The sequence below is a fragment of the Haliotis rubra genome, unplaced genomic scaffold (assembly GCF_003918875.1).
Source record: "Haliotis rubra isolate DU_JTF1 unplaced genomic scaffold, ASM391887v1 Scf433, whole genome shotgun sequence".
NCBI classification, from domain to species: domain Eukaryota; kingdom Metazoa; phylum Mollusca; class Gastropoda; order Lepetellida; family Haliotidae; genus Haliotis; species Haliotis rubra.
The window spans coordinates 578,675-722,853 of record NW_025767117.1 but is presented as its reverse complement, the minus strand read 5'-3'; the positions used below and the strand labels follow the sequence as shown (position 1 = coordinate 722,853).

Below are 144,179 nucleotides of genomic sequence, written 5' to 3'. Positions count from 1 at the left end.
TTCAAAGCCAATTTACCAAATGATCTTTAGCAAAACAACAATATCATGACAATGGACATACCAAACTTTGAAAAAGTGAGAAAAAAAACAAGCAAAACTGTCAATTCATATTGTACCATACTCTTCCCTCATGTGACACGGTTGGGGGTTATTCTGAGAAGAAACAAAACGAAACTGGAACTGTCACATCCAATTGTACATCATGTTTGTTTTGTTCATTTCTTGTTTAAACTTTGTTCTAAACACTCCAAAGGTGTTAATTTTTCTCAATAAAATTAATGTGAGTACAACCATCATCCTATTGACAACCTTCTGTTTATGCTGCATATATATACTAATATAGACCAGGAGAATGTGTACAACAAGTAGGCTGGTCCGGCCTCTTCAAGCACAATTACAACCACTAACAGTAGCTTCCTCCATATTTCTTATTCAGATCTAAAAGCAAAATGTTGACAGTTCAATCTCTCCAGTGGGAGTTTGGGTAAGTGAGTGAGTTACCCCAAACTCTCAGATATTATCATGGGAACTTCAGTTTTCTGGGGAGGTGGGGTAGCCTAGTGGTTAAAGCATTCTCTCATCACGTTGAACTTGGCCCGGGTTTGATTCCCCACATGGCCATATTTGCTGGTGTATTGCTAAAAGCGGTGTAAAACCAAAATCACTCACTCACTCTTAAAAAACATGAATAGTTCATTCATATTACATCTATTTGAACAAAATTATTGTTAGAAAGAATTTCTTTAACATTTAACATGTTTAATGGTTATGTTATTAACACTACAATTACTTCTTCCCAGATCTGTCAACATGGTCAACCCACCATATTAACATTATGCTTATAATGTTAACCATGCTATCTATGATAAGAATGTACATATGATGCTACTTTTATGACTGTGGGGGAATATATACGACAGGTGTCAACAAAATACATCATCATTACCTGTGACAAGTATCAATGAGGGCACTCAATGAACATGTTCAGGTATTTCTAAAATGATAAAACCCCATGTTATTCATAAACTGTTTTTTGTCCTGTCACAAAGTTAACAACTTAAATGTTGGACTACGATATGCCATACTGCCATAAACAGGTCATTAGCCATTAGCTGTGTGGCTCTTGCAACATGTTTACATGATACAGGGGTCATTTGGTCATCACTGGTGAGTAATTAGCATGTTTATGCATCAATGATGTAACATACAAGTCATGATGATCTATGATGTGCACGTTTCGGATTAATGAATAAGTATCAAGACATACCAAACATATTTCAGCTAAGAAAAGGATTCAGTCAAAAGCCGCTAGTCACGATGCTACTAACATTAAATAAGAGCAATATCTATCTGATAATGTGAATACTCTCATAACAACATGTAATGGTATATAGAAGTTCTTCTGCCATGCTTTATTACAGTTCATATCAGTATTTGAACTGATCATGATCAAAACAGTTTAATTTGGTTCTATTCTCACTGTATGAACATTCTCAAAGAAATAAATATTGAATGAATCCCTTTCAAATAATATAAATGCCAGATATAGGGAAAAGTTCAGTCTGTTTTCCTTACTGGTCTGATATATCAGCATGATGAACAGATTGACAAAATGCTCAAAAAGATCACAAATGTACCATCATGTCCTGAAAACAATCATCATGATCTCAGCATTTTACTTCCTGGACCTGACCAGCGGCGCTAAACATGGTAAAGGCCTTGACCAGAGGCCCAGATAAGTTGCGTATCCGGATAAAATACGCAAGAAAATTTCCAATTACATATTGAAAATAATTGTTGTGTACCAATTACGGATTTAAAATGTTAGATACGCAAAAAGTTTAAAACAAATGTGTACGGAATATATTATAAAAATCGCTTGCGTAATGAAAAAGACATTGATTTCTATGATGTTGTACTGTTAGTATAGCACTAGTGTTGACAGGGGTGGAAATAACCAATTGCCAAACGCCCGAGTCAAGTGGTTTTTTCTGTCGGGCAAGCAAATTTGTATATCCTACTGTACCGGTGTCCAGTTGACTTTCCAATATTAATTATGTTGTTTATTTAAAAAATCAACAAGAAAACGTCCGGTATAGTGGAAAAATTATCAGGGCAAGTGATTTTACACGTGCCACTGTACTAGAGTACACTAGCAATTTTAAAGTTATTTCCACCCCTGGTTGTACTGTCAGTATAGGATGAGTGACTTTTTATGCAAACCATTTAAGTTGGTTTTGATTAGGTATGACATAAGGCAGAACATACCTGCTTAGTAAACATACTCAATGACATAATACTTAGGTGAGCAAAATGACTGAAATAAGCACATATTTGAAAGCAGTGGGTAACGGAAAATGAAATACCCACTCCAAGAAAATACAGTGGGTACAGTACCCACATGAGCTAAATCTTATCTGGAGCTCTGCTTGACATCAATCCATTTGTCAAGTCAGAAATATTTTCATAAACATTAGCTGTTTAATTCATCAGCAAAAACAACCACGTGGTTTGGATTTATATTTTGCAACAGAGCCTACAGCAAAAACCATAAGTCTCCATGTTTCCTGCCAGCCATTGGCCTAGACATTCACACATGATGGATTAAGTGACTGAGAAGTACCCAAAGTTGGACATTCCACATAGAAAGTTAGCCAGAGTGTTCTGCCATAAAGACTGTGGATCAAGGAGTAAGGTACGAACTTGTTCAATAATTACATTAAAACACTGGCAGTAGAACTACTCATTAATACAAGCAATTACAAAATTGGAAACAGCTTTGGAATGCGAGTAAAGCCCATCAAGTGAGCATAATGCTGAACCAAGACTAAGATCGAGCTGAATGCCAATGCACACTGGTGAAATCTAGACAATACAACTATATTCAGCTGTATCTCAGTACAGGCATATTGTACTTATCTGTACGATGTATAGAGAGACTAAATGACTCATTAAACATGGCATAGATCCTGCTCTGTACACGCTGGATACTACAGATTAAACTTTAACATTGATGATAGGGTCACATCCCTTTATCCCTATAAAAAAATAACATGATGAATGTTGCCATGGTATCTCCCTCTCTCTGAACAATCTCTCACCAAAACCCACAACCAGGTGCCTTGATATTAGAGTGCTTGGTTAACTGCAGTAGCTACTTCTAATGTTTACATTTCTAGACATTCACAAGCATAAAATATAGCTCTTGTTTTATCTGTTTTCAAAGCGTCTTATCTGTGCATGTTCAGTTGTAAAGGAATCAGATGACTGAAGATGCTTCTATGTCGACAGTGACATCATCCCCATCTATACACAATGTTTCATGTAAAAGAGAGATACTAGATGAGGAACAGCTCTCCCATTTGTCCAAATATCAGACAAGACATAATTAGCCAAGCATCATTCTGTATTACTCTCCTCTCTCAGGTTGATTCCACAAATACTTCAAACCATGACCAGTCACAAGCTAAATTTCACACAAGAAATGGGTTAAGCTGGAATAGAGGTCTCCCTCAATGGCCTTAAAGTAGCACTTTGGGCTTAATTGTTTACCTAATAAGATTAAAGCCGATCAAAATGGGCGTAACGTGACAAAGAAAACAAACTAATCACTGCTAATTCCATCCTAAACGTGACAAACACTGCCAGAGGGAATGGGCATTGAGATGTCTGAATACCCAGCATTCCTCAAATACAACACATACCTTTACCTGGTGCATGGCGGACAGATAAGTTGCTAAGGTAAATCCAACAACGGCAAATCACAATCCCAGAGCAGTTGAACAGACTGCTAGTCAAATATTCTCACATCGAGACACTGGTGAATGTTGCCAGCTGACAATTGGAGGACGTAAACAATGACTGAGCCTTTGATGTAAAGTTCTCCCCACTGTTGTCACACACAACGGGTCATGAGTGGTGAGGTCAACCGTGACTCATTAGTGACTGTGACTGTGTCCGAAGTCCCCACCATACAGTCAGGCTAGGTCAGAGGAAATGAAGGGCTGCTAATGACATTACGATAGAGGAGGAAATGTCAGCAGCACCAGCGTCTACACCATGCATCAATGTGTACACTGTCAAGTGGGTGCGTTGACGCTGCTCGAACTTATGTACACAGTGCGAGCTGGTTAACACTTCACAACACACACCTCTAGCATAGAGTCCTGTCCTAATGTACTGTCTTTCAAAACTCTTACAGCTGTCTAATCTTCCCTATAGCTGATTCTATGTTCATGGGCTTATTGTTATCGTAAAACGCTTGTGTCCTTTACCATATTCATCATCATTTTCATGTTTTATGTTTCAGTCCAGGAGGAATATCATAATAAACCTAAAATAACCTGTATTAATGTCTATCTGTTCAGCAAACAATTGCAGGTAAATGTTGGTTCCATGTACATGTTACACAATCAGCAGGTGAGGCATGTAGCAGTGTGCCTCCATGCTGTTCTGCATTAATTATCAAGGTTGATGAATACACCTACCCTACATGCTGCTGACATTGCTAGATAAGTTGATACAAGCCAGATATGTGTACAGGTAACGACTCTCACTGAAGTATGTTCACTGCTCCATGTCACAGTATTGAATCAATTGTTCTGTCTGTGTGTGTATAGGTGTGTACCATGCAGAGCTGCTCATGATGAGTCACAACTTTATCACACATCCATATCACACACACACAAGCACAGTCTTCCACACAGAACAAAGTGACACACAGTTTACATCATGTACGTGGATGCAATCTGTTATGACACTCCCGTTGCTGTAAACCCTGTAACCTAACGCAGCATCCAATCAAATCACTGAAATATAATGGTAGAGTGACATATATTTCATACTGTTGATGCAGACTCTTCAATCAAACACATGTGGACACTGAAACTAAGTGAACCATCAAGCCCAAGTCCTGAAACCAAGTGAAAATACAACACCATATCAACATAGTGTCACAGATGTCAAGAACGACTTCTGTGCTTTGAGTTTTGACAACTTATGGCATACCCTACAGCAACATATATAGTTATGCATTGTATCACTTGTGATATCAGTGAATGTAATTTCAGTACCGGTAATTCTAACTAAGGATACCACAATACATCTATACTATTCCTAAGACGATACAATTATCGATACATTCAAAACTGTATCGATATTTAGTTTTGAAAGTATTGGTTTAAATATGTTTATGTATCGTTTACATTTTGTAATTCTATCATGTTTTTTATGTTATATGTTTTTATGTTATAAAAGATTATTTTTCATGTACAAAGATGGGAAATTAGAACTTTTAATCTCTTAGAATCAAAACTGTTGATCTTTTCATGGACAATTATAAAATATGCAATACTAATGTTCAAAATGTAACTAAATTTACGCAATAATGCCACGAAAATAGTTATCGTGATACATATCGAATGGTGACATGGGTATCGTGATACGTATCGATTCATGAAACTTATGTATCATGACATCCCTAATTCTAACTAAGTTCACCGGCATAATTCACCTCAGTAACTCAGATGTATTGCATCACTAGCTAAAGATGACCTCATCCATTGTACACATGGATGAGTGAATGTGACATGTTCCTAAACAATGGTGAATAGATTAACTCAGCTAATAACTGCCCTAATGTCCATATGGCCATGACACACAAATAGACAAGGGGTAACAGATAGAAAACAAACATCTATACATTAGTGGTGTAACGATTCATCGATAGTATCGATGTTTACATCATCAACTATGCATCTATACAAAACACATTTAGGCAATATATCAGGATATTTATATCGCGAGTGTCCATGATTCATCGATGTATCTCCAGAAGAGACGATATATCCTGATACAACTTAAATACTACTTAAAGTTGTAAGGAGTATTGCATTAGGAATAGGAAAGGAGTCTCTTTGAAATTCTTCTGAATTTTGAAAACAAATTGAACCTTTAAGGAATTTGTTTGTGTCTGTTATCTTTGTTACTTGAACAAAGGAGTTGGTGTATAATTCAAAGCGTGTGAACATTTTACAAACTCTGTGATCTGTAGAATACTTGTCTTCAAGTAATTGGAATATGCAGATATGTGTTAGTTGTTTGACAAATAACACCATTTATCAACAATTATGAACGATGTCTTAGCTTTGTTAAGTAGAGAACAAAGAGAAGATAAAATTTAGAAAGCAGGCTTAAGAGTTTTTTTCAGTGATTTTGAATTCTAATATAAATTACACTGAGTTGTTTGTGAAAGCATTGGTGTAGAAACACAACTTCTCAAGGGAAACTTCACTTTCAAATTTATATACATTAGATCAAGGTAAACTGAATATGTTTGACTGTACTTTCTTGAGCATTAAATGCTGAAACCTTATGAGATGAACAGCTTTTTAAGTGCGTGTGAATGGAACACAAGTTCTGCTGCATAACAAATAAAGTTTCAGTCAGCTTATATCTATCATATATGTTCTGTTATTAGAATTGTAAAGTATCAGGATACGTATCGTATCGCCACCATTGTATCGTGACGATAATTGTCTGCAGGTTCCTGGCCAATACTTCCATGATATATCATTTCGCCTCATTAAAACGGTATAGGGATATATCATCTTTTCACTTAGGCCACGATACACAGCTGTACTATACATGCTCCAGAGAATCAGGATGCTTGGACCTTACGTAATATCATACTATAGGTCTGCTGTGCTACTAAGCAATACAGATATTGTAACCAATACAATGGTCTAGTAAACAAAACAAACAATAATCACTGTTACCTACACATTGGTCCACCTGACAACAGCGTTTGAAATTAACGTCAGTCCTTAGGTCAGAAGCTGACTGAAAAACACTTGCACCCACAGCTTTTGTTTTCTGCGGGTCCTTATGGCCGACAGCTTTTTCATCTCCAATAACTAAGAGTATTATTTCCATATTAAATTACAGGGCGTACACATTCTGATCAGGACCCACAACTTTTTGTGGTTCTGGGTCCTTAGGGCTTGCAGTTTTCAGGGTTAAGGGCAAACACTGCCTGACAATACAGACAGTAACTACTGTTACCCATGCCATGGTTCATGATGTATGATACATCTAAGCATGTCAGGTAGTTGGAAATGGTTGTCTAACCTGGACACATAGAGGTATGTCAAGCTACAGGTCAAACACTTACCTACACATGCTGCGTGACTAGGTGAGACACACTAGGCCATCAACTACACATACATCACAGTACACACCCTATGCCAGCACCTGCTACTGGAGACCCAGACTACAGAGGGAAGTGATTGGGACAATACAAATGACATCATATGGTGATCATGATCATCTTCATATAATGACCACCACAGTCTTGCTCTGCTACACAGCTATCAGTCACAGTGTGTTTAGAAATTAGAGTTCATCAAACATATAAGTATTATAAGAAGCATAGCTACATGTGATTACACAATGCCATTTAGAAAGTGGTCAATGTATTTGTAACATATGTTATATTTGGGATTACACTTTCTCAGTAAAATACAGATTCTAGAACTTTTGTTGGGTTGAGTCCCATCCAGGACGAAGCATAGCTACATGTATTTATTTACATGTATGTTGATAAAGTCTGAAATAGTCAGAACGATAAGACTTATTTGATCATGGTTACTGTAAATATTATTGATCTACAAAAACTGAATGTATGACAAAATGTGATCGTAAATGATGCATCATAAATAGATAACAAAGTTGAACAATACATCTTTCTCAAGAGAAATCATTCTTCTATAAATAAATCCTTGTTGCACTCACAGAAAGACAAATGCACACACACATTGAATTGAACAGTCTGACGAGTCACTGTTTGAGATAAACCAGTAAAAAATGAAGTCATCCTGTGATCTTGATATTTCAATCAACACTGAAACATAAATAATGGTTTGGAGGAGAAGGGTACTATTTTCATAATAATATCAATAAACCTCACACATCACACAACTGTCCAAACAAATATCTTAAAAAGATGTAAGGACAGAACACAGAGGTGAACTATGTTTATATACACTGTATTCAGTGAATATATATATGAAGAGTGAGTGAACATATTAATCCTTTAGTATCATTTGGACCATAAAGAATTACAGTCAAGAAACTGTGGCAACTTTGAAGATTGGTTTACAGCAGATTCCCAATAATTATTTCAAGAGAAGTCATCACTCAGTTGTGAATATGACTAGATGCCAACATTCCATTCATGGGAAATGTTCCGAAAGAGAATGCCCAGTCATCATTTAGATGATTAACACACCAAACAAGTGCACCTAAAGTACAATAGTGTGCCACTGAACAATGGATCCATGCCAGTAAATGGAAGACACTTTAAACTGAACACTGAGACACTGCAGGCTGAGCAAGATAATATTGTGATCATCACCCAGATAGTCTGATACAACTTAAGAAGAAGTACCAAACCCCAGCAGGAAAATAATATGGCTGAGGGACTGTGAGAGAGACTGCTACTTTCGTAAAGACAAGATTTGCTGTGTCAACAACAGAAACCATGATATGATCCTGCATAAATTACAAACAACCTCTGAATTCTAGAAGGTCCACATTATGCTCAAACGTGTGCTATTAATCATGTTAGATTGGAACCACATTGTCATGGACTTGATTGTAATGACTACAGTTATAGTAAGTAGTAGTAAGATCTTCTGGTGCTGTAGTTTGGCTGACAGGAGTAATTGTATTCCCGCTATAAAATATTTGAATGGTTACTATAGTCTGTTTGGATCAAAAGCGGACCGATGAATTGCAATGTAACTCAAAAACTAATAAACATACAATACTCAATGAAACACTGATCATAATCAAAACATCAGACCAACTCTGTCGTTTGTTTGCAGAATTTATGTCCTAAAATTAAAAAAGTTGTTTAACAAACTATCATTAAAATTTTGACACGGTTCACTATTTGTTACGAGGGAGGAGTGCAGAGAAAGGGACAGCCAGGTGTTAGAGAAGCACGTGCACAAGTGCCCACCATTCATTAACCTGTGCTGTGCCGTCTCCATCCTTTCTCGCACACCTGGCTGTCCGTTTCTCTGCACTCCACCCTCGTAAGAAATAGTGAACTGTGTCAAAATTTTAATGATAGTTTGTTAAACAACAGTTTTATTTTAGGATATAAGTTCTTCAAAAACCTCGATGATTTGGTCTGATGTTATAATTATGATCAGCGTTTTATTGAGTATTATATGTTTATTAGTTTTCCAGTTAGATTGCAATTCATCGGTCCGATTTTGAGCCAAACGGACTATAGTAACCATTCAAATATTTCATAGCGGGAATACAATTACTCCTGTCAGCCAAACTACAGCACCAGAAGATCTTACTACAAAAACAATTACCTGTAAATCATTCTATATAATGTCATTAATTTTCATATTAAACATGTTTAATTAAATGGACAGAGATTACGGACTCTGGTAAATTCAGGCATTAAAGTATGAAAAACATGATAGCAAAGTAAGTGATTAAGTAGTGTTTATTGTTGTATCCAGCGATATTCCACAATGACCCATACTCTAGTAAGCCAGTGACAATTTGTGACCGAATGCCTGTCAGTATGAACCACATTTTATCATGTTTATTTGACTCTTACAAGGATGACGCAGTTCTCACAGGGTACCGGTAATAGTGATAGGTCTATCACTGTACTCTGTGCATCACAGTTGCAAGTACAAGTACCAGTTCTGCCAATATTTAGCAGTGTTCGTTGATCTAAGTCAATGATCCTTTCTGTAACCTGTACCTGAAATACTTGTAAGCTGATGTGCATGCCCGTTTAATGTCCACCCAATAACATTTGATAATCTGATTACAGTTACAGATCAATAAGACACTGTGACATTCAAATTCCTGGTCCTACATAGGTACTGACAAATGGTAAATGGCCACTAATCATGGTAATTTTTTTGGACTCAGTCTTCAACTAGGAGCATTACAATGTCTTCCTTATGAAGATCTATGCTTTAAAATCTATTAATCATTTTCCTGGTTTTCTATAAATAATCTGATAAAGTGAGCTGGAATATACTTCTCATATTCCTGACATGAGTTTTTCAAACGTCACCACTATACAATACATCACAGTCAGAGCCCACAAGCATAAATTGATAACATCAGGGATTTACAGGACATGAATTCCTGCGTCTTATATGCATAAAAATTGACAATGGACGCAACAAAATTCATTAGCGTGTCCACAGGGACTCAGAAAAAGTCCAAATACTTTTTGTCAAAATTCCAATCAAGTGACAATAAGTTATCACTGAGTTTGCTACTAGCTGGGTTATGGTATTACTTGCAATTTAATTACTGTAACAATGTGATGATCATATTGCACAATACAATAACAGTATTAATAATAATATTTAAGTGTCTGGGACCCCCATTTTGTTGTCTAGCACCCCTGAAAATTAAGAGCATGAGTCCCAGGGACCCTCAAATACAGGACTCAAGGTAAATCCCTGATAACATGGTCTCTTCTGACTGCTTCAAACTGAAAATAACATACTCAAATTGATACTCTGCATATCAAACTATAAACCATGACTAGACCCACATGTCTAAATGCACATTAAGCATGTTAAATCAAATCACCTTTAGCACATATTGTTGTGACTTTGCATCAGGGTTTTACGGGACCCGTGATTCCTGCATATTAGATGCAGAAATTTGATGAAGTAACCCCCAAAACTAAAATCTTGTGCATCCTTGTGGACACAATATAATTTTTTCCTGGTAAAGAACTTTCTGAATTTGTAATAATATCCCATATTAAAATATAAACATTCTGTTTACAATCATTATTCTAATGACATTGAAAGTAACACATTATAACATACGAAAGTAACACACATTATAAAATAATCATCGTCAAATGGGAAGTATCCATGATCATTGATTTCATGCAAATTGACAGACTCCCAATTTTGGAAATGGACTCTCAAAATAATATGCCCTGAGTCCCCAGGACTCCCAGTTTTGAAGAACTTTGTAAAACCCTATTTGTATGCATGTGATTATCTTCACCAGTCATCAAAAATCTAGATATAACCCAGAAACCTGTGTCTAATTAAGTCAAGGATGGACAAAGGAAGTTATCACAAGTCCCAACCCTTTAGGGTACAAAAACTCAACTAGATATCGAGCCTGACCACCCAATCCATTATCTGATGTTAATAATAGATAAAACTGCAACTATCTACTAAAGTATCCCCACAGGCATTTCTGCTTTTAAGGAATACAGTATCAACCTGAAAATGCTGCATTTCAGACATGTCAGCTAAATATGAACCTTACATCCAATTGTAATGTTGATAATGCTGTGATGATATTTGAAAAGAGTCTTCACTATCTGTGGTCAACTAAAACTGATAAATTTGAAGTTATTTGGTTCTCCTGCCAATTCCTTCCACTTGCAAACGGATATCCCTGGAATGATAGCTGCACATTCACAGTTATGTACGATGATCTGTACTAGTGTTGCTGTAGATATTTGACACTATTTGTAAAATACACCTACAAGCCTACGGTAACCTTCTTATAGAGTCTGATGGTGATTGTGGTTTGCTAGATTATGCAAGAAAAACAATATAGCAGCCTGTTTACTATTCCAGTTTGCCATGTTATGCAACCATTTATCTGAGGATCAAAGTACCAGTACACTGAAACCTTATCAAGTTCCCCACCATACCATTTTTCTCACAGCCATAGTTGAAAAAATGCCCTGTCAATAAAAATATTTAGGTAAGGGTTTGTGCATTAGGTAAAACATATATGTCTGAAAATAGAGAAAAGAGCAGTGGACTATCGACACAAATATCTTTATACATAGGTATATTCATGAGTGATATATACCATGTATACATACATGAACTAAAAACGTAAATTAATAACCATATTAACAACAATATTTGTATAAGTACCACAATTTTTTATCATGATGATGATTGAAGATTGAATGAACATGCATTTCACTGCTGCACTGGTTCATGAATGGGACTATCAAACACCATAACAATTACACTGTGACATAGGTCTCCTGGCATATAAACAAGCATAGTTGAATTCATTGATATTGGAACGTGCATGGTCTATGTTCACTGATCCGAGTCTACAAACCTCCAACTGCCACCGTTGAACTTCACCCACTAAAATCGGCATCTTCCTCCAACTTAAATCAAAATATTAACTTAGAACCTTATATTTCCAAATCCAAGTGTAGATCGACCATTGAACACTTCAAAAGTAGCAATTTTGATAAGTTGTTTTCAGTGTTTTCCCACACGTGAATTTGGATTGAATGAAATGATAAGGTATTTGTGATTTCTTGACAAAACATGCAGTCACCCCACCCGGATAGTCTGTGAGTCAGTATGAATGAATTGCGACATGAGCTCTGTGGGACTGTTGTTGAGTAATGCCACTGTCCACAGCCGTCACTGGGGCCAGTGGGGGCGTAGAAACCGAACTGTCACTGTCATATCAAATGTATGCTGGCTTTCCGCTCTACCTAAATGCACGACACGCTGTCACCTAGGCATGCACTGGTTACGTTGTGCATAATACATGTCAAATTACGCGCTGCAGCAAATAATAACAAATTACAGACAAACACTAAATTCCATACTCGATGACTAACCTGTATCTCCGCCATGTTTATTACTAGGTCAGCTGACTGGAGCTGCCACCTGTTTTTGATGAAAGGTAGATAACTCTTCCTGGTCTGGCAAAACAGGATCCCCTTCCCGGTTACTTTTGACCGGTCGTCGCTATTTCACTCTCGTTCACAAGGGACAACCATTCGAATGGTTGTTAACATTTTGTTATAAGCAAACACTACTTAGTCCTGAGCTGGTTTGTCAGTTACAAGGGATGAACAATTTTAGAAATGTACTTTCAAACAACATGTTTTCGATACCATATATACTAGAAGCACTCAACATGGACAAATATGTTTCAAAAATTATTCACGGAGAAACCCAGGGACGGATCCAGTTCGTGACATATGTGCAACCCCACCTCCCCCACCCCCACACACACTTCTCCAAAATCCTGGATCCGGCCCTGAAACCGGACACGTTCATGGTTACAGACTACAGAGTGAGAGTGATACTCCCTTCTTTTCACTAAATAATAGTAAGATGATCTGGTGAAAGATTCCTTGTAAATGTTTGTGACCCTTTGAAGATTATTTATTATTACCGTCAGGCTTGCAAATGCAGTCGATACGAGGTGGACTCATTGTTTAGTTACAGTGAGTCTTCTGCATGAATAGGTACTGTACGTATGTGGGTGGTTGGGTAGCTAGGTCTTTATATTTGCCGTGATTTACGATCTATATTATGCTCCGCCATTTGAATATTTTTCATGGCGTCATTGATTGAACTTAAGGATACGAACGAGCAGATTGGTTGTGTTGTGAGAAGACTCAAAACAAACCGTTCACAACAGTGTTTCAACATTACAAGACCATCAGTTTCGGAAGACACGTTCTAAAATACACTTTATCAGCAGTCACAGGAAAGGACACGTGGCCACCTTTGTCTGAAGGTCATTATCATTCAGTCAGACAGTGTCAGTTTGGTCACAGGTGAGTGGTGTTTCAGCTTAGATTTTCAAGATAGATCTACATAGTTCCCACATTACAGAACCAGTCTGCCTGTAAATGCTCTAAGTCTGCCAAAGACGCAATGACAAACTGGCGACCCACTTGACAATCGATTCATGCATGATTGGTATGACGTGCCATGCAGAAACCTGCTGTTGTAGAAGATGATTGGTTGGTTGGTTGTTTAACGCCACACTCAGCAATTAATGTTCTCGCTATATGGCTGCGGTCTATAAGTAATCGAGTTTGTACCAGACAATTCAGTGATCAACAGCATGAACCTTGATCTACGCAACACGTATCAACCGAGTCAGCGAGCCTGACAACCCGATCCCGTTAGTCGCCTATTACGACAAGCATGGGTTACTGAAGATCCATTCTAAAACGGATTGTAGAGGATGACAGAATAACCTATATAGCGTCTGGTTGGTTTTAAAAGGGAACAGGCGAACGGAACCACGGAGATGAAGGTAATGGGAGCCTGGTATCATGAGGTCAGATGAAATCCTTCATGACTTAGCTGGAACGCCTTGGGTGACCATTAGAGGATAATGGTCGATGACATCGACGCTGAGTCGTAGCGGAGTATCTTTAGGTGAAAACCCATGCATGCATCTACCACGGTAAACCGACATTAAATATTCAGAGTGTGGGTTAGTTGGAGTTTTGCGCCGACTTTAACGATATGCTTTGCAGCAGTATCCCGGCACTAGAAATGAGCCCCACAAATTGCACCTATATATATATATATATTGGTGTAGCATAACAACATAACGTTTAAACCATTGGCTAGGTACCACACAGTACGACATGTATGCTTCAGGTCGAATAAGCATTGTAGGTTGACCCATCTCCGACAAACAAAATTGATATGATCACTTCAAATCAGATTCTAAGACAAGGAACAGATAAAGGTCCGGGTTAGAATGAACCTTCAGTAACCCATGCTTGTAGGAGGCGACTAACGGGATCGGGTGGTCAGGCTCGCTGACTTTGTTGACCCATGTCATCGGTTTCCACATTGAGCAGATCGATGCTCATGCTGTTGATCACTGGATTGTCTGTTCCAGATTCGATTATTTACAGACCGCCGCCGACAAGGAGGCCGACTATGCATGTGACCGCCTCAGGCTTTTTTCATTCAAGCCGAGTTTGGAACTTATCCTCCCACGGCATTGTCAAAGCGCGATTCAGGCCGGTGGTAGACTAACGCTTAGTCTCTGAATACATATAGACGTGCTTATTTGGGGCTTTATCATTGCAGGAAGGGCTAGGCAGAAGGGGGTCCTGAATAAATCTGGACTTGCTTATTTAGGGGTTTAGCATTACAGGAAGGGCTAGGCAGAAGGGGAAATTATGCGGTTCACTGACTGTGAGACAGCCTAAGACCGATGGATGTCACGCTGGATTGAATCCTGCACAATTGTATTTTAAAGTTTAATAATATTTAATTTAATTATCATAACCATACATAAACAATGTTTATGTCCCTGTGTTGAATGCAATGAAACAACGGAAATATACCATATGCTACTTCGATAAAGTAGGCCAACATGAATTACAGCTGTTGCCAGAAGGTTCTCTTAGCTTGTCATACAGTGATACATTCAAATAATACACTTCAATCCTGAAACATCTTCATACTTGACTATGACCTTCCTCCGACAACAACATTAAACATCCCATCTACATACGTTGCTTTATAAAATAACACACCAGCTTTACGCTCTGTAAAAACAGACTTATACTGTCATGTATGATGGGCTCTGATGGGATGGTTGCTAATCATATTTCAACATAAACCTCTCCGAGGTTCACGCACTCCTAGCAAAAATGATTCAATTGCATGGATCCCACAGGTATAGACGGTTTACTCCTGGTGCTGGTGTAACACGTCCTCCTGCAGCAGAAATGACAACATCACCATTTTTACACAATGAATTCCCGACAACATTTTCTCCAACTTTGGCAAGACCCGGACGTATGACGGTGGCCAATATTATGAAGACGGAGGATGTTCAAATAGCACAAGTCCTGCAGCTGGTGCTCACATGGCGACAACAGCCTTGTGCAAAGGAGCTTTGTCCAGGTTGAACAACACATATGACTTTTTGAGTTTCGCTTTGATAGCTGTGCAGATCAGCATAATATTGGCCACTTTCGGCGCCACCTTTCTGGATGGTATACACCAGTAGTAGGATTCTCAGCTACCGTAATCGGAGAAAGATACTTTTTGATGTCAATGGCTTGTGTAGTTTGTGATTAATGGCGGTAAGCCCATGGCTCATTCGTAAAAAACAAATCTCTCATCAATATCTCAAGGGTTAGAATTGATCTTCAGCAACCCATGCCTGTTGTAAGACTAACGGGATCAGGTGGTCAGACTTGCTGACTTGGTTAACACATGTCATCGAATCCCAATTGCGTAGATCCATGCTCATGTTGTTGATCACTGGATTGTTTGGTCCAGACTCGAATATATTTACAGATCGCCGGTATAAAGCTGGAATACTGCTGAGTGCAGCGTAAAACTAAACTCTCTCACTCACTCACTCACTAACACTTGCATATAACCTGTACACATAAATACGGGCTGCGTTTCCCCGCATTTGACGGAAATACTGTCATACTTTCTCTAGATATGTTCCTTCTCGTTACAATTATTTGATTAGATGAGATCCTTCCAATTTGACTAAAAACTTCGCCAGATTTATCAGAAGTGTTCTTATTTTTGACTAGATGTTTTTCTCTTCTTTTCATCATGTGTTCCTAGATTTGTCATTAAACGTGCTCCTCGTTGTAAATTTGATGTGATCAAGTAAGGGGCGACAACGGTTTGGTCAGTTTTTGTGGGTGGGTTATTTACATTAGCCGCCATTATGATATACTAGTAGCTGAATTATGCAAACTCATCCGGTCACACTGAACGGTTTCTTGTGTAGATTTGTGTAGATACTGTTTTGTACCCAGCAGTGTTGAGAGTATGGGCACTAACCAACCCCCTATGTGGACCATGGTTTCTGTGATAATTGGATCAACGATTTAGTGTCATTGCAGTTTCTGGGTCCTGTGGCATATTTTACATCTGTGTCTTTGAGGGGCGTTTAGAAGTGATACACATAAAGGCAAGAGTTTTATGGATGTCAACTTCTATATTGTGAAGGGTCACGACGTTTAAGAATATACTTCAATACGTCGTGACCCTTCACAATAAAGAAGTTGACATTCATAAAAGTCTTGCCTTTACATCTGTGGTTGATCAAAAACTGGAATGACAAAATACGTTGGTATTTTTACACACATATGTTCCATCTTGTATCAGTATCCCCATCCTAACTACCATGAATAGCTTTTCGCTCAGATGTTACTGTGTAGGTACTACTTGTATGCTTTTCACTGCAGAAATACCACCATCATCAACCGAAAAACTTGCTTCAGTCCGAGTATGACACCTTCACAAACCTGACAACAAGGACCCAAACAGCACACCTGTCCATTTATATCATGTTTATGTTACACTGACAAATGAATAAACCCGTAATAGAGCATCAGTCCGGGCAGTTGGGTCCTAGTTGTCAGGTTTGTGGAGGTGTCATGATAAGACTTTACACCATTGGCGTGACAAATCCTGCACATAGCTTACTAGTGTCAACTGAGACTTTACTATTGGCGTGACGTATCCTGCACGTAGCCTACCAGTGTCAACTAAGACTTTACACTATTGGCGTGACGTATCCTGCACGTAGCCTACGAGTGTCAACTGAGACTTTACCATTGGCGTGACGAATCCTGCATGTAGCCTACCAGTGTCAACTAAGACTTTACCATTGGCGTGACGTATCCTGCACGTAGCCTACGAGTGTCAACTGAGACTTTACCATTGGCATGACAAATCCTGCACTTTGCCTACGAGTGTCAACTGAGACTATACCATTGGCGTGACGAATCCTGCACATAGCCTACGAGTGTCAACTGAGACTTTACACCATTGGCGTGACAAATCCTTCACGTAGCCTACCAGTGTCAACTAAGACTTTACCATTGGCGTGACGTATCCTTCACGTAGCCTACGAGTGTCAACTGAGACTTTACCATTGGCGTGACGAATCCTGCACATAGCCTACGAGTGTCAACTGAGACTTTACACCATTGGCATGACAAATCCTGCACTTTGCCTACGAGTGTCAACAGTGACTTTACCATTGGCGTGACGTATCCTGCAATGTAGCCTACCAGTGTCAACTAAGACTTTACACCATTGGCATGAGGAATCCTGCACTTTGCCTACCAGTGTCAACTGTGACTTTACCAGTGGTGTGACGTATCCTGCATGTAGCCTACCAGTGTCAACTGTGACTTTACCATTGGCTTGAGGAATCCTGCATGTACCCTTCCAGTGTCAACTAAGACTTTACCCCATTGGTGTGATGAATCCTGCATGTAGCCTTCCAGTGTCAACGGTGACTTTACCATTGGCTTGAGGAATCCTGCGTGTAGCCTACCAGTGTCAACTGAGACTTTACACCATTGGCTTGAGGAATCCTGCACATAGCCTACCAGTGTTAACTGAGACTTGACACCATTGGCTTGAGGAATCCTGCACGTAGCCTACCAGTGTCAACTGAGACTGTCAGGAATCTGAGACTTGACACCATTGGCTTGAGGAATCCTGCACTTAGCCTACCAGTGTCAACTGAGACTTGACACCATTGGCTTCAGGAATCCTGCACGTAGCCTACCAGTGTCAACTGAGACTTGACACCATTGGCTTCAGGAATCCTGCACGTAGCCTACCAGTGTCAACTGAGACTTTACACCATTGGCTTGAGGAATCCTGCACGTAGCCTACCAGTGTCAACTGAGACTTGACACCATTGGCTTGAGGAGTACTGCATGTAGCCTACCAGTGTCAACTGAGACTTGACACCATTGGCTTCAGGAATCCTGCACGTAGCCTACCAGTGTCAACTGAGACTTGACACCATTGGCTTGAGGAATCCTGCACGTAGCCTACCAGTGTCAACTGAGACTTGACACCATTGGCTTGAGGAATCCTGGACGTAGCCTACCGGTGTCAACAGCGACATTATAAGTTTTATGACAGACTGATGATGGACACTGCAGAACTCACTACTTTATCTGTACAATGGGTTACAAAACTGTACTTCATGACAATAAACATTTTATTTACAGAATTCAACTATGTACATGGTATCTTCATATTTTTAACTAAATATGTTATAGATCCATCATTTGTCATGAAGGATTTGTCATGAACGAACAATGTCTGCTTGAATTTTCTCCAGCAGATAGTTTATTTGGTGTTTCATAATTGGCTGGCCCTTATGTGTTTTCTTGCACAACATCAGGTGCTTCTTCTTCCTCTTGCTTCTATACTGATTAATAGCTTTCTTCTGTTCTTCCAGCCTCAAGAGGTTCTCCTGTAAGGTGAATGAACAGTAAACACATAAAAACCTTCAAACAGGAGACTGTCTCTTCTATGAGAAGTATGGGAAACAGAAAGTTAAACCCAAATGAAATTATTTCTGGCAGGGAACTACCTGTACTTTGTCATCAAGACATAAAACAACATGCCTTTAACAACATTAACGAGAAACGTATATGCAATTCTCCAGCATCTGTCAAAGACACCAAATATTTAATGAATTTATCCGTTTACACAGGATCTATGGCACTGTGATTGCATATGCTGGACTTGTAATCTAATGTTTGTACAAAATGTACCTTTTCAAAAATGGAACTATAAACACCTCAGCTATGCATATAGTGTTTTGCAACATGATTTTAAAGATTTGTTTTCAAGAATCTGAGGATCTGTTAAACAAAAGACAATGACAGTGAAAAAGCTGTGCATATTGTCTGCAATCTTGCTGTCCTCAAGGAAGAGTGGGGCAGATTTTGCCAATTTGAGTTTGTTTATGCCAGTGAAACAAGGGGTGAATTTTAATAAGAAAACATTTTAGCCAGCACACTGTGAAAAAAAAAGAATTTCCTTACCTCTTTTTGTTTTTCCTGACTTTCTTTCTTCACCTGAAATCTCTTCTGAGCCTCAGAAAACATATGCTGTTTACCTTGATGCCTGTCTTGTACTTTGAAGTTCCTGCAAGTACCCACACAATAATATTTCATCTGAACTACTAAAAGAGATATTTGTATCATAGGATATCTTACCTGAACCATGTCAACCTGACAGACATTTATGGAACAACTGAACACATAAAATGAACCTGGATTGTTTGGTTCTATTCCTGATAATTAGAAAATCAAAAGTGTAACAAATCCAAATCATTCAAGATAAAAGATGCTAGAGAATAACTGTGCCCTTAAAATCAAGTGGCTCTCCAAAATGACCTGATGAATAAAATGTATGAGCAAACCTTGAAGATCAAAGACAAAATTAATCTCTAGGTTCCGCAAACACCCAAACACACTTTGCACCAAAACTTAATCAATGCCATGCAGCGGTTCTGGGGGTATCTTAGCTACATGACAGAAGTATGTAAATAATCCAGTCTGGACCAGACAACCCAGTGATCAACAGCATGAGCATCGATCTAAACATTTGGGATACAATGACATGTCAACCAGCCTGACCACCTGATTCTGTTTGTTGCCTCTTACTATAAGCATGGCTTCCTGAGGACCATTACCAACCCGGATCTTCACGGGTCAACTAAACAGTACCATGGTCCTAGGCTTTCCATGACCTAGTAAATGAGGTCAAGGTAACATTAAATACCCGAGACACTTCAAATTGTAACCAAAATCAATGTACAGGTTCAACAAGCATCCTGCAAAGAATCACCCAATGGGTCAAGTGATACCAACAATGACTAAATTAGGGTCAAGGTCACTTTTACCATATGGGGTCTACAAATATGCCTAATGCACCTTACGACCAAATCTGAACCAAATTAATGGATACATTTCAGAGGTAACTCGCTATCAACACATGAAGGTGATGAAGACAGACAACTGGTGGATCAACAAACCTTGGTTTAGTCTTGTTAGCTGCATTCCCCACCATCTCATCAGCACCACTTGTGTTCACCTTACTTCTTTGTGATTCCACATTTTGTCCCCTCATTTCTTTCTTCAAAAGCTTCATGTACTCATAATGCATCTTCTTTTTCCGTTTCTCTGCAAACCCCTCACCTGAAACATTACATATTGTCTTAAGATTTCATAAATCTATATGACACTTATTTGATACCTTTAACCTTGGTATGCAGCATATAAAAATCTGAGCTTATCTAGAATTCAAACTCTGTAACAGCAGATGCTGGCATGAGAAAGGCACAGCTCACCCTGGTGCCTTAAATTCTGATTCTTTTGGGACCCAAAATCATCCTGTGTGCTAATTGTTTCAGAGTAATACTAATACTGCTATACACCTTTTTAACAAGCCTTTGGGTATATGTTTTGTGCCAATATACATTTGTCTTAAGTATTTGTTAAGTTTGTATCATGATGTTTTCACATAATACCCTGTCAATGAGTGGATGGCTATATGAAATGCTTTGAGATCTCATGTAATGGTAGACTGGCAGAAGGTACTTTTGACAAGGTATACTAATGGATAAAAGTAACTGCATAATATAAAATTGCATAAAATAAAAGTTACATGTATTTGAAAAGGACCCAAACCTAAAAACAACTGTATAAACGTGTAGCAAAGCACTTTCCAGGAAATCTGATATCACGTATTGCATGTGGCACATGAACTTTGTGCACAATGAACTTACTCACTTTTTGCATGCTGTTCACACACCTGATATTGAAAATTAAAGAACGGTTGATTATTCTCTAGCCTCTGAATTTAGTGGAAAACACTTTTATTTCAACCTAAACTGTGTGTACATCATGCCACGGCTTACAGAACATCAGTGTCTCTCTACCGTGGGTATGCTGGAGACTGGAATGGACCAAAATGAAGTAGCCAGACATTTTAGTGTCCATCCAACCACAATCTCATCTCTATGGAGACATTTTGGACATAATGGGAACAGGACAGAGTTTCCTTGAACATGAGTCACGTCACATCACCAAGACAACCATATTTGGCTGACCCATCTAAGGAATCAATTCCAGACAGCCAGTTTGACATCTGGACAGCTCAGATGGTAGGGCAAGGGTCTACAGAGGTGAACAGCTTGCTGATGCATGCGTTATTCAACTTTGACAATTTCGTGGAATCATTATTGTCAATGGCCATCTGACAGGTCTCCGATACAGGGATGAGATCATTGGACCTCATTTGCAGCCATTCATTGAAGGACAGGGACATAACTTTATGCTTCAGCAAGATAATGACTGTTGACATGTCGCTCACGTTGTGACAGATTTCCTGCAGAACATTCTGGTACGCCCCTGGCCAGCTGTTTATTTCTCTAGACGTGTTCCCTATCGAGCACTCTTAGGATGAAATGGAGCGATGTTTACGCCAAGCCCAGAATCAGCCATTGACGTTAGCTGAATTGGGACAAGCATTGGTTCAGACATGGAACAACATTCCCCAGGCTTTCTTCAATCGTCTATGCACTGTCCTTGTCAAGCCTGCATCAACACCAATGGTGGACACACACAATACTGAATTTGTGAATTGACTTGGACACCACATCACTACAAGTGCGTGTCATGATGCCTTGTGTCAGATCATACAGATAGAATTTTAAAATAGGTGTTACATTATGTAGTAAGGTACTCAATGGGAGACACCTCTTGTAGGCTTAAAGAACAAATAAACTTTGTTTTTTTAACTCTTTTAACTATTACAAATGAAAGATTTGTGGTCAGTCTTATGCGGAACACCAAATTCATTCTTTAAAAACTTGTGGTTAATTAGTACCGAGCGATTAAAAGTTGCCAAAAAGTCGCCTGCTTCACTCTCGCCCGCCAACGAAACCACAGACAGGTTACGTAACTCTGTCGCCAGAGCACTGCAGTGACGTCATATGAGGAAGGATTTTCAGTTAGTTGTATAGAAAGTGTGTAGCAAGCTCGTCATTTTGATGATTTCTAGACATCAACGAAGACATGCCAAATCGTTGCGTTGTCGTCAATTGCTCCTAGAGGTCGGGCGATGGTGTCGCCATGCACAGATTTCCACAGGACCCCGCAGTTCGTGCAAAATGGGTTATGTTTGTGTGTGCAAAACGAGCGCTGTGGAAGCCTGAAACGATATCTTACTTGTGTTCAGATAGCGTCACGGAAGTTAAAGAATCAAAACTACTTACTAGTCATAGTAAAATATGTATATGATTGATGACCATAAAGATTTTCCATGACACAACTTGTAACGTAACGATTTCTGCCTTAGAAGAGAGGTTGCTGTCGAAGTAACAATAATACTGTAAGTACATGTAGTATTATATTGACACTCACCACGCTTCCACGAGATAAATTGTTATGTTATACGCTATGTCATGCAAAATCCTATTGGCCACCAATCAAATACATATTTTACTATCAGTAGAAAGTACCCGGTAGTTTTGATTTTGTAACTCGGTGAAAACAAACCTAAATAGCATTTATACTCAGACTGGCGGATGTACGCGATAGGGCACCGCCAGTTTTGAAAATCGTTGAAGTCACGGGCTAAAGTCTGTTAGAATTAATGAGAATATGGTTTGTGTTCATCAAGTTAGAAAATCAAAACTACTTTCTACTCGTAGTTAAATATGTATTTGAATCATAACCAAAAGCATTTTGCATGACACAACTTATAACATAACGATTTCTTCCACGGAAGCGAGGTGGGGGGTCGAAGTGACAATACTGCTCGATAAATTTCTGGCTACATTCACGTGGTTAACGTGCACTCACCAGTATGTAGATACTAGTCAATGTATGTCTTTATATTTGGTCTTATAATCCTAATTAGTTTATTATCATACTTGTATGCATTTTGAAACTAAATAAAAAGCAGACTGCTGATACTTGTGGTGCATTTATAACAGGACTGTAATATCTAGACATTTTATAGTTTGCCAATGTGAATCATAATTCGCACACACGCCCTAGTGTATGTCTCATTACACTTCACGGCGAAAACAACGATTCTGTTGAATGCTACGACAAATGAATAAAAACAAAATGCAAATATTAAAATTAAAACAGATTAAATCTATAGGAACAATGTCAGGGTATTATCTTGTTCGAGGAATATATACATCAATATCCACAAAAACGAGTGATATGCCATTCATCTACAGCTGTTCCAAGTAATGTGTCTTTTAACAGTCTAGTATACGAAAAAGTGATATATCGTTCCAGGTATTTCACATTGGTGTATAGTCTCATTGGTCACCCAAGATAGCACACCTGGCAACTGACTGCATAATTTCCGCCATTCTTTAAAAATGGTAATTTAGTTAGCCAATAATGAGCAATCAATCACTGTATTTAAGAGAGAGAGAGAGAGAGAGAGAGGTTTATTCAAGTAAAGGGGCCACAGGCCCATTATACAAATGTACAAAGTGCAAGGTCTAACAAGCGCCATAAAATATTCAATATTAGCACAAGTGCTAATCAGCAGATACAAGAGGCTGTAGGGGTACTATACACTCAAGAATGCATTACGCTTCTTTAAAGCTAGATACACAAATTTTCCAAGATTATTAATAAGAAGTATATTCTTCGTCATGAACAACTGAGACAGTTTCTGTTGTGACGGGAAATTGTAATAATAATTTGGAATTGTCATTTCTCTAAGATTATTATAAAATGGACATTCTAGGCAAAAATGAAATTAAACTTTCTACAGTAGGAATAATACACAATGGACACAAGCGTTCATTTTAAGCTTTAGACCAAGGCGTCTACCATATTCAATCATTAACATATGACTGGAGCTTCTAATTCTACTTAAGGCAATACGAAATACTTTGCATTGAACGTGATTAATGTAGAACTCTAAGCAAACTTTGTTTTGATATTACTCAGAAAATCAAGTTTAGAAAAACACAGCATATCACCTTTCCATGATTGGTTATGAACGTCAATACATCTTTGTTTGAACAGAGATATGAAAGTAGTGACATTCCCAACATTCTGGTAAAACCAGGCATATCCAAAACCATATTGATTTAGAAGTCTTTTTACACTTAGTGCCCAACATGGGCGTCCTTTCTCTGCAGTTCGATATTGATATTCATACACTTTCTTTAAAATAACATTATCAGCTTGAGATACCAGTCTTATCCAATATTTAATAATTTTACAGTAAATATTAACTTTAAGGGAGTGTCTACCAAGCTCGGCATGAGCGAATATATTCGGGTGCTTCTTGGAAGATTGAGAACTTGTTTGCAAAATTTGTCATGGATATTAATAACATTAGGTGCTGTGTGAAATCCCCATACTTCGCTGCCATACAGTAAGATTGGGAGAATTTTAACATCAAATATTTTGAACAAAACATGAATGGGGAGATTTGAGAAATTAGGTATTGATGATCTGAGTATACCAAGAACTTTCCATGCTTGTTCTGCGAGGGTTTTTTGAGTTATATACCACGAGCCTGAGCTGGATAAATGAACCCCTAAGTACTTATAGGATGAGACAGTATCAATAACATTATTTTTTAGATAAAATCGTTCGCATTTCTTAAGTCTGCCACCCTTTCTAAACACAATAATTTTACTCTTTGCTACATTGATTTTTAGTTTCCAACGGTCACAATAACCAACTAATTTGTCTAATCTCTTTTGGAGACCACCAACAGAAAAGTCAAAGATTACAATGTCGTCAGCAAATAGTAATATAAACAATTCAATTAGTTCCAGATTCACACCCCTCTGGTTATCTAATGCTAGGCTCTCTACAATATCATTTACAAAAAATGAGAACAAGAAAGGGGATAGTTGGCAACCCTGGCGGACGCCATTTTGGCACTCAAAAAATGCTGTATATCCTTCATTTATAGAGACACATGATCTTACAGATTTGTACATGTTTTTCAATAATCTGAATAATTTCCCTTTAACATTTAGACATTTTATAGTTTGCCAATGTGAATCATAATTCGCACACACGCCCTAGTGTATGTCTCATTACACTTCACGGCGAAAACAACGATTCTGTTGAATGCTACGACAAATGAATAAAAACAAAATGCAAATATTAAAATTAAAACAGATTAAATCTATAGGAACAATGTCAGGGTATTATCTTGTTCGAGGAATATATACATCAATATCCACAAAAACGAGTGATATGCCATTCATCTACAGCTGTTCCAAGTAATGTGTCTTTTAACAGTCTAGTATACGAAAAAGTGATATATCGTTCCAGGTATTTCACATTGGTGTATAGTCTCATTGGTCACCCAAGATAGCACACCTGGCAACTGACTGCATAATTTCCGCCATTCTTTAAAAATGGTAATTTAGTTAGCCAATAATGAGCAATCAATCACTGTATTGGCGGTTAATCCTTTGAAGGAAGGACGTTGTATTTACGCAGACACCGACACGATAGATTAGTAAATCTACACACATCAACACTTCCTTTTGACAAATCCACTGTGTAAGATAAAAGTAATTAATCAATCAGCGTGTTATCGTTTAATCCTTTGATCGATGTTTATAATGTTGAATATTTACTCCAGACACAAGAAATGCCAAATGGGAACTTTTGTCGGGTAATCTAAGTGGTGTTACCACTAATTATACCTGATATAATTTATTAACTGAGCATCAAGTGAATGATGACAAGATAATTTACCCCCTGAAATGTAGATGAATTCTTCATCGGCCCTCATATCTATTCCTCATATGACGACACAGAGACGCCCCGCTCTGATTGGTTGAAATTTCGTTCGCGGGTGAGAATTGTGCACTGTTGTCAAAAAGGTTGATTTAAGTTGATTGAAGATCGAAGTGAGTAGTTTTAATGACGGGGTTTCATTTATAGCGATGCCAGTTAGTGATTTATGTATTTGTACCCCCCTAGAGTATATGTGATCTTTAAGAATAACATTACTACATCAAGAGTTATCTCCCCTGGAAAACTGATGATTTTGAAAGGTGTGACTAATGCAAAAGAGTTAGCTGGTAGACATGACATTCCTCTGTCTACAGTATACAGAAATTTGAAGACTATTCAGTCAGGAATTGGGACTTAGCACAAGACAGGGTCAGTGAGGCCAAGGAAGTTCTGTACTACGGATCACCAGCGACTTGGTCAGATTGTGAGTAGTGGAAAATCAAAAAGCGTTTAGAATATAACCCTTAGTCAAGAATTACAAAGACTTAACTGGGTGCAAAAAGCGCAGAATTCCCTCACCATTGATGAAAGGTGCACAAAAAGAAAGACATTTAAACTGACGTAGGGCTCATGAAAATCAAGATTGGGAAAATGTTTTCTTTTCTGATGAAAGTTTTGTCTGGCTTTTTCTGCACTGTGTGAAAATTTGGACAAAAAACACCGTGAAACCTATCTACCAACGCCCAAAACATGGCCTGAAATTTCACATGTGTGGTGGGATATCATCACGTTGAGTGACGCATGAAGGACACAATAAACAAAAAAAGACTAGAAATATTGAGGATATGAAGAAAGGAGTATTGGGATACTCTGTCACACGATTTCCAGCAAACTTTGATCGGTGGTGTACATAGGCACATTCGGTCGTGTATTGCAGGGCAAGGAGGTCTCACAAAGTACTGAAAAAGACACTTAAACTGTTTGCAAGAATTATCGATTATTATTTCTTACCAGATACCACTTGAAATACTGTAGAAAAATAAACACAGCTTAACAGCCAGGGGAAAAAAGTAAAATGGCTATGAAATGAGTGAGTGAGTGAGTGAGTTAAGTTTTATGCCTCTTTTAGCAATATTCCAGCAATATCACGGTGGGGGGACACCAGAAATGGGCTTCACACATTGTACCCATGTTGGGAATCGAACCCGGGTCTTCGGCAGGACGAGCGAACGGTTTAACCACCAGGCTATCCCACCGCCCCTTCTCATTTAGTAAATCCAAGAATTATTTGATCGTTCAGATTGATTCATCTTTCTTCACTAAAAGTCTTTTAACGCGGTGATTTTCTTCTATTAATCACGTAAAAAGTCTTCGAAATACTGACTTTTTCATTTATATATGTTAGACTACAAAGGTATTTATGTGCGTACATGATACGCTTGAAATTTTATATTTTGTCAGGAAGGGTTGTTTTCCTGGAATGGGGTATCTAACCATAATGATTGAAATATACATGATATTGGAGTGTTTGGTTTGAAAGGGGGGACAGAGTTCCTTCCATCCCCCCAACAATAAACCTAACTCTAAACTTAACTCTAAACTTAGACTTAACCCTAACTTAAAGTTTGGACTTTTAGTCATTTTGTGAGCTCTCTAGTAATTGTTGTGTTAATTGTTTTTAATAATTTTAGTATATTCATAAATATCATTTGGGATGGGGGAACGGGAGGAACTCTTACCAACATGCTAACCATCAATTTTGCGTTCGCACCTTCTTGTTTACTTCCTTTGAATTGTTTCTTTGGATTTATCCTCTTTTTGGAACTGTGAGTATGCATCTTCGCCTTCCCCTTTGGGAAATGACCGTGAGACTTTGATTGCGCCTTGTCCATATTTGAATTTAAATGTCAGCTGTGAGCAAGATACAACAATTTGCCAAATGAAAAAGGAGTCACAGCTTCAGCTGTCTACACACAACAGTTCGTTCACCATGTGTTTACTTCCATTAGTGACCTTCACCTTTATTCGGTGCGGAATCAAAATATTTTATAAAATGTAAAATGCTTCATGTACCAGAGAATAAACAATAATCCTATAATGAGGAATACGCTAGTATATTCTCATTTTGTGACACTCCTTTATCAAGTATGTTTTTATGTATTTACTCCGTAAAGAAATGACGTCATTATATTCGACGCCATTTACAGGAGAGGTAAACAAGGGTTTACAAGTGTTCATTTATTTATAAATACATGTCTGTCACTGTATGTAGCAATTTCAGATATTGTCATAACTACGTAAGTGTGTTGAACGAGTGTTAGGCGTTACGTTTTATCGAATAATTATATCCGTCGTGGATATTTAAAAAGGAGTATACAGTGTAGAATACTAACCAAAAACGTCACTGGATGAGGATAAGGGGATAACGCACATTTTTTTGTCGGAACTTGGTAAGCAAATTAATTCGGGAAGAGAGATATGGCATTTAGGTAAACATATATTGCCTGATATCTACCAAGAAGGAGGTATTGTTGAAACTTCAGCAAATATTTAGCAAAATAGTGTCAAGTGATTATGGACATACTGCTCTTTGTCAACTGAGCAATAATGTATCAGTGAGTTAGAATTTATCGTTTCATCGGCATTATTTCAGCCATATAGCGACGAGTAATGAATGGAAGGATCAAGATCATCAGCAATACATCACTTTTACATATTCCGTCAGCAAAATAGTGTTTTTATTACCTATGGTGTCCAAACTGCAAGGTACAACTGTGAAGATGGTGAAGGTGATAAGCAACTGTGGGAACACTGGTTCACATTATGTGTTGAGTTTGTCATGTTTTTACCCACAGGCTCAAAATATGAAAAATAAAACTTGTCACCTTTGTGACAATATAGACTATCACATGCCAATAAAATAATCAGCTCAACAGGACATTTGGATCTTACTTAGATTCAGTTCAGAGCTCTGGTGATTTATCAGTCTCATACCACTTTGGTCATGTTACTTAGTCAGTTCCTTGTTTTTCCTCAAATATTTCATATTTAGTTGATCCTGAAAAAGAATAATATTCAAACAGGCAAGATATTATAACATGAATTTGATAAAACAAGCTGTGGGAGTATATACATTGTAGTAAAGTATTCGTTAAGATATTGAACAAAATGTTAAATATATGCTGCCGTTATCATGATTATGAATTTTGGGGTAGATTGTCAGTTTTGGAGGACGTGACAGTTCACACAAGACTTGAACCATCCTTTCGGATTAATGCAATTTATTGGTTTTGATTTTCAAAAACACATCCCAGTATAGATTTGTGTGAAATAAATCATTTCAGGGGGTTGTTGGAGTATTTGGTTAGGTATGGGGAAATAAATGGTCAGGGTTACATCAACATGATCAACAACTGCGTCATGTGAAGCATGACGCCTTTCTGGAAACAAGACCCCCAAGGATATGTTATCATGGTTATGGTCCTAGTTTCTAAAGCAGTTGTGCAGTAAGAAAAGGACCAGTGATTGGATATATCGTTTTCAAGGTAAGAATAAACAATTTGTTATCCTAACAGTGACACAGTGCTTTGCACATGTTGCAATTCCCTTGTTCTCTTCAAGAGCAACATGATACAACACAATACTCATACATACCTCATTCTACACCTGTAGCACCTATTGGCCTTGGGTACAAATCAGAGTTATCTGTTCTTGCTTCCTTACTTTCTTTCCCATCACACAGGGACATACATGTGTTCTTGCTGTTGGTAATTATTTCCTTTAGTGTTGTGTCTATTATCATTGTCATGATTATATGTGATTTTGTCAAACAGAACTTCAGGGCTACCTTTCTACATCTTCCAGGAGGTTAAAACATTGTGCTGTATGGGATCATTTCAGAGTTCATTCTGGACTTGAAAAAAATTCAACCCATAAAGGTTGGTCATTCAGAGAATCTGGTTGCTCTGAGTGATAATGTACATGATACATGGTACACAGTTTTCGTTAGACAGTCTATGGGTAGATGTCAAGCCAATTCCTTTGCAACATGATAGCACAATACTACTTAGTTTTAGGGACCTCACTTAAAAATAATAATAATAATAAGGGTACTTACATTGCGCAATACTCCATACCACAAAGGGGCATGCTCAAAGCGCGCACAAATGTTTAAAAACGAACACATCAAAAAGTCATATGAATCAGTATTGTAGTAAATATGAGCTTGGAGAGAGTTACTGTTTGTATCGACTGAAAAGGTGTGTTTTGAGGTTACGCTTGAACACTTGAAGGGATGGAGCTGTACGTAATTTAAGTGGAAGTGAGTTCCATAGTGCGGTTGCAACTGAAGCAAAAGAACGGGCACCAAATGTCTTGAGGTTGAATGATGGAGGATCCATGTTCACTCGCTAGCTTGTAAATTATTGGTTTGCATTTCCTTAGAATTATCTGATCAGGTGATGAGATCATTATTTACCAATTATGAGTTATTTCTTTGAAAAGTTTCATTTTAGAAAAATCTCTCAGAAGAAGGAACTATAATTTCCATTTTATACTTTTATAGGAAATTTTGAGTTCTATGAAATTTTAATTTCAGTATGTTTATGAATTATTAAACATGTTAAGATTAATGCGCATAATTGTTTCATACGCCTGAATCATGATGCTGTGGCCATGTCTTGGGAAAACCTGTATGTGTACTTTGTGTACAAAGGAGTGTATGCGTGCCTGTCTCCAGCAGAGTTATCATGATTACCCTATGTGCTACAGAACATGCAGTAGTTGAAGGAGATCCAACTGCTCTTCATAGTCCCTTACTTGCCCACAAAACTGTGTTTTCCAGAATTTGGTAACACAGCTATATGGGCCAATAGAGTCGGCAAAGCTGAATTCTCTTTATTCAAAAGCCTTGGCAATGGCAGCTTGCATTCACTTGGGGACTGTTGGGCACTTTCTGCTATATGCTACATCTTGAAATTGTGATTGTTCTGACATCACTTCTCTGAAGCACAGGTACATGTATTTGAGTATGAGCAAGATTATGCATACCTTTGCATGTTAGAGTGTTTGCTTAGCATATTCTAATCTGAACATAATCTGTTGCTGGTTATCAATATTGCAAACTGCAGACCAAACCTCCAACAGTGATAAGCATTGCAAAATGCTCAAGATAAGAAGTAGCATTCATCATTGTTCACGAATTAGATATTATTAATGTACTTCTCCTTACATGAGAAGTCTCAGACCTGCCTTTCCAGCCTCTGTCTAGTAGTGTTAAAATCTCATAGTCATAATTGATCATTGATGCATTACAACCGATCAATCATCGAAAATAATTGGTAAGCATCATTTATCACATGTTCCTGTTATCTCTGTTAATGCACAAAATAAATAACAAAAAAATCCATGTAGTTTTTGGTTTTTTTGCATAAAATGCATTTCATATTTCACATATTTAAAGGATGGGTAGTATGTTAGGAACATAAAATTCCTGGAATCTTTAAGATAAATTCAATCATGACTTGGAATGAGCTTGTAGTGCTTATGAAATTTAACGACACAGACAAACCAACCTCGTGAAAAAATATTGTTATTATGTTAATGCAAACAAGTGTTCCAAAATTGTTTGTGTTCGATTATGAGAAAACATTTTCGATTGCTTGGTCTTTTAGTCACTGAGACCAATCTTCGATTATTTCAATTAATCGGACCACCACTACTGTCGAGATATCAAGTTGTGTGTTGGTGAGAATGCAGTAAGGCAGCAAGGACAAAAAAAACTCTGCTCACAAGGATATTGGACAGCTCAGAGTCAGATGTGGAATATTGAATTCTTTGTTAAGTGTTTGAAGAGGTGGACAGTATTACAATACCAGTATATGAATATGTGGTTTGCACATACGGTATCATATCATTTGGTTCATTTTTCAAGTAATATTAGGTGTAGTAGATTTATTAAATTGGCAATGTGATCGTAGTAATACCATCACTAGGTTATTGTGTCATTGCTAACAAAGATGTTTACTGCTTAAGTGTGATTATTGTTTCTTTTTACTTTCAGATTGTTGTCCATCTCCATTTTTGATGGATATGGATTTGTGCCACACATTAGAATGCACCAAATTTTGGAATTAACCTTCTCAACTTTGAGACTACTACTGTGTTGATCCACCACTAAGATAAATGACATGTTTGATTGGACTGCTTTGTGCTTGACTGATCTGTGCATCTGATGTCTGGGTTGGACAGAGACTGAACCTTATCACCCCATGTTAACAGTGAAGCATGCCAACATCAAGTGGAGAGGGATCAAAGTTTGGTTTTGATTTTGAAAAAAAAAGTAAAAAAGGATTCAGAAAAAAGTATTTGAAAAGAATGTAATTAGGTTATTTCTTCAGGATCAAAGACAGGATGGCACAAACTGGAGATGATTGCTATTTCTACTACTACTCTGCATGTACAAAGGTGATAATAAGCATGATGTGTTTTACATGCTTGTTACTTTTTTATTGCTGATCATAGTTTGTTTCCCATTATCATTATCATTATACTGCAAGAAAGAGATCATGGTAATATGATAATATTTGTAATTGAATGTCATCAGGATTGACCCATGTACTCCTGTAGGACTGAATATTCAATACACATGTCATTGTCCATGAAAGCAAATCCTTTGATCAGTGGGAACAGTGAATACAGACATCACATACAATAGCTTCTAAAGATCTAAATTGAAGTGATTTGTTTGCCATCCCAGTGTCTGTGGGAAGTGATGACATTGAGTTTGCAATGATTTTGATGTGTTTTTAGGGAGCTAGTTGCCCATTCCGACATGTAGAGGCTGCTTTGGGATGCGAGGTTATGTGCACCCACTGGCAGGCAGGGATCTGTACACGGCCAGGATGCAAGTTCCGACATATGGAAATCAAGGTGTGACTAAATCTGTCTTCTTTTTGTTTCATCTTCTTAATAGGTTAATTGTCAGGGGCACAGATAAAAGTATTCAGGGAATGAAGGGAGTAAAAGGTTACTTTTCAGGTTCTGTTCTGTTACTAACTGTTAGGCATGCACTGTACTCCAATTGAATTGAATGAAAGAGACACTGGAGAGCTAACCGATTTAAGTATTAAGTCATGTGATGTGAAGTTAGACGTTTGACAAAGTTTTAGATGAAAACTTTACTGTAGCCCAATGGTTGTACATTGGGCAAAATGGTATATTGTTTGTGGGTTCTTTTTCAGGTTGACAGAAGCAATATCCCATGCTACTGGGAGTCTCAGCCCTCAGGATGTACCAAGGCACATTGTGCTTTCAAACATTTCAAGCATAAGGATCTGGACACAGTTCTTTCCAAAAGTTCTACAGGTAATTATGTCAGATGCGTCACCTCCTGAGGTCTTTTCAATATTTACTGGATCAGTGACTCATAACCTGTGTGATGAACCTTATATCACAAAGGTTGTGACATGGGTCAGTGATTCCTTCCCTCATTTTGCCAAGTTTATTATTATTATAAGTATGTTCACTGAAAACCTAAACTGTCTTAGAAGTAAAATAATTTGAAAAGTCATTTCAGTGGTTATTAGCAATCATGATGAGGATATTTCCTTCTCATGCTTTAAAACAGAAGCAATTATGATTTGCATTATAAGCATGTAAGAAGAATGTCTGTTGTCTGCATTACAGACATACTTGCACCTGGGGAAAACAAGACAGTGTTGTTACAGACTGCCCTCCTTGACACTGATGTAAGGACCACTGCATCTCAGCAGAACAGAGCTAGTCCAAAGATTGAACCAGTGGTTGTTAACCCATTTGAAGATGGTATGTATTTATAATAGTATTGGTATCTTTGACCTTTTTGAATCCTTTCCACGGGTATTTCTTTGACATGACATGATGATGACGGATTGCTGATTAGTACAAACTGACAAAGTTATATTTTTCCTTATCCTGACTCATGCTCTTTTGCTTGTCCCCTTTCCTCTTGCGAACATAGTGGAACACTTGTATCTCCTTAATTGAAGCTCCCTTCAATGTAAAATCACTAATTGGTACTCACCCAAGAGTTGCCTCCCCTGCCGCAAGCGCGGGAACAGGTGTCGCCACCCTCTGGCCTCATGCTTCACTCTCTCCTTCTTCGCCCAGTGAGCAGGATGTGAGAGCGCCTGTGTCTCCTTACACACTATATCCTTTGGTTTTCTTAGTTAGTTACCTCTTATAGTTTACTATAAAGGTATAGCTAGTATCCTTCATTAATTTGTAGTGATAATTAATCGTATTTCTACTGTTTATTCACGTGAGTTCGTGATTGTTCAGCTAGTATTACGTTGATGAAAAACTGTACTATTTGTAGATTACGTTTTTCCGCTGCGGATCCGCATGTAGTATGCCCTAGTTGTACTACGCCTTGTGCGTTTGATTCACGTTGCAGTTACTGCATTAATTTAACTAATTCTGCTTTTAATAAATACCATCTTTGCGTCTTGAGACGTGTTGCAGATAGGTCACGCAAACTAGGTGTAGACATGGCCCGATACATCGGATTTCCCATCCAGTCAGCTGCTGTCGAGCGATCCCCTCCTGTCTGGTGTTCTGCTTGAGACCCCATCGGAAGAGGGACGTGGGATGCAGTCCGTCACCTCTAAGAAGCGACCGGCCTCCCCAGACATCCCGTCATCGCAGATAAAGTCCAAGAGGGCCTCAACGTCTTCTCAACGCAGACTTCGTACCCCCAGGGCAACGTCATCCTCCAAAGGGAAATCTACGAAGTTGTCGAGAACTTTCTCAGCAGAGATCGTTCCAGCAGCAGAATTGGGCCTCTAGGATGATCAACCAATCATCATACCCGACATACGTCACAAGAAGCGACCAGTGACAGCGACAGTGACTTCAGCAGAGATCACCATGCAGCCTGATGCCTCTACACTGATGTCAGACAAGATCGCGGAGGGCCCCACCGCTATCAGCGCAGAGAGGGCACCATCTACTACGCCGCAGATCATCCCAGGCGATCTAATGAAGCAGATCATGATCATGATGGAAGGCCACTACAGACTGGAGAAGCAGCCATCCCAGGGTCCGAGCCTTCGCGAAGGCTCCAACGTGACAGCACCCCAGAGGCAACCCCAGTCAGCGTAGCAGCCACGACGATGCAGCGCCGAAGAAGGAGTCACAGACCACCTCCACGAAGGACCCAGATGTACAGCCTTCCCGGCGAAGGCGGGAAAGATCATCACCCTCTTCGCGTCATACTCAGATCACGGAATCTGATCATCAGACCTCACGGAAGCCTTCGAAGGTCATATCACCGTTCCCCAGGACCGACGCAGAGGAAGCTTCGCGAAGGCGTTCGCGAAGGACACCTGAACCCAGATCGTCATCATCATCTAAAAGGACATCGAGGGACTACACAAAAGCTTCGCGAAGCTACCAACGGTCCCCTCATAGGTTGCCAAGAAGATCAACCTATCGATGTAGATCACCAAGACGATCGCCTCGCCGATCACCACGCCCGATCTCCACGCATATATCACCACGTCGATCACCTCACAGGTCTGCACATAAGCCTACAACTAGATCTCCACAAGCGTCAAACGATATAGAGATAGAGCCACACAGTCCTACATCAGAAGAGCAACAACCTCTCATTTATGATGATGGAATGGAAGATGATGGAGGAATTATTTTCTCAGATGCAGAGATAAGATATTGGATGGTCAATAATCTAGATCTCTCATCACCTTCCAAGAGTGGCAATTCGAGCGCAGACATATCTGATGAAAGAAGGCGATGCAGATGCTATAACACTACCCCAATCGACCCGATTATGGGCGGTACCACAGAACCTAGATACAGCATTCAACAAAGCCACGAAGGTTCAGACACCACATCTGCCAAACTTTCACGCCAAGAAGTTCTCCGCGATAATATAGACCCTTCTTCAAGGCAAAGACATCGATGAGAACTACAAGCTGATCTCCGATGCCAAGAACAAGTACTACAAGATTGATGATGGAAATTGGTTCAGATAGAAACCATGGCGAGGCGTATGTTCTTTGGTCTAAATAGATCTAGAACAATAAATGAGACACTTATCACCAGATTTAGATCTGACCTCTGAAGATGATAGAATGATTTACTCGGCCCTACTTATGCAAAGAAGGACCAGCAGTTCCCTAACGGATCATCTCACATCTGTCTCAGCAGCACTGACCTTAGCTCTCGTCGTCAAGGCCTCCTCAAGCTTCCTGCAGCTGGGGTGAGAACTTTACAGCCCCACTATATACAGCCCGTGGTCTTCCCCATCCATCTTTGACGGAGGAATAGACAAAGTCTCCAAGGAAGTCACCAAGGATTCCAGAGAAGTCCTGATGATTAAATCGATGGACACGCTAGCCAGTGTCATTCGACAGACTTCACAAAGATACTCAGGGAGATCTAAATTCACGGGCCTACAAAGAGCAAGAGACAGGAAGATAGCCAGTTCAGGGAAGAGATTCTTTTAAAATTAAGCCCATATGGCAACTATAGAGGAGGGTCAGGAAGAGGCAGGACACCCAGAGGTTCCCGCAACTATAAGCGCTGAAAGACAGGTTCGAACGACTGGAGTCTTCCACCCCAGCCGTTCCAGTACAACCGTCACAAGTGGGTGGGCGTCTCCAACTACACTGGGAAAACTGGGGAATACTTCAAGACACCTATGTCTCCAACATTCTTCAGCACCTGGATTTCAGATCCCACTACAGGCCAAGCCTCCACTAACAGTCAACCCTCACAAGTTCGAGGTACAGGCACAGCAACTACTAAAGTTAAGAGAGGCTGTTACATTACTCCTAACCAAGCAGGCCATAGAAGTAATAGATCAAGGAAACATCGAACCAGGTTTCTACTCCCCAGTTTTCCTAGTACCCAAGAAAACTCCAAGGAGAAATACAGACTCATTTACAACATGAGCTTCTTCAACAAGACTTATCTCGCGAGACCACGAGAGTTCCACATGATACATCTACCTCAGTTACGGCACATGATTAGTCCCCATGGACTACATGGGCAGTATAGATCTACAAGATGCCTATCTGCACATCCCTATACATCCCGAATCCAGGAAATACCTACGGTTTACTCTCGACGGGTTACATTACCAGTGGAAAGAACTTCCATTCGGAATAACATCAGCCCCATGGTTATTCACGCGAGGATAACGAAACCGATTGTCACCTATCTACATCATCAAGGGCTCGCGAGTGCGTTCTTCCTCGACGACGGGATACAAGTAGATCAAGATCCACAGCATCTCAAACTACAGTTAAACTACATCATAAAGCTACTAACACAGCTGGGATGGTTAGTAAACTTACACAAGTCGGACCTAGTACCATCGCAAGATCTGCAATTCCTAGGCATTCGATTTATCACCAATCTCAACCGTATAGTCGTACCAGAAGACCGTTGGCTCAAGATCCAACAGATCATTCCTCCAGCCCTACTCTCTCCGCTACCACTTCGACAATGGCAGAGTTTACTAGGTCTTCTAACATCAGCCCAAGACTTGACAGTCATAGGCAGATTACAGTTACGTCCCTTACAGGTCTTCATCAACACACATCTCGACGACCTACAACCATTCAGTCTACCGGAACATCTCAGACCTCATCTACTATGGTGGACCAAGAAATCGAATGTCTGCGAAGGGATCTGTTTAGCAGAGCAGGAATTCAAAACCCATCTATATGTAGACGCGTCGCTCCAAGGTTGGGGAGCTCATCTCACCAACCAGACGGCATCAGGGTTATGGAATCAGCTAGAAAGCAAGCTCCACGTAAACTCATTAGAGATGAAAGCTGTAATCAACGCCATAAGACATTGGAGCAACATTCTACAGAATGCACCTGATGATACATACCGACAACTCGACAGTGGCGTTCTATGTGAACAGGCAAGGCTCAACGAGATCGCCCGAACCTTTTGACTTTAACCTTTCAACTGTTGAATTAATCCAAGATCTAAATCTACATGTCAAAGCATGCCACATTCCCGAGCCAGGAATATACTAGCAGACGCGCACTCTCGGCCACATCTACCGTCAGCCGACAGAATGGATGCTCAATACAGAGATATTTGCACAGATAATCAAGCAAATAGGAGCCGCTAGTAGATCTATTAAGCCACAAGATTCAACAATCAACTACCGACATTCGTGTCACCAGTTCCAGACCCACAAGCATGGGCAGCGGACGCTCTAAGCATATCATGGGAAGGCCTCAATGCGTGCGCGTTTCCGCCCAGCAATAATACCTCAAGTATTACAGAAAATCAGCCAAACACAGAGCCTACAACTCATTTTGGTCGCCCTACTGGCGGCCAGAGCGTGGTTTCCGCTCTAATACAAGAAATCGGTCAACCGGCACTAGAGCTACCCAAACGCTCAAAGCTGTTAATACATCCACACACCAAACAGGTGCACAGAAACCCAGAAGTATTCAAACTTCACGTATGGACTGTATTAAAATGTGTTTAAACAAGAGAGGATATTCTACCAGGGCGGCAAAAGCGGTCACGCTTGCCTTACGATATTCTACACGTAACTTGTACGACGACAAGTGGCACAGTTTCGAAAATTATGCAGCAAACAAGGGTTTTACAGCAAGAGATGCTACGCATCCTCAAGTGGCAGACTATTTGTGTTACTTACGGCAAAAGAAACATTTAAAAGGCTCGACATTGTCAACATATCTTGCCGCGCTTAGTTCTGTGATTTCTATGAGAACGGGTGTTAAATTGACAAAAACACCAGAGTTACTGGCGTTACTACGTGCTTACCGATTGGAGGACCAAAAGCGGAAGTTCCACGCCCCAGCTTGGGATCTGAATGTAGTGCTACAACACCTCACAAGTGAGGATTATGAACCATTGGAATCGACAACCTTTGAATTTCTCTCACAGAAAACAATTTTCCTGTTATCGCTAGCCACGGCAGCCAGAATATCTGAAATTCACGCTCTAGATTATGAGAGGATACAGTTTGATGACAATCAAAACACAGCGCACCTGATATTAAGATGGGATTTCATCGCCAAAAATCAACTACCAGGACAACCAGACAGGTTATTTCACGTCCCTGCGCTATCCTCGATTCTCGGATCTCAAGATACATTGGACTTATCTCTATGCCCAGTACGAGCTCTCAAAATCTATTTACGATGGATTTCCAAAACAAGGCTAAGATCGGCTCAGAAGATTGTTCATCCCGTTATAAGCCTACTAATCAGACAGAAGTCTCTCGTACCACCATATCTATATGGATTAGAACTGTCATTCTACCTACAAGGCAGCAGGACTGGACCCTCCAACAGCATCAAATCCACATGAAATCAGGGCATTGGCCTCCACCCTCGCCCTTCACGGTAACTGTTCATTGAATACAATTATGGAAGGATGCTTCTGGAAATCTAACATGGTGTTTGCTAATCACTATCTGAGAGATATCACCACCGAGGGGCGTCTCTGGCATTCACCATTTCGGTCCTTTGGTCCTCCAGCTCAGCAGCTGACAGTCCCTCAGAGTGGCGTTAATATTCACCCCTCACCTAAATTATTATGTATATTATACATATATTTAGCTTATAACTCCACGGAGTTCTAGGGCTATGTATATATTTAGCTTAGGTTATTCAACCTTAAGCTCATACTGAGTTTTATGTTCAGTTGTACAGCTTCTCTATCAGAGTAGCTTGTTATATCTATAATTTGGTATATCAGTATATTAGTAATGTAATACCCCAGTTATGGTATATATAACCTATGGCTTATTATAAAGGAAATATCCTAAGTCAATGCCTTTATGAAGTTCCCATGAGGTTATTACAGTATAAGTTATTTAAATCACTAATTATTAATCCAAAGTATTCTGTTTATGCCCACCACCACTCCGATTGGATTCTACAAGCAAAAGAGCATGAGTCAGGATAAGGAAAAATATGTAATTTTTGAGTAAAATTGATATTTTATACTTATCCTGACTCATGAGGTTAGCCCTCCCATCCTCCCCACATAACACTTTGTATTTCCCTGTAAATTCAAGTGTTGGGCTCACAAAATCAGGAGAGAGTGAAGCATGAGGCCAGAGGGTGGCGACACCTGTTCCCGCGCTTGCGGCAGGGGAGGCAACTCTTGGGTGAGTACCAATTAGTGATATTACATTGAAGGGAGCTTCAATTAAGGAGATACAAGTGTTCCACTATGTTCGCAAGAGGAAGGGGACAAGCAAAAGAGCATGAGTCAGGATAAGTATAAAATATCAATTTTACTCAAAAAATTACATGATTGTTTTGAAAACCCAATGTTTTTGTGTTCTTTGTTTGATCAAAGACTGTCAATATTCAGATTCTGATGTGGAGAGTACGTCTGGGTCTCCTCAGAAGAAGGTTCTACAGTTGAAGAAGAATATTGTTAGAGTATCAGCCCCAGTAACAAGCACGGCCTCTGTGAAGGTACAATGCAAACCAGTTGCAAACAATGTTGCACCTGCACTGATGACAAAACCGACAGCATTGAAGAGGAAGATTAAGTTGATTGGTAAGGGCATAAGAAATGTCAGTTAGTGTTGTCACAAAGAGAATAATTTCACACTGGCACAGTGAGATAAGTTTGAATTTCAAATGGGTCTTTGACATTGTCTAAAACATCTTCATGTTGCAATGCCTATTCACTTGACTTAGATAATTGTTTGTTATGCAGTGTTCACACAGACAGTACAAACACTAATATCACAATTAGATCTTTTGTTAAGCTAACTCTGAGTGATGGCATTCTTTGATTCCACAGAGAATGATGTCGCTCCTGCTGATACTGTTGGACAAAATGGTACAAGGCATTCAGTCTCTGACACTGGTAAGTGTTTTTTTTTCTCACACTATTGTACTCTCTCTTTTATGCTTGACGGTTGAGTGGAAAGGAACTGTAATGAAGTAGTCGGCCTCTCTGAACAGCTGGCCCAAACACACCCCTGCTACCCTATCAGATCTGGACAGCTTGGGTAACTCCTGGGAGGCATGCAGCTTGTCCCCTGATTAGTCATGTGACCTTCCTTTGTAGTCATTCTATTTCTTGTCACACTATGTACTGTAACTTAATGTCAATAAATTGACTTAGATATTATACTTGCCTTGCTTCTACATCATGGGAAAAGAAGACTCTTCTTCTTGAATAAGGAAAGTTGACATTAATTGCAACATACCTTCTCAGCATTGGATCCTCCCTCACCTTGCATTAGCTGTATTGGACCTTGTAATTGGAAATATTGTTGCAGCATGTATTACATGCTGAGTTATGTTGGAATAGAAGTTATCTACAGTCAATATTCAGTAATATACTTCCAACATACAGACGACACAACAGCATTGATCCAATGACTTCTTTTAATGGCCTTCGGGAAGTGACGTATTACACACATAACATGTTTGTGTACAAGTGAGGTTATTAGGAATTACTGAATTACCGATTTTCTACATGCATTTTACACCGATCCCGAGACTACATCAAGGGTAGTGGTCATACAACATTCTCCGAATCCACATGACTTGGTTGACGAACACCTGATTCGTCCTACGACTATGACATTCGTCGAACTACTATCCTCATGCGTCGACTCTACTACTTTCATCACTCCATTAGTACCCTCTATGGTGGTTCGGCGAATTGTACGTTTGCGGAGGAGTTTGCTTGATGCCATTCAACCCCACTTATCACCTATTCATCAATGTATCACTCCCAGGATGGGAAGCTCACCTTTACGATCGTCAAGTGGCAGGGCTTTGATTGTTTGCCGATTAATCCCTGCATATAAACAAACTGGAATTCAGAGCAGTTATCCTAGCCATACGAGAATGGCGAAGGATCTGCAATTGACCAGTCTTCTCATACATCAGACAACTCGACGGTGGTATGGTATGTCAATCATCTGGGTTCAGCAGGATCGGCTGATGCATTTCTTCTAACTGATAGATTCCCTATCCATCTCAGTTGCATCCACAGATCTTCAGATCTGTTGTCTCCTGATCACCAACCCTCAGATAGATTTGTTTGCGACCAGGTTCAACAATCAGCTACCCAGATTTGTATCACCGATCCCGGACACTATAGCATGAAATCAAGACGCCTTAGCAATTTCCTGGGAGAACCTAAACGCTTAAGTGTTTCCACCTCCAGCCCTTTTTCCACGAGTGTTACAGAAACTACTTTCCAAAAGGAAATTAACGCCGCTTTGGTCACTCCTTATTGGTCGGCTCGACCTTTGTTCGTCGAGCTTTTACATATCGCTGATCCAGACCCATTGGTTCTAACCATCTGAGATGACGTATTGATCCACCCATACTCCGATCCATGCTACATCTATGGGTCTGGCGCATCTACAGAAATCTTTTATCGCCAAAGGGTACTCCAGAAGAGTTGCGGAAGTAATTACTTCAGCACATCGTACTTCTACACATTCACTTTATGATGACAAGTGGAAGAAATTTCAAGACAACTGCAGAATGATGGGCATACTGTCTCCTGCTACAGCATCTGCCCAGATTGTCGCTGAATACCTACAACATCTGCGAATGTCTAGGAAATGGATGGCATCTACCATTGCTATTTATTTAGCAGATATCAACACTGTTGTAGCTACGGCAACAGGGATTAAGATTTCTACTGTATCTGAACTCCAGTCCCTACTGCACTTCTACAAGTTGTCTGATCAATCTAAGAAGTTCCGAGCTCCATCCTGGGACCTCTCCATCATTCTGTGACATCTCATCTCAGATGTTTACGAAGCTCTATATGAGACAACTTTGAGCACATCGCCTTCAAGACTTCTTCCTAGTAGCGTTAGCTACTGCTGCATGTATGCCTTGGCGTTAACCAAATACAGTTTGAGAGGAAGAAGCATGGCAGAGTTTTTCCCTTATCTGCATTTGGACTTCATACCAAAAAATCAACAAATACCACCGTTTTCCACTTACTCGAGCCTGATGACACAGAAGATCTGCCGCTCTGTCCAGTAAGAGCGTTGAAGATGTACACTACTGCCTTGCAAGACTGTCACAGGTTACGTAAACGACTGTTCATCATGCTTCTACAAGCGTCTTCAGCGAAAGTCTCCCTTACTACATTGGCCTCTGGATGCGATCTACCATCCTGCAAGCCTACACCTTTGCCGGGCCTCCCCTCAAATTGTCTTGACCCTCTTGAGTTGCATCAAACATGAGACTCTGGCCCTAGCGTCAACGATGGCTCTTTACAATAACTGCTTGCTGACATCAATAATGGAGGGATGTTCTGGAGATTAGAGATGGTCTTTGCTCCCAACTACCTACGCGATCTATCAGGAACTGATGTAGAAGGACTCCATCAGTTCAGCCCCTTGGTACTGGCACAGCAGCTGTCTTTAGCTCGACAACACAGATAGTATTGTCCTCTGACTACGGAATTGATGTCACATTATACAAACAAATATAAGACGTCTTCATCTGATTCTACTTCCTCAGGCATAGATCTACCTCACCATGAACCACACTTGGGCATTACAGCGCAGTCACTGCTGAGCGGCTACATCATAGACTGAGAGACCAGTCTTGTGCTACGATGCAGAGGCGATCAACACTCATACTCATTGACCTCTACACTCATGAGCAATGATGTCAATGGAGTATGTATACCGAATTCCAATGGATTCGATGCATTCCTCTCCTGGTTACCAGGCACAACCTGGTTACCGGACCAACACCACTACACAGATTAATACTATCTGCTCCTAGACGACAATGACTACAAAGGAGGGTGACATGACTAGGGGACAAGCTGCATGCCTCCCAGGAGCTACCCAAGCTGTCCACACCTGATGGGGGTAACAGGCATGTGTTCGGGCGAGCTGTTCACACATCTTGAATTCTTCACATCATCAGAAATAGCATATCAACAAATTTGCGTATTATTGGTTGTCAAATAACATGTCTTGATTAAACACATGAACTAATAAAAGACAGGCCTACCATACAAACGGTGAACAAATCATCAAAACTGAACTCATATACACCAAAACAGAACCAAAATCACCAAAACTGCAACAATATCCTCTAAAACCGAAACAATACATCTGTAATGGAAGACTAATCGTTTGAAATGGAAACAAAACTCGCGTATCAGCTACAAGAGCACGCGAGAACGGTTGCCGAGCGTACAAAATAGCATTCATAGCATCCCAACACGGCAATGATAGCATCCTGAAACGGCATACAAATCGTCAAAGATGGCGGCGAGTGGAGAAGAATAGGCTTTGGTACATAATAGTTTTTCGTCACTGTGAGTCTAATCTTGAAAATTTGATATCGGGATGTAGTGCATAAACCCCCTATTGTAGTAAGCTTCGAACCTATGTCCATACTTCTCAGTGTCAGGCTTGCAATTCTGCACAATGTGGTCCCTCCTTCGACCGAATAGGATTTCTTGTCAACATGCCGTGCTACAGTTTCTCTTCAGTTTTGTAAATAAAGTATTCATGGCATTACTTTCATTATTACTATATTTTAGTGATTTAAAAAGTTTACAAAAACTTTGTTCATTTTCCGTGAATTGCATATCTAAGTGATCATTTCTACTTTAACTTCCCAAACTGCCTTTTTTTAATTTCTCAAACTTGTATTCACAGATTCCTGAGAGAGACGTGTCAGTCCTCTCGTCATCTGGCATATTCTTCCTAGTTTGTATGTTTGTATGCCACCGCTTCACACTGCACGTACGGTCATGTTCTCAGACGAAGATCTTCTAGTTTCATCTTACTTTTATGAAGTCATTTAGTGAATATAATCTTTCAGATATCTCTGTGATACCGAACCTTCCGAAAAAAACATGCGTCCGTCTTTGTTATTGTAAGTCTCAAGAAGTCGCCTCCTGTGTACTTGAAACAGAAAATCCCTGCCCTAATCAGTGGATTGAGTTTGCTCTCGTACACTTTAAAAATGATCACTTATATATGCAATTCACAGAAAATGAACAAAGTTTTTGTAAACTTTTTAAATCACTAAAATATAGTAATGTTGCATGTGACGCTATGAACACTTTAATTACAAAACTGAAGAGAAACAGGACCAAGGCATGTTGACATATTTTTCCTTATCCTGACTCATGCTCTTTTGCTTGTCTTCTTCTTCTTGCGAACATAGTGGAACACTTGTATCTCCTTAATTGAAGCTCCCTTCAATGTAAAATCACTAATTGGTACTCACCAAGAGTTGCCTCCCTTTGCCGCTTGCGCGGGAACAGGTGTCGCCACCCTCTGGCCTCATGCTTCACTCTCTCCTTCTTCGCCCAGTGAGCAGGATGTGAGAGCGCCTGTGTCTCCTTACACACTATATCCTTTGGTTTTCTTAGTTAGTTACCTCTTATAGTTTACTATAAAGGTATAGCTAGTATCCTTCATTAATTTGTATTGATAATTAATCGTATTTCTACTGTTTATTCACGTGAGTTCGTGATTGTTCAGCTAGTATTACGTTGATGAAAATCTGTACTATTTGTAGATTACGTTTTTCTGCTGCTGATCCGCATGTAGTATGCCCTAGTTGTTCTACGCCTTGTGCGTTTGATTCACGTTGCAGTTACTGCATTAATTTAACTAATTCTGCTTTTAATAAATACCATCTTTGCGTCTTGAGACGTGCTGCAGATAGGTCACGCAAACAAGGGTTAGACATGGCCGATACATCGGATTTCCCATCCAGTCAGCTGCTGTCGATCGACCCCCTCCCGTCTGGTGTTCTGCTAGAGACCCCATCGGAAGAGGGACGTGGGATGCAGTCCGTCACCTCTAAGAAGCGACCGGCCTCCCCAGACATCCCGCCATCGCAGCTAAAGTCCAAGAGGGCCTCAACGTCTTCTCAACGCAGACTTCGTACCCCCAGGGCAGCGTCATCCTCCAAAGGAAAGTCTACGAAGTCGTCAAGAACTTTCTCAGCCGAGATCGTTCCAGCCGCAGAATTGGGCCTCTACGATGACCAGCCGATCATCATCCCCGACATACGCCACAAGAAGCGACCGGTGACAGCTACAGTGACTTCAGCAGAGATCACCATGCAGCCTGATGCCTCTACACTGATGTCAGACGAAATCCCTGAGGGCCCCACCGTTAACATCGCAGAGAGGGCACCGTCTACTTCGTCGCAGACCATCCCAGACGATCTAATGCGGCAAATCATGATCATGATGGAGGGCCACTACAGACTGGAGAAGCAGCCAACCCAGGGTCCGAGCCTTCACGAAGGCTCCAACGTAGACAGCACCCCAGAGGCACCCCCCGTCAACGTAGCAGCCACGACGATGCCACCTTCGCGAAGGAAGTCACAGACCACCTCGACGAAGGACCCAGATGTACAGCCTTCGCGAAGGCCTTCGCTAAGGCGGGATAGATCATCACCTTCTTCGGCTTCATCCTCAGATACGGACTCAGACCACCAGACCTCACGAAAGCCTTCGCGAAGGTCATATCACCGCTCCCCAGGACCGACGAGGGAAGCTTCGCTGGGGCATTCGCTGGACGCTTCTGAACCCAGATCGCCATCATCTAGAAAGACATCGAGGGACTACACAAGAGCTTCGCTGGGCTATCAACGCTTCTCCTCACAGGTCTCCAAGAAGGTCAACCCATAGACGTAGATCACCAAGACGATCTCCTCGCCGCTCACCACGCCGATCTCCGCATATCACCACCACGCCGATCACCACACAGGTCTGCACACAAGTCTACAACCAGGTCTCCACAAGCGCCACCCGACATAGAGATAGAACCACACAGTCCAACATCAGAAGAGCACCAACCTCTCATCAATGATGCTGGAATAGAAGATGATGGAGGAATTATTTTCTCAGATGCAGAGATAAGATATTGGATGGTAAACAACCTAGATCTCTCATCACCTTCCAAGAGTGGCAATCCGGCGCAGACATACCTGATGAAAGAAGACGATGCAGATGCTGTCACACTACCTCCGATCGACCCGATTGCTGCGGTACCACAGAATCTAGACACAGCATTCCATAAAGCCACGAAAGTTCAGACACCACATCTGCCAAACTTTCACGCCAAGAAGTTCTCCACGCATAACATGGACCCCTTCTTCAAGGCTCAAGACATCGATGAAAACTACAAGCTGATCAGCGATGTCAAGAATAAGAACTACAAGATTGACGATCGCAAACTGGTTCAGATAGAAACCATGACGAGACGTATGTTCTTTGGTCTAAATAGATCTAGAACGATCAATGAGACACTTATCACCAGATTTCGTAACACGACCTCTGAAGATGATAGAATGATTTACTCGGCCCTACTTATGCAAAAGAAGGACCAGCAGTTCCTAACGGATCATCTCACATCTGTCTCAGCAGCACTGACCTTAGCTCGTCGTCAAGGCCTCCTCGCTTCCTGCAGCTGGGGTGAGAACTTTACAGCTCCACTATATACAGCCCCGTGGTCTTCCCCATCCATCTTTGACGGAGGAATAGACAAAGTCTCCAAGGAAGTCACTAAGGATTCCAGAGAAGTCCTGATGATTAAATCGATGGACACACTAGCCAGCGTCATCCAACAGACTTCACAAAGATACTCAGGGAGATCTAAATTCACGGGTCTACAGAGAGCACGAGACAGGAAGATAGCCAGCTCCAGGGGAAAAGATTCTTTTCGTCGCCCATATGGCAACTATAGAGGAGGGTCAGGAAGAGGCAGGACACCCAGAGGTTCCCGCAACTATAAACGCTGAAAGACAGGTTCGGAACGACTGGAGTCTTCCACCCCCAGCCGTTCCAGTACAACCGTCACAAGTGGGTGGACGTCTCCAACTACACTGGGAAAACTGGGGAATGTTACAAGACCCTTATGTCTCCAACATTCTTCAACACGGATTTCGTATCCCACTACAGGCCAAGCCTCCGCTGACAGTCAACCCTCACAAGTTCGACTTACAGGCACAACAACTACCAAAGTTAAGAGAGGCTGTTACATCACTCCTAACCAAGCAGGCCATAGAAGTAATAGATCAAGGAAACATCGAACCAGGTTTCTACTCCCCAGTTTTCCTAGTACCCAAGAAAAACTCCAAGGAGAAATACAGACTCATTTACAACATGAGCTTCTTCAACAAGAATTATCTACGCAACCACCGAAGTTTCGCATGATACATCTACCTCAGTTACGGCAGTTGATTCGCCCCATGGACTACATGGGCAGTATAGATCTACAGGATGCATATCTGCACATCCCAATACATCCCGAATCCAGGAAATACCTACGGTTTACACTAGACGGGCTACATTACCAGTGGAAAGTACTCCCATTCGGAATATCATCAGCCCCCTGGCTATTCACGAGGATAACGAAACCGATTATCACCTATCTACATCGTCAAGGGCTACGCAGTGCGTTTTACCTCGACGACGGGATACAAGTAGATCAAGATCCACAGCGTCTCAAACTACAGTTAAACTATATCATAAAGCTACTAACACAGCTAGGATGGTTAGTAAACTTACTCAAGTCGGACCTAGTACCATCGCAAGATCTGCAGTTCCTAGGCATTCGATTTATCACGAATCTCAACCGTATCGTCGTACCAGAAGACCGTTGGCTCAAGATCCAACAGACCATTCCACCAGCTCTACTCTCTCCGCTACCACTTCGACAATGGCAGAGCCTGTTAGGTCTTCTCACATCAGCCCAAGACATGACAGTCAGAGGCAGATTACAGTTACGTCCCTTACAGGTCTTCATCAACACACATCTCGACGACCTACAACCATTCAGTCTACCAAACATCTCAGACCTCATCTACTATGGTGGACCAAGAAATCGAATGTCTGCATAAGGGATTTGTTTAGCAGAGCAGGAATTCAAAACCCATCTATATGTAGACGCTACGTCGCCCAAGGTTGGGGAGCTCATCTCGCCAACCGGACGACATCAGGGTTATGGAATCAGCAAGAAAGCAAGCTCCATATAAACATGTTAGAGATGAAAGCTGTAATCAACGCCATACTGCATTGGAGCACCATTCTACAAAATGCGCACCTAATGATTCATACCGACAACTCGACAGTGGCGTTCTATGTGAACAGACAAGGCTCAACGAGATCACTGAACCTTTTGACTTTAAGCTTTCAACTGTTCGATCTAATCCAAGATCTAAATCTACATGTCAGAGCATGCCACATTCCCGGGAGCCAGGAATATACTAGCAGACGCACTCTCTCGGCCACATCTACCGTCGCCGACAGAATGGATGCTCAATACAGAAATCTTTGCACAGATAATCAAGCAAATAGGAGCGCCGCTAGTAGATCTATTCGCCACAAGATTCAACAATCAGCTACCGACATTCGTGTCACCAGTCCCAGACCCACAAGCATGGGCAACGGACGCTCTAAGCATATCCTGGGAAGGCCTCAATGCGTACGCGTTTCCGCCGCCAGCAATAATACCTCAAGTGTTACAGAAAATCAGACAAACACAGAGCCTACAACTCACTTTGGTCGCGCCTACCTACTGGCCGGCCAGAACGTGGTTTCCCATTCTAATACAAGAAATCGGTCAACCGGCACTAGAGCTACCCAAGCGCTCAAATCTATTAATACATCCACACACCAAACAGGTGCACAGAAACCCAGAAGTATTCAAACTTCACGTATGGACTGTATTAAAATGTGTTTAAACAAGAGAGGATATTCTACCAGGGCGGCAAAAGCGGTCACGCTTGCCTTACGATATTCTACACGTAACTTGTACGACGACAAGTGGCACAGTTTCGAAAATTACGCAGCAAACAAGGGATTTACAGCGAGAGATGCTACTCATCCACAAGTGGCAGATTATTTGTGTTACCTACGCCAAAACAAACATTTAAAAGGCTCGACATTGTCAACATATCTTGCCGCTCTTAGTTCTGTGATTACTATGAGAACGGGTGTCAAATTGACTAAGACTCCAGAGTTACTGGCCTTACTTCACGCTTTCCGATTGAGGACCAAAAGCGAAGTTCCACTTCCAGCTTGGGATCTGAATGTAGTGTTACAACACCTCACAAGTGAGGATTATGAACCGTTGGAATCGACAACCTTTGAATTTCTCTCACAGAAAACACTTTTCCTGTTATCTCTAGCCACGGCAGCCAGAATGTCAGAAATTCACGCCTAGATTACGAGAGGATACAGTTTGATGACAATCAAAACACAGCACACCTGGGATTAAGATGGGATTTCATCGCCAAAAATCAACTACCAGGTCAACCAGACAGGTTATTTCACGTCCCTGCACTATCCTCGATTCTCGGATCTCAAGATACACTGGACTTATCGCTATGCCCAGTCCGAGCTCTCAAAATCTATTTACGACGTTCCAAAACAAGGCGAAGATTTCTCAAAAGATTATTCATCCCCTTATCGGCAACAAATCAGACAGAAGTCTCTCGTACCACCATATCTATATGGATAAGGACTGTCATTCTACGCGCCTACAAGGCAGCAGGATTGGACCCTCCAACAGCATCAAATCGCCATGAGATCAGGGCATTGGCTTCCACTCTCGCCCTACACGGTAACTGTTCATTGAATACAATTATGGAAGGATGCTTCTGGAAATCTAACATGGTGTTTGCTAATCACTTTCTGAGAGATATCACCACCGAGGACGTCTCTGGCATTCACCATTTCGGTCCTTTGGTCCTCGCTCAGCAGCTGACAGTCCCTCGTAGGCGTTAACATTTACTCCCGCGAGATTATTATGTATTATTATACATACCTTATCTAGCTTATAACTCTACGGAGTTCTAGGGCTATGTATATACTTAGCTTAGGTTTACTCAGCCTTAAGCTCATACTGATGTTTATGTTCAGTTGTACAGCTTCTCTATCAGAGTTGCTTTTATATCTATTTATAATATCTTAGTATATCAGTATATTAGTATTGTAATACCCCAGTTATGCCAATATATAACCTATGGCTTATAATAGAGGAAATATCCTAAGTCAATACCTTTATGAAGTTCCCGTAGGGGTTATTACACTTATAGTTATATAAATCACTAATTATAAATCCAAAGTATTCTGTTTTTTCCCACCTCCGCTCCGGAGGATTCTACAAGCAAAAGAGCATGAGTCAGGATAAGGAAAAATATGTAATTTTTAGAGTAAAATTGATATTTTATACTTATCCTGACTCATGAGGTAAGCCCTCCCATCCTCCCCACATAACACTTTGGATTTCCCTGTAAATTCAAGTGTTGGGCTCACAAAATCAGGAGAGAGTGAAGCATGAGGCCAGAGGGTGGCGACACCTGTTCCCACCCAAACGGCAAAGGGAGGCAACTCTTGGTGAGTACCAATTAGTGATTTTACATTGAAGGGAGCTTCAATTAAGGAGATACAAGTGTTCCACTATGTTCGCAAGAAGAAGAAGACAAGCAAAAGAGCATGAGTCAGGATAAGTATAAAATATCAATTTTACTCTAAAAATTACACTTTTCAAACCTTATAAGGGCTGGCTGAAAAAATTAATAATTGAAAATATTATTGTTTTTAAAAGATATTAATGATTATCAGTATATGAAAACTATTGATGTTTTGTCATTGATCATGGTCATCAGTAATATCTTAGTTAAACTACATGTATTATGATGAAATAAAGTTATGATTTACACACACAACACACAAAGTTTTCTCTTTATTTATTGTGTTTTTTCTTAATTTTGTTGAGAAAGCTGGTTTTGTTAGAAATTCAGTATGAAATACATGTATGTTCATGTTGATGTTTTTCTGATTTTCTTTTCATTCTTTCTTAAAATGGAGCTTTACATGCATGTTCAATACCAAGAAGATTGACTTTGATTTGACGTTTTCACCTTAATACTATCATAGATATATGAAGGTGTAATATTGGAAAAGTGTAGCTTGGATTTGACCACACTCTAGCCTGCCACCATGATTCATGAACAGTACTTACTGCATACATTGTGGAGCATTGCATGTAGTTGCCTTGGAAATCAAATCTATCAGAAATAGGATAAGCAAAATTAGGAGAGCCTATGGACAGTCTTGAAACTGTTTCACCATCCTTTTGATAAAGGTGACAATAGCAAAGAAGCTTAAGCAGGTCATGTGTGTGCAACTATGGCAGGCCAATTTTACATGTGTGTCAGTAAGGCTCTGGGGTGCCAAAGCCATGTCAGTGATAGCTTTGGCTGTCATGGAAAGAGTAAGGGACTACATCCATTCAAATAGGACAGACTTGTTAAAGACTATTGTGACATTGACTTTTGCACTTTTACCATGTTATAAATATCTTCATCAACTAGGATTCTAAACTATGTCTTTGTTTCTTTTTCTTAAAATCGGTTGTAATTATTCTTTAACTCACTATAGGCCAGTTCATGATGATTGTAATTTTTATTGGCAAGATATCCATTTCAGCGATGGTCATCTTTTTCAGGGACAACTTTTCATGACGTGCTGAAGAAGAGCAGGAGTTCCTCAAATCTGACAGTGAAGAGGTCTCCTGAGAAAAAGTCAGGTATGTATGTAATACCATCATTTGCTCTTTCAGTTTGTTGCAGTGTTTTGATGTAACCATTTTTATCATAGAAGCATATTTGTCAGTTTGAGTGTCATCCCTGTGGTAAAGGGATAAATGGTGCCATGTTATAGTCCTACCTCTTGTGTTTTTTGCAAACAAGTTGTTTAATAACATTAGTGATACTGAAGCCCCCAAGGTTATCTGAAACATGTTAGATTTTGCCGTATGTTTACAGTGATATCAACCATTGATTTTATAATTGGAGCCTATAGATGTTTTTGTGATTATTTACATGGATAAAATATCAAGAAGATCAAATTGTTATGCACTGGTCACATAATGCTTTCTTGAACTAATTTCATGTACACCAGTGTATCTTCTGAACTTGACACACCTTGTTGTCTTTCAGTTAATAATATATTGTCACAGGATAACTTTTATGAATATTTGGAGTTGTGACTATTTGTTTCAGTAACATTGTAGAGCATTGGACATAGGGCTGACTAAAAGGTCAATAATTGGAAATATAGTCGATGGGAAGAATTATTAATGATTATCAATATGGAAACTGTGGCATTGATAATATGGTACATATCGTTAGGTCTTCTTTCATTATGTTCATTATGTTCAGGGTGCTGTTTGTTTTTTATCCCTGAACAAATGTGTCACTACTCAACAGTGATGTGAAATATGTGAATTTTTTTCAGACTTTGGGACATTTTTTTATGAAAGCACCAACATAAAAGGGTTTGGTGGGATTGACCCTTTACAACGTGAATTTTTGTATTTCCATTATCATATGATTCCTTATGGATATCACTGTTGACATTGTGGTAATTCATTTTGAACTCTATTGGCATTTACTTTTTCATGTTCATGTCCAGTTTTAGTTTATAGATTACTTGTATATTCCGTTTTTCAGTTTTATCATATTGAATCTTTAAATGTAAATAGGGATTCTGTCCCATGTGACTGGCAACTATGATTGTGTGGTCATGTTTCATGTACGTCCCAGTCAGAAGAAAGTCATGTACATCCCAGTCTTAAGAAATGTGCAAGCCTGCATTGAAGTATTAATAACAGTTTTTTACATGAAATTTCAAACAGGGCTGGCATCTCTGTGTTGCAGTGAAGCATAGTGTGAAGAATCGATTAGGTGCGTCTGACAGGGAGCCCCAGCAGGCGGAGCCAGCGAAAGTGAGCATCAAGGACAGACTTGGTGGACAGGGACCTGGCAAAGATGATTCACCTCCTAGAACAAATGTCCGAAGTCGACTTGGGTTGAATGCTCCAGCTGCAAACCTTGGAGCAAAGTCATTGACTGATTTACGTACACAGAAACTACAGATACTCCAACAGTTAGCTGAAGGTAAAACATGCAGAAGCTTTGTTGTCCAGATATAGTTCAGGATGTACAAGAGTGTATTTCAAGTTTTCAAATTTCATGTCACAATAATTGTGTAATCAGATGATTGTTAGAAATCCGCTCAACAAATTGTTTTCCAAATTTCGAACCTCTCATCCTTGAAGATTTCATGTGACATTTTTCCTGTTAATAAAAGTTTCTACAGAGCCTGATGATGAAGAAGATTGTACATCTGACATCAAGGTCAAGTCACTCGAGGAAATAAAGGCAGAAAAGGCCTGTAAGGCTTTGAACACAAGAGGTAAGACTATAACATGGTATTAACCCAGTAGGGCAAGTGCAAGTCTTTATTCAGTGATCCTATTTCATTATTGTTGTACCCATTATGTAAGTGAATAGTACTCAAAGTTGTCACTGTTACAACAAAATGATGTCATGTAACTCTTACTTTTGCTGATGCAAACCTTTAATCAGTGTTGAGGCTTTAAGGAGACAGAACAGGCAAGTCAAAGGAATGATTTAAATCTGCCTTTCAAGAATAATATTTGTCATATAATGGTTTAGATCAGGATGTTTATAGCAATTTTGAGAATAAATGATCCTTATGTTTGAAGTGACTTGACTTGACATGACATCCATTCATACAACTTCCCAGGGTCTGCTTCTGGTGAGAGAGGTTTAAAGAAGACTTTCAAATCTGTGCCTCCACCAGCTAAACCAGCACCAAAGAGAAAGTTAATCATATACTCTGGTGAGTTTGATGCATTCTCTTGTTACTGTTTTAAGTGACTCCCAGTTTTGTGTGTTGGTACAGTTGGCACAGCTTTTTAAGGATCCTTGATCTGTCAACACCTTACTTGAAAACCAAGTTCTATGGATAGTCAACATCTTTATTGCAACGAGTGCACTCATCCCAATAAAGATGTTGACTATCCATAGAACTTGGCTTTCCTTCATCTATACAACTTCTAAAATGCCTCTCAAAGAAGTCAACACCTTACTTATTGATAAAGTTATCTTTTCTTTATTAATTAGAACTCTCTTTCAAAGTAACTTTTGGTTTCCCCTGGTCGCATGTAAAAATGACCTAACTTTGGCCTAGGCTGTTTGTTTAGTCTCTCTGTATCAGACAATTGATAGAAAATAGTTACTGTCCATAATTTGTTACTCTGATATTAAATTTATGTTAGATACATTTATATACATTACACATGTCAGCTATTTTTTATCCTGATACAACAAAGTACAAATTCCTGTTGACTGCCCTGAAAGTTGCTAAAACATTAAGACGGGTCAAAGGCAGGGCTAGCTTTAGATTAGTTGTATCCAGATCAGCATTCTAACATAATAATATTTGCATTCCTAAGAAACTTTCTTTCCCGCTCCGACTGAGGATTCTTCAACATAATCAACATGGCCTTGTTGATAGCACGAGACATGGTCAGTTCAAAGAATGATCTTCTGGTAGTTTTTCATAAAGACAGTGCATAGTAATTAAGAAGAAAATAAACTTACCGGTAATTAAATGCCAAATTGAAACAAATACAGATATATATGATACATAAAGGTCCTAAAGAGATAATCCAAGCCTAATTTTGTAAAGAACAATTAATGATTTTGATAGGATGGCTTGGAATAGAAAACACAAAAAATTTCCCAACCATTCTGTTGTCACCTTCTGACTGACCGGTGCGCAATGGCAGTGATTGGGTGTGTTCGGGTTAGATGTTTTTACCGTTCTTTGGGAACATAACACAGAATGTTTCTACAAGTGTAACTAGGATTAAGGGAAAGAGAAGCAACAGTATGAGTCAGAATGAGGAATAATTTCTTATCCCTGTAGCTGGAAAGGCTAAACAATTCGTAACCATGGTAATGTTGACTGGATTGACTGTGCTAAAGTTATCCCCCTCAAACATGTCTGTAACATTTCAGAAAAAAACCCAGCTACTGCAGACACAAAATACCTAAAGATCATCAAACTATAGACATAATTATAAATAATGAACCATTATGTTTTTTATATGGTGAAACAACACTGATTTGCATAATGCAAAACATATAGTCAAGGTACTATGGTATACAGCAATCTTTTAAGAAAGGTTTATCCAAATGGTATACAATGAGAACAAAGTTCTTGTCTGATGTTAAAGGGTAACAATTTGACTATTGCAAAAGTGCCTGCAAGCTTAATGAGGTTTTAAGGGAGGGTTCTAGGTGAGGTTACTCTGATCATTTACCTGGTAAGGAGCACCCTCTAGTGGAGAGATGTTCTGTGTTATGGGATCAGGAGATAGAAGGAGTTTGCAATAGGTTGTGTCAGGATATGTACACTAATGTAATCAATTTTTCTTATTTATATGAACTTTTCTGTAACAACCATGTTTTGCTACAGATGAATTGTTTGATGAGCATGAAAAGGAAACCCCTGTGGTGGCAGAACCAGTGGCAGAGTTGAAGGTGAAAACATTAGCTGACATTAAGGCAGAGAAGGCAAAGAAACAACCGTCAATCAAGAAGGAACGTCAGATATACATGCCTCCTGCCATGAAAAACACTGGTAAGTAAGATGTTTCAACATTCAGTTGTCTTGAACTGGTTATCTGGAGTTTATGTTGTAATTAATATTGATCATTTCATGAGTTACATCTATTTCACACTGGTTTCTGTTCAGAGTCTGTGGTACATTATTGTTGCACGGTACAGTGTTGAAAGTGGTAATCATAGCAGGGCTCCAGATAATGTTTCAACATCAGGAGTACGTACTCCTTATTTTTTCAATGTATGAGTACTGGAAAACAATAAGATTACATTTAGAGTACTGAATGAAATTTAATGGTGTATCATTAAACTTGTGCTTCGTTTCAACATTGCTACTCTGGTGTAAACGGTCAATAACCAATAAAACAATACTTTTTCAAGATAAATACAACTGTAAATGATTCTAAGACTGTACACAATTGCTGTGGTGCATATCTGCTATGTTTTCTAAATTATTTCCTACCGTATCGTGCATATTTTTTATCCGTACATACGCCGATACAGCCCTTATCTAGAGCCCTGTCATAGGAAGAGTTCAGCTTTATAAGTATTATAATTTCAATTGGAATTTAACAGTGTTCAAGTAGGAAGGGAAAGTTGACAAGAAAAATTCATTCAGTATAATGGATTTGTGTTTAGGATTTGTAACGCGGGAATTAACTGCATACTGTCCTTGCAGGATAAGCAAAGATGGCAACCCATATGATTTTATTGTATTCATTAAAAAAACAACAACACAAAATACGCGACTATGTTAGCAGTAAAAATATACGCGAATTTTAAAAAAAAGTACATTAAATTAAATTTTCAAATAACATACGTACCATTCATAATACATTTCAACCACATGTTATTCAGTATCAAACATATAAAGTCCAATTTCAAAGCTCAGAAGTCATTTTTTGCAAATCAATTAACTTAATTACATGCCAGTGAAATGTTAGAGTTAGTCTCTTTGTGGAAACTTGTTATCCCCCCGGCATGTAATGCAGGGTGATATAGTCGACGCCTCGTCTGTCTGTCCGTCCGGCCGGCCGGCTGTAATCATTTTGTTTCCAGAGCATAACTCAAAAACCGTTCACTATTTTTCCACATAAATTGGTAGGTATATCAAACAGAACCTAAGGTGGTGCCTTTTGCTATTAACAGATTTTTGTCATTTATATTTTTCTCGGTTTCCATGGAAACGTTTTGGACTTAGTCTTAAAGGGGGTGGGCTTTGTTTCCGGAGCATAACCCAAGAACCGTTCAATATTTTTCAACAAAACTTGGTAGATAAATACAGAACCTTAGGTGGTGCGTTTTGCTATTTGCAGATTTTTGGCATATATATTTTTTCTGGTTTCCATGGAAACGATTCGGACTTAGTCTCAAAAGGGAGGGGTGGGTTCCATTTCCGGAGCACAACTGGAAAACTTCTTAATATTTTTCAGCAAAACTTGGGAGATATGTGAGGCAGATGCCAAAGTGTCGCTTTTTGCTATTTGCAGATTTTTGTGATTTATTATTTTCTCAGTTTCCATTGAAACAATTCAGGCTTTGTCTCAAAATGAAGGGTTAGGCTTCGTTTCCGAAGCACAACTGGAAAACTTCTTAATATCTTTTACAGATTTTTGGGCTTTTGCTATTTACTTTTGGGGTGGGGTGGGGGTGTTTCATGGAAACGATTCAGACTTAGTCCCAAAAGGGAGAGGTGGGTTTCGTTTCCGGAGCACAACTGGAAAACTTCTTAATATCTTTCAGCAAAACTTGGGAGATATGTGAGGCAGATCCCAAAGTGGTGCCTTTTGCTCTTTACAGTTTTTTGGCATTTGTATTTTTCTTGGTTTCCATGGAAACGATTTGGACTAAGTCTTAAAACGGAGGGGTCGGTTTCTTTTCTGGAGCACAACTCAAAAACTTCTTAATATCTTTCAGTAAAACTTGGCAGATATGTGGGGCAGATCTTGAAGCTGTGCCTTTTGCTATTTACAGATTTTTGTCATTTATGTTTTTCATGATTTCCATGGAAACGATTTGCACTTAGTCTAAAATCAAGCTGGACTTTAAGTAACTGTCAGATGATTTGTTCTATAAAGATGTGGGGGCCGGGGGGATATGTCATCTCCTGATGACTCTTGTCTTAAGAAGTTGTCAAAATAGGGAATCTTCAGGCAGACGGTCATTATCTGTCACTTTCTTAAGTTTCAAACTGAAAGTCACTATGGAACAATCGAATTCTTAAAAAAAGAATTTAAGTTGATTTGCAAAGATCACAGAAATTCCTTCCAAGCTGCAGTACAACGTATCCAGTCAATGAAAAATATTTGGTTAGTGAAAACTATGCATTTTGTTATCCCCCTCAAAGCGTTTTGCTGGGGGTATTAAAATGGACTCCGTCCGTGCGTGCTTGCGTGCTTGTTTGCTTGCGTGTGTGCGTCCGTCCGTCCGTGCACATTTGTCTTTTCTGGAGCATAACTCTAGAACCGTTCAATGTTTCTTCACCAACTTGTCACATAGATAGATCTGGTGGTGAACTGGTGCCTTTTGAGAGTTTTAGATTTCTGAATAAAATAATTTTGGCATCTCCATGGCAACAAGTTTGACTTAGACTGAAATTGGTGGTAGTGCTCTTTTCCAGAGCAGAACTTTAAAACCGTTCAATGTTTATTCACCAAACTTGGCACATAGATAGATCTGGTGGTGAACTGGTGACTTTTGGTAGTTTTGGATTTCTGAATGAAATAATTTTGGCATTTCCATGGCAACAAGTTTGACTTAGACTGAAATTGGTGTTGGTACACTTTTTGGAGCAGAACTTTAAAACTGTTCAATGTTTTTTCATCAAACTTAGCAGATAGATAGGTTTGGTGGTGAACTGGTGCCTTTAGGTAGTTTTGGATTTGTAAATAAAATACTTTTTGCATTTCCATTGCAACAAGGTTGACTTTGACTGAAATTGGTCAGTATTTGCATATGTCCATTTTTCTAATAAAAGCTCAATATCTCTCATGGTGCCTTTTGATAGTTTTGGATTTGTAAATAAAATACTTTTTGCATTTCCATTGCAACAAGGTTGACTTTGACTGAAATTGGTCAGTATTTGCATATGTCCATTTTTCTAATAAAAGCTCAATATCTCTTCTTCTCTTTGTTATCCCCCGCAACGCGTTTTTTGTAAAATGGACTCTGTGCGTGCGTCCGTCTGTCCATCCGTCCGTGCACATTTGTCTTTTCCGGAGCAGAACTCTAAAACCCCTCGATATTTCTTCACCAAACTTGGCACATACATAGATCTGGTGGTGTACTGGTGCCTTTTGGTAGTTTTGGAATTCTGAATAAAATAAGTTTGGCATCTCCATGGCAACAAGTTTGACTTAGACTGAAATTAGTGGTAGTGCTCTTTTCCAGAGCAGAACTCTAAAACTGTTCGATATTTCTTCACCAAACTTGGCACATAGATAGATCTGGTGGTGTACTAGTGCCTTTTGGTAGTTTTGGAATTCTGAATAAAATAAGTTTGGCATCTCCATGGCAACAAGTTCGACTTAGACTGAAATTAGTGGTAGTGCTCTTTTCCGGAGCAGAACTTTAAAAATCTTTCAATACTCTCCTTCCACTTTTCTATATGCGCACCTAAATATTTGACATAATCATAACTCGTGGACATAATCATGAAGAGTATTTTGCCATTGCGGGGGATATTGATGACTTTGTCTTCTTGTTGCATACTAATTTAAGCATCACTTTTTGGCCAAAATACTAATTGGGCTAAATTAGGGTTGGCATCTCTGGATAAGTATATAATGTCATTATTATTAGGTCATTAAATATGGTATGTATTTGTGCCTGATAAACCTACCTACTTAAAGTGAGTTCTTTTCTTTTGCAGTTAAGTCTCTACCAGTGAAACAACGTTTATCAGATATTCCAAAGCCTGTAGCAAAAGAAAAAACAATTTCAGAGGTATGTACAAACTAATAAAGAGGCATATTTTGAAAGCATGGCAAATGTTATGTTTGGTAGGACACTCATGCATATTACCTTCTTTGGGTTTTGCTTATAAATAGATTTTTTTATGTTCAATATTATTGGAAATATGAAAATATTTTGTGCGTGAGTGCCTGCACGTGTGATTGCACATATTTCTCTCTATATATTTGATGTGATATGATTACAGGGAAAACCGACTGGCGATGTAAAGGTGAAGACCTTCTCAGAAATAATGGCAGAAAAACGGCGCAGACAAAAGGAACTGCAAGCAAAGTTTGAAAAAGAATACAAGCCTGAAAGTCCAAAGCCCAAAGTGTCTATTACACCTGTTGTGTTCGACATTGACCAAAAAGGTAATGTTTCCTTTCAGTGGCTATGGTCCCTTTGCCTTAGCGATATTCACTCCAACCAAGTATGGTTCACTTGATGTGGAACTGGATGTTTGTGGGGATATTTGAGTTAGAAATGAACATTGCAAGGAAACAGCACTGCGGGGTTCAGGATTCAGTGGTCTTTTGACATTTTTGTGAGAAATGCCAGGGTACAATTTCATTATTTTTCACTACCTGCACCAGGAGCAGTCAAGTGAATTGGCTGTACCATGTTATCAACAATATTACAGTACTGTCGGAAATAGAAAAAATACTATTTTCTCATTTATCTCTACAATTTATGTAGTTGATATGTGCAAGTGTGAAATATCTGTTAAACTAAGTTCGGCCTAACTACAGTCTCAGTGGTAGGGACATACGAAACGTAGAAAAAGGACTTTACTGAGGAGAGATTAATGCAGAAATGAGCAATGCAGGTTTTTTCTAAGTCCAAAACGATTTATTTGGAACAGACCATGGCTTTATGCAAATGAGTGTGTGACGATGTTGTATTACAAAGGACACTTTTTAAATGCCCAATTTGAAATTAGACGTAGCTTCATTATAAACGATAGCTGACATAAAAAATAATAACTTTCATGCTGAAACTATTAAGTATGTAGCTACCATGGAGTCTCACTGCCACTATAAAAAGAAACAGATAGGAGGCTTCGTCTCAAAAGCAAAACCTGGACGGTTGTCGCAGACGATCGTTGGGGTCGGGCTGGGGGATAGAGATATCAGCTAAGATAAGATAATCCTTTAGAGCAATTATACTGGGGAAGTACACGGCATGTCATAACGATTTACAAATAATATCCGGTCCTGTCGATCTTCGCGATCGGGTGGTCATGCCACCTATATATTGAGACATTTATGATTTAATACGATGCGTTTCTATGGTTATCAGGTATCATACTCTTTTACATATCTCAACATAAACTTTATGAAAGAAAGACACGTAAGATGTTAATCAATAGATGAGGCATAGTCAACTTACATGAAAAAGCACAAAATATCTTTGAGATGACCCCTTGTACCTGTAGGCAGCACATGCATTTCATGCCAGGTGAGTCGACGGTCCGTCGTCATACTTGGCTGAGCGACCTAATTGCCATCTATTGTCTGATCTATTGTTTTCAGCAGCTATTCGTATTTTTTCTAAGTTTTGCCCGATTTAAGAGTAAACATGCTTTTGTGGATATCCTATTACGCATCCCACTGAATGCCAAGTTAGGCCGAAGTGGGTTATTTCGACATATGCTATTTGCAGTTGTGTCATTTTTAGGGATACAGAGTAACAGCCTAAAAGCAGGTTTTTTTTCTATTTCCGACAGTACTTTAGTGCTGCCTCTGACTGATTCCTTATCAGCAGAGTGGGAGGGATCTTCTTGGCAAACTAGACAATCTCCAGAAAACTTCACATCACCCAATGTCACGAAGGATGTTTTGATTGATGGTTGCTTTGTGTGGTCTAGTAACTGATTTATGAGCATTAAAACTTATTTACATTTTTTATTCCCGATAATTGATTCTGCTGATACACACAGAAGGAGACTAGCTTGATATTAAGCCTTACAGAAATAATATTGCTGTCTTGCACATGTGTTGATAAATGTTACCTGCACTGGGTGCAACCTGACAAAACAATTACCTCAGTCTGTACCTGCACTGGTGCTGGGGGGATGTAGCGATACCAATCCCTGAATGTAAGGGTGAAATGATGTTTTGAACTATCAATATATTGTACATGTAAATTGTTTGCCCTATGATAAGACTGATAGGAATTAGAAATGGAATTTTGTGATATTATGAATAACAGTTTCAGTAGTTACATATGAATATTTATTATCCATATGGTGAAACATAACCAGTGTCATATATCATATGGACACGTGCACATATAACTTTTGCCTAGCAACCATTGTTTCTGTATTTCTTCGTCTTTGACGTCATTCAACAGGGCAGTCACACTTGCTTTACACACCGTGTTTACTGCACAAATGTATATGAATAAAGTGGATAATAAAGAAATTATTACACTCCACATAACTTATACGAAACTTCTGGAAAATTTCACACTCATTTTGTAAAAGTCGTACACACTTGCTCGTGTAATAATCTCTATGAATTATCTGAATTTCAAACATGATTGTGTGTGTTGGTTAACAAGGATTACAGCAGCTTTTGAGTTATCTTTTGTTTGAGTAGCAACAGGCAGAAAAATGCCAAACTTTGAGATGATTATCATTACTTTGTGTATTTCTATTACATTAATGATATTATCAGGCTTAGTTGGTTTACTACTATTGCAGTACAACCACAATAGTGGAAAATAGCCCTACTAGTCACCCTGTGTGAAATTCACAATGACACAACACACTTGGACATGAAGCATCATCATGGCTACCTGGCATGAAACTGTCTGGAACGTTGGTTATCATGTCTAATATCAAATCATTTCTATTGATGATGCATTGCTTTGTTAGTCTGTGAGTGAAATTGTAGTTTTGAGTGTCAGTCTTATTTTCATTTCAGATAAAACGCAAATTGAAAATACAGTTTGTGTGAACCCAAATGCCAAACAATCTGTCAAACAAACTCTTTCTGTGATGCCAGTGAAAAACAGTACCGCACGATCAAAAGAGAATGTGTCAGTGAAAAATGTTAATGACAATAGCAGTGAACAGAGGAGTGCTGGCAATGGACGACTGTTTGAAGGCCATGTGTTGAGTTATAATGTGTGTGACAAAGTGAAGGACAATGAGATGAGTGTATCCAGTCAGCAGAACAAAAGTGAAGAGTCAGCTCCAGATGTCTCCCCTCCAAAGAGAAGAACATCCAGTCAGGGGTCTGAATTGTAGGTGTTCTTGAAGTACTTGATTCTACAGCTTTGTTTAATTCAAACTCATGACAATAGTCAAATTGTTACATGTGCATATTACTATTAGCCCCCTGATCTCACGGAACTGAAAACACAATTTAAGCCTCAGGTGTTCTCTTTTAGAATTAATTTGAATTTACTGATAAGACCTAAATAATCAGCCTTTGTCCTATCAATATCAACAAAGAGTTCAGTTGGCACAAAATAAAAATACATGCAGATGCAGAATTTGAGTGTGCCCATCCTGCGTCAAGATTAACATTACACCAAGGCATGATTATGAAGTGTTGTAATGCATGGTGTAGCTTGGTTTCATGTGATACTTGTATCTTGGTTATGACAGTGTGTATATGATTATTTGCAGGCCTACGAAGAAGAAATCAAGGCAGTCTCTCAACCTCACTGAAGATGATGATGATGACTTTTTCTTTGGTGAAGACTTGGATGAATTTGATGATGGAGGGAAGTTAGATGAGGGAGACATACTGCAAGACATTGATGATCTGTTGGCATAGTTTGCTTGTCTGTGTGAATGATGGCCATCTTCCTTGGAAATAACTTTAGAGCAGGATCTGAGTTAGTGTGAAAAAAGCAATGAATGTTTGTTGAAAAAACTGTAGTTTGTGACAGTAAATCATTACCAGATTACCTGTTATTTAGGAAGGATTCTTAGTAGTTACAGGGTCCAAAGTGAAGATCATTTTACTGTTAATAAGTTTGCAGATAGTTTTAATGGGGTTTCTTCCATACGATTTTTACACCCAAGTTGTGGTTTTATTTTGCCTCACTAAGTCAGTCCTCATGTTCATTGTTACCACTGACATAATATTCATAAGTTCAAAGTCACTGCCAGTGAAACTTTCAGTTTTGTTCGATCATGTTTCATAGGGATAGACATTGGAAGTTTAAAGGATTGCTAAATATTTCGTGGAGGTCAAAGCTGTATTGCAATATGTATCATAATATATTATGCAATTATAATTTTTTAATTCAAAAGCAATTTGAACTCCAATGTATTCTTACATGTTCTTTTGCATAATTATATAGATATCTTATTGCAACAGTGAGGAGCTTGACAGTATATCTTTCTAAATCTGAGGGACTCTATTCCAGGTCTCCATAGGGCTTTGATGAATGTACGTAGAGCTGTACAACCAGTGTTAAAAAGGAAAAAGGGATATATGTGCCAACAGAAAGTTTTTCTTGTTGTAGGATATTTTCTTAAAAGTAAGTTAACCATATATGCTAACTGAATAAGTAAAAGGAGAAAAACAAACAGAACTTGTTGAATGGACTGTTTAACATGTGATTTATTATCAAAAGTGACTGGCCTGTGGCAGAGGTACAAGGCTGGCTGCAAGGAACTCCTGTGTAGGAGAGTGTCCCAGATGCTGGTAGTGGTAGTGTACGAATAATGTGAATTCACATAAGGAAGGAGGCCAAAAATATATTTTGAAATTACTGAGGGACAACTGTCTGTACTTTGACATTTTATTGCTGTCTTAAAAAAGAAGTAAGATCTCATTGAGTACATGTATGTATATATAGATATATAATTTGATTTTGCTTGTACTCAGACCCAGTTTATTGCCAAAGTCTGATGTGCAGTATTAATACATGGGAGAAACTGTTTCACACACAAAGTTACTGTTAAGTTTCAATTACTAGTAGTTATATTTGTGAAGAGAAGAATGTCCTGACCCCATCTCATCTTCTGTTGGCGCCAATTCATGCATAAGAAGGTTTTATGGCTTCTTTGTTAACTGTACGTTTATTCACAGTGCAATGTCTTTGGTATATTTTGTTTAACGCAGTATTACCCTGTAAGTGCTATTTTGTCATATATGTGTATTTGTGGACCAATATATTTTGAGGAAGAATTCAGATTTGGAAATGAATGCCTGGAATGGTATTCTAAGTATGAAAGATTTTATGATTGAAAATATGTGACATGTACATATTGAAATAAAATATTTGTATAAGGTCAGTGTTGTTTCCTTCATCTTATCAGTTACTGTCCAGACAGCCATTCTAGTTTAACAAATACATGTACAAAGTTTGATGAACGTATTTACAACTGTCACGTTTGCATTTATCATGAAAGCTTCAACAATCAAGACAAGCTTGTTTATGATCCATGGAATACATATGGCATTTCACTGCTTTTAGTACTATTTCAGCAATACCATAGCCCAGGCGACGAGAAATTAAATTCAGACAATGTATGGAATTTACCCGAGTCCTTTAACCACGAGGCTACTCTACCACCATCTTGTAGTGAATATGGGGAGTGACAACAGTCACTCATCACAATGCTTTCAATACATCCACAATGAAGAGCAGCAGTACTGATGCAGCACTAACAAATAATCACACTCTCTTCCGTCCATCTGACGAGGGCATCCAATGTGGTGTAATGCAATGTGCAGACGGATGCTCCTTTCTTGCACTCTTTGTACACTCTTCTGTCCCCTTGTAATCCAAGGTTTTCATGATGGCAAGATGAAAAGTTGTCTTTTTGCCATAATCCAATGGTCATCAGACGTTAAGGTTTGGCAGGGAACTGGGCATGAGAAAGGAAAGGCTGGTGTAATTTCTATTCAGCAAGAAATGTTGACAGGTGAATTCTCTGTGGATACACATGAAAAGTTGTTTGACATCCGTGTTTGTATCAAACAACATAGAGATAGCAGTGAACAACATACAGGCTTGTTCTTTCTACCACCAATGCAGCAAACACTTTCATTGCCCATCTTACTCTCAGTGTACAGTGGACAAAGTTTCAACATCCCAGTCTGGCAGAGATTGATAGAACATCTTGTAACAGTATTAGCACCTATATATTTACAAAACATGAAATATCTTGACAGTGTAGGTACACTTTTGACACAACATTTCTTCATATTAATATGTTCTAATATGATGAGACCTAAAATGGTGTGCCGTTTACTATGGTGTGTCACTACCATGACCACATTTGCTATCAGTTCTCTGTGCTGAGAATGGGGCGGTGGGGCAGTCTATTGGTTAAAGCATCCGCTCGTCAAGCCGAAGATCCGGGTTCGATTCCCGTCATGGGATTCACATTCAGCATAACTGTTGAACTTTGTATAAGGTTTATTTCATCATATCAAGAAGGGGGAGTAGCCTTGTGGTTAAACTAAAGCGTTCACTCGTCATGTCAAAGACCTGCATTCGATTCCCCACATGGGTACAACATGTGAAGCCCATTTCTGGTGTCCCCGGCCATGATCTTGCTGGAATATTGCTAAAAGCGGTGTAAAACTAATTCATTCACTCTCTCACTCACTGTGCTGAGAACAGCCCTTTAATATCAAAATGTGTGTTTTGGACTACATGTAAGATTTTGAGAACCATATCTTACACAACACAAAAGTGAGCTGAAAAGTGACAGCTGTCGTGAAAAGAACGACAGATGCACATGACAATCATACACATTTATTTACAATATATGTACACATGCAGATATTTATCCTGCAACACTGGCCTCTACATATTGCTGTACACAGATTGAAAGTGCTGCCATGATGTTAGGATATGTTTACATCTTGTGTAAACCATGTCATCATGTCATTTACATTTCCAATCAAATAATTGTGGGATTGACTTTGTGTTTGATCTGGTATTGTTTTGAAATTTGTAGACATGTCATAAGAAAACAGATGTGTTGTGCATGCCATCTACAAATCTGTATTCAAATGAACATTTCTAAAGAACACACATCACACAAAGACAGATGCATTTCAGTCATTTGAGACACCATTGCTCAATTGAAATATGATTGAAATATCTGAGGAAGATTTTGTTATTTCTGACATTTCTCAACTTCACTGATGTCTGATGACCTCATTTACAACAAAATAATACAAAAAAAGCCAATGTTAAAATATACAACTTAATCATAATAGAGTTTAAGATAAGCCAGCTTTCGATGATATTTCTTCTCTTCTTTCGTGCTGAGTAACTGAAAGAAAAATGATGAGTAATCAAATTACATCCAGTGAGTGAGTTTAGTTTTATACTGCACTCAGCAATATTCCAGCTATGTGACGGAGGTCTGTAAATAATCCAGAGAGAACAGTGTTATCTGCAGGAAAGGTGAAAATACCATAAATGTCCAGGCACGTATAAGCCGTTGAAACTAAGGAAAAAGATATCTCACAGATAGGAGTGAAAGTTTGGATATTTTGCCACACAAATAGTAGCCAGTATTGTAAAGAAACATGTGTTCCCTTCATTTCAAGTGAAAATAAGTTGTCTTGGCTCTAAGCATCCCTATCAAACTTTTGATGGTTCATCACTGGTATATGCATGTTTTTAAAAGATAAGCAGCATCAGAGAAAACAGAAAAAAGCCAAGGTCAAGTACTGGTATTTCCCTTTTCGTTACAATTGTATACAACGTGATTGGGTCCCTGTCACACTATAACATGCTGTGTTCTAATTACTTTTGAAGAAACATCTGACAACATACATGTATTGCATTTATTACAAATGTTCTAATTTGACTTGAACCAATTCTGAGATATGATAATAAAGCTAAGCTGAGGTGTAGGCTATTTTTAACTGTTCATAAAACATTGTTGTCAACTGTTTTGGCACTCTTTATATTTTCCTGTTAAAAGGTCATATTCTACAAACCTTATCTGTATTTTTCTGTATGGTGCTTGTGACTTTGACTTCGGGCAACATGATTGGAGTTCCGCCAAATGACTGGTGCCATTGAACCATTCTGTTCTTGGGGCTCTGGTGCTCATATGTACCAGGCCTGGAAAGAGAAGTCCACAGTCAACATCATTCCTATACAGTTCGATCCATGCTAAAGTATATCAGATAACACCAGTTAGATTGGTTATTATGACCTCCACCATGATGTTAAGTGTTTGGTTCCAAATAATAACAAGCCAGAGAATGTGAGCTAGGTTCACTAATACCCCCAACTGAGACTCCCCACTTCTGCTGAATGACAATTAAGAATGATTATTCTGGACAAACTTTGCACTGCACGTTTTCCTGTAAACAAAGACACCATTACCCAAATATGAAAACAATCCATTAAATGATTGTAAAGTTATTGGTTAAACAAAAATGTCTCCAAACAGTCAGTTGTAATGAATTTCTTGGTTTAATTAAATACCGCTGACCCTTTTCAGTCCGAGATATAATAGCTGATTGTTAAAATATGTCAAATTTTAAAATATAGCAGATATACATAAACATATTTACTGAATACAACCCACGCTATGTGCCAAGCCTGCTAGATCCTGTTTCCTGAGTGAGTGAGTGAGTTTAGTATTACACCACACCAGACATGGGTTCAATTACTTTGAAATGTAATTAATTAAATTACAATTACATTGATTTTCCTCAATTACAATTACAAATACAATTACACCTTAAATTAAAATGTAATTAATTAAATTACAATTACATTACCAATGTAATTAATTACAATTACAAATTACTTTGTTACAAAAAACAAAACAAATATATTTCTGTATTCCTTTAATCAACAAGATATCGATGTTGGTAAACAGTGGTCACTAAATCCAATTCATATTTTTGTCATCAAAAAGTGAAATGCAAAGTTAGATTATATCTACAATGTACACTATTTGATCAAATTTGTATTTTGCATATTTCTTTGGGCTTATTATCAAATACACACCTCTATCATCTCTTGTTGCAAAAAACACTTTGTCCACCACTGTTACTTTAGGTGTACTGTATCAAGACATCACAATCAGCCGGTCTCTCTATCTGACATAATCCACATTAACATACTAAAGGATTTGTCAACTTGGATTTATGGCTTATTACCTTTCATGATTATAAAAATAGACTACAGGTCAGTAAGATTTTGAATATCATATCCTATGAGAAATAAACAAAGAGGCCATTTTGATAGGAACTTGACTAATAGTACTGTTAATCCCCCATTTCCTCAAATACCAACCTACATTCAGTCATGCGTTACTGATTCCCTTTGTTTCACAAATGTGCAGATGGTGATAGTTACAAAGGCTTAGACATTCAAATCTCTTTCAAACCTTAACACCTGCTAGAGTATATACCGACAACAAGCATCTTATTGAAAAACACTCCTTTGTCCTCCTTATTGTACAGAATATAATTGCAAGAGTTGCCTGATGACCACCAAAATAAAAAAGTGAGATGTAATTTGATGTAATTGAAAAAGTAATTGAAAAATTCAATTACATTGAGATTTTAATTAATTAAATTACAATTACAAATTACATTTTAAACATTCAATTACAAATTACATGCAATTACATAGATTTTTGTAATTAATTACATTCAATTACAATTACAAATTACAATTACCCCATGTCTGCACCACACTCTGCAATATTCCAGCTATATGGCGACGGTCTGTAAATAATTGAGTCTGGACCAGACAATCCAGTGATCAACAGCATGACCATCAGTCTGCGCAACTGGGAACCGATGGCGTGTCAACCAAGTCAGCGAGCCTGACCACCCGATCCCGTTAAGACGCATCTTACAACAAGCATGGGTTACTGAAGATCAATATTCTAACCCGGACCTTCACGGGTATTCCTGTTTCCTGAAGTATGGTATAATGATAAACATGGTCAATAACATTCATTTTTTATCTTAGAAAGCTATTAATCAAATCATGTGTGTTTGCAAGTGGATTTAAGGATGGGGATGTTTCACAGACAGATTGCTTGTTTTGCTGGTAAAGCAAACAATGCTGCATGATATGAGCCCAACGTGTACGATTCATGAAGTAATGTGTCAGTGTCACTCAGTACGTTCCTCCTGTACAAAGGCTACCTCTCCCCTCTTCATCTACACTATCTGCTACCTACATCTGAAGTAACAGCTACCTACCCAGGGAGAACCTCACTGATGTCCCTTCGGTACACAGGAAACCTCTCTGCCCCTACTTCAAATGGTTTCCTCGATGTTGAGAATGTTCTGGGATCTGTGCAGGTTGTTTGGTAGACCAAGGGACTAGGTGTCTGAAACTAATTACAAAAAGAAATGTTTTACTGGTATAATGTCAGATATGTGGTATAAAGTTATCATTTGACTTTACTATGTAATACCATTGCAATAAGTTTACTTCATTAAAGGATTAACAAAATAAAAATGGTACAAACAATTTGTTCAGATTACCTTTATTTATTTAAACTGAAACGAATAAAAGCCCCACTGATGTTACTGCACAACACTGAATGTTATGTGAACAAGTCTGTTCAACTATCGTGACCTAACTCTGCTTACCTTTGCATCTGAAGGTATCCTGTTTGATGTCCTAGCTCCCGAGTGTGTAGCCCTTTTCACTGGTAATTTTGTTCTTCACACCATACCAGAAGTTTGTTTTCTGAATTACAACAAGTATTAGAATAATGCTAGCAGTGATAATAAACTTAATCATAACAATATTACCAAACAGTTGATGGTATTGGCAAACGATTAATTATACCATCGAACAATAATTATTACCACAACGAGTGATATACAGTCAAATCCCGATGAGTCGAATGCCGGTGTCTCGAATATAATGCATAACTCGAAGTACCTGTCGGTCCCGACCATTCCCTGTTATAGTTGTCATCATTTGATTTCCGGTTACACGAATTCGACTCATAAATACACACGATGACTCGAGAAAGGAACTTTGGTCCCATGCGATTCAAACAACAGCAATCTTGTATACATAAGCCAAAGTCAGTCAATGAGAAGTTGATTGGTGTAGCAAACTGATCCAATTAACAAACCAGCGTGGCTCACACCTTTCCGCCATTGACCGGTTAGTTCAAAAGGCAGATTAGTGATTTTACGGAAATCACTGTCTGTGCTAATCAGACTGGAACTGGTAAGGTGCCCCTATTAGTGATATGGAAATCATTAGATAAACAAATGCTTAGGCGGAGGAATTAGGACTGGATCATCTTCTTTTCTACCCTCATAGACATACCTATGTCTCGAATACATCGATAAGTCGAATTTATTACTTGGTCCCCAGCGATTCGACTCATCGGGATTTGACTGTATATTGGGATTCAGATATTAAGATATTCAAGTATAAAATACTAGTTTCAACATGATGAGTAATAGCTCAGAGAAAGACACCGGTCTAAAGTAATAACAACTCATCTTACAAACACACTATTCAAAAGGTATAAGTTATTTCTACATAGTTTGAAATATACTTCAACATAAATCCTTGTCTTGGGTAACAAGGTCTCATCTCTTAGACACATTTTTCAGAAAGACAAAATTATGTCTACATTGTTTCATATATTGCCATAGGCTGTCTCCGAACTTGACCCTCATCTTGCATCTGATTTGGAACTGAACATGATGCTACTATGAACAGTATTTTTGGTACTGAGCTTTGTTCCACAATATGACCAAAGAGATCTATGTAATGGTGGTTAGATTAGTTTAATATATTACAGAAGTGCAGGTCTGTGTGGGATTTGTTTGTTTGTCTGTTGTTTAATGCTGAACTCAGCAATATTCCAGCTACATGGCAATGGTCTGTAAATAATCAAATCTGGATCAGACAATGCAGTGATCAACAGCATGAGCATCGATGGGCACAATTGGGATCCGAGGACGGGTGTCAGCCAAGTCAGCCAATCTTACTACCCGATCATGTTCGTCGCCTCATATGAAGAAGCATGGGTTGCTGAAGACAAATCCTAACCCGGATCTTCACGGGTGTATGTGTGGGAAGAAAAGTGATGCTTGTGTATGGTATTGAGAGACCAAGGTTAACTAGTGATCACATTTGGGACTGAACTCACAATCAAATGATCCTTTTGCAACTAATACGACAAGAAAGCATCCATTAGATTTTTATGGGGAGGATATGAATTTCTTAAATGAATACTCTGATCAGAAATATAACATAAAGGAAGTTTTTTTCTGGCAGCAGTGAAAAAAGGAATAGTTTGTTTTGTGGAAAATATTCAGACCTTAAATTTTATGTGTGAATTGTGAAAATGAATAGATTGTTTAATGGTGCTCAGTGAATATATAGTTTGTTGGATACATACAGTTAAAAAAAAAGATTGTTATCAAAACACAGCTCCCTCAAATCCCTACAAAAAATCAAATGGAAACTCCCAGAGAGTAACTGGAACCACTGGACCACCTTGCTCCTGATTATTATCTTGGAGATATGTACTGATGCATACAACTCAGTATCTCTAGCAATGTAGGATTATAGCCATACCTCCTCATTTTCATAGCAGCCTGGTCCTCTGTGGGGAGCACCTCGAAGCGGGACTACCTCATTACCAAAACGATTCGGTGGCATTTTAGTGGGAAACAGTTCCCTATTTAGAGTTGTCATGAAGGCAACCTTGGGTCTTTTATCCACTGAAATGAAAGAAGACACTGTTTGTAAAGGTAGGTAATTAAAATACAATAAAGGTTTCTCAAATGTATTTATGAATATAAACTCTGCAAAACAATTTGAAAATATACACGAAATAATAGGTTTGATTGAAACCTTTCTTCACGATTTTCTCTTGTCATTATGAATATCTTGGCTATTACAGCTGTATTGACTCACTGAAGTGTGTGTATGTTCCAAATGGCCATAGGCATTGGGGTAAGACTTCCGCCCGTATCCCCCCTAAATTTTAACAATGAGGAAAAATTGGAAAGATTTCCGCCCGTAACCCCCCGTATTGTTTAAAATCATTATATGCCTAAGAATATACGCCAATGTTTTTTTTCTAAACAGCCTATGCCTAACCCTAACACCAAACCTAACCCTAAACCCTCGAAATAATCCCAATGAATAGAATACATTTCAAGCGGGGGTTACGGGCGGAACTCTTACCCCAATCTGTGGTATAAACAGAACCACTTGCGTTTTCCAAATACACGAATTTAGGGGACCTGGACCACAATGTTGTTAACATTGTTGACGGTTGGGATCACTCAAAGACGTACAATACATCTTTGGATCAATCGACCTTATCCTTTGCAATATCGTTTTCCTCCTACATACACCAATAGCATACATCAAATTAATCATATAAAATATATTAGACTTACCCTCCATTTTGAGGGATCACAGTTGACTGCAGTTTCACTAAAGTGTCCCTATTTCCTTGTAGCTTCTCGTAGTTACGCGTTACTATGGTTCTTGCGCATGTGCGGAATCGATTTTTGCCAGGAAGTGTCGCAAAGCTCGATTCCGGTTGTCGTAAATAGGCATGTCCACCGGCAAGTGCGTGTTGTTTTTGACGATGTTTATTTTCATGATTTAGCCTAGAATTATCTAGTCTCTGCTTGCTGTGTAAAGGATGGTGTCAATGAAAAACTGATCTTTGAAAAGGTGAATAAAATTTCATTTGAGAAGTTTTGTAAACCAAAACGTCAAAGTAGTTATGCAAGGAGTTCCCGTTGACATTGTCATTTTCAGTGCTTTACTGTTTATGACTTTTAACTTTTTTTGACTTCACTTTATTCTTGTCAACGAAAGGGTGAACTTAATAGCATACGAATCCTTATATACAGGCCATATACAAAGTAAAGTCAATTGCTTTTTATATTTTTACACCCCAGTTATTAGTATTTCTATTTATTTGGCGATTTTGTGTTCTTCTTGTCTTAACATTTTGTTTATAAATAGCCGTATAAAAGTACCATCATAACTGGAAAAGTGAAGTAAAAAAAGATATATTTTTTTTGCTCTAAGAGGTCCAAATCGCCTGTGTGGTGTAGTGGATAGATCGTCCGCCTGGAAAGCTAAAGGTCAGTGGATTGATTTACCTACTGTATCATACCATAAGGTGTTGAAAGATGGAACTTCTTGTAACCGTCCCAGGTGAATTCAGGGGATAAATGAAGGTTGGTTCGGAGTTTGTAAAATGTGTTTTTGAATTGGGTGTATATGTAACTGCAGCATGGCTAGATAGAACAAGTATATATGGACGACAACTTTAATTCTAGAGCATGATGTTTCGATACAGTTTTTTGTATTGTTTTCAAGTATGAATGTTACAGGGAGAGAACAGGTGATATATATACAACAGAAGACCAATTAACAAGGCTGAGGCAATATTAACAATGTGATGATAACGAATACAGGGATAACAAAGAATTACAGGGATAAACATGGCTTCTAATTGCCTGAAGATCTGGTGTAGTAAAAGCACATACACAGATGCATGTTGCTATGTTATGAAGATAATAGTAATAATAATGTGCTTTGTCCAATTATCAACCAAAAGCATTCTGAAACCACTGCATAATTGTAATGGTTATAATGTGTCGTCATATGCGTAGGGGTGGTGGGATAGCCTAGTGGTTAAGGCGTTCGCTCGTCACGCTGAAGACCGGGTTCAGTTACCCACATGGGCATATTGTGAAGCACATATCTGGTGTCCCCAACATGATATTGCTCGGGGGGGAATACAAACTCACTCACTCATTATGCATATGATGTTACAGTTAGTGACAATAGTACGCCCACTTGCGCTTGCCCATGCACACACTCATATATATATTTATATATATTTATATATATATATATATATTTGTGATGTAAATTTGATTTCACTGAAAATGGTACGAGCTAACTACCCATGTTAACATGGTTCCTTATATATCAGTACCACTGTGATATGTCTTCTTGTTGCTTCAAGCCCCAGCATGTGTTGTTTCAGTAGTGATCTCCCAGGCCATCTGTCCCCATCGTCATGTCCAGGTCATCTGAGGAGGTGCTGCTCATAGTCAACCATGTACGACAAAAGAAAACTGATGGAACACTGTATCTCATGGGCACCCGCTTGGCATGGATGCCAGGGGGCAAGAACTCTTTCACCATCAGTCACATGTATGCCAACATTAAAAGTAGGTTTTCTTATTCTAGCTTCATATTTTAGTCTTGCATCATCAGTGTTCCTGTTTACTGTGAAATAGGACCGATCCAAAATATTTATTATAGCAGTATTTGCCAGTCCAGTAAATCAGTAAATTCTTTACTGACCATAAACACAGGCCATGAAGAAAATTGTATTGACACTGTACTTCTGTGTAGAAATCATAAAAGGAGGCATGGTGTTAGATGTTACTTTGCCAGCTATTTCAGTTTGGGATCCTGTATTTCTCTTCAACCCACCCATAAAGATCCAGATCAGAATTTGATTTCAACAACCCATACTTGTCTGAGAGGTGACTAACAGGATCGGGTGGTCAGACACACTGACTTGGTTGACACGTCATCATATCCCAGTTGCGTAGATCGGTGCTCATGCTTTTGATCACTGGATTTCTGGTCCAGACTCCAATATTTAAAGACCACTGCCAGACACCTGTACAGTGTTAAACAACAAACAAACATTTCTCTTCAACCAAAATGTAGTCTGGATAAGATCTGTACTGGTGAAGTTCTAGATTATTGTTGATTATTTTGTTATTGCATTTACACCCTTGTCACAATAAGATAATTATTCAAAATTCACTCAAAAGTTTTCAGTCTGTGGAACATGTTTTTAATGTTTGTGATGGGATTCACATTCAGCATAACTGTTGAACTTTGTATAAGGTTTATTTCATCATATCAAGAAGGGGGAGTAGCCTTGTGGTTTAAAGGAGAATACGAACGAAAACAAAACTTTTGATATATTGTAAAGGATATTCTAAAAATCACATTCCGTGATTAAAATTGAACAAAAAGTTTGTAAAATAGCAATAAAAACACAAAAACGTACTCATATTCCGCCTATTACGGAAACACCGACAGTTAATGAGCAGAGGGGGTATCACGTGACATGACGTCATAAGTGCCTATTGCTGATGGCTTCCTCTTTGATTTTACCTCACAACTTAACAGTGTCCGTGGATTCTGAAGCAGCAAAAGATGTCCCTGATTCATTTCTGAAATGGATGTTAGACTGTATCAATACGATCCGATTTTACATCTTGCAAAACAATCTTCCACTGAAGATGAAGAAGAAGAATCAAGCGAAACGAAGGCACCGCTTGAGGTCAAAATAAATTTAAAAATATACCATATCATTTAACAAGATTTGTCAGCAAAATGTCATACAGTTCCAGCCAGCAAACTCACCCCTATAAATATATGACCAGTCACTAAGAATTATTTTAAAAAAATGTGATTACAGTTCATTTTGTGTCAAATGGGTGACTGTAGGGTGTCTGGGATTTAGAAACAAAATAATTCAGACGAGGGAAAATATAAATTATCTGCTTCAAAAATTACACTGGAATTATATTTTGTTGAAAAAAATTAGGATCCTAGTTCTCATTAATAACGTATCAAGTCTCGATACAAGATCCCAGCCTGGTTGAGCAGAGATAATATTCGCGACGCAGATAAGTTATTCCCCGAAAACTGGTGAATTATAAAATACTAGTCAGGACAACGTATGTTCCCCATTGTTATCCCCTGCAACGCGTTTTGCGGGGGGTATTAAAATGGACTCTGTCCGTCGTCCGTCCGTCCGTCCGTGCACATTTGTCTTTTCCGGAGCAGAACTCTAAAACCTTTCAATATGTCATCACCAAACTTGGCACATAGATAGATCTGGTGGTGTACTGGTGCCTTTGGGTCGTTTTGGAATTCTGAATAAAACATTTTTGGCGTTTCCATGGCAACAAGTTCGACTTAGAATGAAATTAGTGGTAGTGCACTTTTCCGGAGCAGAACTCTAAAACCATTCTATGTTTCTTCACCAAACTTGGCACATACATAGATCTGATGGTGTACTGGTGCCTTTTGGTAGTTTTGGATTTCTGTATAAAATATTTTTTGCATTTCCATGGCAACAAGTTTGACATAGACTGAAATTGGCGATAGTGCTCCTTTCTGGAGGAGAACTTTAAAAACCTTTCAATACTCTCCTTCCACTTTTGTATATACACACCTAAATATTTGACATAATTATAACTCGTAGACATAATCATCATGAGTATTTTGCCATTGCGGGGGATATTGATGACTTTGTCTTCTTGTTTGGTTATGGAATTAGTTATGGTACTCGGTCATAGCCTTAGAATGACATCCTGTCAGCCAATGAGAATACAGAACAACTTTCACGGCACACACTACTGACAAATAGCGAGTCTGATGCCGACGTGCGTAATTGGACAAAATGGAAAACAATGAAAGCAACAAGTACTTCATGATTTGCCGTTGTATTCGGCAATGTTTAGAGTTGACTGCATCATTTAACGCTCCAAACCGAAAAGAACATTATAGCGAAACATTTTGAAGCTCATGTGAAATCCCTTACTAATTTTGATAATATATATCTCATGTGTTCCAGTCGAACTGCCCCAGCTACAAAATACCCCAGCAAATTTGGTCATTCATTCTAATTTGTTCAAATTTATTTATAATGATTGAATATATGCCGTAAATGCATAGGTTTTGTCAACTTATTATGATATAATGTTCTTCATATAAAAGTTATTAGGAAGTAATATTTCTGATAAATGTTTCATCAGTAAACTCATAACTATGTATATACTTATATATGAAGAACATAATATCAAAATTGACAAAACTATGCATTTATGGCCTATATTAATTCATTTTAAATAAATTGGGGCATTTTGACTACCCCACTGGGGCAATTTGACCAAATTTGCTGGGTCATTTTGTAGCGAGGGCAATTCGACTGGCATTCGGACTTGATTTAATTTATGTTAAAAATACCACTGACAGTAAGTTGTTACAGGGAATGATGGAGTGTAATTAATGAATCTCGTGGGTACTTTTTCCTTTTTCAGCCTAGCTTGGGGATTTCCATACCCCATGCGTGCATGTCTCTTTCATATGCGACTGACTCGAATGATTGCCGAATTTCTCCTGCCGAAATCTGTCATTTCACTTGGAAAACGGAAGAAATGGTGGTTCTTTCCCATGTTCGATGATGCCGTGCATCCCCAGCCAACGCAATACACCATCGTACCATTTACAAAAACGACAGAAACAACACGATTTGTACTAATGTAGCGCTTGGTCTTTGGCAATATGGCGGACTCCAGGCACATTTGACGTCACGAGCAGAAAGGTCACGTGGGTTCCAGCGAAATATGCATAATGGCCGAAGCTGAGATTTACAGAAACTGTTTTCGCGATTAAAACATAATTATACATAATTTTTAATTGAAATTTTCGGAATATGTTTCTGATGACTTTATCTTTCACCCATCAAATTATTGCAATTCACTCGTATTCTCCTTTAACTAAAGCATTCACTCATCATGTCAAAGACCTGCATTCAATTCCCCACATGGGTACAATGTGTGAAGCCCATTTCTGGTGTCCCCGGCCGTGATCTTGCTGGAATATTGCTAAAAGTAGCAGTAAAACCAAACTCAATCACTCACTCATTATCAAGAAAGAAGGAACACATGTTTAACAATATCTGTTGATACTTGGGGACTGTATGAAAGGTGAAGTTAAGTGAGGTGGTCCCTGCTTTGTATGTGCTGTTATATGGGTATTATTGCACATGTTATCATGGAATAGGATTTGTTTACACTGTGTATCACAAAGATTATTTCCAGTAATATCTAGAGATGGGCACACAGTACGTAATGCTTGGGGAGGTTGACTAGCATGATGAACATGGAGGGCACCCTGTCCTAGTGTTGTATATGGTGTAGGAATGGTGTGTGCTCACACTGTCTGATGCTGAATTTACTATTTTACAGTCACTATGACCAAAGTATAATTGCTCCCATTGCTTGTGTTTTGGGGTATTCAGAATATGGAGTCTAATTATTACTTATAAGATTATGTAACAATTGCAGCACAGAAAATTTCACCAGACACCAAAGATAAGGTGCAGCTGCAGCTGGTGATGCACGATGGTGGTGCAAACACATTCCACTTCAACAACGCTGAGGGACGGGCTGCACAGATCAGGGATCGGGACAGCGTCAAGGAGCTGCTGCAGCAACTGCTGCCAAAGTTCAGAATTAAAATAAGCAGTGAACTAGAGGAAAAAAACAGGTACTTGTGCTTCAAGTGACACAGAGCTTAAAGTACAGTGCCTTGAAACATATCATCTGTTATGTTATTGTGGTATGTGTAATTGCAGTGATGCCTGCCCAAACTGGCACTCCACGGGACCGAAATAAAATGCCGGTTTAGACAGGATGCCGGATTAGACAGTGACGTTCATTTTCAAACATGGCTGCCATTTACACTAGCCAATCTCTTTATTCCTGATTATCTAGCGTGCCGAGAGGAGTGTATTGGATTAAGGCCCCCTTGATTGGACTGCTCATACCCATGCCGGCTTAGAAGCATTTGATTCACTGCGCAATCAGTACTTCCTGATTATCTAGCTTGACAAGAGGATTAATTAGTGTATTGGATTATGGGAGCTTGATTGGACTGCTGATACCCATGCCGGTGTTAATTACAGTTAAAATTGCTTGTTGAGACCGGAAAGCGTGCTGAAATACGGAATAGACAGGTGCAGGATTAAACAATGTTTTAATGATCATAATGTCGTTGTAAAAATGGCGGGACCAAAATTTTATGCCAGTTTTGACAGTGTGCCAGATTAGGCAGGTGCAGGTTTCACTGTAGTTGTTTAGAAGCTTAGAAACAGCTACTATATTACTAGTACCTGTCATCTATCCATTAGTTGTCCACAACATACCCTTGACAACGGATGGTGATCCACCCTTCTGTTGTCAGTTATGTTGTGGTCAAGAAATGGGTAGATCACATCTGTTGTCATGGTTATGTTGTGGTCAAGAAATGGGTAGATCACATCTGTTGTCTTGGTTATGTTGTGGTCAAGAAATGGATAAATCACATCTGTTGTCATGGTTATGTTGTGAACAAGAAATGGGTAGATCACATCTGTTGTCATGGTTATGTTGTGGTCAAGAAATGGGTAGATCACATCTGTTGTCATGGTTATGTTGTGGTCAAGAAATGGAGAAATCACATCTGTTGTCATGGTTATGTTGTGGACAAGAAATGGGTTGATCACATCTGTTGTCATGGTTATGTTGTGGTCAAGAAATGGGTAGATCACATCTGTTGTCATGGTTATGTTGTGGTCAAGAAATGGGTAGATCACATCTGTTGTCATGGTTATGTTGTGGTCAAGAAATGGGTAGATCACATCTGTTGTCATGGTTATGTTGTGGTCAAGAAATGGGTTGATCACATCTGTTGTCATGGTTATGTTGTGGACAAGAAATGGGTTGATCACATCTGTTGTCATGGTTATATTGTGAACAAGAAATGGGTAGATCTTCTGTTGTCAGTTATGTTGTGAACAAGAAATGGGTAGATCACATCTGTTGTCATGGTTATATTGTGAACAAGAAATGGATAAATCACATCTGTTTTTTTGGTTATGTTGTGGTCAAGAAATGGATTATATTGTCATGGTTATGTTGCGGATATTAGATGTATATATTACCTGTCATTATTTATTGTTTCAGCATTGTTAAGTAAACTTTAGGCTTACCATATTTACTCTGTCTGTAAGGTGAGATAATTGTGTAGGGTATACTTTGTGCCAGAGAAGAACCTGAAGAAGAAAAAATATTTTCGATTATTCATTATTGTGTTAGTGCTGTTTGAGGATATTAACAGTCGCAAACAGACGTTTTCAAAACAATATTTGGAGTGTAAACACTGTTACTTTAATGACATTAACCCAGATTACATATAATTTTTGGCCTCTGTATTTTATTGACCTTGTAGATGATAAGTCTGACATTTGTCTTAATCCTCTGAATACCATGTACTACTGGTTATTGTTGATTTCCAGAATGCTGCAGGAAGACCCAGAGTTGTTTCAGCTGTACAAGGACCTTGTGGTCAGTCAGGTGATCTCTGCCGAGGAGTTCTGGGCTTCACGTGCTCATGTATGTATCTTGTGTGCTGACACTGAGTATAACCATATCGCCTCACTTTAGTGTCACTGCCTGTTTGTTTGGTAGACATGGTAGAAGTACTAGAACAGGAAGAGAGGACCGCATAAACCATAACGCCTCACTTCCTGTTTGTTTGGTAGACATTAGGGGTGGGTATTGCAGAGAATTTTCATATTGCGATATATTGCGATGCGAAAGCATATATTGCGATATGTATTGCAATATATTGCAAGAAGTATTTTTAAACAAAAAACTACTTATAATCGAGTTAATGCTTGATTTATAAAGCATGAACACAACAAAATCACTATGCTTGATTAAGCTTTAATAAAAACTTTTAATCATGGCAAATAAAAATGTAAATAGTATTTGGCACAAATGAAACAAGGAAATATCTGAAGATTTCCGAGTGTTCCGTAGTTTTCTGAATGCAAGTCAAAATACCGGTTTTCGATCATGGTATCGCAATGCGTATCGTTTTCATGTCTGAACCGGTAAATACCGGTAAACCGGTTATATTGCGCAGCCCTAGTAGACATGGTAGAGCAAGGGAGGGAGGACCATATAAACCATAACACCTCACTTCCTGATTGTTTGGGCGGTGGGGTAGCCTAGTGGTTAAATCGTTGGCTCGTCACGCAGAAGACCCGGGTTCGAATCCCCACATGGGTACAATGTGTGAAGCCCATTTCTGGTGTCCCCCGCCATGATGTTGCTGGAATATTGCTAAAAGCGGCGTAAAACCAAACTCAGTCAGTCAGTCCTGATTGTTTGGTATACAGGGTAGAACAGGGAGAGAGGACCACGTAAACCATAACACCTCACTTCCTGTTTGTTTGGTAGACATGGTAGAGCAAGGGAGAGAGGACCAATTGGGTAAAGTATACCACCTCACTTCCTGTCTGTTTGGTAGACATGGTAGAACAGGAAGAGAGGACCACATAAACCATAACACCTCACTTCCTGTTTGTTTGGTAGACATGGTAGAGCAGGGGAGAGAGGACCAATTGGGTAAACCATACCACCTCACTTCCTGTCTGTTTGGTAGACATGGTAGAACAGGAAGAGAGGACCACATAAACCATAACACCTCACTTCCTGTTTGTTTGGTAGACATGGTAGAGCAGGGGAGAGAGGACCAATTGGGTAAACCATACCACCTCACTTCCTGTCTGTTTGGTAGACATGGTAGAACAGGAAGAGAGGACCACATAAACCATAACACCTCACTTCCTGTTTGTTTGGTAGACATGGTAGAGCAGGGGAGAGAGGACCAATTGGGTAAACCATACCACCTCACTTCCTGTCTGTTTGGTAGACATGGTAGAACAGGAAGAGAGGACCACATAAACCATAACACCTCACTTCCTGTTTGTTTGGTAGACCTGGTAGAACAGGGAGAGAGGACCACGTAAACCATAACTCCTCACTTCCTGTTTGTTTGGAACCGTCTCTGTGGTGTAGTGGTTAGAGCGTCGCCCGGAGAGCAGGAGGTCGCGGGTTCGATCCCCGACCGCGTCATACCAAAAGACGTTAAAATATGGTACTTGTTGGTCCCTGCCTGGCGCTCAGCATTAATGGGTACAACAAGGACCGGTCGGCTCGGAGTCAGTATAATGTGTTTGAGTGGGGTATTCATGCTTCACTGCGGCATGGTATCTCAGTGGGCTAGCACTATATAAACCAGCTTAAGTCTGGGCTAGTACAAGCAGCCGCACATACACAAACGCACGCATGCACGTCGTCATATGAGCGAAATATTCTCAAGTACGACGTTAAACCCAATTTCACTTCACCTCACCTGTTTGTTTGGTAGACATAGTAGAGCAGGGTAGAGAGGACCAATTGGGTAAACCATAACACCTCACATCCTGTTTGTTTGGTAGACTTGGTAGAGCAGGGGAGAGAGGACCAATTGGGTGAACCATAACACCTCACTTCCTGTTTGTTTGGTAGAAATGGTAGAGCAGGGGAAAGAGGACCAGTTGGGTGAACCATAACACCTCACTTCCTGATTGTTTGGTAGACATGGTAGAGCAGGGGAGAGAGGACCAGATAAGCCATACCGCCTCACTTCCTGATTGTTTGGTAGACATGGCAGAGCAGGAGAGAGAGGACCACGTAAACCATAACACCTCACTTCCTGATTGTTTGGTAGACATGGTAGAGCAGGGAGAGAGGACCAGATAAGCCATACCGCCTCTCTTCCTGATTGTTTGGTAGACATGGCAGAGCAGGGGAAGAGAGAACCACGTAAACCATAACACCTCACTTCCTGTTTGTTTGGTAGACTTGGTAGAGCAGGGGAGAGTGGACCAGATAAACCATACCGCCTCTCTTCCTGTTTGTTTGGTACACATGGTGGAGCAGGGGAGAGAGGACCACGTTATCCATAACACCTCACTTCCTGATTGTTTGGGCGGTGGGGTAGCCTAGTGGTTAAATCGTTGGCTCGTCACGCAAAAGACCCGGGTTCGAATCCCCACATGGGTACAATGTGTGAAGCCCATTTGTGGTGAACCATAACACCTCCCCACCATGATGTTGCTGGAATATTGCTAAAGCGGAAGAGGACCTTTGTTTGTAGAAACCTCAGTCAGTCAGTCCTAATTGTTTGGTATACAGGGTAGAACAGGGAGAGAGGACCACGTAAACCATAACACCTCACTTCCTGTTTGTTTGGTAGACATGGTAGAGCAAGGGAGAGAGGACCAATTGGGTAAACCATAACACCTCACTTCCTGTCTGTTTGGTAGACATGGTAGAACAGGAAGAGAGGACCACATAAACCATAACACCTCACTTCCTGTTTGTTTGGTAGACATGGTAGAGCAGGGGAGAGAGGACCAATTGGGTAAACCATACCACCTCACTTCCTGTCTGTTTGGTAGACATGGTAGAACAGGAAGAGAGGACCACATAAACCATAACACCTCACTTCCTGTTTGTTTGGTAGAAATGGTAGAGCATGGTAGACATGGTAGAGCAGGGGAGAGAGGACCAATTGGGTAAACCATACCGCCTCACTTCCTGTTTGTTTGGTAGACCTGGTAGAACAGGGAGAGAGGACCACGTAAACCATAACTCCTCACTTCCTGTTTGTTTGGAACTGTCTCTGTGGCGTAGTGGTTAGAGCGTCGCCCGGAGAGCAGGAGGTCGCGGGTTCGATCCCCGACCGCGTCATACCAAAAGACGTTAAAATATGGTACTTGTTGGTCCCTGCCTGGCGCTCAGCATTAATGGGTACAACAAGGACCGGGTCGGCTCGGAGTCAGTATAATGTGTTTGAGTGGGGTATTCATGCTTCACTGCGGCATGGTATCTCAGTGGGCTAGCACTATATAAACCAGCTTAAGTCTGGGCTAGTACAAGCAGCCGCACATACACAACGCATACGCATGCACGCCGTCATATGAGCTGAAATATTCTCAAGTCTGACGTTAAACCCAATTTCACCTCACCTCACCTGTTTGTTTGGTAGACATAGTAGAGCAGGGTAGAGAGGACCAATTGGGTAAACCATAACACCTCACATCCTGTTTGTTTGGTAGACTTGGTAGAGCAGGGGAGAGGGACCACGATTGTTTGGTAGAACCATAACACCTCACTTCCTGTTTGTTTGGTAGACATGGTAGAGCAGGGGGAAGAGGACCAGTTGGGTGAACCATAACACCTCACTTCCTGATTGTTTGGTAGACATGGTAGAGCAGGGGAGAGAGGACCACATAAACCATAAACCCCTCACTTCCTGATTGTTTGGTCTGGTAGAGCAGGGGAGAGAGCAGGGGAGAGGGACCTCGTAAACCATAACGCCTCACTTCCTGATTGTTTGGTAGACATGGCAGAGCAGGGGAGAGAGGACCACGTGAAACCATAACACCTCACTTCCTGTTTGCTTGGTAGACTTGGTAGAGCAGGGGAGAGTGGACCAGATAAACCATACCGCCTCTCTTCCTGTTTGTTTGGTACACATGGTGGAGCAGGGGAGAGAGGACCAATTGGGTAAACCATAACACCTCACTTCCTGATTATTTGGTACACATGGTAGAGCAGGGGAGAGAGGACCAATTGGGTAAACCATAATGCCCCTTTTCCTGTTTGACTGGTAGTCATGGTAGACATGGAGAGAGGACCAGGTAAACCTTAATGCCTCATTTCCTGTTTGACTGGTAGACATGGTAGACATGGAGAGAGGACCAGGTAAACCATAATGCCCCATTTCCTGTTTGACTGGTAGACATGGAGAGAGGACCAGGTAAACCATAATGCCCCATTTCCTGTTTGACTGGTAGACATGGAGAGAGGACCAGGTAAACCGTAATGCCTCATTTCCTGTTTGACTGGTAGACATGGTAGACATGGAGAGAGGACCAGGTAAACCATACCGCCTCATTTTATGTTGTTTTGGTACATATGGTAGAGAGAAAGGACCACCCACACCATCTATTTTGGAGTCAGTATTTGCCTTCTTGAGCTACTATTGCTATCATGTCTGCTATCTCTTTTGTAGAAATTTACGAACTCCACAAGCAAACCAGAAACTAAGCAAGTTGTTGGGATTTCTCCAGCGTTCTTGGTAAGTTAGTTTCAACTTTCTTTGAAGTCTTCTTGCTGAATGTTGTTGTGAATGTTGTTCGAATGTGAAACCCAAGTTTGTTTGAGCTGATAAAGTTAATGCCCAGGCAAGCAGACGGTTCAAAATCCACCAGAGATAGCCAGGCCAACTGCATCTTTTAGTGTGAACATAGTGAATGCTAAACAGTTTCTGATGTCATAAGGTGGTTTATATACTGCAGGCAGATATCAAACAGTTTCTGATGTCATAAGGTGGTTTATGTACTGCAGGCAGATATCAAACAGTTTCTGATGTCATAAGGTGGTTTATATACTGCAGGCAGATATCAAACAGTTTCTGATGTCATAAGGTGGTTTATGTACTGCAGGCAGATATCAAACAGTTTCTAATGTCATAAGGTGGTTTATGTACTGCAGGCAGATATCAAACAGTTTCTGATGTCATAAGGTGGTTTATGTACTGCAGGCAGGGGGCTGTGGGGTAGCCTAATGGTTAAAGCGTTGGCTCGTCACGCCGAAGACCCGGGTTCGATTCCCCACATGGGTAAAATGTGTGAAGCCCATTTCTGGTGTCCCCCGCCGTGATGTTGCTGGAGTATTGCTAAAAGCGGCGTAAAACCAAACTCAGTCAGTCAGTCAGTAGTGCAGGCAGATATCAAACAGTTTCTGATGTCATAAGGTGGTTTATGTACTGCAGGCAGATATCAAACAGTTTCTGATGTCATAAGGTGGTTTATGTACTGCAGGCAGATATCAAGCCTCAAACAGATGGCTGCAATGGTCTGAAGTACAACCTCAATGCTGATATCATCGAGTCTATCTTCAGGACATATCCCATGGGTAAGTATACGCATCCAGTAAATTCCATCCTTCATGTTGTCTTACTGAGTCACTGTAGTTTGAACTTGTTGGCATGGAGTATACTGTGTCTCAGGTGACTGGTCAAGTTATGCTGTGGTATGATCTCATTAAAACTGACATTGGTTGGGGCTAGTACAAGCAGACACATACAGGTACGCAGCATCCATTGATGTACGTTCACATTGGTATACAAGTGCTGTGATCTTAAAACATGATGTTAATCCTCACCTCACCTCACCTCACCTCACCTCACCTCACCTCACTTCACCTCACCTCACCTCACCCTACCTCACCCCAAAGCCATCCCTCGCCTTGTCGATGCAGTATTACTAATTCTGGCATTAAACACTTCTCAGTTGTCATAAGATGTGTGTAAGACTGCTACTCACTGGGAACTGTTTATACACTTGATGGTTTGGATCTTATTTCATGACATTCTGAATTGAAGCCTACTTAGTATTGAGACATTCTTGTGTTCCAGTGAAGAGGAAGCATGCTGAGTATGTGCCACACAAGATGACGGAGAGTGAGTTCTGGACCAGGTTTTTCCAGTCCCACTACTTCCACCGAGATCGCACACACACCGGCACTAAGGATCTGTTTTCTGAATGTGCCAAGAATGATGATGAAGGTAAGAGAGGAGTGTAGTTATCCATTCCACCATGAATGTAAAAATATCATGATTCTGATTGGTCCATCAGAGGTTTCAAATCATAATAACCACCTCCAACTGAAACAAGTGATATTTATGTGATCTGTACTCAAAATTTGATAATCCAACATTCCCATTAATCCAACAATTTGCTGTGCAATGGACGATGTCAGATTATCAAAACTTGACTGTATCATACAGACACCATGATAGAGGAGGTGATAATTGTGAACCTTATTCAGGGTGGAGTCATTTATTTTAGGGAGGTGGGCATACGACCAATCTCATCTGCCCCACCCATGCTACCCACATGATAAATGACCTGTCTCTAACATCCAGTGTGCTATATACAGTGGACTCTGGCAATATGGGCCTCTGTAAACACCGGCACTCTGTCTACATCAGCACAAAGTTTCAGTCCCGGGAGAAAGGCTCTTAATTATCATTTAGAAACATCTGTAAACATCGGCATCTGCCTACTCAGGATATTGGCATTGTTTTTCAGTCCCAACGAAGAAGTTGTTATGAAAACGAATCTGTAAAAAACGGCACATGAAGGACGGTGCAACCCTTTGATGCAATTAGGTCCAAATGATGTAACAACCCACTTCGTGGTTACTTCAGAGATTATTCAGAAACGGGAAGTGTCAATCAGTTTCTGGTTAATTAGTGAGTTGTACGTGTCACTTACATAGAGTAATTAATACATGTAGTGGGCAGTTTGATTGTAAAAACGAGCAAGAGTTTAGTTGATTCGAGGGTATTTAAGGTAAAATCGTATAATGTCAATAGTGTAATAGTCAGTAACAAAAAGTGCAGCTGATAGAAGATTTTCTTTTTCAAACATGTTGTTAATGCTAAAGTGACAGTACGACAGTGAACTTCCTGTGTGCGCTGGTGTCATAAGCGAACTTGCAACCTGCCTAAACCGCCACTCTGTCAAAACCGGCAGTTTTATTTGGTCCCGAGTGATGCCGGTATTGACAGAGTACACTGTATAAGTTCTTGGTGACCGTTAAGAAGGAACTACTTCCAGCACTAATTTGTGTGACAAAGTGAAGGTCAACAACCTGATGTTTCAGATATGAAGGAGGAGATCAGTCGCAATGTGTCAGACCCACTGATTGATCTGTCCCGGATTAGAGACACCGCCATAGAGGAGGTACGCAACTATCTCACACATTTGTCACTTTCCATATGTTTCACTATACATGTTCACAAACTGATGTGTCTTGGATGATATTTTTCACTTGTTCCTGATGGAATTGTAGGACCTTTTGTTGTCTTAAAGATGCAGGGGCGGTGTGGTAGCCTTGTGGTTAAAGCGTCGCTTGTCACGTCGAAGACCCAGGTTCGATTCCCCACTTGGGTACAATGTGTGAAGCCCATTTCTGGTGTCACCTGCAGTGATATTGCTCACTCACTCACTGATGCAGCAACATCTTCCTGAATGTCCGTGTTGCATTTTGTTCTTTGCCTGTTTTTTGCAATATTCACTAAATGAAGGCTGACTGCCATGTCTTCTTGAAGGTCAACTTTCTTCAGCATTCATGTAACAGACATCAGTTGTGTTCACATTATCACATAGGGCCTGTGTATGATGTATGTTAACATACTTCTGGTATTTGATTCAACAGGGTTATCGTGGAATGGTTGAGGACAGCCGGAAGAGCAATAATGTCACCAACTTGTCAATGATCCGCCGCTTCAACCATCACTCTACGATGGTTTTACGGGCGTATGAAGTGAGTACAAGCAACAGCTCCCTAGATGAATCTTCCAAGACAAGCAATGGGGAGAGCAGTCTTCAGAACGGCAGTTCTGTGGAGGTAGCCACACCTTCTACCAGCAAAGGTCATTCTGGGGAACCTGACAGTAAGAAGGTATGGACACAGGGCACTCACTATTGGATGATTAGGATAAATTCTAGTTAATGTATTCAAGGTTATGGCCATTTTATTTGCAGATGAATAACCTACAGTGGATAAAGCATTGCCTACTATACAATTTGTATAGCCCACCATCTGTGTCACACCATCACTAAGTAACCCCATCTATGTGTCACAACATCACCCAACACCACTCACGTCACATCATCTATGTCACACCATCACCCAACACCACCCTTGTCACACCATCTGTGTCACACCATCACCCAACACGATCTGTGTGTCACACCATCACTGAGTAACACCATCTGTGTCACATCACCCAACACCACTCATGTCACATCATCTATGTCACACCATCACCCAACACCACCCTTGTCTGTCACACCATCACCCATCACACCATCACTGAGTACCACCATCTGTGTCACACCATCTGTGTCACACCATCACCCAACACCCAACACGCATTTGTGTGTCACACCATCACTGAGTAACACCATCTGTGTCACACCATCACCCAACACCACCCTTTGTCACACCATCTGTGTCACACCATCTGTGTCACAACATCATCCAACACCACCCTTGTCACATCGTCTATGTCACACCATCACACAACACCACCCTTGTCACACCATCACCCAACACCACCCTTGTCACACCATCTGTGTCACACCATCACCCAACGTCACCCTTGTCACACCATCTGTGTCACACCATCACCAAACACCACCCTTGTCACACCATATGTGTCACACCATCACCCAACACCACCCATGTCATACCATCTGTGTCACACCATCACCCAACACCACCCATGTCATACCATCTGTGTCACACCATCACCCAACACCACCCATGTCATACCGTCTCCTTTTTTTCAGAGAAAAATCCAGGAGAAACTTGAGTACTCGGACCTTCAGAATGATCTGAGGTCGAACCACGTGAACCTGCGACTGGGGAAGATGGAGCGGTACCTGCACGGCCCCACGCCTGTCATGGCTGCCAAGTATACCACCAGTGAGAATGTCATGCAGGCTTTACGTGCTGTAGGAGAGGAGATACAGCACTGGAACCCCCAGCTCACTCAGGTAATGGTTTCACTTAGACCATAGTCTGTCATTGCCATAGGTTCATGTGTTGAAGCATACCAGTTGAGTCAAAAGCAGGTTTTCCTGAGCATCTCCGTATGATCCCTAAGTTGGAGAGGAACACTTTTTATGGATAGACGACTTTTGTATTGCAATAGATGTGATGTGTCAATGTAGATGCTAACGCTATTATCAAGCAAGGTTATATGAAGGGTATTTGAGTTCATACAATTGAAGAGGTTGATGTACCGTGTGATGTCATTACTGATAGTTGTTGTGATTACAGATAATGGCTACGAAGCCAGATGGACAAAGGGTAGGGAAGGGTTATTCTTGATTGACTTTGATTAGATGATGGTAAGCCATAGGGATGTAATAACCTTGATTAGTGTTGATTGTTGGGTTCAGTTCTTTGAGGTTAATTGCCTCTATGAGTTTTCTCATCTCATAGTCTGACCGGTTGTTATCTACACTGAAACGCTGCATCTATTGCGAAAAGGATGTTGTCTATTCATAAAAAGTGTTCCTCTTCATCATACCAGCTTCTAAATACCACTTGTGTTGTGGAATGTAAACATTTATATGGTTAAACACTTTGTTTAATGTAGGTACTGAAGTTGGTCCTTGAACTTTTATGTAACTATCTGTTCGTTCAGTTGAAGCATTGTCTTTCTTGTCTCTGGCATCTCTCTTATGTACCCCTCATCACCTACACCTGACCTGGAGCCTGGGTTAGAATAGGCTCCGGGAGTCTGGGTTAGAATAGGCTCCGGGAGTCTGGGTTAGAATGGGCTCCGGGAGTCTGGGTTAGAATGGGCTCCGGGAGTCTGGGTTAGAATAGGCTCTGGGAGACTGGGTTAGAATGGGCTCTGGGAGTCTGGGTTAGAATAGGCTCCGGGAGTCTGGGTTAGAATGGGCTCCGGGAGTCTGGGTTAGAATAGGCTCCGGGAGACTGGGTTAGATTGGGCTCCAGGAGTCTGGGTTAGAATGGGCTCCGGGAGTCTGGGTTAGAATGGGCTCCGGGAGACTGGGTTAGAATGGGCTCCGGGAGTCTGGGTTAGAATGGGCTCCGGGAGTCTGGGTTAGAATGGGCTCCAGGAGTCTAGGTTAGAATAGGCCCGGGAGACTGGGTTAGAAATGGGCTCCGGGAGTCTAGGTTTAGAATGGGCCCGGGAGCCTGGGTTAGAATGGGCTCCGGAGTCTGGGTTAGAATGGGCTCGGGAGTCTGGGTTAGAATAGACTCCGGGGAGTCTGGGTTAGAATAGACTCCGGAGTCTGGGTTAGAATAGGCTCTGGGAGTCTGCTAGATTAGGCTCGGGGAGTCTGGGTTAGAATAGGCTCGGAGTCTGGGTTAGAATGGGCTCGGGAGGAGTTAGAGTAGGCTCGGGAGTCTGGGTTAGAATGGGCTCGGGAGACTGGGTTAGAATGGGCTCCGGGAGTCTGGGTTAGAATGGGCTCCGGGAGACTGGGTTAGAATGGGCTCCGGGAGACTGGGTTAGAATAGGCTCCGGGAGTCTAGGTTAAAATAGGCTCCGGGAGACTGGGTTAGAATAGGCTCCAGGAGACTGGGTTAGAATAGGCTCCAGGAGACTGGGTTAGAATAGGCTCCGGGAGTCTGGGTTAGAATAGGCTCCGGGAGACTGGGTTAGAATAGGCTCCGGGAGACTGTGTTAGAATGGGCTCCGGGAGTCTGGGTTAGAATGGGCTCCGGGAGTCTAGGTTAGAAATGGCTCCGGGAGTCTAGGTTAGAATGGGCTCCAGGGGTCTGGGTTAGGATAGGCTCCGGGAGTCTGGGTTAGAATGGGCCCCGGGAGTCTGGGTTAGAATAGGCTCTGGGAGTCTGGGTTAGAATAGGCTCGGGGAGTCTGGGTTAGAATGGGCTCCGGGAGTCTGGGTTAGAATGGGCTCCGGGAGTCTGGGTTAGAATAGGCCCCGGAGTCTGGGTTAGATTAGGCTCCGGGAGTCTGGGTTAGAATAGACCTCCAGTAACTTAGTCCAGTCATACAGGTTGAAATGGATCTGGTGGTCAGGCTTGTTGACTGGGCTGATAATGTGTAGTTGCTTCCTGATGGTGTGGATAGGTTTTGACAATATCACTGACTTGTGTAGAGGCTGCTGTACTATGTCTAGGATATTCCAATAGATAAAAACCTACAGCTGATGGTTTATCTCCCCTTGTCTACTGCAGGTAGTGCTGTGTTAAACAACAGACAAAAGTTCTACAGCTGATGGTTTATCTCCCCTTGTATACTGCAGGTAGTTCTGTGTTAAACAATATACAACATTCTACAGCTGATGGTTTATCTCCCCTTGTATACTGCAGGTACTCCAAGGAGGCCAGGCTATGAGCATACTCAGTGAACTGTCACCAGGGGGAGCTCTCATGAAGGGAACCAGTCAACAACAGTTACACCGTAAGTACACGTCACCTGGATACAAGCACAGACTACAGCAGGGAGAGCATGAGTTTGTGGATCCATTCCACTGGAGAAGGCATGCCACACTGTTAACATTATATGGCTTTACCAAGTATTATTTGCCTTGTTAATGGCACAGGCCCCCACTGCGGGTCAGAAAATCGATAAACTAAGCCCCGGTTTACTATCCAGCCCCCCTACTATATAACATGTTACTATCCAGCCCCCCTACTATATAACATGTTACTATCCAGCCCCCCTACTATATAATATGTTACTATCCAGCCCCTACTATATAATATGTTACTATCCAGACCCCCTACTATATAATATGTTACTATCCAGCCCCTACTATATAACATGTTACTATCCAGCCCCCTACTATATAATATGTTACTATCCAGCCCCCTACTATATAATATGTTACTATCCAGACCCCTACTATATATAATATGTTACTATCCAGCCCCCTACTATATAACATGTTACTATCCAGCCCCCTACTATATAACATGTTACTATCCAGCCCCCTACTATATAACATGTTACTATCCAGCCCCCTACTATATAACATGTTACTATCCAGCCCCCTACTATATAACATGTTACTATCCAGCCCCTACTATATAACATGTTACTATCCAGCCCCCTACTATATAACATGTTACTATCCAGCCCCTACTATATATGTTACTATCCAGCCCCCTACTATATAATATGTTACTATCCAGCCCACCTACTATATAACATGTTACTATCCAGCCCCCTACTATATAATATGTTACTATCCAGCCCCCTACTATATAACATGTTACTATCCAGCCCCCTACTATATAACATGTTACTATCCAGCCCCCTACTATATAACATGTTACTATCCAGCCCCCTACTATATAACATGTTACTATCCAGCCCACCTACTATATAACATGTTACTATCCAGCCCCTACTATATAACATGTTACTATCCAGCCCCTACTATATAATATGTTACTATCCAGCCCCCTACTATATAATATGTTACTATCCAGCCCCCTACTATATAACATGTTACTATCCAGCCCCCTACTATATAACATGTTACTATCCAGCCCACCTACTATATAACATGTTACTATCCAGCCCACCTACTATATAACATGTTACTATCCAGCCCCCTACTATATAACATGTTACTATCCAGCCCACCTACTATATAACATGTTACTATCCAGCCCACCTACTATATAACATGTTACTATCCAGCCCACCTACTATATAACATGTTACTATCCAGCCCCCCTACTATATAATATGTGAAGGTTCATCATAGAAATTCAGCAACATCATCGAAATCCGGACAATTGCAATGTTATTAAAAAAATGATATGATTATCACTTGTCTGTGTTTAAATAAATAATATGACTATCACTTGTCAGTGGTTAAGCAATTGTTATGATAATCACTCATCAGTGGTTAAGCAATTGTTATGATAATCACGTGCTGTAAACACTGGGATACACTGTTGTAGAGATGATTCCCCGCGATGTCCAGGAGGAAATCAAACAACAATACAGCGCTCTTTGTGAACTCCTGCGACACTTCTGGACATGTTTCCCTCCATCGTCAAAGTTTGTCGAGGAGAAGGTGAGTCAGATTGGCTGCTGCTGCCAACATTTTGCACTTTTCTATAGATTAAGTTTCATAATGTTACCGCTACGCAAAACTAGATAACTATCAGTTCTCACATTTTGGGCAATGGTGCTCTTGGGCTTGGGCCAGTTTTGTGTGTGTGTGTGGGGGGGGTGTCAGCAAATTCCATTGTCAGTTTGCTAATATATTTCGCTTACATTAAATCTGGAAAGTTTTGTGCCATGAAATTACTGCATGTGCCTGGCTTGAGCGTCAGTTGCTCATTGGTGACACCCTGTTCAAATTATGACATGATGGAGTGGTAACAAAGTCTCAGTAGGCAATTTGATAAGAAGTGGCTAGTGAACTATCTTGGTCCAACTGTTCACACTGAGTGAAAATGTTTGATTAAGGAAACGCAGAATGTGAGGGATTACTTAATTAAATCTTGTACTGGCAAACTAACCATGTGTTTTTTCAACACAAACAAATTCAAGTTCTTACACTGTTTGTTGATCTGTTAACCTTTCTGTGACATGACTTTATGACGCTCATAGTTTTCACAGTACTTTCCTGCTTCCAAACGTTCAAGATTTACAGTAAACTTCCGTAACAGTTTACTCTAACAGCCTGTGATGTAACTGTATTGTTGACTAGTGTGGTATGGTGTGGTGTGTGGTGCGATGCGGTGCCTGCATAGTTCCTGGTTACTAGTCATACATCATACATGTGACATTGTGTTTTCAGATAGGAAAAATGAGGACAACTTTAGAAAAGTTCCAGCTTGCAAAGCTTAACCCTCTGAAGGCCAAACTGGCATCGTACCATTACTCTGTGGATGTAAGTGACAACTGGGTGATATCAGTCAGTACAGCAGCTATATTACAGAAATACTCTTACTTTCTTTGATAGTACCCCAACTAATGCTTGTTTCTGTGAAGCTAACCAAATTAAAGTAGGTTTATGTAAATCTACCAAACTAATATGAGTTTCTGTGAATCTGCCCGAACTACTTTTAGTATCTTTTAATAATCCCCAATCAACTTTCTGTGAATCTACCATTAAGTTTCTGTGAATATACCAGACCACTGTTAGTTTCTGTGAATCTGACTACTTTTGCACGTTGGCTGTCTGTAATGACCTTGACCTGTTTGTCTCCGCAGCTGTGCGGGCACATGGAGGAGATGCTCCAGGCGGCCTACAACAAGTTTGATGCTTGGCAGGCTAAGAAGCTCAGTCGCAGATGAGAGGGACTTCTACCGTGTTTACGGTTTCATTTGGTGCTAAAGTCAGACAGTGCAAACTGCATGTGTAAAGACCAGTCCATGGTCCGAACAGAATGGACAGTCAATTATATGCATTGACAGCTCTCAGTGCTTTAATACACCACTGTGTGCACTGGGTTGTGAACATGCTCCTCTTGTATGGGTAATATTGAGTAGTGTGAAAGAGATGAAACTCGGTAGATATGAGCATGATTGGGAAGATACCAGTATTTATCTGGGACTGTCAGACTGATGATGCACAGAATATGTGAGAACATTTGCTGTGATGACCAGGTGCCTTGGATAAGTCCGTGGTATTTTCAAGGCTTGTGTTGCTGGAGGAAGAGCTGTGAGGAGCTGACTGGTTATGTTTAACAGTCAAGTTTCCCTGATTTCATGGGATGAAATTGTCGCCATTAACATGACACTGCAAGTAGGGGAAAGGAGGAAAAGGTTGAGAAACTGGATTCCATGGTTACCAGGTGGAGATGAAAAAATTTGCAGGGAGACATGGCAGATATGACATCTTGCGTGTGCTGGAATGGGTTCCGGAGGCATCACATCAGGAGGGGGAGACTGGCTGCTGAGAGAGAACCATGGGGTTGGTGGAAGTCACGCTGAATCCAGTATTGCCAGTTCCTTCACAAGTGTAACACAAAATGACTTTGTAAAGGACCGTCTCAAATGTATGGGCCACGCAAGTTGAGGTGTACAAGGGCTTTATAGTGAACACAAGATAGCAAAGTTGATTGAATATCATAGCCTGATGACTGTGTGTAACTCACTGTCACAGTATATTGCCTACTGCTGGTACTGTAGAAGAATGGTTGGAATGTTGGTCACTTCAACATCTTCAAAAAATGATAAAAGGTCCTAGACCACTTTGTGTGAGTTTATCAAACCAGTTTCAACTAAAGTTTAGAATATATATATAAAAGTAAGGTATTTCTTGCTGAAAACTACCCAGCAATAAGTGATCTGATGTCACATTGCTTTGTTGGGAACAATACAGTATACTGGTAGTCGCAGTGACCTCACCAATTGACAACGTGATGTCATATGAGCAAAAGGCTGATGTCAGGGTCTCAGAGTGTCTTGTACTAAACTGACAACAAGCAGTATGCAATGTTATATAGAATTACCAACTTGGTATTCACTGTCCCCTGTGAATGAATGTGGTGAGCAGTCAAGGAGTCTGTTCACATTAGACATTTGTTGTGCAGTTCCTTGTGACATGAGACTGATTGATTAATAGTGTGCTGATATTTACAACGTGCACAGATGGTAGATATTCCAGATTGCCTGTTGTATATCCTTTCTAGCTACAAGTATATTTGTACGTTTACACTGTATGCCAGAAGTCTTTGTGTTACAATGTTTGTGAGTGTCTATAAGTGATGGTTTGCGAATGTGATATTTCTTCATACATACCACAACACACTAGACATTGTAGAAGGTTCATAGTGCTGTAGAGACATGACTCGTCAATACTGAACACTGCAGAGGTTGGGAAAACTCTGTTAGTTATAGACTTATATACCTGTTTGGGTTTGTGACCCCCAAAAGCAACATCTGGTAACGCCATTGCATTTTCAGGTCCACAGAAACAGGCATTGGCCTGATATTTGTCGGTACTTGTTTGATTTTATAACAGACAATAACTATGTCAAACAAAATATACTCTTTCTTTAAAATTGTGTTGTTGGAAAATACTGGCACTTTGATTGAGAAGGTAAAAGTCAGAGTTGCTTCCCTTGTTATCCAAATGACCTTAACTGAAAGATGTAAGGTGTTTTATGATCATCTATACCTTCTTATTGAAGATTAATTAAATGCCTATATGTCTAGGTTATACGCAGATGAAACATTAAGAATAGCAGTTATTTCATACATGTTAAGGTGAGGAAGTTGCCATCCCCATAGTCTTTTTGTACATGACATTAAATGTATCACTGTCACCATCATCTGTGGTTATTGCCTTGACAGTCATCTCATCTCTACCATATGCCAACATAGAATTACATTGTGATTGCCAGCAGCGTTGCTTCCATCAGAAGGAGGTTTGGAGAAAAGCATGTTGGAGTAATTTATTTTCCATTTTAGGCAACTCAAATGCCAAGATAAATTAACAGACATGGAAGTCAGTATATGTTTCTGTTGAATAACAACTGCCGCTTTCAGGCATATTGTAATGGCAGAGACTTTGCCTTTGGTGATAATATTAATTATGTGTGTCATTTTACAAAAGTTATCTGGATTGACACAATTACTGATTTGGTTATGAGGCCATGGCAGAGAATCAGTGGTCAGGGTATGAATGGGAATTCACTGACCACAATGGTGGCAAGGTATGGCAGATAGTTTTCACCACCAAGGAAGACCTGCTTTTAGGTGTCATCTGGCGTATTGTGTTGAGAGGTTAACACCACTGGTACCAGGGTCTGTACTGGATCAGATGTGGTCACTTGCTGGAAGGGTAATAGTGTGTCATAGTAACCAGCAGAAAATATACACAATTTCCATTTTTGATAATTTATTATTCATTTGCTGAATTCTATGCATATCTTGCATTTATCTTCCATGAGAAATGTTTTGGAGGATATTAGTGTTTATAATATATGACACCTCAATGTTAATGTTAACATGGATGCAGTGCTCCATCCTGTCTGAGATTACCCATGTAGGTTGGGTATCTCTAACCTCACTTGTAGCCTTGGGCTCCATCTTTTCCATTGTCTTTTTCATAATCTGCCACTCACATTCAATCCGATTGATACCTGTTCTCATATCATGGTGCTGACAAATAGTTCAAAGCTTCTGATAAACACATCAATTTTCTTTTCATATTTTAGACCAGTGTTAAAACAGTTAAGTTCTGTGTTTGGCTGACCTTTGCTGACATGGTATACTCAACATTCACTCTTGTCAGTTGTGTGTAAACCTACATTAAACCTACCTACTGCTAATACTGCCTAGGACTAGGAGAAACACTTAAGTTTGAATCAAGGTCATGTCTTGGTTTCCTGATGTATGTCATTATGGTTACTCAATGAGTATTTTGTTGATGACTGTATTTAGCATGTTCAGTGATGCTGGGCATCTTTACTAAATATACTGTTATACATGACAGGAGTTGCTTTACACCTTGGTAGTGTACCACAAAGAAAATAACATTGATGTAAGAATGACAGGCCATTGTTGGTGGAACAATCACATCATTCTCATAAGAAAGGTTCACATATGGTAGAAACTTCAGGTAGAACTAGAAACTTCAGGTAGAACTAGAAACTTCAGGTAGCCTAGTGGTTAGAAACTAATAGTCAGTCAGATTGTTTTTATTTCTCCTGGGGAACAATGTGCAGTGGCTTTCCTCTGGAGATGGATGAGAATGTTAAATATCCTGCACCCACTTGGTGATAGCAACAAGATGGAGCCCTGGTCCAAAGGGACAAGATGGAGCAGTGGTCCAAAGGGCCATGGTCAGTAGATCTGTTTGGTTCCAGATTTACCAGGTTTGGTGGTACTTCCTCACCTGATTAATGTTTTCTCTCACAATAAGCTGACACAATAAGTTAACCACTGTTCCTCTCTGCTGGCAATGTCTACAGCAATGCACAGACAAGAATCTGTTGATAGTATATCATGTCCATGTTGTTTGTTGAAACTTTGTTTACATTATCATCAATCATGACATTAAAATATCCTATACAGTGAACAATAGTATTTTCTCAGTGTATGCCTGCGAGAGACAGGGCAGGGCGGAAGATAGACTGATCGATCAATCGATTGATTGATTGCAGCAGAAGGCCTCTTCTATGTCAACTATCCAGAAGTAGTTGAGATACTGCTAATATCTCTAACCTTAACAGTGATGTAATTAGTGACGTCATTAGTTCGGACAAGAACTACCGGGGATATTTTTAAATAACGTCATCTGAGGGGCATCCACCATACTTACTGTCCCATTGTTTAGTCCACATGTCCGTCACGATCGAGGACGCAGAGACTGATACCTGGCAGCCAGACGACTTGATTAGATTGTTGGCGAGAAGCATTGGATCAATCCCCCTTTAAAGCTTGATCGCTAGAACAATTAAAGGACGAATGGACCGGACATCATGCCACGACTCACGACTGTAGTGCCACGTGTAGTGCCACCCCATGACGATCCGTGTTAGAATTGACATATGTCATTGTATCACAATTGCGTAGATTGATGCTCACTGGATTGTCTGGTCCAGACTCGATTATTTACAGACCGCCGCCATATAGCTGGAATATTGCTGAGTGCGGCGTAAAACTAAACTCACTCACTCATTCACCCCTTACGAATCGTCATCTTGCCAACAGACCTCAATGGTGAACACAAAGTCGAAACCGGTGTCGTCGTGACTGGTCACTCGTCATGTTTTCATATGAGTCCCGACTGACTTTGCACTTCCTTGATGATCGCGGTCGTGAATGAAGCCTGTCTGAGACCTGATGAGGGATGTAGCGGTGGATCGGTTGTGGTGTCGGGGTAGCATCACTGCCTGACCAAACCCCACTACATCCTGTGCAAAGAAGGGTCAGTGGTCACTACTATAGACAATATACTGACTGCATGACAACATGGTGATGTCCCAAACCGTGATATTGCTGGAATATTGCAAACAACGGCGTAAAACTAATTACAACACGAATAAGCTTAATTTTAGACACTTTAAAGGAAAGCTTCATCATCGTATGCTTTCTTATCTGTTTTAGATAAACAGTGGTTCAAAATTCTAAAATTATGTATTGACTCCATATAGGTAATGGTTGACTGTGTAGTTTTTGTAAACTGTGGACCAACTTTCTGGGGTCCGTGATGGTGTTGGTGGTATACGGAAAGACTTAAAACTGGATACGAAGATCAGAAGGCATTTCTTTCACTGTATCCAAGCAAAGCATCACTGGGAGTACAGAAGATACTTAACAATGTAGTTACTGCTCACTTTTGCTACTAGCGTAAATATACAGATGCAGTACAATAGAAACCCTTCCGTTTGTACACATTCAGAAAGAAATCGTCAGGCTCTATAATATAGCACAAAGTGTATTTGTCTCTTTGCAAACCTAACTATTTCTTCTCGTCCTGCCAGTTGGGCCGTTCCACAAAGCGATCTTGGTGCTTATGTTATAGTAAGCCTTTGTTAAAGTATACTGAATCTAAAATAGTTCGCAATTGCATTGTTTTCTGTTTCAGAATAAAAACATATAAACGTTTTATGTTTAAAGAGAGTATTGATCAGTTTAATAAAGGTTTAAGTCAAATCGTGGTCATGAATGAAAATCGCGGGTTTCTTTTGAAATCCATCAGTAGTAGGCTAGCTACTAAAAGCGCTTTTATTAAAAATGCAGCAGTAATCTTTCTAACTCACATGGGCTGAATTCCAAGCCCATGAGAAAATAGAGGTCATGACCCGATGGGGAGACTTGGTGCTGGGCAAAGTGTTGCAAATGTCGTACAGCTTTTTAAGGTCCACAACAGCACAATTGCTCGCATTCGACAAAGAGTGAAGCCAACTGAACAGGTTTGAGACCGACCACGATCGGGGAGACCAAGGGAGATGATAGAATCTTGGTGACGTCATGACGCAGTCGCAGGTTCGAGAGTGCATCTCGTCTGGCGAACGCTCTCCCGCAAGCAACTGGGACGAGAATTCAGTCTGAGACTGTGCGTAACTGTCTCAATGCAGCGTGGTCCAGTCGTCACTGTCATATACAGGGACGGTTGAGATGCATCATGAGTACACACTGAGATGATTACAGAATTCAGATTGGGCGTCCAGTTTGCAGATGGTCGAGCGTGTGCAGTAGCACATTATGGCGCTTACAACGGCTCGGAACATGACGGGCTGGGGAATGCCCTGGTCTCAGTGGGGACTCTTGGTACAGACGAAACCTGATTTTCATTCAAGAAAACCTGACTGCCCAGCTTTACGGCAACGAACTGATCACACCAGTCAGTGTCTCCTTTATCGTGTCCAGCAAGATAGCGTAAGACCCGATACGGCTAGGCTCTTTTCTCCTAAGACACAATATTCAGGTGTCACCCTAGCCAGCCAAGTCTCCTGACCAATCGCCATACATGAGCGTGTGAGAAGAAAACCGACGTTCACAATATCCGTGACCTTGAACTCTCTGACTCAGACATGGAACACCGTAACCGTTGCAGAGATCGGTCGCCTCCCCCGGAGCATGAGACGACGCTGCACAACAGTGGTGAGGCTGCAGGAGGTGACATGTCACTGAAGCGAGGTCAACGTTTTCCAGCTTTACAGTGAGGTTAACAGTATCCTTTGAGAAAATCAACAAAAATTAAAAGCTGTCACATTGAGAAATTATCAATGAATACAATCCCACATACATCTTGTGTTTTGATTTTAAACTGTATTCACCATCAGTCTATTTACTGAATTGCTTAACCCTTTGATTTCAGTATACGTTTGTTATGATCACATCAGCGCTAAGGTCCTTTTAGTCAATTTTGCATATACTTCACAACCAGTAAGTATTTTATTCCTTTAAATCTTCACTTAGTCATGTTATGATAGATGTATCATTACCAGTTGTAATTTGTCTTTATCACGCAGTGTCCTTATGATGATCCATCAGAGAGTAAATGTAAAATATTGATACATCATCATCATCATCATCATCATCATCATCATCATCACCTGCCTGCACCACTGACAGTAATGGAGAATACAAATATACCCTACCATCACTCTTCCTCCTCCCTCCCCTACACATCTATAGCACAAAGACACAACAATAATATACCCCAAACTCTGTGTTTAGCGCTGGCCATTGGGTTTTAACGAGACACACTGTCAAAGGCGATAATGGAAGGTGCCACATATGCACGCATCGTAATAAATGTCTACTACGGGATCACAACAAATGATATTGCACCTTGAGTGGTTTTGGTGAATAAATGAACTGAACTGAAACACCCATCTCTTTCTCACACTCTCTCTCACACACACACACACACACACACACACACACACACACACACACATCCCACGCGTCCTACCGACTGATCCACGTGTTGGTATTGATCATGTGACAAGACTTCCTTACATTTATTTATAACTGAATTTGGAGACTAACGTCTGCATTAAGGACTCCGACACAAGATGCCATGAACAAGGCTAGTGTTGTTGACAGGGAAATGCGCATACAGATATCCTGTACGTCGACAGTCGGCGTGAACCAGCGTAATAGGTGTGCGCTAAACCCCCAAACAGTACCTCACATTCAGTGCGTGGCTGGAGTTGGTGGGAAGCTTCAGAATGCCTGACACCAGACTTCTGTTTTCAAGTGAGTATTACAGAATGCTGCGACAGTACAGACTAGAATCAGCCTAAAGTAGTCGTCCCGCCTCGATAACCCATTGTATCATAGATATTTTCTGCAATATGTCATATAAATAATTAATCTGGATAATTGCAGTTCTGTGCTGCATGAAAAACTGCTCCAAATTTCAGTTTAGGCCCAGACGCGGTCAATGAGTCATGTATGGGATAATATTGTTTTATGGTCTCCGTGTGATACATATTCACCTTGTTGGACCCAGGTTACCACAGTCTTTGACAGAATACAGCTGTAAATCCTCACGATTCAGCCGAGTTACTTCCAGGAATAAATTGTTGTCAGTGTGTAAATCCTCGTTTAAACTAATTTGTATATAAATAATTGCAGTTGGTTTTTCTGGGTCATTCGTTTTGGTTTTGTCACTTACCATACTCCTGATGTTCACTCCGTCAATGGGCCTGCCTGTTACATCTTGCCGCCAATATGTTTTGAAATCATCTACCTGGGTGAGTACGACATATGTAACTTGTACCAGCCCTGAATGAAGAGCTCTCCACAAGTCGTATGGGCAGAGGCGAGTGCTCATGAAGACCCGTAAGTCGATAGTTTGAAACAGTTGAGTCCCGAACAGTTTTGTTGGCTTCTGTGGCGCCCGGAGAAATAAACTATGGTGAACTTGCTGATTGGCACGTTACGAGAGTTATGTCTCTTAGCAATGATCAGGATGCGCTTCTAGCTGGTGTTACACAACCAGGTTACTTTGTTTTAAGTCTTGCCCCAATATATTCAACAAAACAACAAGATATAGACTCCAGACTATCATGCTGAGACTGTAGGTAGAATATGTTATGCCACACTTGGAGTAGAATTCCTACGACAAGTATGGGGTTTGGCCGCCCTAGCGCTAGGGTCGCTGTGTGAACCGGGTTCATGCTCTGACTATACCCGTACTTCCTGCTTCAGTAGCCCTGGCTGTTCTGTCCTCACATCACGCCTTGGGGTGCCCCGCGTTTACATCGTGCCAAACTCGGATGGCGGCTGCTCTAGGTGCACCCGGCACTGACACAGTCAGCCTCTGTCGGTAGGTAGACATCTTGTCCACTGTCAGAAGTCTTTACTTCACGCAAAGTTAAGTTTTTCCGGGCGTCTGTTCTGGCATACACACTCATTATCATTGGCTCTGTAGGTCTGCCCTGAAAAAAATAGTTTAAACTCGTTTTGCAAATTCAGCTTCATCTTCGAACGTTTATGCCTGCATAGATACTGAATCTTGGAACCTGTATGACTGCATGTTTTGTATCCTCTATGCCTTTATGAGCACCCTTTTATATACCCTCTATTCCTGCATAGGTACTGTCCCATATACTGTCTATGATTGCATGTTGTCCCTATGCCAGTACCTGTACCCGATACCCCTCTATAACGACATGGAAGCCAGTTACACGTGATATCCTCTGTATATACATGCTCGATAGCATGCCTGCCGATATGTGCGGCTACCTGTTATGCATTAGCTGCATGTAGTAGAGATAAATAACATACCAATAGACTGACCTCCTATATAAACTGCTGATAAAGAAGTATACATCGACTTGGATTGCCTTCTTTTGAAATGTATTTTTAAAGTTCAGCAAATGTGGATCACTAAGCCCAAAGACAATTTCAAAAGTAAACAAAAGTAACAAAAACGTTATCACGTCTCCCTTTTTTACACTAAACCAAGGTGTTGAAAGTCAGAAAACAACGCTTCCATAGACCCAAAGTGATAAATAACGCTTCCATAGCACCAAAGTGATGGAACATCCAGATAAGTCTGGATACCGCCTCTCACTGATGACGTCGGCCTTCTGATGACGTCATAGGGCATGCTGGTCAACATCCAATAACGTCTGTTCCAACTGCTGCACCTTATTTGGACATACATGATCCCATAGAGGTCGGGAGATTGTCATGGTCATTGCAACCAGGTTACGTTTTGAGTGTTGAGAAAGTCCTGGGCTTAGACTCTCGAAGCACTCTTAGCGCTAAGATATTCGTAAGTAATGTTAATGTATGGCACTTACGACTATCTTAGCTCTAAGAGAGCTTCGAAAATCTATGCCCTGGATTATTCCATTGTTTTGGTGGAACAGTATCCGTTGTGACTGTATTCAGAGAAGGGAAAGGACAATTGGCTGGAGAATGATATTCATGAAACTGTCTCCTTTTCACCATAAATCCCACTCGAGGTAACAGCCACGGAAAGGATGAACCTCTTGGATGTACCCTTGAGACAACCGTTCACCCCTGCGGCGATATACCTCCATACAACCAACAAGATAGAACAGGTTGATCATGCTCTCGTCGCTGAGTCCCCCTGTCCATAACACTGCTGTCTACGTCACATAGTTAGAGACCACTGACGTCTTTTTCGCCAATGTTGGCGGTTAAAGACCACCAAGCATCTGATTATCTTATCTCTGTATGTCTGGTGTGGTGTCCCCAAGTCTGTTGCTGTTCCCTCGTGAAGTGATCACACGTGGTCTGTGGTTCAAATGGCCTGTTCCAGTCTGGTGGAGTCGCTGAATGCTACAGAAGTCTGGGAATGGTCAGTCCGCTGCATCGGAACGTTCTTGGAATTGATCTGCATATCCCTATCAGCGCCATTCACAGGTGCTAAGATACCCTATCACATGCTTTATCAAACCTCTTTTCATATTTATTTTCAAGTAAAAAACTATTTTGAACCCAAGCTTTCAGAATTTCCCAAATGGTAGTTTAACAGTCAGAAAATGTTGTTTTTGGTTCGTCAACCTGTTTTTGTCTTAATTCAGTTTCCTTTTGCCAGCATATAAATCTAATGTGCAGGTTCTTTTAATAGGCGGTATATATTGTAGAGCTCTCAGAGACTACCTTGAGTGTGCCCGGGGCGCCAGTGCTTCTTGTGGGGTTTCAGAGAGAGGATACGTCGTGGAGGGGTTCAACATCGTCAACGTGAGATACTCGACGCTCTGCACAGCTTTCCGTACCGGTAGGTCTAACTACTAGTCACTAACTACCGTTCCGTGCAATATAACATTAACGATGCATCGGGGGCGATCGGATTGAACTCAAACACCTGAAAAAGATGCAACTGCTTGTATTTCAAATCAAGTTACCTATGAAGAAACATTACAAGACGATACAATGTATGCCCATAAATAATCTACTTGATATTTGAAAACGAATATTTCAATAGCAAGGGGGTATTTAGGTTTAGGTGTTTTAGTGGCAGATGGGTGGGTGATCGTTATATTTATGTTGGCACTGACACAAATGATTGCCTATATCCACCACACATATACACATTTCTTGAATGGATGGTTGAATGCTCGGGTTAACAGTTTCAAAATATCTTCACATGTTCAGAACACGTGAGCATGGCTATACTAAATGGATCATGAATGCAAAATCGTTCCATGTCTCTGGTTCTCTGGGTACTCAGGGGCTATAGGCCTGGCGCCAGGCCATCTACCACATACACGACCAACTACACAGTTACCTTAGGAATTGGCCTCGTCATCTTGGCAGACATGCAACATAAGTTATATATGGGATTACACTTTCTCTATTGACCTTGCGGTTGATGTGTACAGTAGACATTTTGACGCTGTATCAGCTGGTGGAACCATGGACCAATACTGTCATTGCCAACTGAGTCACACCAGCCATACTCACCATTTCAGCAAGTGCCTCAGCACCGGTAGACTCAACCACGGCGAACACTGTTGCTCCTTCCTCTGCAACGTCCACAGTGTCATCAGCGACACTGACATCGGTTGAGGGCGAGAAGACTACCCCTGAGGCGGACCGGTTACCCCAGAACCGTTCGGCTACCTTACTTCCCGTGCCAAGTTATCTACCGGAAGTGACGTCAGATTACACCTCTCCAAAAGACCAAGTTACAACGTCTGTGACTTCTGCAACCACTGAACAGATGTCCATAGCAACCAAACGAGATGGTTCTGCATGTATCTACCTTCCTGGTATTGCCAAACAGTCATCCGAGCAATGTAAGTAGACGTATTACTGAATATTACCTTGAACATTTGAACACACCCCACTTAAACCCATTGAAACGCTTCTGAAAATTACAGAAAATATCTGTTCAGATAAATATGCCTCTGAAAAAGAGGGGTAGTGTGTGGTATGAAAGGTCCACTCAGAACACATATTTCAATACTTAATGTGTGTCAGTCAGTATGTTCGGTGAGTCAGTATGAATCTATATTTAACCAAGTGCGTCACCCAGACACTTGTGTTTAACATGCAGTAAGCTCATCGTGCACATGACATCCTCGTACACTTAACCCGGAGATACGTAATACTCTGAAAGGTGCCTTATTAGATATACTACTGGATATATAGACGTCTGATATATACACACATCTCGTTACATAAAACCCCACCCCGAAAACACACACACACACACACACACACACGAACACACACACGAACACACACACACAAACCACCACCACTATCAAATACATATATAGACACATCCCCGATATATACCCACATCGTTATATTTATACCCAAACATCCCGATGTATACACCAATCATGATGTATTCACACATACACACATAACGATGTAGAGACACGTGCATACTAACTCACTCACTCTACGCACATTTACCCCGGGTAGGAAGTCAAGCAGAACGAATCCAATTCTGCATCTCTGTATACATGTCCCTCTTCATGTGAACACCAAACAGATTTAGAAGTCAATTGTGCTCGAATTAAGTGGGTTCCATTTAATCCTTATCGTGTTTTCTTACTTTCTTATTCCGTGCCTGGACTATACAAATTAATAAGCAACTAATGCCGTGAAGGAACTCGAAACCAGATTTCACATGGTAACATTCAGCTCTAGTTCACATAGGGTATGACTAAACCATATGGTGTGTTGTGAGCGGAACTGATCAGCCTCGCTGATTCCTGTATTTGACTTCCCTAGGAAGTAGAATAGCGAGGGAGGAACATCATGGTCACATCAGTCATCTGATACAGTCAGTGTGTAGTGGTCCAGATATCATCTCGTGTTATGGCAGTTTGGAAACATCTTATGGTTTTGTGTTTTAGTGAGTATTTGTTTCATTACCTTAGCGCCATTGATTGTTTCCTATCATAGCGCTATTGATTGTTTCTATATCATAGCGCCATTGATCGTTAAGTCGTGTTTCTTCACTCATTAGTGCTTTAGCATATGTCTTTGAGTCATACGCTCACTTGGTCTCGTTTGTTTGGGAAACTTTGACATCACTGAGTTTTTCATGTTTGTGTTCAGTTACATTAACAGAGGTAGTTTTGCCGTTGTCCTGTCCAGCCTGTACGGCGGGGTATGGTTTGACTGTTACCGATGTTTCCGTTGTTGCTGGACGAAATAAGACGAGCTTGGATTTTCAAGAGACCCTGATTGACGACTCGGATGGCCTTGTTTATTTTTTGCTATATTCATGTATAAATCCTTGTTTCTTAAAAGGTACCTGAAATTCGAATTACGACGGATTTTATTTGCCTAATACACTGAGCTGATAGCTCCCTTCTATATTGGTCAATATTTATAATATAGATAGGTTGTTGTCCGGACAATCCCTTCTATACCCAACACTTGGTCAATATTTAGCTAATATAGATAGGTTCTTGTCCGGACAATCCCTTCTATACCCAACAGTTGGTCAATATTTAGCTAATATAGATAGGTTGTTGTCCGGACAATCCCTTCTATACCCACACAGTTGGTCAATATTTAGCTAATATAGATATTGTTCTCCCTTCTATACCCAACAGTCCGATAGACAATCCCTTCTATACCCAACACTTGGTCAATATTTATAGATAGGTTGTTGTCTGTTGGTCAATATTTAGATAGATAGGTTGTTGTCCGGAAAATCCTTCTATACCCAACAGACAATTGTTGTCCGGACAATCCCTCTATACCCAACAGTTGGTCAATATTTAGCTAATATAGATAGGTTGTTGTCCGGAATCAATACCCAACAGTTGGTCTATACCCAACATAGATAGGTTGGTCCGACATATTTTAGCTAATATAGATAGGTTGTTGTCCGGACAATCCCTTCTATACCCAACAGTTGGTCAATATTTAGCTAATATAGATAGGTTGTTGTCCGGACAATCCCTTCTATACCCAACACTTGGTCAATATTTAGCTAATATAGATAGGTTGTTGTCCGGACAATCCCTTCTATACCCAACAGTTGGTCAATATTTAGTTAATATAGATAGGTTGTTGTCCGGACAATCCCTTCTATACCCAACAGTTGGTCAATATTTAGCTAATATAGATAGGTTGTTGTCCGGACAATCCCTTCTATACCCAACAGTTGGTCAATATGTAGCTGAGAAGATGTAGGTTCGCGATGTTAATCTTTCTATTTAAAAAATATTGCACATGTAATTAGAACAAATGCGGTGCGTACATGATAACTAACATAGTCGGAAACAGTGGAAATGCCGAGGTGGAAAATATACAGAGAGGTTTGAGGTTTCATATACAACATGAATCATGTGCTCTTCCCCTAACAAGGAGGAAACAAATTGTGAAAATAAAGTTTGCAGATTATTTTGATTTATGGGAATAGCATGAAAACCGACTGTTGCCCTTTTTGTTTCGGTGTCATGTGTACATAAGTTGTGTTATCGCCCATGTTGTTTTCAGTGTGTACACTACGGCAGATTATGTCCCAGTTCAACAGCGGTTGCACGCAGTTAGATGACTGTGGCCGGAAGGTTTCCAGTAGTCTGAGCAGCCCTGACGACTTTTTAATCTGCGGGTAAAGTTTTATATTCAACCTGCTAGACCGTCCGGGTTTTGTTATGAATTTCTCATCTCCCGAATGTTAATCGCAACGTGAAATAGAACAGTTTTCGTATCTCCAATAATGGAATATGACTACGATTGCACACCCATATATTACCCATGTCACCCTAATTTTTATCGAGAAATGTTTATCAGCAAATCGTTTCCGAAGTAAAGAAACTCGGTCTGTCTCATAAAGACTGCTAACAAGTAATTTACACTGTAAAATGAAAAACGTTACGCAGTTAGTAAATTATTTAAAAAGAAATATTTCCTTCTATATATATATGGTCCTCCTGCACCCTTGTTGGTTAGGACTGGAGATGAAAAACACATACGAAATACTTTGACGACCTTACTTTCATGGATAAAACGGTTCAGTAAATAAGTGAACTGTTAAATACTTAGTAAGTGTACCCGTGAAGGTCCGGGTTAGAATGAACCTTCAGCAACCCATGCTTGTCGTAGGAGGCGACTGACGTGCACATCGGTCTGGTGTTCGTTAATCAGCTTGATGTACCTCCCCGGTGTGTTCATCATTGCCGCTCATACCGTACACTGTGCAGTGGAGGGTGCAGTGTTGTAATCAGTGTCTCAATGTTCGCTGTCGCTGACTCAACTGTGGTTGAGGCAGATGCTGAGATGGTTGGTGTGGCTGGCGCAGCTCATGGCATTGTTGGTTGGTGGTCCAGCCAGCTTTTCAGGCAATTATCAATTAAGGTATTAAACCATTTCCCGCTGTAGGTCACTGGTCAGTTACATAACCTGTGCCCAGAAAGCCAAAAGAGTGTGCGGAAACGTCGACAATTCCAATGTTCAGCAGATTGTGGCGACGATGTATACAGCAAAGAACTGCACAGGTATGTACACGTATCCAATATGTTGGTTGATGCCCCATGTGGTCTGCCCAAGACCACAAGCTATGTTCATTTGTTTGGGTTTTTATTTATTTTTAACGCTGATCTTACCAATATGCCAGCTATATGGCGGCGACTTTAAATATTCAGGTCTGGACCAGACAATCTAGTGACTGATATTATGAACATTGATCCACGCCGTCCAGGTACGATGACATGCAATCCCACCATGGAAACTCCATGGGCTTGTGTAACATGACATGGCAGAAACTCACGTATCGTATATATATGTTTCAGCTATTCTTAAGGAAATAACCACATCCGTCGAAATGTCTCCTGTTACGGCTCGTAATTCAGTATCAGGTAAACGCATTTGATTCGCATGTTTCCTTTATCTTCCATTGCTTACAGGTGTTTAAGATAATAGATACGTTGGTCGTCATCACATATTGCAATCTCGGGTCATATGTCTCCCTGGTGTTGCATGTTGGCAGTGCACTAGCCCCATGATGTATAGTTTACAAGCAGGTATACACGATGAATGCTCACCGTCATGACTTACCCAGCACTGTGTTTGGTGCATGTTGGCAGTGCACTAGCCCCATGATGTATAGTTGACAAGCAGGTATACACGATGAACGCTCACCGTCATGACTTACCCAGCACTGTGTTTGGTGTATGTTGCCTGAATGGAACTGTAGAACAATCCGCCATTGGTTCAACGTCGGTAGCATCCTTCCTGACCGTTCCTGAAAGCATGTGTTTGTTCCCAGCATGTTCCCAGCGTGTAACATCTCCCCCTGGTTGTGTTAATGTGGTGGACACCATGTAACAGAGCCCACGTGCCACTTTCTGTTATAGCACCGACACGCGAGACACTTGGGACTGGTGAAACCAGCACACAGCCTGAATCTTCATCTTCGGTAACAGATACCACCTCTTACATTCTAAACACTGGTCGTATTAAAGTTACCAATACTCCAAATGCTGATATTACATCCACTTACTCGAAGGACGCAAATACTCCCACAATGTCCTTTGAAAGGACCAGTCGCTTGGAAGTGACGAACACCCAGAATAAAGCTGTAACGACAACGCAGTTGTTGAAGGGTACAAGTACTCCCCCAGTGACCTCTGCACTCACCAGTCGTGTGAAAGACACGGATACCCTGCACACAGAACGCTCAACTGTACCCTCAGTGTCCTTGGCACTCACCAGTCGTGTGAAAGACATAGATGCTCTGAACTCAGAACGCTCAACTATACCCCCAGTGACCTCTGCACTCACCAGTCGTGTGAAAGACACGGATACCCTGCACACAGAACGCTCAACTGTACCCTCAGTGTCCTTGGCACTCACCAGTCGTGTGAAAGACATAGATGCCCTGAACACAGAACGCTCATCTGTACCCCCAGTGTCCTCAACAGACAGACACACCCATGTCTCATCCTCAACCGCACTCAACCGTGAAACCACCACTGACGTCAAGACAAACTCGCCCCCGGTTACGTCGTCATCCACGGGGTACTTGTCATCTTCTTCAGAGCCAGCAGTCGTCAGACGAGATAGATCGAGCACATTGCGGGTCACAGAAGTAGAACTGTCACGCACGGACGACATCACAGTACCCACATCAAGAGTTGATATGACCACCACAAAAACCAATACACCATTTAAAACTAACCTTTGGGCGAGTCTTGTCACAAACACGAGAACCTCTCGAGTTACCTCCCCTTCCATTCTTCCAGGACAGCCCACAGAAGCTACATCAGGTTTTCATCAGTCGAGGAAACCTTTCCCCAAGTCAACAGATCACACCCGGTATGGAACTAGATCCTCCACTGAAATGAAGAAGACGAGTCCGCCAATACCAGGCGAGTTCCCCACCATCCCCCCACCCGAAGAAGACGAGTCGACCAGGGACACATCTAACTCTCAAGGTGGAGAACACGTAACACATTCTAGGCTTGTTTCATGATTACAGTAGCAATCTTTACGCCTATATTAGGTCAGGCATTGTTTTATCTATAATGGCGTGGGGACAGATTCGTAATGTGTGTGTGTGTGTGTGTGTGTGTGTGTGCGTGCGTGCGTGCGTGCGCGCGCGCTTGTGTGTATGTTTGTGTGTGCATGTATGTGTCTGTTTCAATGTCCATAATGAGGAAATATGTATTTTGAAAGAAAATTCATTGACTTATTGACTTATTCAAATTTGTAGTCAATACACTTATAGCCTGAACATTGACACTAGATTTAAGACAGACTGATATTAGACTCATCGATTCAACTCTCACATTTTAAATTTGGATCTATTTTGATCTTACGATGGTCAAAGTATCTTCTGTGAGTATACAGTTTATATAATGTATAGGAAGCAGTTTCGCCCCCACCCGCCGTTCTTTTTCCAAGTCAACACACAGTTTAAGGTTTGGAATCCTCCTTATTGCCTTGAACGATCACGTGTCCACATGATGACTAAAGAGGTTAACCTCACATGGCAAGCTGACCTGGTAAGGATGTCATGTGTAGGATGACTCCACGCCTTGCTTCAAAATCATTATCGTGTTTTCGTTTGTCTTGACGTTAATCCTTCAAAAGGAATATATTTCTCGATCATACTTCAAACTGGACACGAGTGATATCTTGGTGCTAGATATACATGGCTAGAAAAAACAGGGAGTCTTTAATTAGTTTCAAATTTATAAAACACCTTTGGCATGTATCCAAATGTACAATTTGGCACTTTCTATTAACTTGAGAGTTGATTGCCTATTGGTCCATCGCCCCTAATCATTGGGTCAGCCTTTAACTCTTCTCACCCTCTGCTAATGTCTCACAACATACAACAGCGGTACATCTAAATTAAAGTGACAAATGATTGTGTTCACAAACAGTCTAAAATCTGTTTCAGGTGTGGGAGTCCCATCCTCATGCACAAACAGTAAGTAGAAGATATCTGCTAGAAACAAATGGTTGTCAATCTGTTCTTCCACTCAGATTGCATGGACATAATAATCCTTGAGTCCATATCTCTTGACATCGTTATGCTGTAGATATGTCTTGTGTTTCTTCTCTTGTGTCCCGAGTAGATCTGTACATTGTGCGTGAACACGCCGTTCCAATAAGGCTAACCAGGGACTAACCAGAGTTCCGTTGCCAAAAGCAATCTTAACGCTACGACTATCGCAAATTTAATACCTCAACATAGTTTTACAATAGTCGTAGTGTTGAAAACGATTTGTGCAACCTGACCTTGTGTGATGTTCCTATCTGAGGAGGCTGCAACCTCGGTAAGGTAGGGATGCTATTGGGTGCGGACAATGTTAGTCGAACTGGACTGGATTCTTAAGTTACCCCTAGAGTGAGTGAGTTCAGTTTTACGCCGCACTCAGCAATTGTTACCCCTAGAAGTAAATAATACTGTTATAGGTGGAGTTGTAAATTCAGGTTTATTATGTCCCCGGTAAGGGCCTAGTACTTGATGCTGCCCATAGTGAGTATTATAAATGTGAGTATTATAGAGAAGTGTATGTTTTTCTCCAGGGTCCCTGTCTGTATCTACCGTCTCCACTGTGTTGGTCAGCTGGATCTGCTGGACGCTGTACATCACAATTACCTGAAACCAGAGGGCCTGCACAGGTTGTTGAAGTCTCCGTGAGCAAACTTATGTTGTCGAGTGTGCTGAATGTGTGTACGAAAATGTCAACATGTCCGACCAAGGAGATCCTGCTACTGAAGACAGGTCTATGAAATATCATAGACGACCGACGTTTTAACTGGAATAGCCAGCTCTGTTTCAGATTGTCTTATGTTGTAATGTTAATATTGTGTTTATAACTTGTATTGTTTTTTAAGTTATGTGTAAAGAAGGAGGAGTGGGTGATAACTTATTAATATTTAAACAATTGGATTAAGTTAATATTTAACAGAATTTATCATCCAAGTTATTGTAACGCAATTTATGGAGTTTACTCCTTTAACAAGGCGTTGTCAACGTGTCAAAACACCCATATTTATTGTAGAAATCAAGTACATCAAAGGTCGACAGTTAAATGCAGAATACATAACCCAGTCAACATGCGAACCTGGAAGCTCCCAGACACATGAATCCGGAACATGTCATGTCCGTACACACCACATGGCCAAGCTTGGGGATGCTCTATGACTCACTTTATACCAAGTACAACGGTTGCCTGTTGATTTGTGTATGCTGTTGTCATTACGTTAACTCCAATTGTATTGGGGCAAGGCCAGATAGAGATTCCCTAACACATGCTCATGATTTTATCTGAATCGCACAAACTTCTCCAGAAATGTTTAGAGATTTTTGACACTGTGTTATTGTGCATAATATCGACTGCCATGACACAGTCCTGCGATCCAGTCCAGCAAGTGATCGCATAGACTTAATATGCCAGCGACCTGACACTCTCCGTGCTGGACACAGTAGGGCGACAGCACCTGTTGGAGGATGTAGACGGTGGTCGGAAGTGTTTGTGTCACTGCATGTCACTCGTGCTAGAAACCAGGACTTTCATTCTTAAGCCACTTCCTCTTTTGACCAAACATTATATACTGACATTAATACCTTAAGTCATGACCACTGACGTAAATACATGCGTCTCGCCGCTTTATCACATAGCTAGTATTGACAGGACTGAGTGAATAGGTTTTTATTCATTGTCCGCAAACACAGGGATGAAATACCTGAAAGCACTGCCCCTATCTTGATGAACAGATGGCTCTAAGCTACCTTCATCCACGCCTTTAGAGTACGATCATACACTAGGACAGCCAGGCGGAGATCGTCTCTCAGGGAGAACCAGTGCTGGCATCACATGCACTTACTACCAACAGATAACTTAACGTATTTTTATGTTTTGAATTTTGTGTAAATAATGTATTTAATGTGCCATGTACAAATGTGTCAAATATATTGTGCTGATATTTTCAGTTACTTCAAACATATGTGTTAAATGTTACCTTTTGACGAAGAAGAAATTGTATATTGTGTTGAAATTATGTATAAGTTTTCAGTTACTTCGTATTTGAATAAACATATTTGTTAAATACTTTCTGAAAGATTGAGAAGTTGAGTCTTTTTCTTACGTTGTACCGGCCATTTGCTGACTTGTGTCGGGCAAGACATCATACCGTCCACGTGCCGACATGTGTCGAGCTAGACGTCATACCGGCCATTTGCTGACTTGTGTCGGGCAGGACATCATGCCGTCCTCGTGCCGACATGTGTCGAGCTAGACGTCATACCGGCCATTTGCTGACTTGTGTCGGGCAGGACATCATACCGTCCACGTGCCGACATGTGTTGAGCTAGACGTCATACCGACCCAATGGTGACATGTGTTGAGCTAGACGTAGTACCGACCTCATGGTGACGTGTGTCGAGCTAGACGTTGTACCAGCCCCATGGTGACGTGTTGAGCTAGACGTTGTACCAGCCCCATGGTGACGTGTTGAGCTAGACGTTGTACCAGCCCCATGGTGACGTGTTGAGCTAGACGTTGTACCAGCCCCATGGTGACATGTGTTGAGCTAGACGTTGTACCAGCCCCATGGTGACGTGTTGTAGACGTGTTGGTGAGTGTTGAGCTAGACGTTGTTCCAGCCCCATGCTGACATGTGTTGAGCTAGACGTTGTACCAGCCCCATGGTGACGTGTTGAGCTAGACGTTGTACCAGCCCCATGGTGACATGTGTGAGCTAGACGTTGTACCAGCCCCATGGTGACATGTGTTGAGCTAGACGTTGTACCAGCCCCATGGTGACGTGTTGAGCTAGACGTTGTACCAGCCCCATGGTGACATGTGTTGAGCTAGACGTTGTACCAGCCTCATGCTGACATGTGTTGAGCTAGACGTTGTACCAGCCCCATGGTGACATGTGTTGAGCTAGACGTTGTACCAGCCCCATGGTGACGTGTTGAGCTAGACGTTGTACCAGCCCCATGGTGACCCAGCCCCATGGTGACGTGTTGAGGCTAGACGTTGTACCAGCCCCATGCTGACATGTGTTGAGCTAGACGTTGTACCAGCCTCATGGTGACATGTGTTGAGCTAGACGTTGTACCAGCCCCATGGTGACGTGTTGAGCTAGACGTTGTACCAGCCCCATGGTGACATGTGTTGAGCTAGACGTTGTACCAGCCTCATGCTGACATGTGTTGAGCTAGACGTTGTACCAGCCTCATGGTGACATGTGTTGAGCTAGACGTTGTACCAGCCTCATGGTGACGTGTTGAGCTAGACGTTGTACCAGCCCCATGGTGACATGTGTTGAGCTATACGTTGTACCAGCCTCATGCTGACATGTGTTGAGTTAGACGTCATACCGGCCATTTGCTGACATGTGTCGAGCTAGACGTCGTACCGGCCTCATGCTGACATGTGTTGAGTTAGACGTCATACCAGCCTCATGCTGACATGTGGTGAGTTAGACGTCATACCGGCCTCATGCTGATATGTGGCGAGCTAGACATCGTACCAGCCTTATGCTCACCTGTGATGGGCTGAACGTCGTAATGGCCTCATACTTACATGTGTCTGGCTGAACGTCATACCGGTCACGTGTCGGGCTGAATATCATACCGGCCTCACGGTGACGTGTTGAGCTAGACGTTGTACCAGCCTCATGCTGACATGTTTTGGGCCAAACGTCATACCGGCCTCATGCTCACATGTGTTGGGCCAAACATCATACCGGCCTCATGCTGACATGTTTCGGGTTGAACGTCATACCGGCCTCATGCTGACATGTGTTGGGATGAACGTCATACCGGCCTCAACATGTGTTGGGCCAAACACCCGGCCTCATGTGTTGGGCCAAACATCATACCGGCCTCATGCTGACATGTTTCGGGTTGAACGTCATACCGGCCTCATGCTGACATGTGTCGGGCTGAACGTCATACCGGCCTCATGGTGACATGTGTTGGGCCAAACGTCATACCGGCTTCATGCTGACATGTGTTGGGCCAAACGTCATACCGGCCTCATGCTGACATGTGTCGGGCTGAACGTCATACCAGACACGTGTCAGGCCAAATGTCATACTGGCCTCTCGCTGGCATGTGTCGGGCCAAACGTCATACCGGCCTCATGCTGGCATGTGTCGGGCTGAACGTCATGCCAGCCTCATGCTGACATGTGTCGTGCTGAACGTCATACCGTCCTCATGCTGACATGTGTCGTGCTGAACATCATACCTGCCACGTGCCGGGCCAAACATCATACCGGCCTCATGCTGACATGTGTCGGGCCAAACGTCACACCGGCCTCATGCTGGCATGTGTCGGGCTGAACGTCATACCGGCCTCATGCTGACATGTGTCGGGCTGAACATCATACCTGCCACGTGTCGGGCCAAACGTCATACCGGCCTCATGCTGACATGTGTCAGGCCAAACGTCATACCGGCCTCATGCTGACATGTGTCAGGCTGAACATCATACCAGCCATGTGTTGGGCCAAACGTCATACCGGCCTCATGCTGACATGTGTCAGGCTGAACGTCATACCGGTCACGTGTCGGGCTGAACGTCATACCGGCCTCATGCTGACATGTGTCGGGCTGAACGTCATACCAGCCACGTGTCGGGCTGAACGTCATACCGGCCTCATGATGAGATGTGTCGGGCTGAACGTCATACCAGCCACGTGTCGGGCTGAACGTCATACCGGCCTCATGCTGACATGTGTTGGGATGAACATCATACCTGCCGCGTGTCGGGCCAAACGTCATACCGGCCTCATGCTGACATGTGTCGGGCCAAACGTCATACCGGCCTCATACTGGCATGTGTCGGGCTGAACGTCATACCGGCCTCATGCTGGCATGTGTCGGGCTGAACGTCATACCGGCCTCATGCTGGCATGTGTTGGGCTGAACGTCATACCGGCCTCATGCTGACATGTGTCGGGCTGAACATCATACCAGCCACGTGTCGGGCCAAACGTCATACCGGCCTAACGCTGACATAGACGTCGTACCAGCATCAACCTGACGTCGTGTTCAGGGTATATAATAGTGATAATAATAAAATTATAAAAATTATCAGACTGGACATTCCGAGCGGTCCTGACGTTCGTATTCTTTGGCCTTCACTATATGAAAGTTCCTACTTATACTGAAGATAACGGTCGTGTTAATGATTTCTTCCTGTAGTAGGTTACCAATGCACTCCCACAATATTACAACATATTACATAGACTGTTTACTTCTTGATCCAAACAAAACAACACTGCTGACAAAAATCATATAACAAGATACAACAAATGTAAATATAAACTGATCGATTATAGTCTAATGTTTTCTTCTCCAAATTAATTTCTTCACGGTTTAAGATAGTAACTGTGAGAGACTTAGGGTTGAGTTCGACAGAGGTAACAATTATATGAAATTTCGTTTAATCTTTCAGTAAAATTTGTTATTTCCCCCGCCAGGTGATGCAGTAATGCGTAATGACAAGCGAGGCTGTTCCTGTTATCGTGAAGTGTTGAGTCACATTCACTTCTCTGTAAATTCAAGCCAACGTCCGGATACAGTGACTCCCCCGGAGATACCCGCAGTGACAATACCACGGAAACCAATGTCCTGACAGGCCGACTGTCGGTGTGACACCAACTTGATCGGTCCACAACAAGTGAATATACATGCTGCGTATATATATATATGGTCGCATAACACTCTGGAATAATTTGTGTGTCCTGCATTTTATACATTTGAAATTATAACCCAGCACGATTAAACCATTGTCTCCCCATAAATGTGTACAGCATCACAGCGTTTTGTCACTACAATCGTCAAACGGTATAGCTTCAGTGTGAGGTTTAACGAGACGGCTGATATGACAGTTGTCAATGGTGTAGAGAGACTCATAACACTGGTAATTCCATATTACAGCATGGCAGAAGAATATGCTCCATTTAATACCACTACATAACACAAACAGTAAATATACAGTAGAAATAGAAGTAAACATAGCAAGAAGAATGATGTACTTCTACATCATACACTGTATACATGACGAAATCAGTCACACTGTCCCTGAAGTCGCACGTACTACTGACGACACAGCAGGAGACGTGTACATTTTGTCAATCAGTTTCAAATGTAAGAATGACGGATATACAGTCTCCCACAGATCACAGAGTGCATTCTTGGTTTGCGAAAAAATTACGTTTGTAAGAATTTCAACACTATGGCGATAGCGGTACCTATATGTTAAACCTTATAGGTTTGGGTTGGGTTGGGTTGTTGTTTAACGCCACACTCAGCAATATTCCAGCTATATGGCGGCGGTCTGTAAATCGAGTCTGGACCAGACAATACAGTGATCAACAACATCGATCTACGATGACATGTGTCAAACAAGTCAGCGAGTCTTTCCACCCGATCCCGTTAGTCGCCTCTTACGACAAGCATGGGTTGCTGAAGATCAATTCTAACGCGATTCTTAACGGGCACCTTATAAGTAAATCTATTTGAGGGACTACTGCTAGATTACCCTACCCTAGAAGCCACAGGGTGAAGACGAACTGGGGGTTTGGGAGCTCACTAATTACTCTGTATATAAGGAGGTTTTGATTTCCCTGTGTGTTTATTGTGAGTAAACAAGACAATCATATATTTGTCTCCTACAGGTCACAGTTGAGTAGTGTTCTCTTTGAGCATCTTCGGGTGTAGGTTTAACTGTACAGTTTTCAAAAGTGGCATTGTTTGCAGGGTAATAGACCTGATTGCCGTTAACTCTACATGTAGGATGGTACGACCAGTCTAGTACAATGAGTGATGGGTACAGGTCACATGATAGCGACACAACCAGCCACGACAGAAAAACACGCAAGTTTTGTATGTAAAATAGATTGTAAATTTTCTCATCAAATTTCATCAAATTGTTTTTGTCTACCCAAAAATATTAAAAATCGAACAATTATGCTTTACATTACTGATGTGAAGAAACTAAAATGTTGCTTTTTTGGGTAAACTTCAGTGTATATGATGTTGGGACACTTTCATTTACGTCATTCGATGAAAGTATCCACCCAGGCGTTCCAAGAACCGCAACGTAACGGAACAATTTGAACGTTGCGAAGTAATATGCTGTACAAGTCGACAGGTCACTAGTTTAGTGCTGGGATGTCACGGCTGTTGATACAGCTGGAGATAACAAGCAGCCTCGGGTGGAATATCGGATATTACCACGGCTTTACAGCGCGCTTAACGCTACCGGTGTGAAACACACATAACTTCAGTGGTATCTCAACATTGGCGTTTCTTCAAATCTACAGCAGTGTACTTGTACGGTCCTCTGTTACTGAAGAGTTACCTTTGTAGCTTGAGAAGTTCTACGGTCTGAATGGATTGGAAGCATGGAAGTGTGTGTGTATTATGCTGTCTATTGTAAAAGTATTTGTTAAAGATGAATTGGATAAAAGGATAATAAAACACACATTTCAAATGTGAAATATAAAAGGGACATATACCATAAAGATTATAAATAAGCACACAAAAGATGTTTCCTAACGATAAAATAATTAGCTAGGATATAAGAATTCTGTACGGGTAGTTAAAATCGCGTTTTGATAAATGAGGTATCAACATTATGTACAGACTCTTTAAGGCTGTTATTGATATTGATAAGCTTTTAAAATAATTATTCAAGTGAAAATTTTGATGACTTCCTGAATATCACTCGATCTTATATATGTCAATTTAACAGGATGCTAAATTTGTTGTTTCCTTTCTACTGTGACAAATCTGTAGCTTACATTTTCTCTTGTCACTACTGTTTGCTATCGTCACGCCACCTGGTTATCACAGCTAGATCAGTGGGAAACAGCGCACTACCCACACAATGTACGACGTCATCAACCTGCGTGCTGTATTCGAATGTCCAGAAATGACGTCATGACAGGAGAATCTTTGATCGTGACATACACCAGGCCCCGATTTCTCGAAACAAACTTAAGTCTGAGTTTTGACTTAAGTTAGAGTTTTGACTCAAATTTGAGAAAACGCAGGGAAATGCATTTCCCAGATTGAACTGAAATCGATATCAAACCCAAACATAGTAGACAATTTGAGTTTGGTAGATAGATTACTTAAGTTGTTTTGGGTTTTTTATTTTAAAAATGCAGTTGAGTTAAAAATTCAGCTGTTTCAAATTGTCCAACTCAGTTTGAAATTTGAGTAAAAACTTAAGTTTGTTTCGAGAAATCGGGGCAAGGTCTCGTCCTTCATTATTCTGTCCTATTTATATAGGCTAGATGTGATGTAGCGGTAGTTCATTGTAGCCTATATGAGTCGAGATAAAACGTCTCTATACTTCCTTGTATATGAACCTGGTATGGAGGATATTTGATGTGTCTCGTGAAATACTGTATGATGTATTTGTCAAGGTGTGAGGTGAAAACCGTATATTTTCAAATTATTTAAATCCTAATTCCCACATGAGTAAAGGCTGATCACTTCTTTGTTCAGGCACGCAGTTAAGACATAGTTAATAAAATATACTCGTATCTGCATCATTTGATATGTTCTTATTTGTTGTCATTGTTTGAATAAGATTATAATTATATCCGTCATGCATACGATTTGTTTGGTGTTGAGGAAAAAATCAACTGTTTACAGTGTTAATATGCATTAATACAGGTAAACACTGCTGCCAAATCGAATGAAATAAAGTCGCGTGGACATAAACTGCAAAAATAGTATAGCAGGCTGGTAGTGGACGTTCAATGTATATCAGACTGGTATTGGACGTTCAATGTATATCAGACTGGTAGTGGACGTTCAGTGTATATCAGGCTGGTAGTGGACGTTCAGTGTATATCAGGCTGGTAGTGGACGTTCAGTGTATATCAGGCTGGTAGTGGACGTTCAGTGTATATCAGGCTGGTAGTGGACGTTCAATGTATATCAGACTGGTAGTGGACGTTCAGTGTATATCAGGCTGGTAGTGGACGTTCAGTGTATATCAGGCTGGTAGTGGACGTTCAAGTGTATATCAGTCTGGTAGTGGACGTTCAATGTATATCAGACTGGTAGTGGACGTTCAGTGTATATCAGGCTGGTAGTGGACGTTCAGTGTATATCAGGCTGGTAGTGGACGTTCAGTGTATATCAGGCTGGTAGTGGACGTTCAGTGTATATCAGGCTGGTAGTGGACGTTCAGTGTATATCAGGCTGGTAGTGGACGTTCAATGTATATCAGGCTGGTAGTGGACGTTCAGTGTATATCAGGTTGGTAGTGGACGTTCAGTGTATATCAGGCTGGTAGTGGACGTTCAGTGTATATCAGGCTGGTAGTGGACGTTCAGTGTATATCAGGCTGGTAGTGGACGTTCAATGTATATCAGGCTGGTAGTGGACGTTCAGTGTATATCAGGCTGGTAGTGGACGTTCAGTGTATATCAGGCTGGTAGTGGACGTTCAATGTATATCAGGTTGGTAGTGGACGTTCAATGTATATCAGGCTGGTAGTGGACGTTCAGTGTATATCAGGCTGGTAGTGGACGTTCAGTGTATATCAGGCTGGTAGTGGACGTTCAGTGTATATCAGGCTGGTAGTGGACGTTCAGTGTATATCAGGCTGGTAGTGGACGTTCAGTGTATATCAGGCTGGTAGTGGACGTTCAGTGTATATCAGGCTGGTAGTGGACGTTCAGTGTATATCAGGCTGGTAGTGGACGTTCAGTGTATATCAGGCTGGTAGTGGACGTTCAGTGTATATCAGGCTGGTAGTGGACGTTCAGTGTATATCAGGCTGGTAGTGGACGTTCAGTGTATATCAGGCTGGTAGTGGACGTTCAGTGTATATCAGGCTGGTAGTGGACGTTCAGTGTATATCAGGCTGGTAGTGGACGTTCAGTGTATATCAGGCTTGGTAGTGGACGTTCAATGTATATCAGGCTGGTAGTGGACGTTCAATGTATATCAGGCTGGTAGTGGACGTTCAATGTATATCAGGCTGGTAGTGGACGTTCAATGTATATCAGGCTGGTAGTGGACGTTCAATGTATATCAGGGACGGTAGTGGACGTTCAGTGGACGTGTATATCAGGCTGGTAGTGGACGTTCAATGTATATCAGGTTGGTAGTGGACGTTCAATGTATATCAGGCTGGTAGTGGACGTTCAGTGTATATCAGGCTGGTAGTGGACGTTCAGTGTATATCAGGCTGGTAGTGGACGTTCAGTGTATATCAGGCTGGTAGTGGACGTTCAGTGTATATCAGGCTGGTAGTGGACGTTCAGTGTATATCAGGCTGGTAGTGGACGTTCAGTGTATATCAGGCTGGTAGTGGACGTTCAAAGTGTATATCAGGCTGGTAGTGGACGTTCAATGTATATCAGACTGGTAGTGGACGTTCAGTGTATATCAGGCTGGTAGTGGACGTTCAGTGTATATCAGGCTGGTAGTGGACGTTCAATGTATATCAGGCTGGTAGTGGACGTTCAGTGTATACGTTCAGTCAGGCTGGTAGTGGACGTTCAATGTATATCAGGCTGGTATTCAGGTATATGGTAGTGGACGTTCAGTGTATATCAGGCTGGTAGTGGACGTTCAGTGTATATCAGGCTGGTAGTGGACGTTCAGTGTATATCAGGCTGGTAGTGGACGTTCAGTGTATATCAGGCTGGTAGTGGACGTTCAGTGTATATCAGGCTGGTAGTGGACGTTCAGTGTATATCAGGCTGGTAGTGGACGTTCAGTCTATATCAGGCTGGTAGTGGACGTTCAGTGTATATCAGGCTGGTAGTGGACGTTCAGTGTATATCAGGCTGGTAGTGGACGTTCAGTGTATATCAGGCTGGTAGTGGACGTTCAGTGTATATCAGGCTGGTAGTGGACGTTCAGTGTATATCAGGCTGGTAGTGGACGTTCAGTGTATATCAGGCTGGTAGTGGACGTTCAGTGTATATCAGGCTGGTAGTGGACGTTCAGTGTATATCAGGCTGGTAGTGGACGTTCAGTGTATATCAGGCTGGTAGTGGACGTTCAGTGTATATCAGGCTGGTAGTGGACGTTCAGTGTATATCAGGCTGGTAGTGGACGTTCAGTGTATATCAGGCTGGTAGTGGACGTTCAGTGTATATCAGGCTGGTAGTGGACGTTCAGTGTATATCAGGCTGGTAGTGGACGTTCAATGTATATCAGGCTGGTAGTGGACGTTCAGTGTATATCAGGCTGGTAGTGGACGTTCAGTGTATGTTAGACTCGCCTTTTCCGGTACATTGTTGTGTCAGTGATTGTGAGCGTTCAGTGTATATCAGGCTGGTAGTGGACGTTCAGTGTATATCAGGCTGGTAGTGGACGTTCAGTGTATATCAGGCTGGTAGTGGACGTTCAGTGTATATCAGGCTGGTAGTGGACGTTCAATGTATATCAGGCTGGTAGTGGACGTTCAGTGTATATCAGGCTGGTAGTGGACGTTCAGTGTATGTTAGACTCGTCTTTTCCGGTACATTGTTGTGTCAGTGATTGTGAGCGTTAGTCATAACTGTGTTCTTTTCAGGTATCGTGTTACCTAGGTCATGCAACTAAAGCATGACAATACTATTTGTCTTTTATCAACTGCATCCCCCACGCCACCCATCCTTACTAAGTCCCCCCCTACAGTGTTCATCTGTGTGAGAATCCCAGACTACAGTTGGACCCTGTCACCAACACCAGGCACAGGGTGGTGGTAATAGCTCTATACCATGCACCTGTAGGTACTGTACATTAAAACTGCTCGTTTCTGGTATTCAGTCAATTGTTGGCGGCAATACGCACGAATGGGTAAACAATGACACAAACAAATCTAATCTGTCGTCCGCCCTTTCGAAGTCGGAAAAGATGAAAAGTTAGAAACCCTGTTAGGCACTATCTTAATGTACGCTTATAATTGGTCATGTTACTTTAGAGTAAAGTCGTTCTAATGCATTATGCTCTGGTGGATCTGTTATGGTTGATTGGCGCCGTACTGAAGACAGTACATTTAAAGTACACGTTGAAGGGAACTTGTGTTGAAAGTTCATTGCTCCAGTACGTTAAAGGTCGATCTGCTACCAGTTTTGTCCTAAACTCTGGCAAACTGAGACACTCTGTCTGCCATTGGAAGAATGAGTGCCTGAATATTGAACTGAATTGTTAGACTTCACCTGAAGGAGTATTTCGTTGTCTGAGTTTGAATATATTGAATACGGATTACTAGGACTGCCAACTTGATCCGAGCCTGTAGTGATCTCATGAGTTCATTTGACTCGCGGGGCACCACACAACAACGTTATTGATATGATTACACAATGTCATTTAGAAAGTGGTGGAATATAGCATGTGTTATATTTGGGATTACACTTTCTTAGTAAAGTACAGATACTTGTACTTTTGTTGGGTTTAGTCCCATCCGGGATTCGAACCCACACCCTCAGGGTCAGGCACTTAATCGCCAGCACACAAAGTCAGACGCCTAAACCGCTCAGCCACCGCGACTTCAGTGTGGGTTCGGATCCCAACAAAAGTACTATAATCTGTACTTTACTGAAGAATTGTAATCCCAAATATAACATATGTAACAGCGTCATTGTTAACTGGTATTTTACAGTATTTTCTGTCCCAAAACTGCAGTTGTTTTACAGTGTGGAACATGTTCCAGGTCACTTGACTCACAGTATCTACAGTACACGATATGTAGCAGGCCATTTGATCAGACTTTAGTGGGTTTTTTTCATTTCCTGTTATTTAAAAAGCATGTTTGAGGAAGCGACTGATATGAACTCGGGGATTATATGAAAATAGCAGCAAAATCTACAAAACACTTCCCTATACTCCATGCCACATTGAAGTGAGTCACTGTTACGTTGTAGACCGGTTTCACTTCATCCGTTGTTTTTCAAATTTGAACACGGACACGCAGTGGCAGGACGGAAATACTGTAAAATTCTTTGTGTTGTGTTGAAGCTTCACTCACTGGATCGCTCATTCAGTCATTAAAAGAACGCTCAAATACATGCATTTTCCCTTTGTAAGTTCTTTAGGAATCCACCGATATACTGAATTTAAGGAACCAATGTATGTTTGTTCGTTCAAGACACAAGAGCTACCCTGGGGCAACATGACGAAGGACTTCCCCTGACACAGCACAAACACCAGCTGCGGTAGCGCACTGTATTGTACCTACAATATATAAGTTTATGACATACTTAATGATATAGATATACCCCAAGCAAAATACAGTGGCGGGTTTCAGGAACAGAGGACTGAGCTTGGGCGTCTACGCGTGGTTTATAATACAATAAAAACATGTTAGGTGCAGACTGGAACATGAAACCGCGTTGTAATTCAATTATCACGCTGCTGTTTTCATCCTTTTATATGGTTCATATTCAAAGTAATCGATTCAAAATTAAATCCATTTAAAATACATCCGTTTTTAAGAAATACCTGTTGAAAGACAAGGTGTGCGTGTTTTGACGCTTCAGATTTGGATGTTGATTCTTGTGTTTACGACACATGTATCACTTGCATTTCGTCCTTTTTGTCCACACCATGGATTTGCGAACGGGATATTTCACTTTTCATTTCATTTGACGCAATACTTTCCTTCGCGTTCACATGCAATATTCCTGAAATATGTTGCTATTCTTGTTTCACATACTGGTGATGTATGACAGATGAAATCAGAAAGTTGTTACTAAACAACGAAGGAACGTTAGATATCTTTCTGCATCTTTTGTGCATCTTTCTGGAAGGAGTCTGAACAACAACCATCGTGGGTCTGGACAGTTGTTTCAGCGGTGGGTGGGACGTGGTATTGGTCTTGCTGACCCTCATCCCTTTCCCCCTCTTTAATGCAACATATACTGTATGTATCCATGTCCCCCGCCCAGCCCAATTCATCTATGCCATGCATTATGTTGCGCTCTCCTTTATGCCTACCAGTCGTCTCCAAGGTCATGAAATGTTTTATTTGATATACTTATTCGCACACAAACATACTACTCTTTATTGACTGTCGCAGGAATAAGTGATTGCTGAATACACATAATTCAATGACAGTGTTAACACAAACACATGCATCCGCCCGCTATTTACACACATCCTGATATACCCACACATCCCGATATATGTAACTCTACATCTTTCATTATATCATGTTTTCAAGGCCATAGGCATCACTTTCCGTGACGTACAAACAGTTTTACCGCTTCATTGGACTATTAAGTTGGACTACATACCGCCAGTTGACCGGGGTCAGCAGCTGGATGGGTGAACAAAGAGATTCTAGTACATTTCGAGTATTGGCTTTCTTGCCCTGAGATATCATTGCTTTCTCAACAGCAATCTGTTTGATCTAATCCCCCTTGGCCTTAAACTCCCACAGAACATACAACCAATATCTCCCATAGAAATCATTAACGTTTTCTTGGTGCAACCCACTGAACGAAGCAAGTTTGTTTCGTAATCAACGGTTGAGTCCCATTTCGCCTACATCCCATTTCGCCTACAGAAAACATGTAGGCAAATAGGGAATAGAAAATGCACCCCTACTGAGAGAATGGACTTGACATAGTGCAATTCAGGAAGGTCAGTTTCATAATGTATGAGTAAACAGATAAGTATATCATTGTCTTTAAATGGAGTCAGCTAACAATTAGTGTTTATATAAGCAATTGGCTGAAGGATTAAGGCTATGAAGATCAAAACCGATATAATCGACATCTACAATCAGTGACATCATGTATTTTTGAAGATTATGCAATAAACAATTCATATAGAATCAACACACAAAATTAAATAACGCCGCCCTTGAGGTAATTATTTTCAGGTGTTAAAAACACACCTGTGTTTGTTACGTAACGAACAATCCACACCCCTCGGGAAGACATTGAAACATGTATTCCCCTGGACAGTTCATTAGGCACCTGCAGGTAGTCACACCTAAAATGGTGAAGTGGCAAGAAGTTGCCCAGACGCCGTGTTGTAAATAATAAAGAAGTTGTAAATCCATACCATACGTTGTAATAACACCTAGAAACGTTGTCTGTTTTCCTACTGGCCACGCCCCAAGCCAGTCGAAGTAGCAGGTAATCATGAAATGTACAACCCTGTCCATCTCCACTGATGATAAAAGTAAATGATGGTCACTGTGATCTACAGGTAATTGTTTATATAATTCAAGTATTATTATTATGTTTATTTTGCGTAAGGCTGTCAGGTACATTTTTTTTATTATGAGTCTTCATATCATAGAAACATTATGCTTTCAATAAATAGGTCAAAGGTTCGTATTTGTTTGAGATAACGTTCGAAATGACCACGCATGTTTGAAAAATATGAAGATTTAAATACTGACATCGATCAATGATGGAGCTATGTCGGTACGCAACAATTTTGGGGAATCGATCTGATAATCCGAACAGTAACAGTCTTAATGACTGTATCTCCGTCTTCGGCTTGAGATCACAATACATGTGCCGGTGTCACCTTGAAGTAATGGGTCGACAGGCGAAACATGTGAAGCACCATACAGACAGTCTTATGGAACGGTAGAGATGAAGTTTGTGTACTTAACAGGCCATACGTTTAATCTGTAATGTACTGTTATACGAACGATACGATGTGAAGTTGTACAGCGTGTAGGTGAAGGTGTTCAGGACCTGGGTTGAGGATTTGAAAGCCTTATATTGTCAGTGAGGCTGTCCGACAGTGTCTGAATGTACAGAAGTATATGTGATTGCCGTGTGATGAAACTTGTTGGAAGTGAACATGATAAAGATGTATATCACTAAACTTGTCAAATCTCAATTATTCTGTCTCACCTGGTAAAAGAGAAAAACTATTTGAAGCCTGACCAGTGACAGTTTAAGACATAAGGAGAATGATAAACGACTAGCAAACACGCGACACCAAGGACATATAATTAGTATGAAATAAACATAATATATGATAGAATACTCCGTTAAACGGTTTAACATCACGGGTTGTAGACATTTTAAGTAAGAAGTGACAATTATGCAGAGATATAATGACACGAATTAAAACGAAATAATCAACATGGTTCCATTAAACCTTGAACCTAATACCTGGACTTTTCTTGTGACTGTCACTTTCCATACGTATTGTAAATATCATTGTCTATGAAAACTACCCCAAGGTCGTGATGCTACGATAGCGTCACCAGTGACGCATAACGCTCAGTCAGGTGACTTGAATCGTGAGAAATTCTATGAAATGACTACCCGGCCGTGCAGGGTCTCAAGCCAGTCGTTCAGGAAAGTTCATTCTGATCGAGGGAGAGGAACAACTCAAAAGTGCAGTTTCTTCAACGATTTGGAAACGATTTGGGTTACTGTAACTGCCACTCGACCACTAAGATACTACTGGTCTGTTCACCAAGACAGTGTTGGACACTATGCCACGGCTTGTGATAACGGCGGTGGGGATTTTCCTTGGTCTAGGTAAGAATCCACATTTAACAGGCTTAGATACATTTCAAGTTTTGTGATTTTTTATTAAAAAATAGAACTAACACATTTGTTTATGTTCATAACGTCTTTTTGTATTTTCTAACTGCATCTTGCGCAATGTCTGGCTGCAATTATTTACCCAGTAAAACTATAAAACACTGCTGACAAACACTGTTGGAAATCAGTCGTGCACATTCTTTAATGTATAATTACGACGACTTTAAGTCGTTTCAGAAAGTATGTTGATGGTAACTCATTTTTTGAAAATTTACTCGATTTGCTATTTTTGTAGTCAATAGCAAGTCGTTTTCTCAAACACCAGACAGCTATGTTCCACATAGCACTTGGGTCTCAAACCAATATTTCATTTTAATGAACGATTCCGGTATGGTCAATATGAGAATCTCCAGTGGTGTCAACCAAGGATGAAAGACCCACGCCCTACAGAAACCATGTTGCTATATGTGAAATGGAAATAGTTGGGATGGGTCTGTGTCAATGGACGAACCAAGGAGATTCGAGTGACGATGTCCGTGATGACATTAACATGACCTCTGATTCAAAACTACTAGTAATTGCAAAATATGTCTTCGTAGGCTGACTCGAGCTTGGTGTTAAGGGCTGGGTGCCGGATAACACAGCACCTCAGCAACTGTCACCGTATTCGCTTGGTGGTGGTGTGTGTGTGTGTGTGTTTGGCTGAGTGAACGGCAGTTGTAGGTCGATGAAACTGAAGGTCTGCCCACCAGAGCAATGTACATATGGGCTCCCGTCGCCCCAGCTGCCATGACACTCATTGAACAAGTTATTGAACATAGTCGCCGTACATGGATATATGATTGTTATTAAGTCTAAGAGTTTAATACTCAAAATGGAACCACCACCGGTACAAATTATGAAATGCAGAATATACAAAGTATGCTAGAAGGTGACAGGGAATATACGCAGTGATCACTGAAAACTAGAACATATACATTTGATAAATTTGTATAGGTGTATGATTGTTGAAATTTTAATACTTGACATCAATTTTTTTATATGTAGAGAGATTAGGGAAGGAACAAGAGCTATCTTGTATATTGATAATTAGGGGCGGTGGGGAAGCTTAATGGTTAAAACGTCCGCTTGTCACCCTCTAGACCCGAGTTCGATTCCCCACATGGGTAGAATATGTGAAGCCCCGTGATATTGCTGGAGTATTGCTAAAACCATACTCACTCACTATTGATTAGTACCACCGAGAACTGGACAATCCGTACTCTATTTCATCCGCAGATAGACAGTGTATATGCACACGTATACAGGTAATGGATAACCCGTTTCAGCCCACCCTAAACCAATTCAGTGATACATACTAAAAACAATTGTATTCCTACTCACCGACTAGTTATTATTTGACACATTTATCGCTTTTGTGGTGATATGTAACTGTGATCCGGAAGTGACTCTTTCGCTTAAACACCTGTCAATTTCGTTTAGTACTTTCAATCGCTTCTGATCCATCGGAACAAAGTGAATAAACATATTTCCCGTGAACTAAGTAAGTGAGTTTAGTTTTACGCCGCACTCAGCAATATTCCGGCTGTATGGCGGCGGTCTGTAAATGATCGAGTCTGGGTCAGACAATCCAGTGATCAACAGCATGAGCATCGATCTACGCAATCGGGAACCAATGACATGTGTCAACCACATCAGTAAGTCTGACCACCCGATCTCGTTAGCCGCCTTTTACGACAAGCATGGGTTGCTGAAGACCAATTCTAACCCGGACCTTCACGGGTATGTTTCCCGTGAAGAAATTGTTTGCTTTGCGGAGGTATACGAATCCCCCAAAATGGGTAGGTATCTGCGTTAATTCATGAATAATAAGGAACTCTTTATTACACAAAGGAACGGGATCGGCGGTACTTGAGTTACATTTCACATATACATAGGCACAAATTACAAAATGTCATATGAATGGGTTTTTTTAAACATTCAGGACAAGTATCTTATTATCCCCAACAAACTACATCTAAATGAATAATGGAACCCTGCAATTTCGAGGTGTCTGTGATTACAGTTAATGTTTTGCTATACGTCTAGGATATTTGGTCAATGTTATGCATATGTCTATTCTACTGCCAATAACATCCAGGTGAAATGGTGTCGGTGAAATAAAGTGCGGATGCTTCAAACGCGGTACGGATAATACGTGGATTTCGGTGTGTGCGAATATTTGTCTGTACAGATCGTAGAACTTCTTGCCTAGCTTATGACCTATTGTTTCCTGTGGTAAACAACCTCCAGGGTCCCACAACCCATGACCCACCCACCTGTTTTCCTGGAGACGCAAATCCAGAGACACGCCTAAGGCACAAGGTCATAGTATCGTCAAGAATTACACTTGTGTAGCTATCACTACATCTCGTACTTGAGCTGAAGTAGGCGTTGTGGTGTGGGGTATCACATATTTACCCCAGGTGTCTATCATAAATGGTTGTTGTGGTGTGGGGTATCACATTTTCCCGAGGTGTCTATCTGGAGAAGTTATTCAGGTGTGGGGTATCACATTTACCCGAGGTGTCTATCATAAATGGTTGTTGTGGTGTGGGGTATCACATTTTCCCGAGGTGTCTATCTGGAGAAGTTATTCAGGTGTGGGGTATCACATTTACCCGAGGTGTCTATCATAAATGGTTGTTGTGGTGTGGGATATCACATTTTCCCGAGGTGTCTATCTGGAGAAGTTATTCAGGTGTGGGGTATCACATTTACCCGAGGTGTCTATCATAAATGGTTGTTGTGGTGTGGGGTATCACATTTACCCGAGGTGTCTATCTCGAGAAGTTATTTTGGTGTGGGGTATCACATATTTCCCAGAGGTGTTCATCTAAAATGGTCGTTGTGGTGTAGGGTATCACATATTTACCCGACGTGTCCATCTGGAGAAATCGTTGTGGTATGGGGTATCACATATTTACCCGAGGTGTCCATTCTAAAATGGTCGTTGCGGTATAGGATTTCACATATTTACCCGAGGTGTCAGTCGTTGTGGTGTGCAGTATCACTTTTTCCCGAGGCGTATCTCTGGAGAAGACATTGTGGTGTGGGTATCTCATATTTACCCTAGGTGTTCATCTAAAATGGTCGTTGTGGTGTGGAGTATCACATATTTACCCGAGGTGTCCATCTAAAATGGTCGTTGTGGTGTGGGGTATTACATATTTAACCGAGGTGCCCATCTAAAATGGTCGTTGTGGTGTGGGGTATCATATATTTACCCGAGGCGTCCAGATGAAGTAGTCGTTGTGGTGTGGGGTATCACATATGTACCCGAGGTGTCCATCTGAAATAGTCGTTGTGGTGTAGGGTATTACATATTTACCCGAGGTGTCCATCTGAAATGGTCGTTGTGGTGTGGGGCATCACATATTTACCCGAGGTGTCCATCTAAAATGGTCGTTGTGGTGTAGGGTATCACATATGTACCCGATGTATCCATGTAAAATGGTCGTTGTTGTGTGGGGTATCACATATTTACCCTAGGTGTCTTGCTGAAGTAGTCGTTGTGGTTCGGGGTATCACATATTTACCTGAGGTGTCCATCTAAAACGGACGTTGTGGTGTGGGGTATCACATATTTACCCGAGGTGTCCATCCAAAGTGGTCGTTGTGGTGTGGGGTATCACATATTTACCCGAGGTGTCTTGCTGAAGTAGTCGTTGTGGTGTGGGGTATCACATTTTTACCCGAGGTGTCCATGTAAAATGGTCGTTGTGGTGTGGGGTATCAGATATTTACCCGAGGTGTCTTGCTGAAGTAGTCGTTGTGTTGTAGGGTATCACATATTTACCCGAGGTGTCTTGCTGAAGTAGTCGTTGTGGTGTAGGGTATCACATATTCACCCGAGGTGTCCATGTAAAATGGTCGTTGTGGTGTGGGGTATCAGATATTTACCCGAGGTGTCTTGCTGAAGTAGTCGTTGTGGTGTAGGGTACCACATATTTACCCGAGGTGTCTTGCTGAAGTAATCGTTGACAATATTGACAACTTTATTGATAATAACGTCTTGTATTTTGTGCAACGTTTCGATACAGATTCTTGTACCGTCGTCAAGAGAGAATGTTACATGAGGTGGAGTGTGTGTATATAGGAAAAACCCAACATGATAACATAACTGACTGGGCAATTAGTTGATAAAGCCAGTGAATTAACAAAGGGACAAGAGGTGAATGCCAGAGAGACACAAATGAAATAGGTAGTTCAAAGAGGTAGTTCAAAATATGTTTATACAGTTGATATGGCTTGGTAGTGGAGTACACCATAAGTGGATGGAATGAACAGAACAGAAGTTTCTTCTCACAAAAATCCCACAAAGTGATACAGTGATACAGTGAAATTTAAAAAAGACACATACATTCTTTAACAAATTTTGATAATTTTAGTACAATTGGATTATAATCACAATTCATTAGATGGACAAATTTGGCAACAGTTGGATTTAAGCAGTAATGATTAGTTAGATTTTGCCTGCAGGTAGTGCTTAGGGATTAAAATCAGTGGACCGTACTAATCTTTAGAACAATGGGTATTAAGGCTATAGTCTGTATTAGTTTGACGTTGAGAAGAAAGTGATGGACAGACACGTAGAAAGTGGAATTCGTCACCTGAAGAAAGTCTAAAACTAAACCACTATCCATATCAAATAGTCAACAGAACGATTGCTGCATTTCTGTCACCTTCCTTACAAATACCTAAACCAGAAGAATCTGTATCGAAACGTCGCACTCACAAAATGCAAGACGTTGTTATCGTTAATGTTGTCAATATTGTACTCAAAGTAACATGCCAATCAATCAGAGAACTTACGACCAGGTTCCTATCTGAAGTAGCTGCTGTGTTGTAGAGTACCACATATTTAGCCCAAGTTTCTATCTGAAGTAGCCGCTGTGTTGTAGGGTACCATATATTTAGCCCAGGTGCCCATCTGAAGTAGCCGTTGTGTTGTAGAGTACCATATATTTAGCCCAGGTGCCCATCTGAAGTAGCCGTTGTGTTGTAGGGGTTTCACACATTTACCCGAGCTGTCTTGCTAAAGTAGTCGTTGGTGTGTAGGGTATCACATATTTACCCGAGGTATCCATCTTAAGTAGTCATTGTATAGTGGGGTATCACATATTTACCCGAGGTGTCCATCTGAAGAAGTCATTGCAGTTTTGGGTATCACATATTTACCCGAGGTGTCCATCTAAAATGGTCGTTGTGGTGTAGGGTATCACATATTTACCCGAGGTGTCCATCTAAAATGGTCGTTGTGGTGTGGGGTATCACATATTTACCCGAGGTGTCCATCTAAAATGGTCGTTGTGGAACTATTGCTGTAGTGTTGTAGAGTACCACATATTTAGCCCAGGTTCCTATCTGAAGTAGCCGTTGTGTTGTAAGGTACCCCATATTTAGCCCAAGTTTCTATCTGAAGTAGCCGTTGTGTTGTAGGGTACCACATATTTAGCCCAGGTTCCTATCTGAAGTAGCCGTTGTGTTGTAGAGTACCACATATTTAGCCCAGGTTCCTATCTGAAGTAGCCGTTGTGTTGTAAGGTACCCCATATTTAGTCCAAGTTCCTATCTGAAGTAGCCGTTGTGTTGTAGGGTACCATATATTTAGCCCAGGTTCCTATCTGAAGTAGCCGTTGTGTTGTAGAGTACCACATATTTAGCCCAGGTTCCTATCTGAAGTAGCCGTTGTGTTGTAGGGTACCCCATATTTAGTCGAAGTTTCTATCTGAAGTAGCCGTTGTGTTGTAGGGTACCACATATTTAGCCCAGGTTCCTATCTGAAGTAGCCGTTCTGTTGTAGAGTACCACATATTTAGCCCAGGTTCCTATCTGAAGTAGCCGTTGTGTTGTAAGGTACCCCATATTTAGTCGAAGTTTCTATCTGAAGTAGCCGTTGTGTTGTAGGGTACCACATATTTAGCCCAGGTTCCTATCTGAAGTAGCCGTTGTGTTGTAGGGTACCATATATTTAGCCCTGGTTCCTATCTGAAGTAGCCGTTGTGTTGTAGAGTACCACATATTTAGCCCAGGTTCCTATCTGAAGTAGCCGTTGTGTTGTAGCCGTTGTGTTGTAGAGTACCACATATTTAGCCCAGGTTCCTATCTGAAGTAGCCGTTGTGTTGTAGAGTACCATATATTTAGCCCAGGTTCCTATCTGAAGTAGCCGTTGTGTTGTAGAGTACCACATATTTAGCCCAAGTTCCTATCTGAAGTAGCCGTTGTGTTGTAGAGTACCACATATTTATTCCAAGTTCCTATCTGAAGTAGCCGTTGTGTTGTAGAGTACCACATATTTAGCCCAGGTTCCTATCTGAAGTAGCCGCTGTGTTGTAGAGTACCACATATTTAGCCCAAGTTCCTATCTGAAGTAGCCGTTGTGTTGTAGGGTACCACATATTTAGCCCAGGTTCCTATCTGAAGTAGCCGCTGTGTTGTAGAGTACCACATATTTAGCCCAGGTTCCTATCTGAAGTAGCCGTTGTGTTGTAGAGTACCACATATTTAGCCCAAGTTCCTATCTGAAGTAGCCGTTGTGTTGTAGAGTACCACATATTTAGCCCAGATTCCTATCTGAAGTAACCGCTGTGTTGTAGAGTACCACATATTTAGCCCAGGTTCCTATCTGAAGTAGCCGTTGTGTTGTAGGGTACCACATATTTAGCCCAGGTTCCCATCTGAAGTAGCCGTTGTGTTGTAGGGTACCACATATTTAGCCCAGGTTCCTATCTGAAGTAGCCGTTGTGTTGTAAGGTACCCCATATTTAGCCCAGGTTTCTATCTGAAGTAGCCGTTGTGTTGTAGGGTACCACATATTTAGCCCAGGTTCCTATCTGAAGTAGCCGTTGTGTTGTAAGGTACCCCATATTTAGCCCAAGTTTCTATCTGAAGTAGCCGTTGTGTTGTAGAGTAGCACATATTTATTCCAGGTTCCTATCTGTTTGGCATTCCTTGACAATATATCCTTGGCACGAATGAACGACCCTGATTGGGCCTGCGATTGGGGTAAAGAGGGCATTGCAAAGCCAAGCTATATTTGTTAGTTACATTTCAGCGTTCACAAAGGTACCAGGAGCACTTGTCTGTATTACCCGGTATTATTCTCAGGCATCTGTAGTACCCTTAGGTCTGTAGTACCGTGTACATCTATATTACTCTGTAATCTGTAGTACCACCTAGGTCTATGTCGGTATTACCCTGTATGTCGGTATTACTCTGTATGTCGGTATTACTCTGTATGTCGGTCTTACCCTGTATGTCCGTATTACTCTGTATGTCTCCCTGTATGTCGGTATTACCCTGTATGTCGGTGTATCTGTATGTCGGTATTACTCTGTATGTCGGTATTACTCTGTATGTCGGTATTACTCTGTATGTCAGTATTACCCTGTATGTCAGTATTACCCTGTATGTCGGTATTACCCTGTATGTCGGTATTACTCTGTATGTCGGTATTACCCTGTATGTCGGTATTACTCTGTATGTCAGTATTACTCTGTATGTCGGTATTACCCTGTATGTCAGTATTACCCTGTATGTCGGTATTACTCTGTATGTCGGTATTACTCTGTATGTCAGTATTACCCTGTATGTCAGTATTACCCTATGTCAGTATTACTCTGTATGTCAGTATTACCCTGTATGTCGGTATTACTCTGTATGTCGGTATTACTCTGTATGTCGGTATTACTCTGTATGTCAGTATTACCCTGTATGTCAGTATTACCCTGTATGTCGGTATTACCCTGTATGTCGGTATTACTCTGTATGTCATTACCCTGTATTACTCTGTATGTCAGTATTACTCTGTATGTCAGTATTACTCTGTATGTCGGTATTACCCTGTATGTCGGTATTACCCTGTATGTCAGTATTACCCTGTATGTCGGTATTACCCTGTATGTCGGTATTACCCTGTATGTCACTCTGTATGTCGGTATTACTCTGTATGTCGGTATTACTCTGTATGTCGGTATTACCCTGTATGTCAGTATTACCCTGTATGTCAGTATTACCCTGTATGTCGGTATTACTCTGTATGTCGGTATTACTGTATGTCAGTATTACCCTGTATGTCGGTATTACCCTGTATGTCAGTATTACCCTGTATGTCGGTATTACCCTGTATGTCGGTATTACTCTGTATGTCGGTATTACTCTGTATGTCAGTATTACTCTGTATGTCGGTATTACCCTGTATGTCGGTATTACTCTGTATGTCGTATGTCAGTATTACTCTGTATGTCTCTGTATGTTACCCTGTATGTCGGTATTACTCTGTATGTCGGTATTACCCTGTGTCAGTATTACCCTGTATGTCGGTATTACTCTGTATGTCGGTATTACTCTGTATGTCGGTATTACCCTGTATGTCGGTATTACCCTGTATGTCGGTATTACCCTGTATGTCAGTATTACCCTGTATGTCGGTATTACTCTGTATGTCGGTATTACCCTGTATGTCGGTAATACCCTGTATACTCCTGTATGTCGGTATTACCCTGTATGTCTGTATTACCCTGTATGTCAGTATTACCCTGTATGTCGGTATTACCCTGTATGTCGGTATTACCCTGTATGTCAGTATTACCCTGTATGTCGGTATTACTCTGTATGTCGGTATTACCCTGTATGTCGGTATTACCCTGTATGTCGGTATTACCCTGTATGTCGGTATTACTCTGTATGTCGGTATTACCCTGTATGTCGGTATTACTCTGTATGTCGGTATTACTCTGTATGTCGGTATTACCCTGTATGTCGGTATTACTCTGTATGTCGGTATTACTCTGTATGTCGGTATTACTCTGTATGTCAGTATTACTCTGTATGTCATTACAATATTACTCTGTATGTCAGTATTACCCTGTATGTCGGTATTACCCTGTATGTCAGTATTACCCTGTATGTCAGTGTCGGTATTACCTGTATGTCAGTATTACCCTGTATATACTCTGTATGTCAGTATTACTCTGTATGTCGGTATTACCCTGTATGTCAGTATTACCCTGTATGTCGGTATTACCCTGTATGTCAGTATTACCCTGTATGTCGGTATTACTCTGTATGTCAGTATTACTCTGTATGTCAGTATTACCCTGTATGTCAGTATTACTCTGTATGTCGGTATTACTCTGTATGTCAGTATTACCCTGCATGTCGGTATTACTCTGTATGTCAGTATTACCTGTATGTCAGTATTCTGTATGTCCTTACCCTGTATGTCGGTATTACTCTGTATGTCAGTATTACTCTGTATGTCAGTATTACCCTGCATGTCAGTATTATTACTCTGTATGTCAGTATTACCCTGCATGTCGTGCATATCAGTATTACTCTGTATGTCAGTATTACTCTGTATGTCAGTATTACTCTGTATGTCGGTATTACTCTGTATGTCAGTATTACCCTGTATGTCAGTATTACTCTGTATGTCGGTATTACTCTGTATGTCAGTATTACCCTGCATGTCAGTATTACCCTGTACGTCTGTATTACCCTATATGTCAGTATTACCCTGTATGTCTGTATTACCCTGTATGTCAGTATTACCCTGTATGTCAGTATTACTCTGTATGTCTGTAGTTCCCAGGATGACCACCCTTCAACTTTTCTTCAGCACTGTGTTCAGCAGGTTGTCTGCCACCAGCAGTCAATTTGTTGGATTTCTAAGAACCTCATTCATCACAAATTAAGCCGACACGTCAAAACTGAAATACTGTTCTGATCGCCGTTAAACACCACCATATATCTTATTATTGAAATGTATACATCGTAAGCTTAAAGCCATTTGCTATTAATTACCGGGGTAGAAGGAAAGCAATATGAGCATGACGACATTCGACGAGTCGCATTTCGTGAGTGTTCTTGTGCAGGCGATGGTCCGATATATGTGACTGTCGTGTGGTGTAACGTGTGTTCAGGCCTCACGGGGGTGATGGTATATCGGAATTACCCTGATCTGAATCACATATCATCTTCCAGTCCTGTGTCACGGCCTAACGGAGCAGGAGTGTGGGCAGTTCGACGATCTGGCCAACTGTTCCGCCACAATGCAGAAGACCATCGCATCATCAGAAAGCATGACAACCAGCTGCAAGTAAGTTAGTTGTGCCCCCCACTACAGATTGTTGTTGGACCGCTTTTAAATGTTTCTAAAGTCTCACTGGTGTCTGAGTGTCGATATCTATCTGTATTGTCTGTCTGCGTCTGAATTGGTCTGTCTGTGTCTGAATTGGCAGGCTGATGCCAAATTGTCAATCCACCCTTGTACAAATTTCTCCCTTTGTTTTTTTATTTGTGTCTGAATTGGCAGGCTGACGCCAAATTGTCCATCCACCCTTGTACAAATTTCTCCCTTTGGTTTTATCAATTGGCCCTAATTGTCAATCCACCCTTGTACAAATTTCTCCCTTTGTTTTTTTATTTGTGTCTGAATTGGCAGGCTGACGCCAAATTGTCCATCCACCCTTGTACAAATTTCTCCCTTTGTTTTTTTATTTGTGTCTGAATTGGCAGGCTGATGTCAAATTGTCCGTCCATCCTTGCACAAATTTCTCCCTTTGTTTTTTTATCTGTGTCTGAATTGGCAGGCTGATACCTAATTGTCCATCCACCCATGTACAAATTTCTCCCTTTGTTTTTTTATCTGTGTCTGAATTGGCAGGCTGATACCTAATTGTCCGTCCACCCATGTACAATTGTTTTCTCTTTGGTTTCTATCTGTGTCTGAAATGTCACGTCCGTCCGTCCATGTCTCAGTATTTCACTTTTTGTTTATGTTTTTGTTGTCTCTTTGTGTCTAACTGTCGTCATATGAGTTTTGTTTAACTTTCTTTGAGCTTGATGATGTCGTATTATACTTGAAAGAATACATGAATTTTACAAGCTAGGTTCAAATGTGGTTCGCAGACATTTATGTAGTGCTATTGATGATAGTATTGTTATGACTTATTGAATAAATATTTTATCAATACTGACATTTTTGAGGTAATGACTTTCTTTCCTATGACTTTTTTCAAACTCAAATCTATGACTTGTTTCCATGACATTTTTCCTGTGGCTTTATTTCCTACAACCGTCCTGATTGGTTGCTCTGTGTGTATTTCAGTGCTATCCGGGCCTACATAGGGTGTGTGGAGAACGTGGCCTGTGACTGCAAGCTGACCACTGTGCCAGGGGTGGCCAACCAGCTGACCTATATCTCGGGCTTCTACTCCTACCAACATTGTCAACTGCGTGAGTAGTCAGCCCCGTCATCCCGGAAACACGCTTCACATTACAGGTGGAGTCTATGTGTTAATGGACAAATAGTCCCTCATTTAGGTTACTGGTGAGTGACAGGACGTGACGGTAAATCATTGCAGATACGGTCATACATGGTAAGTTGGTTCACACAAGCCATTGCAGATACGGTCATACATGGTAAGTTGGTTCACACAAGCCATTGCAGATTCAACGGTCTGGCGGAGCAAGTGTTTAACGAGCACATAGAGGCGTTGGGTTCACATGACCTCAGTGGGTGCTTACATTTAGTATGGTGACTACTTGACTGATTGTCTAGAAACTCAAGGTGCCAATTGGTGGATTCCCTGTTTGACGCCAGGCATGCTCGCCGACCATTGCTTTGCATGATCAGCGATTCTGTGGGTAACATTAGAGAGTGTGGCTATTTGTCAAACAGTCTTTAGCCAGGTAGTTTGTGACATCTGAGAGCTGGACTCTGGAACTCTTTCCAAATGGATGATTATGACATTTGAAATACATTCCTACATGAGCATCCGAACACCTGCAACTCGATCAATCACACAGAAGTCAAATGATCACCTCGATCTGTCAGATCACATTTCAAGATATTCTGTTAAGCATAAAACCATCCCTGGGGTAATGGCAGCGGTTAAACAGTACAAGAGTCACACACCCCACACTAATTTCCTCATAAAACTTAACCAGCATATGATCATGAATGCGCCAAGAACACAGATGTCCTTCCGCTCATCAGCGAGTGGCTCAGTGTACACAGTCCTGGGGCCATTGTAACAAGTCAAACTGAGCTGAGGGTGTCAGCGGGGTGTAGCTGGATCATATATCGGATATTGCAGTGATCGGAAGCTAAACGCCGATACAGTATCTCCGAGTCTGGGTCAGACAAACTTACATTGTCCTTCATTCAGTACGAGGTACCTTGTACGTGTGCCCATCAGAAATAGATTGTGCTACGAATGATGTTTTGACATATATTATTTCTATTTTGCAGACACGGGTGAACTATTTCCAACCAGAGGAGTACCGTGCTATGGTAATAATATACAACATTGTGTTAATGAGAGGTTTTGTGAAATGAAATAGCTACGATATGAATAATCACTCCTCCTTATTATAGTAACCTGGAGTTTTCCATATTTCAAAAATCGTGCTTCATGTGCGAGTGGCGGGCAGTATATACTCTCCCTAAAAACAACAGAGGTGTATTATCAATAATTTAATCTATTAATTTTTAAGTGACATAACGTTATAATTTTAGGCATAATTTCCACTTACGTCACCATCCCAATGTTTTTGTTGCAGATAATGCCACAGGCTCTGTGATCGAAGGAGAATTGTTAGTACTTGCCACCTCAGAAGGTATGTATATCTCATTAACACAGTGTGCTTGCCACCTCAGTAGGTATGTATATCTCATTAACACAGTGTGCTTGCCACCTCAGTCGGTATGTATATCTCATTAACACAGTGTGCTTGCCACCTCAGTAGGTATGCATATCTCATTAACACAGTGTGCTTACCACCTCAGTAGGTATGTATATCTCATTAACACAGTGTGCTTGCCACCTCAGTAGGTATGTATATCTCATTAACACAGTGTGCTTGCCACCTCAGTCGGTATGCATATCTCATTAACACAGTGTGCTTACCACCTCAGTAGGTATGTATATCTCATTAACACAGTGTGCTTGCCACCTCAGTAGGTATGCATATCTCATTAACACAGTGTGCTTGCCACCTCAGTTGGTAGGTATATCTCATTAACACAGTGTGCTTGCCACCTCAGTAGGTATGTATGTCTCATTAACACAGTGTGCTTGCCACCTCCGTCGGTATGTATATCTCATTAACACAGTGTGCTTGCCACCTCAGTTGGTATGTATATCTCATTAACACAGTGTGCTTGCCACCTCAGTTGGTATGTATATCTCATTAACACAGTGTGC

At 40.8% G+C, this 144,179-nt stretch overlaps 7 protein-coding genes and 1 long non-coding RNA gene across 12 annotated transcripts in view; 5 read left to right on the top strand and 3 right to left on the bottom strand.

Moving 5' to 3' along the window:
• Window positions 1-4,613, bottom strand: part of LOC124289110 (sorting nexin-33-like) — a 49,694-nt gene extending 45,081 nt beyond the window's left edge. Inside the window, exon 1 of the mRNA XM_046725712.1 lies at window positions 4,488-4,613. Within this exon, the coding sequence (XP_046581668.1) occupies window positions 4,488-4,505 (18 nt within the window). The 5' untranslated portion in view covers window positions 4,506-4,613. The remainder of the gene's footprint in view (window positions 1-4,487) is intronic.
• Window positions 4,614-18,822: 14,209 nt separating this feature from the next.
• Window positions 18,823-28,396, bottom strand: LOC124289127 (thyroid transcription factor 1-associated protein 26 homolog). Its single transcript, XM_046725727.1, has 4 exons — window positions 28,158-28,396; window positions 20,671-20,833; window positions 19,676-19,778; window positions 18,823-19,098 (listed from the first exon to the last, which is right to left on the bottom strand). Exons 1-4 carry the CDS (start codon window positions 28,276-28,278, stop codon window positions 18,928-18,930), a joined length of 558 nt encoding a protein of 185 aa, XP_046581683.1. The 5' UTR covers window positions 28,279-28,396; the 3' UTR covers window positions 18,823-18,927.
• A 180-nt stretch (window positions 28,397-28,576) lies between these two features.
• Window positions 28,577-41,349, top strand: LOC124289121 (zinc finger CCCH domain-containing protein 11A-like). Its single transcript, XM_046725724.1, has 7 exons — window positions 28,577-29,931; window positions 32,448-32,851; window positions 33,197-33,316; window positions 33,628-33,751; window positions 34,073-34,210; window positions 40,772-40,963; window positions 41,213-41,349. The coding sequence occupies exons 2-7, from the start codon at window positions 32,798-32,800 to the stop codon at window positions 41,332-41,334; spliced, it is 750 nt and encodes a 249-aa protein (XP_046581680.1). The 5' UTR covers window positions 28,577-29,931; window positions 32,448-32,797; the 3' UTR covers window positions 41,335-41,349.
• Window positions 41,350-52,393: 11,044 nt separating this feature from the next.
• LOC124289109 (nucleolar and coiled-body phosphoprotein 1-like) lies at window positions 52,394-66,106 on the top strand. The gene is made up of 10 exons (XM_046725709.1): window positions 52,394-52,407; window positions 52,870-52,982; window positions 54,115-54,354; window positions 54,548-54,652; window positions 55,007-55,102; window positions 56,747-56,911; window positions 60,764-60,837; window positions 61,052-61,217; window positions 63,774-64,095; window positions 64,484-66,106. Exons 1-10 carry the CDS (start codon window positions 52,394-52,396, stop codon window positions 64,632-64,634), a joined length of 1,446 nt encoding a protein of 481 aa, XP_046581665.1. The 3' UTR covers window positions 64,635-66,106.
• A 1,456-nt stretch (window positions 66,107-67,562) lies between these two features.
• LOC124289130 (protein pitchfork-like) lies at window positions 67,563-74,302 on the bottom strand. The gene is given in 7 exon segments (XM_046725731.1): window positions 67,563-68,104; window positions 68,781-68,907; window positions 71,019-71,155; window positions 71,415-71,453; window positions 71,455-71,514; window positions 73,378-73,523; window positions 74,211-74,302. Coding segments are annotated over 7 exon segments (585 nt in total). The 5' UTR covers window positions 74,218-74,302; the 3' UTR covers window positions 67,563-68,035.
• A 59-nt stretch (window positions 74,303-74,361) lies between these two features.
• LOC124289119 (general transcription factor IIH subunit 1-like) lies at window positions 74,362-100,123 on the top strand. Of its 3 annotated transcripts, XM_046725718.1 has the most exons (15): window positions 74,362-74,493; window positions 74,857-74,912; window positions 75,827-76,013; window positions 79,947-80,148; window positions 81,938-82,034; window positions 86,554-86,619; window positions 87,365-87,458; window positions 87,961-88,110; window positions 89,214-89,293; window positions 89,769-90,014; window positions 90,908-91,114; window positions 93,438-93,528; window positions 95,043-95,158; window positions 95,891-95,983; window positions 96,307-100,123. In XM_046725718.1, the coding sequence occupies exons 3-15, from the start codon at window positions 75,860-75,862 to the stop codon at window positions 96,388-96,390; spliced, it is 1,680 nt and encodes a 559-aa protein (XP_046581674.1). In that variant the 5' UTR covers window positions 74,362-74,493; window positions 74,857-74,912; window positions 75,827-75,859; the 3' UTR covers window positions 96,391-100,123. The 3 variants fall into 3 exon arrangements, with proteins under 3 accessions (XP_046581674.1, XP_046581676.1, XP_046581673.1); XM_046725720.1 differs by lacking the exon at window positions 74,857-74,912 and having other exon boundaries at window positions 75,830-76,013; XM_046725717.1 differs by lacking the exon at window positions 74,857-74,912.
• Window positions 100,124-103,638: 3,515 nt separating this feature from the next.
• On the top strand, window positions 103,639-116,538 carry LOC124289120 (mucin-5AC-like). Of its 3 annotated transcripts, none has more exons than XM_046725722.1 (10): window positions 103,647-103,758; window positions 104,716-104,833; window positions 106,629-106,762; window positions 107,457-107,783; window positions 110,458-110,572; window positions 111,343-111,458; window positions 111,753-111,818; window positions 113,205-113,396; window positions 114,368-114,397; window positions 115,000-116,538. In XM_046725722.1, the coding sequence occupies exons 1-10, from the start codon at window positions 103,731-103,733 to the stop codon at window positions 115,074-115,076; spliced, it is 1,203 nt and encodes a 400-aa protein (XP_046581678.1). In that variant the 5' UTR covers window positions 103,647-103,730; the 3' UTR covers window positions 115,077-116,538. The 3 variants fall into 3 exon arrangements, with proteins under 3 accessions (XP_046581679.1, XP_046581678.1, XP_046581677.1); XM_046725721.1 differs by having other exon boundaries at window positions 103,649-103,758; window positions 112,317-113,396; XM_046725723.1 differs by lacking the exon at window positions 113,205-113,396 and having other exon boundaries at window positions 103,639-103,758.
• Window positions 116,539-143,224: 26,686 nt separating this feature from the next.
• LOC124289117 overlaps window positions 143,225-144,179 on the top strand; it is a 3,243-nt gene continuing 2,288 nt past the window's right edge. The window contains exons 1-2 of the long non-coding RNA XR_006901596.1: window positions 143,225-143,266; window positions 143,536-143,592. This is a non-coding gene — a long non-coding RNA (uncharacterized LOC124289117). The remainder of the gene's footprint in view (window positions 143,267-143,535; window positions 143,593-144,179) is intronic.

Coding starts and splice junctions, on each gene's coding strand:
- LOC124289127 (XM_046725727.1), bottom strand. CDS start 28,278: ATGGACAAGGCGCAATCAAAGTCTCACGGTCATTTCCCAAAGGGGAAG. Junction 19,779..20,670: donor GCTAACAAGACTAAACCAAG/GTTTGTTGATCC, acceptor GGGTACTTGCAG/GAACTTCAAAGTACAAGACA. Junction 19,099..19,675: donor GTCAGGAAAAACAAAAAGAG/GTAAGGAAATTC, acceptor TTCACCTTACAG/GAGAACCTCTTGAGGCTGGA.
- LOC124289121 (XM_046725724.1), top strand. CDS start 32,798: ATGGCACAAACTGGAGATGATTGCTATTTCTACTACTACTCTGCATGT. Junction 32,852..33,196: donor ACTACTCTGCATGTACAAAG/GTGATAATAAGC, acceptor ATGTGTTTTTAG/GGAGCTAGTTGCCCATTCCG. Junction 33,317..33,627: donor TCCGACATATGGAAATCAAG/GTGTGACTAAAT, acceptor GTTCTTTTTCAG/GTTGACAGAAGCAATATCCC.
- LOC124289109 (XM_046725709.1), top strand. Junction 54,653..55,006: donor TAAGGCTTTGAACACAAGAG/GTAAGACTATAA, acceptor ACAACTTCCCAG/GGTCTGCTTCTGGTGAGAGA. Junction 61,218..63,773: donor GTTCGACATTGACCAAAAAG/GTAATGTTTCCT, acceptor TTTTCATTTCAG/ATAAAACGCAAATTGAAAAT.
- LOC124289119 (XM_046725720.1), top strand. CDS start 75,860: ATGTCCAGGTCATCTGAGGAGGTGCTGCTCATAGTCAACCATGTACGA. Junction 82,035..86,553: donor TCTGGGCTTCACGTGCTCAT/GTATGTATCTTG, acceptor TCTCTTTTGTAG/AAATTTACGAACTCCACAAG. Junction 95,159..95,890: donor CAAAGTTTGTCGAGGAGAAG/GTGAGTCAGATT, acceptor TTGTGTTTTCAG/ATAGGAAAAATGAGGACAAC.
- LOC124289120 (XM_046725721.1), top strand. CDS start 103,731: ATGCCTGACACCAGACTTCTGTTTTCAA. Junction 107,784..110,457: donor CAAACAGTCATCCGAGCAAT/GTAAGTAGACGT, acceptor TGTTGTTTTCAG/TGTGTACACTACGGCAGATT. Junction 111,819..112,316: donor GGCTCGTAATTCAGTATCAG/GTAAACGCATTT, acceptor TTTCTGTTATAG/CACCGACACGCGAGACACTT.